Raw genomic sequence first — 124,429 nt, 5'->3', positions numbered from 1 at the left:
CAAAATAAAAATAAAAAAAGTTTACAAAAATCCTTTTATTCTTCTCTTGGGGAAAAGGAAATGGAAGAAAAACAAAGTGAAAAGGGAAGCACTCAAAAAGTATACGTAAAGGCAGGCCGGGTGTGGTGGCTCACGCCTGTAATCCCAGCACGTTGGAAGGCCAAGGCGGAAGAATCACCTGAGGTAAGGAGTTCGAGACCAGGCTGGCCATGGTGAAACCCCGTCCCTACTAAAAATACAAAAATTACCCGGGTGTGGTGGTGCATGCCTGTAATCCTAGCTACTCGGGAGGCTGAGGCAGGAGAATTGCTTGAGGCGGAGATCACAGTGAGCCGAGACCGCGCCATTGCCCTCCAGCCTAGGCAACAGAGCGTCTCAAAACAAAAACAAACAAAAAAAGGCCGGGCGCGGCTCATCTGTAATCCCAACACTTTGGGAGGCCGAGGCGGGCGGATCATGAGGTCAGGAGATCGAGACCATCCTGGCTAACACGGTGAAACCCCATATCTATTAAAATACAAAAAATTAGCCAGGCATGGTGGCGGGCGCCTGTAGTCTCAGCTACTTGGGAGGCTCAGGCAGGAGAATGGCGTGAACCCGGGAGGCGGAGCTTGCAGTGAGCCCAGATTGCACCACTACACTCCAGCCTGGGCGACAAAGTGAGACTCGTCTCAAAAAAAAAAAAAAAAAAAAAAAAAAGTATATCTAAAGGACCTAAAGGCAAAACAAAATAAATAGCCAATGTTTAATGAGGTTTCCTGTGTGCCAGGCACTGCATGGAACATTTTACACAGGTTATTTCACTCCTTCACCCTATAAAGTTGATCTTGTTATCCCCACTGGGTAAGTAAACTGAGGTCCAGTGAGGCCAAACAACTTGCCCAAAGTTATGTAGGTAAGAAGTGGTAGCTAGTGTTAAGTCAAGTTTAATCTAAAGCTGCCTCCTTACATATTTAAGTTCGGCCTGAAGGTTTTCTGTACATTGTGAACTGTAACAAGTGGAGGTGTAAATCGAACGTAGACCACACCGGTGCCAATCACTGAATTTTGGCCAATCAAATGTAGCCAACTGTTCCAACCAAGTTCAAATGAGACAAACGCTGATCTGTAACCAATCTGGTTGTTTCTGTACCTCACTTTCATTTTGCTGTCCGTAAATCTTCCACCACGTGAATATGCTGGGTCTCTGTGGATATGCTGGGTCTCTCTGAATGTGCTGTGATTCAGGGGCTGCCCAATTTGAGAATCATACATTGCTCAAACTCCTTTAGGCTGGGCACGGTGGCTCACGCCTGTAATCCTAACACTTTGGGAGGCCGAGGCAGGCGGATCACAGGTCAGGAGATCGAGACCATCCTGGCTAACATGGTGAAACTCCATCTCTACTAAAAATACAAAAATTAGCTGGGCGTGGTGGTGCGTGTCTGTAGTCCCAGTTACTTGGGAAGCTGAGGCAAGAGAATCGCTTGAACCCAGGAGGCGGAGGTTGCAGTGAGCCGAGATAGCGCCACTGCACTCTATCCTGGACAATGCAGTGAGACTTCGTCTTGGAAAGAAAAAACAAAACAAACAAACAAACAAAAAACTCCTTTAAATTTGGCTGTTTTGTTTGTTTGCATGTTTTTTTGTGAGAAGGAGTCTCACACCCAGGCTGGAGCGCAGTGGTGCCATTTCTGCTCACTGCAACCTCCACCTCTGGGTTCAAGAGATCCTCCCTTCTCAGCCTCCCGAGTAGCTGGGACTACAGACATGTACCACCACACCCGACTAATTTTTGTATTTTTTGATAGAGCCTGGGGTTTCACCATGTTGGCCAGGCTGGTCTCGAACTCCTGACTTCAAGTGATCCGCCTGTCTCAGTCTCCCTGTTGGGAATGAAGTTTTTGGTGTTGCAAAAAGAAAACAACAACAAAAAAAAACACGGGAACAAATGATCTCTCAGCAAGGAGAGCTTTACTTTCTGCAGAAAGGGTGCTGCTACTCAAAAGCTGTCTAGCCATGAGAGCACACCGAACAAAGGAGACAGAGTTATTTATAATCTGAGGCGTCTACCCTACTGCTGTGTCCGTTTTCCATTGGCTGGAATAGGACCTCACATTTTACACTTTACCTGATTGGCTGTTAGTTTAAAACTTTTAAAATTGGTTAAGGGGAACAGAACAAAGAAAGAAAAGGAAGTTGCCCAGGGATCATTAAGGAAGCATCACCAAATAAGGAATGGCATGCACTGTGGACTGGGGCTTGTCTAGTTCTGTCCAGGCACGCAGGAGCAATCTAGGACAGCTGATTTGGAATATATATATATATATATATATATATATATATATATATATATACACACACACACACACACACACACATACACACACACACACATAGTGGATAGCAATCTTATAGTAAGAAATTGTGACTTTTTATAATCTTTGAAGAACTTTCCGATTTGTCACACTCCCAAAGTGCTGGGACTACAGGCGTGAGGCCACTCCGCCCAGCCTAAAGTTTTTTTTTTTTTTTTGAAACGGAGTCTCGGTCTGTAGCCCAGGCTGGAGTGCACTGGTGGGATCTCGGCTCACTTCAGCCTCCGTCTCCTGGGTTCAAGCTGTTCTCTCTCCTCAGCCTCCCGAGTAGCTAGGATTACAGGCAGGCTCCACCATGCCCTGCTAATTTTTGTATTTTTAGTAGAGATAGTGTTTCGCTATGTTGGCCATGGAACTCCTGACCCAAGTGATCCACCCGCCTGGGCCTCGCAAATGGCTGGGATTACAGGCTTGAGCCACCACACCCGGCCGAATTTTTTTTTTTTTTTTTTTTTTTTTTTGAGACGGAGTCTAGCTCTGTCGCCCAGGCTGGAGAGCAGTGGCGCGATCTCGGCTCACTGCAAGCTCCGCCTCCCAGGTTCATGCCATTCTCCTGCCTCAGCCTCCCTAGTAGCTGGGACTACAGGCGCCCACCACCACACCTGGCTAATTTTTTTGTATTTTTAGTAGAGACAGGGTTTCACTGTATTAGCCAGGATGGTCTCAATCTCCTGACTTTGTAATCCGCCCACCTTGGCCTCCCAAAGTGCTGGGATTACAGGCATGAGCCACTGCGCCCGGCCTAATTTTTGTATTTTTATGAGACGAGGTTTAACCATGTTGGCCAGGCTGGTCTTAAACTCCTGACCTCAGGTGATCCGCCCGCCTTGGCCTCCCAAAGTGCTGGGATTACAGGTGTGAGCCACCGAGCCCAGCTGGTTAGCTTCATTTTAGTTCAGTGCCTCTCAAACTTTAGCATCAGCTCAGATATCAGCTTGTCCCATCTCGCACAAAGAGAGTTTCTTTAAGTTCCTGGACCCCATCCAGAGAGATTCTGCTTTCATGAGTTTGGGGGTAGGATCTATGAATTTGCATTTCCCATTTCTAACAAACTCATAGGTGATGCCACTGCTGCTGTTCTGTGAACCACTGCCTGAAGCCACTTCCATCCAAACCCAGGAATAGCTTCATGGTAACTACACTATATTAAGATACAGTTTTAAAGGGCTGGGCACGGTGGCTCGCGCCTGTAATCCCAGCACTTTGGGAGGCTGAGGCAGGCGGATCACCTGAGGTCAGGAGTTCAAGACCAGCCTGGCCAACATGGCAAAAATCCACCTGTACAAAAATATAAAAATTAGCTGGGCATGGTGGCAGGTGCCTGTAGTTCCAGCTACTCGGGAGGCTAAGGCAGGAGAATCGCTTGAACCCGGGAGACGGAGGTTGCAGTGACCCGAGATTGTGCCACTGCAGTCCAGCCTGGGCAACAAATGGAGACTCCATCTCAAAAAAAAAAAAAAAAAAAAAAAAGATGTATTTTAAAAGGAAGTAATAAACCCAGCCCCATGGGATTTTCAATCAGCATCTCAAGGAACAGAGGACATACTAACTTAGCATACAGGAACCACCAGTACACAATGATCTTGGTCTGAGACCCTATTCATGATTTTTTTTTTTTTTTTTTTTGAGATGGAGTCTTGCTCTGTCACCCAGGCTGGAGTGCAGTGGCGCCATCTCAGCTCACTGCAACCTCCGCCTCCCGGGTTCAAGCAATTCTCCTGCCTCAGCCTCCCAAGTAGCTGGGATTACAGGTGCACGCCACTACATCTGGCTAATTTTTGTATTTTTAGTAGAGACGGGGTTTCGCCGTGTTGGCCAGGCTGGTCTCCAACTCCTGACCTCAGGTGATCTGCCCACCTTGGCCTCCCAAAGTGCTGGGATTACAGGCATGAGCTACTGCGCCTGGCCCCTGTTCATGATTCTATCCCCAGAAAAATGAGCATGTACCAATTCCCAGTCTCTTGGCTGTTGGGAAACATTGCTAATGAAATATGTAATGCAAAGCAAATTTACTTTCACCTTGCCCAAGAGTGATCCAGCAAGTCACTGGAACCAAGCTGGCCTTGTAGCAGTCATGAGCAGAGCCTCCTTAACCATCATAAGTCCCAAGCTGGCCCCTTTTTCTGCTTTACAGGAAAGCTCTCATCACCCTATAGTCACCAGTGATATACCAGGTCCAAACAAGGTAGCCTTCATTTAGAGAGCTAAAAGAACAAATGATTAATGCTTTTTCTGTTTGGCTGCTTTTGTTTTCTAAGAATGTTCGGTGTTATCTGGTCATTCTTTTGGCTAGGACATCCTTTCTTTATATTGACTCTGGAGCTATTCCTTGTTCCTACTCTGTGTACCCATGATATGTCTATATCTTAGCCCTTGAAAGGCATAGAAAAGAGGTTTTTTTTGTTTTGTTTTGTTTTGTTTTGTTTTTAGATGGAGTCTCACTCTGTTGCCTAGGCTGGAGTGCAGTGGTGCAATCTCGGCTCACTGCAGCCTCCACATCCTGGGTTCAAGTGATTCTCCTGCCTCAGCCTCCTGAGTAGCTGGGACTATAGGCATGTACCACCATGCCCAGCTAATTTTTGTATTTTTAGTAGAGATGGGGTTTCACCATGCTGGCCAGGCTGGTCTTGAACTCCTGAGCTTGTGATCCACCTACCTCAGCCTCCCAAAGTGCTGGGATTACAGGCGTGAGCCACCGCACCCAGTCAAAAAGAGTTCTTCTGAGGGTAATCTCAGTCCCCAAGTGGTGGCCCACTCAACTGATATCCACAGGTACTTAAACTTTTTTGTATAAAGTCAGTGCATAATGTGAGTATCATGTGGATGGATTATAGTAAAACACAAGTCACAGAAGTTCAAGCCAGGATTGGATATTTTATATCAATGGGAGCTTTTGGATTAATGTGAATATGGATTTTTTTTTTTTTTTTTTTTTTTTTTTTTTTTGAGATGGAGTTTTGCTCTTGTTGCCCAGGCTGGAGTGCAATGGCACAATCTTGGCTCACCGCAACCTTTGCCTTCCAGGTTCAAGCGATTCTCCTGCCTCAGCCTCTCTAGTACCTGGGATTACAGGCACCTGCCACCATGCCCGGCTAATTTTGTATTTTTAGTAGAGACGCGGTTTCTCCATGTTGGTCACGCTGGTCTGGAACTCCCGACCTCAGGTTATCCTCCCGCCTCTGCCTCCCAAAGTGCTGGAATTACAGGCATGAGCCACCGCACCCGGCTTTTTATTTTTTTGAGACGGAGTTTCGCCGTTGTTGCGCAGGCTGGAGTGCTATGGTGTGATGTCCGCTCACTGCAACCTCTGCCTCCCGGGTTCAAGCGATTCTCCTGCCTTACCCTCCTGAGTAGCTTGGATTACAGGCATGTGCCACCACGCCCGGCTAATTTTGTATTTTTAGTAGAGATGGGTTTTCTCCATGTTGGCCAGGCTGGTCTCCAACTCCTGACCTCAGGTGATCCGCCCGCCTCGGCCTCCCAAAGTGCTGGGATTACAGGCATGAGCCACTGCGCCCGGTCTGAACATGGATCTTTAAATGACTCAGTGGGGGCAAGAGCAGAAAGTAGTATCCTACCAACCACTCAGAAAACCAGGCAAGACTCTAGAAAACACAGGGATCCTGGAAAATGTAACAGATGACTCAAAAAGCATGCCTTAACTCTCCAAGGAAATCCACATTTCAACCCTACCAATTAAAAAGAAAGCCTGAACAATTGGGACAGTTGCCTCTACAGGCAAGGATATCAATCAATCAAAAATGCATCTGCCCACTTGGTGTGAACATTGATTTTTTTTTTTTTGAGACAAAGTCTAGCTCTGTTGCCCAGGCTGGAGTGCGGTGGCGCGATCTTGTCTCACTGCAAGCTCCGCCTCCCGGGTTCACGCCATTCTCCTGCCTCAGCCTCCCAGGTAGCTGGGATTACAGGCGCCCGCCACCACGCCCGGCTAATTTTTTGTATTTTTAGTAGAGATGGGGTTTCACCGTGTAAGCCAGGATGGTCTTGATCTCCTGACCTCGTGATCCGCCCGCCTCGGCCTCCCAAAGTGCTGGGATTACAGGCGTGAGCCACTGCACCCGGCCAAACATTGATCTTAAAACAGCAACAACAACAACAAAAAAAAAAAAAAAAGAAAGAAAGAAAAAAAAAGAAAAAAGCGCCAGGCACGGTGGCTTACGCCTTACGTAATCCCAGCACTTTAGAAAGCCGAGGTGGGTGGTTCACGAGGTCAGGAGTTTGAGACCAGCCTGGCCAACATGGTGAAACCCTGAGTCTACTGAAAATACAAAAATTAGCCGGGCGTGGTGGCAGGCTCCTGTAATCCCAGCTACTCAGGAGGTCTGAGGCAGGAGAATCACTTGAACCGGGGAGGCGGAGGTTGAAGTGAGCCGAGATGGTGCCACTGTACTGTAGCCTGGGCGACAGAGCAAGACTCGGTCTACAAAAAAAAAAAAAAAGCATCTGCCTAAAGTGAAAAACAAGTCCATTTTCAGCAGAGACATTTGGAAATCCATTCAGCATGCTAGGCATAATTGTAAGGTGAATTATTCAATATTGAGTGTTATAAACAATAAAAACCACCACTAGATTTCGAATTGGTAAAATACCTCATTTTGAATGCACACATTAATTCTCTTGCCAAGTTGCCTGCAATTTTCCAGAAAAATTTGTCTTCCTTCAGGGAGGATTGAAATCCAAGATCAGCCCAACACTACCATCTAGTGGTGAGATGTATTGATAATGCTTCTATTCAACTAAAACTTAAAAAAGTGGTACCATTTTTTTCTTCCCAAACTGCAAAAGTAGATCCTGAGAGACAGTAATAACGTAAGAAAATAATGGAAGAGAAACATTGAAAAGTTCGAATTTTAATTAAAATCTTTATTGAATAAAAATGTTTCAGACTAAGACTAAGAAAGCAGAATGTTTTACATCTCTAAAAAATATTAAAGCTAAATCTCTATAAATGCAGTACAAAGAAAAGCCTACAGCTTAAGACACCTCTCCCTCCCATCCATACAATTTGGAATATCAACTGTGTACAACAAATGTACTCAAGTTTATAATGTCCCCAAACCTTAAGACTAGAAAATCATCCCAAGAAAAAGGCCTATAGTTGGTTTAATTTCACCCTGGGAATACTGTCTGTGATAAAAATCAATATATTTCAGAGCTAGTAAGTATTTAAAAATTAGTGTCTCAAAAAGGGGACATCATAAGGGAAATACAGGGTTTAGAGGTCTGAGCTCAAGTGGTGTAAGACAGTTCTTTCTTTTTCCTCCTTTAAACTCTTCACTTTGCTCTAACACGGAAGATGGGGGACAGTGATCCCGAAGGTATTACTAAAATATTGCAGCTTTCAGTAAATTATGAGAAGCACAGATATCACCAGAAAAGAAAGCAATCATTTGGAGTACAGTAAATTCACTGGCAGACACAAAAGCTTATTTGGGAGACAGCAGATCTCTCCAAGCACCGAAGAGTGTAGGTTGGTTTTTCAATTGCCTCAAAAAGTGCTCCGTTGTATTATACCTCAGGACGTCGAGTTCAGGATGTAGTTTAGAGAGCAGGACATAAAGTAGTAAATTCCTCATATATATCACAGCAAGAGAATTAACCTAAAAAATTTAAAGACTAAATAATCTCTTAACAGGTAAATACTAAAAAATTAAATTGGTATTCATTTAAAAATATACAAACTGTGCCCTTTATACTAAAGTGCATTCAGTCGTAATGTTTAAGCCCCTAAATTCCTTCTGTATGTTCTCTAATTCCAAAATAGTGTGTAACAATATACTACTAATCATCTATCTACCTTAATATTGCCTTTTGGGAATACAGTAGAATCTGGGCTATTATCAGGTGGAATATTTCCCCAGTTACAAGCCTTACAGCACTCATGCATATCATCACTGCTAAAATGAAGAATTTAAGTAAAGTTATCTCTAGCATTTAGAATGTGTTTTTTTGTTTTGTTTTTGATTTTAAGAAGGAATTCTTTTCCAAAGTTACTTCCAAGTAAATTACATTTCATGCTGGGATACCTGCTTATGTGCATCACACTTTGACAAAGGGCAGTGGCTCGCTAACACTAACATGAATTTAAGGCCCAGCATCATTGCAATTTGTCACTCTTCATCCTCATCCTCATCATAATACCGATTTCTCTTTATCTGTTCTTCCACAGAGAGCTCTTTGACCACTTCTCCCTCCCAGAGTTCCACATCCTGGGATTTCTGATTCTGAGTAGTGAATTCTTCAGCAAAGGTGTTGTCTACAAAACTCGACCAATTCGGAGACTTGGGTTCTTGTGGAGATTGTTGTTTGAGGAAGCTGTTATCATCTTCATCGGAGTCTGCACCATTTTCTACAAGATTCTCATTCTCCATCTCCAAACTATGACCTTCCTTACTTCTCTTCCCTGTCTCTCCTTTAGATTCTTTGTTTTGCCAGGTTGTTTTTCCCACATTCCCATTCTTCTTAGAAGCCTTGGCATTTTCCACTTGTTTCCTTTCTGCAACTCTTCCACCCACAGACTCTTCACTCTGCTCTGACATGCTCCAGCCTTTCCTGATAGGTGGGGACACAGTTTTTGGGCTCTTGACAGAGGTGCTTTGAAATGAAGCTGCTACAGTGAATGGGCGGCTTCTTTCCTTCAGTGAAGAAGATCGTCTTAGCTTCTTCAGATCTAGATCGACATCCTCAGGAACTTCGGGCTTGCTGATTTCGTCTTCAGGAGGCCATTTGGGCTTTGACACTTTGATCCCTTCCTCCAAGGCACTTCCTGAACTTCCAAGTTCAGTGGGGGGTGGCCAGGCGATCCTCAGCTTCTTGGTTTCAGCTGGCTTGTCTTCCTTCTCCTGCTGAGAGGAGGCCTTGGCTTCCATACTTGCAGCCAGGACACCCACCTTAGCAATAGGGGCATCTTCTACCCCTGGGCTGTGAGGGGTCTCCCTTGCATTTGCAAGCTGGGCTGGTCTCTCCAAAATCTCTTCGTTTTCATTTTTGCTTGCCCATAGATCCTTGTGTGGTCTGTGCCCAAAGCCTTCATCATAGTTGCCCTTAGATTTAAAGAGTTGATTGAAGTGAGGCTTACAATAGATTCTTCCATGTAAAGATGCATATGTTCCTAGACTGTCATTAAAAGAAAAAAAGCATAAAGTTAGCAAATCTTCACACTCTCACTTATACCAGGAGGCTAAAATCTGGCAATTCCAGTATTTTCAGAAGATGCCAAGTAAGAAAAAGATCTTTAAAAGCCCTTCAGTGACCAGGAATTCCTTACCCCCATTTTAGCACATTTGTTTTCTTATCATAACACAAAGCACGGGTTGGGTGCGGTGGCTCATGCCTGTAATCCCAGCGCTTTGGGAGGCCAGGGTGAGAGGATCGCTTGAGCCCAGGAGTTTGAGACCAGCCCGGCCAACATAGTGAGAATTCATCTCGACAAAAAATTTAAAAATTAGCTGGGTGTGGTGGCACATGCCTGTAGTCTCAGCTACTTGGGAAGCTGAAGTGGGAGAATCACTTGAACCCGGGAGGCAGAGGTTGGTTGCAGTGAGCTGAGATTGTGCCACTGTGATAGAGTGAGACTGTCTTAAAAAAAAAAAAAAAGAAAAAAAAACAACAGTAATAGAAACTTTAAATCATTCTGAGCCTTGAGAGGAATGTGGCTATGCAACCTGGGTCACACAGCATGTAGCTGCAACTCTTTCTTTTCACTATAAATTATGAAGACCAAAGGGCACCAGAGATAAGACCCCCTCAGATCACTATCCCTTCTTGGCGAGTGATAATCTTCCTTGGAATGTACCAATCTGTACCCAATCAAATCACTGTGGTATATGCACTGGTCTTATATGAAAAATGTCATAATCTTTGCTAAAATTTCTGTGTAAGTGAAACTTTTAACTTTCTCCACTTTGGAATGCTGACCCCATTCATTTGGAGTCAGTGTTTCTGGGTAGTCATCATCAAGCTTTTGTGCTTGAATTAACTCTATTCTTAACGGTATATAAAAACATATATATATATATATATTTTTTTCTTTTTCTTTTCTTTTTTTGAGAGAATCTCGCTCTGTCGCCCAGGCTGGAGTGCAGTTGCACAATCTCGGCTCACTGCAACCTCTGCCTCCCAAGTTCAAGCAATTCTCCTGCCTCAGCCTCCTGAGTAGCTGGGATTACAGGAGTGCGCCACCACGCCTGGCTAATTTTTGTATTGTTTTGTTTTGTTTTGTTTTGTTAGAGTCTCGCTCTGTCTCCAGGCTGGAGTGCAGTGGCATGATCTCAGCTCACTGCAATCTCTGCCTCCTGGGTTCAAGCGATTCTCCTGCCTCAGCCTCCCGAGTAGCTGGGACTACAGGTGTGTGCCACCATGCATGGCAAATTTTTGTATTTTTAGTAGAGACGGGGTTTCATCATGTTGGCCAGGATAGTCTCGATCTCTTGACCTCGTGATCTGCCCGCCTTGGCCTCCCAAAGGGCTGGGATTACAGGCATAAGCCACCACGCCCAGCCATTTTCGTTTTTTTTTTGAGACAGAGTCTCGCTCTGTCACCCAGGCTGGAGTGCAGTGACACGATCTCAGCTCACTGCAAGCTCCGCCTCCCAGGTTCACGCCATTCTCCTGCCTCAGCCTCCCGAGTAGCTGGGACTACAGGTACTCGCCACCACACCTGACTAATATTTTATATTTTTAGTAGAGATGGGGTTTCACCTTGTTAGCCAGGATGGTCTCAATCTCCTGACCTCGTGATCTGCCCACCTCGGCCTCCCAAAGTGCTGGGATTACAGGCATGAGCGACTGCACCCGGCCATTTTTTGTTTTTTGCTTTTCTTTGAGTCGAGGTCTTGCTCTGTCACCCAGGCTGGAGTGCAATGGTATGATCATAGCTCACTGCAGCCTTGACCTCCAGGGCTCAAGTGATCCTCCAGCCTCAGTCTCAGCCTCCCCAAATTTTTCATAGAGATGGGATCTCCGGCCAGGTGCAGTCCCAGCACTTTGGGAGGCCAAGGTGGGCAGATCACTTGAGGTCAGCAGTTTGAGACCAGCCTGACCAACATGGTGAAACCCCATCTCTACTAAGAAATACAAAAATTGGCCAGGCATGGTTGCTCACACCTGTAATCCCAGCACTTTGGGAGGCCGAGGAGGGCAGACTGACTGAGGTCAGGAGTTCAAGACCAGCGTGGCTAACATGGTGAAACCTCATCTCTATGAAAAATACAAAAATTAGCCAGGCATGTTGCACACGCCTGTAGTCCCAACCACTCGGGAGGCTGAGGCAGGAGAATCGCTTGAACCTGGGAGGTGGAGACTGCAGTGAGCTGACATCATGCCACTGCACTCCAGCCTGGGCGACAGAGCAAGACTCCATCTCCGGAAAAAAAAAAAAAAAAAAGAAAGAAATTAGCTGGGCGTGGTGGTGCCCGCCTGTAATACCAGCTACTCAGGAGACTGAGGCATGAGAATCGCTTGAACCTGGGAGACAAAGGTTGCAGTGAGCCAGGATCACACCACTGCACTCCAGCCTGGGCAACAGAGTGAGACTCCATCTCAAAAAGAAAAACCAGATGGGGTCTCTCTATGTTACCCAGGCTAGTCTTGAACTCCTCGCCTCAAGTGATCTTCCTACCTGGGCACTCCCAAAATGCTAGGATTACAGGTGTGATCCTTATATCCACACCTAGATATAAGCTTGATTAATAGAAGAATGGTGACAGGAGGTAGTTTTTCCCTAATGTCAGTCCTAGACAAGCCTTTAGGAGATTTGGTGTCTCTTGCAGGATGATAAGTTTTATCTTTTTAAAGTTTTTTCCCTTAAGTTACGAACCATTCTGAAGAGTGACAAATGTTAAAGGCGGTATAAAACGGCAGCACTTCCACAAAAGAAATAAGGTGCTTTAAGCCAGGTACAGTGGCTCACACCTATAATCTCAGCACTTTGGGAGGCCGAGGTGGGTGGATCACGAGGTCAGGAGATCAAGACAATCCTGGCTAACACAGTGAAACCCCGTCTCTACTAAAAATACAAAAAATTAGCTGGGTGTGGTGGCGGGCGCCTGTAGTCCCAGCTACTTGGGAGGCTGAGGCAGGAGAATCGCTTGAACCCAGGAGGTAGAGGTTGCAGTGAGCTGAGATCACACCACTGCACTCCACCCTGGGCAACAGAGTGAGACTCTGTCTCCAAAAAAAAAAAAAAAAAAAAAAAAGGTGCTTTGGAGAAAAAAATTAACACAGTGGGCAGCAGAAGAACTAATGAGTGGAAGTGACTGAGGTACACTTTGGCTGCATGTTTGGAGAAGCTGTCTAGCTAGAGCTATCTAATAGCTAGAAATGTCACGCAGATGCCAAAACATCTTTCAAGAGTATTTTAGGAAGGATTGCTCAGGAAGGAAAGCTGGAGAAAGTGACATCTTGGTTACTTCCTTCTGTAAGACTCTATGATTAAAATGAGTTAATTTGGAATGTTTCCCCGATTTGTCACATTTATATTTGCACTTTGAGTTACTTGGAAGAAGTGATATGTAACAACTATTTTCTCAGAAATAAAGTGAGGCAACATAGAGAAAAAGACATGCTCTCCAGGGGCTATTATTATTGCCATTATTATCATTTATACAGTGGTTAAGACAAGTAAGGGCTTAAACAAGTAACCTCTTGAGATTTCTTAACTTTGTGATTCTGTGATACCAAGGGAAAACATTCTATTAAATTAGGTCACAGGGGGGTTTACCTGCAACTCATATTATTTAAGCTTCGGTCCTAACATGTAAATTAACATATCAATATACCAAGAAGTTCCAAACACCATCATTATTTGGTATGAAAGACTTGTCACTAAATGATGCTTTTTACTTTATTCAAGAGCCTTCAACAGAATATCATTAGCACAGTAGCTTTAAGCACCAGTGCTCTAAAAGCCAAAGACTCCCTCTAGAGTTCCAGTTACAGACAGATGGCTTGTTTTGGGCTGACTTACCTGAGTTTGTTGTTGCAATAGGAGCAACGGAAGCAGCTGATGTGAAACACCTGCTGGTTGGCCAAGAGACGCTCCATTGGATAGACTGTCTTCTGACATTCCACGCAGGTCTCTCTTGCAGGTGCCTGAAACTTCTAGGAAAAACAAAAAGACAACTTTAGCATGGGCAGCGATGAGTTAGCACTGTCTTGAGATGGACCCTAGAATTTACTTTGTCTAAGGGCTCCCTTAGCTGGTCAGTCAATTCTCATGGAGCACTAAACCTGCTACAATTCTATCAGCTGACTCTTTAAAGCCAAGAGGCTCTCTTGATATTCCCTTCCCAAACTGTCTGGCTGCTCTAAATGTAGCAGCCACCAAGGATAGGTGGAGCTACGTCTGGATTACAAAGAATGGCTTAGACAAGTCACGACCCACATAAAAAATGTTAGGAGCAGGGGATGGGGGAAGGGGTGGGGGGAGGCGCAGGGATTAGGAGAAAATGTTATCACACACAGAAGAAAGAAGTTTGATTCAAGTGCCAAGTAAACACAAGACAGATTCTAAAGGGGATAAATTTCAAGGAGAGGAAGAGCATTTGGCTTTGGGAATTAGGAAAGACATTTCAGTAAAGCCCCTTTTATTCTCCTCTGCTTATAATCTTGATTTGTTCAATCAACTAGACATACTATTTTTAAACAAGTCAAAACTGACACACAAGTGGAACAATTTATAAGAGACACAAACTATTTTATTAGGACACCAGAGGGAAGCATAGCCCATTAAAGCTATAGGTTCTATAATATTTCTAAAAACCAATGGAGAGAAAAACTAATGCAATGGGAAACACACTGGTTAATGTATTAATGACTGGGAATTCATGAACTGTTTGTAAAGTTGGAACAAACATGGGCACAGTGGTTCTACCTGATAAACTCAATCCTAAAGAATATAAAACAGTTGGTATTCTAGCACTGGTAAAAGCCAGAACTCCAAAAATATTATAAGCTTTTACATGATAAGAAATAGTTACATGGGCCAGGTGCGGTGGCTCACGCTTGTAATCCCAGCACTTTAGGAGGCCGAGGTGGGCAGATCATGAGGTCAGGAGTTCGAGACCAGCCTGGCCAACATGGTGAAACCCCGTCTCCAGTAAAAATACAAAAATTAGGCAGGCGTGGTGGTACACTCGTGTAATCCTAGTTACTCGGGAGGCTGAGGCAGGAGAATGGCGTGAACCCGGGAGGCGGAGCTTGTAGTGAGCCGAGATGGCCCCACTGCACTCCAGCCTGGGCGACAGAGTGAGACTCCATCTCAAAAAATAAAGAAAAGAAATAGTTACATGGCTACTAAGGGGTGGGGAGTAGATGGGAATGCAAAGTCCCTAGGTGTATGGGAGTTAACCCTTGACTTGCCCAACACAAACACCTCAACCAGTAGATGCAGGAGACAGCTTAGGTGGCCAGGAAGCTCCATCAGCAATTAGGAGGTGCTTTTGCTGCCATGATCAGCCTGGGCTCTCACCAGAAAACACATGATGGTAAGTAATGCAAATTAATCCCAAGGCCCAGGACCTGGATAGTTAAGCCTGAAATGAACCAGGTTATGGGCAAGATAGAATTTTGAGTAAAAAAAACCCAAAATAGGCTGGGTGTAGTGTCTCACGCCCATAATCCCACACTTTGGGAGGTTGAGGTGGGCAGATCACGAGGTCAGGAGTTCAAGACCAGCCTGGCCAACATAGTGAAACCCCATCTCTACTAAAAATACAAAAATTAGCCGGGCATGGTGGCGTGTGCCTATAGTCCCAGCTACTCGGGAGGCTGAGGCACAAGAATCGCTTGAACCTGGGAGGCAGAGGTTGCAGTGAGCCGAGATTGAGCCACTGCACTCCAGCTTGGGCAACAGAGTGAGACTTGGTCTCAAAAAAAAAAAAAAAAACCCCAAAACAGGCCCATAAAAAATTCAGACTGTTGGTTCACTTGCCACATGATTCACTAGGAGGTAAAGCAAAAAATAAAAATGGTTTTCCAAGTAGATTTGGGCAGGAAGTGAGAGCAGAAAATGTGCATAAAATGAAAATAAAGAAATCTATAAAAGGAAGTTTAATAAAATTAGTGGTAAACTCCCAAGTAGTGCCCAAGGGATTTAAGAAGGAAGGAACAAAGCTGAGTGGAAATGGCTAGTTACCAGGACTCTGCTTCATTCTAGGGGCAATGTCCTAAAAAGAAACATCTAAAGAATCAAAAGACCACAGGTTACAACCTAGTTTACCAAGCATAAGGGAGGTATTTAAATATAACCAAATGTTATTGTAATGAATGTTGTTGCAAGTAATTAACACATTATCGTATTTGGAGCTCAGAATTCTTTTTTTCTTATATGGACACTGCTAAATGGAGATATCTTTGCAGAGTTTTAATTAAGTTTTCTCTAAAAGGACTAGGTCTTTGTCTAGGTAGGAGATACACTGGCCAGGTGCGATGGCCCAGGCCTGTAATCCCAGCACTTTGGGAGGCCAAGGCAGGTGGATCACTTGAGGTCGAAGTTCCAGAGCAGCCTGGCCAACATGGTGAAACCCTGTCTCTACAAAAAATGCAAACATTAGCTGGGCGTGGTGGCGGGCGCCTGTAATTCCAGCTACCAGAGAGGCTGAGGCACAAGAATCACTTGAACCCAGGAAGCAGAAGTTGCTGTGAGCTGAGATCTCATCACTGCCCTCCAGCCTTGGAGACAGGGCAAGACTCTGTCTCAAAAACAACAACAACAAAAGGAGAGATATTAAAAAGCAGAACAAATTTTTGGTGTAATAGTATAATGGATGCTACTGGAGAGAGCCTATACAAATCACAATTCACATAATGTAAAAGTAGGACAAATGTATTTATTAGATTAAAAATCATTTTCAGTTGCAGAAAGGGAATTCTGCATTTTTTGTTTTTTGTTTTGTTTTGTTTTTTGAGACAGAGTCTCACTCTGTCACCCAGACTGGAGTGCAGTGGCGCGATCTCAGCTCACTGCAAGCTCCACCTTCCGGTTTCAAGCGATTCTCCTGCCTCAGCCTCCTGAGTAGCTGGGATTACAGGCGTGCACCACCACACCCGGCTAATTTTTGTATTTTTAGTAGAGATGGGGTTTCACCATGTTGGTCAGGCTGGTTTCTAACTCCTAACCTTGTGATCTGCCCACCTCGGCCTCCCAAAGTGCTGGGATTACAGGCGTGAGCCACTGCGCCTGGCCCGGAATTCTGTATTTTTTAACACTTGAAATAGATGTAGGAGAGTAAGTGCTCATTCTGGTCAGTAAAGACACAGCAGGAGACAGAAACTTCACATGGGATAAGAGGAGATGGATACTGTTCTGCTAAAGGGGAACTGAAGGACGCAGAGCACGCCTCCATCACAAACACACGGAGGGGAGGCACACACTGTGGGAGGGGGAAGCAGCCCAGGGAACAGAAGGAAAGGAGAACCTGTGAGAAAGCTGAAAGTTGAGCTCACATTAGGAGGAAAGTGGAAGGCAGGAGCAGAAATTAGGTACCAGGAGCAGGAGGCAGAAGCTGGAAGAGACAAACAGGAACCTTCAATGAATACACAGCATTTGGCGTGCCCTGGAGAGCTTTACTGCAGCTGAGCTGAAACTCAGAGACTCAGATCCAAGAATAAGACCACATTTTTCTTTTTTTCCTTTTTAAGTAACTCTGCTAATCATGGCAAAATCAGCCTCACTCGTATCTACCTGAGGCTGGAACATATCCCAGCTCAGGAGAGCGAGCTTTTATGAGCCTTCACCCACACAAGGAGTGTCTCATTAACAATTCTTTAGTGTCTTACTACCTCCCACACCTGACCCACATCGGCTCTCTCTGTAATAGAGCCTTCACCCATATGGAGCAAAAAGTCTGTCTTCCTCCTTAACATCAAGTTAATAGATTGCTAGCTCACATAATTGACTAACCTTGAGCTTCTAACTAGCCAGACCTATCAGAGTCCCATTATTCCTATTCATTTCTCACATCAACCCTTTTCAATATTATTTAAGGTTTACGCAGCAGCAGCTGCCTAAGGGCCCCTTCTAGTTTCATAAAGACAAGAGGGTCCCGACATGGTAAAATGCCAACTCACAGCGGCTGCGGCTGTGCCTCCCCTTTATTTTCTATGTCCTGGGCTCTCAGCCACTTTTCTGTAATTGCCCCCATGTCTATTCAGACAACAGGAAGCATAGTCAGTGCCTAAAAATCTCTACCATTATCACAGGCCTGGCATACATCCTGCCCATGCCTTCATGGCATGCTCAGACTTGGCACAGCCATGTTTAAAACACTGCCAATACGACAATGTTAGACATTTTTTATCTTCACAGTATATTTTTTCAGTTAGTAAGAGATTTTTTTTTTTCATTCCCCTTCTCCCACCATTTTGCCCCTACCAAGTAGAAAGTTAAACACCAGGTCTTATCAAAGTTCACATAGTCAGTAACAGAATTAGAATTAAAACTGTAGGAAAACAGCCTGTTGCATGGCAGGAGTGATGCCATCTTGGAGTGAAACCACCATGCTAACTGGTGGTTTGACTCCTGCATACCAAGGTGGTTTGTTCTGCAGCAAAGTCTTTAAACAATGCCTGTAGCATAGATTATCCCTCATAAAGGGATAGTGCCCAGAGCATAGACAACCCCTCATAAAGATGCTTATCCAATCGCTCCAGTGATAAGTTTTGCAAGAAAGTCAAGCGTGACCAGCTGCACATGTTTTATCCTAAAACCTTGCTATATAAAGGATATTTTCTGGAGGGCTGGTGCAGGGATCCACTGTCTTATGGCCTCCTAGACATCACTTCTGTTCATAAGCTCTTATTAAATGTTTCTTTCTGAGAAACTGGATTTGTCAGCCTCTTTCTTTGGCTTCTCAGCTCCCTCAGGCTTTGTGGGTAGGTCTGCATAGACCTGCTCACTGCACAAACTCAGAACTCCTGACTCACAAACCAAGAGAGCATTTTCTAAATTGTTCTGGAATGTTAAATTTCCACAGCCAAGGGAAACTCTTTGGGGAGGAGAGCAGATGCTAACCCAAATGAAATTAATCCCACGACAGCAATTTGAACAAACTATGGTCTTCCCTTTGTTTCAAATAAAAATGTGTAGATAATATCTTCAGGATATTCTAGAGTGAATGAGGTAATCTATAAATAATTGATGTTCATAAATACTGTCTTTCCCGTTTGAGGGATATTACAGACCCTCTGTTGATTACCATCTACTTAAAGCTGTTTTTCTAACAAATTTGCATGGCTTCATTTACATTCTTTTACCCTCTTGTCTCATATATTTTTTAGTCTAATAAAGGCCCCAGTTGTGGTGTGTGTGGGAGGTAGGGGGGAGCAGCTGACAACAGACACTGATGTTAACTAGCCTTTAGACATAGTGAAAGAAGATGAAAATTCTGTATTGATGTCAAGCCTCTATTCCTCAGAATACCACAAAATGCCTTTCATTCCTTCCAATTTGTGTAAAATATCTAGGTAATGAAACTGAAATTCTTCACCACACAGCAAATGGTTGGGCCAGCCCCGTGCAGCCTTAACCCTTCCTCTGGTTTTCTGTGAAACTCTTTATGAAAGCATTTTGGGGAATATTCATATCTTAAATAGAGTGCTCTACACAGAGAAGAAAGGACAGTCCTGTGAAAAGGCAGTAATAGTGAGTGAGTGAGAAAAGATTCTAGATGCTCTTCTAGCATAATTTTGACAGCTTTGCAAGCCAGCATAAAACCTCCCACTGTGTCTTCAGGGGGAGGAACAGCTGGCAGGGTACCGAGAGGGGCAGTGCAGTGTGTGCTGCCCTCTCACGTAGACTGCCATGTTCTCTCTCAACATTCATCAGCAAAATGCTGTGAGGAGGCCTGGGACTTGGTTGTCCCGTACACAGTGAGGGCAGACAGTTGTTCCCTAGGGCCAGTCACATCTCCTTGCCTCTTCCTCCCCTATCCTCTCCTCTGGGAACATTTAGGGGATGATTTCTTTCAAATGGGAGGACATAAAGCCTAAGAGATCTCCGAGTCTCTTGAAGTAGAAAGGCCTGATACTTCTCACAGGGTCCACTAGGCTCTGCTCTCAGAACGACACCCTTTTTGAGAATGAACCTGTAACTTCATTGGTACCAAGTCTTACCAAGTAAGCTCTGTGGCCAGTGTTCAAAGTGTACAGAATCCTTAAAGACCTCCATCATTTCTTTTTACTTTATTAAGCTAAAATTTGAAATGAATTGAATCTCTACCTTAGATGTCCTCTTTTCAATAACAGACAGGCACTAAGAAACAGTTTTTTCCAGGATGTGTGGGATCCAAAAATCTATTCTGAGTGAACAAGTTTATTCTTAGCTGTATGTAATTTCCCAAAGTGGAGAAACAACTTCTGTTCATAGCCTGCAGCCATGAGACCAGTTCTGCCAGCAGGTCTTCCTATAAACATTTACTAAAGTATCTGTATATTTGCCTGCAGACTGTAAAGGGGAACTCTGAGGAAGAGCAAATAAATTGCCCTTAAATAACAGTGGAGATGTAACTGGGTTCCACCAGGCTCTGTACACCATGATCATCTGAGCTGTGGACCAGAGGCAAACAGCCAGGCCAGTTTACTCTGGTCATTACACAATGCTCAAAACCCGAGGTGTGTGACTATGCAGATAGGGCCGTCTGCTACTATACTACTATTCTACTGCTGAGTGACCAGTGCCAAAGGAGTAGGCATGGGTCTGAGGCAGAGACAGAGACAGTTTTACCTCTGTTTCCTCTCCCTGGTGCCAAAGGAGACCTAAGTGAGGTGTGCCCTTTCACATACCACTCATCCGCTCACACCATGGAACTTGAGTGGGGAGGGATCCCCACCCAGTACAAGGAAGTCTGGCCAAGCAGTTGAACAAGGGATGCAAGACTGCATTGAGAATTCAAATAGTCACAAGAACAGATTTTAGTTCTTATATTTCCCCAGGTCCTGGGTTACACAGAATCCATCACCAAGTTAGATTTGCTAGCTGTTCTTGATCCCCAACCACAACCTGAGCACTCACATCTAGGCAGCATTGCTGTCAGAGAGGAAAGTAACCCTGTGGGGTTTGCTACTTTGTGAGACTCCAGATACTGACAAAGAAAGTGCTGATGGCAGCATCAGCCAACCTTCAAGGCCAGAACACAGCCATGCGGAGCACATGTACAGATTCAATCACCATGACCCCGCCCATTCTTCCTGGACTTGCTTTCTCTTTCTGCTTTCTTTACCTTTTGTTCCTTTTCAATAAACCTTACTCTTCTCATAAATCTCTGCCTCCTTTAAAATTTTCATGTTTTATCTTTTTCACCTTGCTCACCTTTTAAATCCACTCTTTAAATCCTGGATTCTCCCCTTTCCTCCTTTTGTTCCAAACCCTCCCTGATGTCCCCTCCTCTTCATGCTTTGTGTGCAGTAAAACTTTTATCTGTGGACCAATCATGCTCACAGTCAGAGGTATAAGCACGGCAGATATTAGCATGAGTTGGGAGCAGCACAAACCACCTTAAAACTCATTCTATTTATTGAGTTTCTCTCAAATGCTAAAACTTTTGAAACACAACCCTGCTACTTAAAAGAGCACTAGAGGAGAAAGACACTAAAGAAGTGTGGGTAATCCAAACGAGTGAAGTAGCCCCTCATTAGCAAGCTAGTCAATTAAAACAAGTCAGCTAACAAACCTAAAATAAGTTTTGCATTTTTAATAAACATTTTTTGGCTTATTTTTATGGGAATATATATTTGCCCATAGAAGAGGAAAAGACGACTTTTAAAACTTGGGTAATAAAAGCAGATTATAGATTGAGGAGCCTAGCTCTGTTGCCCAGGCTGGAGTACAGTGGCGCGATCTTGGCTCACTGCAACCTCCACCTCCCGGGTTCAAGCAATTCTCCTGCCTCAGCCTCCCAAGTAGCTGGGATTACAGGTGCCTGCCATCATGCTCAGCTAATTTTTGTATTCTTAGTAGAGACAGGCTTTCACCATGTTGGCCAGGCTGGTCTCAAACTCTTGACCTCGTGATCTGCCCACCTTGGCCTCCCAAAGTGCTGGGATGATAGGTGTGAGCCACCATGCCTGGCCAATTTTTTTTTTTTTTTTTGAGATGGAATCTCACTCTGTCACACAGGCTGGAGAGCAGTGGTGTGATCTTGGCTCACTGCAACCTCCGCTTCCCGGGTTCAAGTGATTCTCCTGCCTCAGCCTCCCAAGTAGCTGGGACTACAGGCACACACTACTGCGCCCAGCTATTTTTGTATTTTTAGAGACAGGGTTTCACCATGTTGGCCAGGCTGGTCTCGAACTCCTGACCTCGTGATCCGCCTGCCTCGGCCTCCCAAAGTGCTGGGATTATAGCTGTGAGTCACCGTGCCTGGCCTCAATTCTTAATATCTAATGTTATACCCTTAGTATAAGTGTTGTTTGAATGTCTTTTTTTTTTTTTTTTTTTTTTTTTTGAGACAAGAGTTTCATGCTTGTTGCCCAGGCTGGAGTGCAATGGCATAATCTCGGTTCACCACAACCTCTGCCTCCCGGGTTCAAGCAATTCTCCTGCCTTGGCTTCCCAAGTAACTGGGATTACAGGCATGTGCCACCATGCCCGGCTAATTTTTTTTTTTTTTTTTTTGTACTTTTAGTAGAGATGGGGTTTCTCCATGTTGTTCAGGCTGGTCTTGAACTCCCGATCTCAGGTGATCCGCCCGTCTCGGCCTCCCAAAGTGCTGGGATTACAGGCGTGAGCCACCACACCCGGCTTCACTTTTTTTTTTTTTTTTTTTCAGAAAATGGGCTGGCCAGCCCCCGTTCCAGTGGACACATTCTTTCGTTAAAAATGTTAATGACATTGTTGTAAACAACAGGTCGTAAAAAAAAAAAAAGTGGGAACAACAGGGCCAGGTGTGTTTGGTGGCTCATACCTGTAATCCCAGCATTTTGGGAGGCCAAGGTGGGGGGATCACTTGAAGCCAAAAGTTCAAAACCAGCTTGGGCAACATAGTGAGACCCCATCCCTGTAAAAATGTAAAAAATATATTAGCTGGGTGTGGTGGCATGTGCTTATAGTCCCAGCTACTCGGGAGGATGGTTTGAGCTCAGGAGATAGAGGCTGCAGGGAGCTGTGACCACACCACTGCACTCCAGCCTGGGTGACAAAGTGAGACCCTGTCTCAAAAAAAAAAAAAAAAAAAAAAGCTAACCACAGGTTAAGATCAAGCTCTGCAGATTAGGAAGCCATTATCTTTAAGGTGAAATTGCACATCTCGTCCAATGTGCTGATTTTAGTTGAACAGATTTTTCCTGGCTGGGCACAGTGGCTCATGCCTATAATCCCATCCCAGCACTTTGGGAGGCCGAGGCAGGCAGATCACCCAAGGCCTGGAGATTGAGGCCAGCCTGGGAAACATGGCAAAATCACATCTCTTAAAAAAAAAAAAAAAAAAAGCCAGGCATGGTGGCATGTGCGTATAGTTCTAGCTACTCAGGAGGCTGAGACAGGAGGATTGCATGAGCCTGGGAGGTCAAGGCTGCAGTGAGCCGTGATCACACCACCATACTCCAGCCTGAGCAACAGAGCAAGACCTTGTCTCAAAAAAACAAAACAGGCCAGGCGCAGTGGTTCACGCCTGTAATCCCAGCACTTTGGGAGGCCAAGGCAGGCGGATCACCAGGTCAGGAGATTGAGACCATCCTGGCTAACACGGTGAAACCCCGTCTCTACTAAAACTACAAAAAGTTAGCCGGGTGTAGTGGCAGGACGCCTGTAGTCCCAGCTACTTGGGAGGCCGAGGCAGGAGAATGGCGTGAACCCGGGAGGCGGAGCTTGCAGTGAGCCGAGATAGCGCCACTGCACTCCAGCCTGGGCGACAGAGCGAGACTCTGTCTCAAAACAAAACAAAAACAAACAAACAAACAAAAACAAGGCCAGGTGTGGTGGCTTACCCCTGTAATCCCAGCACTTTGGGAGGCCAAGGCAGGCAGATCACAAGGTCAGGAGTTTGAGACCAGCCTGGCCAACATGGTGAAACCCTGTCTCTACCAAAAAATACAAAAAAATTAGCCAGGCATGGTGGCGCATGCCTGTAATCCCAGCCACTCAGGAGGCTGAGACAGGAGAATTGCTTGAACATGGGGGGGCGGAGGTTACAGTAAGCCGAGATCATGCCACTGCACTCCAGCCTGGGTGACAGAGCGAGATTCTGTCTCAAAAAAAAAAAAAAAAAGATAATAATAATAAATAAACAAAACAAAAATAAAAAAACCCACATTATTTTAAAACTTTCATGAGTTTTCCAGAGTTCAAACTGAGAGTCATTAGTGAGCCTTCTCGCTCCCGGGCCAAAGACCTGAGCTGAGGCAGCAAGATTTCCAGGGAAAGCGACTGGCTTCAGTGTGCTCTTCTGTGGCATTATCATCCACAGGAAAGCAAAACCAGGTTATAATCAACATCATCATCATAAAAGGTACAATTAGCTCACCAGTAGACCAATGTCCAAAGGCTCAGAGAGAAATTGCCATCATACCTTTATTGCTTTGGGAGGAGAACTTTCAGAAAGACTGGAGGCTCTGGAATCTGGACTTAGTGGCTTGGGATGGACAGGCTGTTGAACCTCACTCTTAACCTGGGAGTCACCTGCTTGAGTTACAAAAGGAAGACATTTTACAGTATCTCATGGAATGTCTTGGAAAGTATTCTTCCGAAAAGCAAAGTTTGGGCACTTCCATTAATGACAGATCCTTCCAACACCAGGAAAAACACTGCTTTTCTGTTGAAGAATATTCGAACACTAACAACTATGGCTCAGGTATTCTCTGGTCCTGTCAGAAATCAGGTTCTCAGTGAGGAGGCTTTCTTACCCTCTGCCACACGTAGCGGAAATCCAAACCACTCTGTATAAAGAACTTTCTTCCTTGTACCATTTGTCATTTTTAAAGGCCGTTTATAGACTTAGATGTCTTTTTGGTCATTAACATTCCTAATAACTTTTTCTGAAGTGTTTCAACTGAAGTTGGAAAAAGGGGGAGATGTGAGGGCAGAAATTTTGTACCGTGTGTGTGTGTGTGTGTGTGTGTGCGTGCGCATTTGTGTATACATGTAACCTGACACTGTTTTTGGTCAGTTCTATAGCAGATACCCATGGATGAAGATTATGGAAAAGGGCTCCATGAAGTTTTTTTCATAATCATTGAAATTCCAACTACATGAGTTACTTTCCTGCCAAAATGAAGAGGTGAGTCAACAAAGTACTAAAATATTAAGGCTTATTTTTCAAAAAAATGTTTCATAAACCTAGTCAAAACTCAGAAACATTTCTAGTCCCAGAAAAATGATTGCAAAAAAAGAATGTTTCTGGATTCAAGCAGAAGGAGTTTTTCTCTGAAATTTTAAGGTAGGATTTACTAGAGATCTGTTTAATTCATCATTCTATTTCAGTTGTAGGGTTTTCAGTGTCCAGTAAACTAGCCTGGGGAGATGCTAGAAATCCACATATATATGTTTTTCTTTTTTGTCTTGTGACCTACAAGAAATTTATATATATAGTATATATATGATATATATCATATATATATGATATATATGATATATATCATATATATCATATATATGATATATATATCATATATACATGTATATATGTATATATATACATGTATATATGTGTATATATATACATGTATATATGTGTATATATATACATGTACATATGTGTATATATATACATGTATATACGTGTGTGTGTGTGTATATATATATATATATATATATATATTTTTTTTTTTTTTTTTTTCCAGAGTCTCACTCTGTCACCCAGGCTGGAGTGCAGTGGCATGATCTCGGCTCACTGCAACCTCTGCCTCCTGGGCTCAAGTGATCCTCCTGCCTCAGCCTCCCAAGTAGCTGGGACCACAGATGCATGCCACCATGCCCAGCTAAGTTTTGGTACTTTTGGTAGAGACAGGGTTTCACCATGTTGCCCAGGCTGGTCTCCAACTCCTGAGCTCAAGCAAACTGCCTGCCTCAGCCTCACGAAGTGCTGGGATTATAGGCATGAGCCATAGCGCCCAGCAAACATATATATATATATATATATATATATATATATATTTTTTTTTTTTTTTTTTTGAGATGGATTTTCACTCTGCTGCCCAGGCTGGAGTGCAGTGGCATGATCTCAGCTCACTGCAGCCTCCACCTCCTGGGTTCAAGCAATTCTCCTGTCTCAGCCTCCTGAGTAGCTGGGACTACAGGCACCCACCACCACATCCGGCTAACTTTTTGTGTTTTTAATAGAGATGGGGTTTCACCATGTGGACCAGGCTGGTCTTGAACTCCTGACCTCAGGTGATCCACCCGCCTTGGCCTCCCAAAGTGCTGGGATTACAGGCGTGAGCCACCGTGCCTGGCCAGCAACATATATATATATTTTGTTTTGAGTCGGAGTCTCGCTCTGTAGCCCAGGCTGGAGTGCAATGGTGCGATCTCAGCTCACTGCAACCTCCACCTCCTGGGTTCAAGCAATTCTCCTGCCTCAGTGTCCTGAGTAGCTGGGATTACAGGCGCCCACCACCACGCCTGGCTAATTTTTGTATTTTTAGTAGAGCCAGGGTTTCACCATATTGGCCAGGCTGGTCTTGAATTCCTGACCTCAAGTGATCCACCCACTTAGGCCTCCCAAAGTGCTGGGATTACAGGTGTGAGCCACTGCGCCTGGCCCAGCAACATATATTTTTAAATGGGCTGGGCACAGTGGCTCACGCCCGTAATCTCAACACTTTGAGAGGCTGCGGTGGTAGGACTGCTTGAGACCAGGAGTTGGAGACCAACCTGGGCAACAAAGTGAGACCTTTTCTCTACAAAAATATTAAAAAATTAGCTGGGTACGGCCAGGCACGGTGGCTCACGCCTGTAATCCTAGCACTTTGTGAGGCCGAGGCGGGTGGATTGCCTGAGCTCAGGAGTTCAAGACCAGCCTGGGCTACATGGTGAAACCCTGTCTCTACTAAAATACAAAAAATTAGCCAGGCATGGTGGTGTGCGCCTGTAATCCCAGCTACTCAGGAAGCTGAGACAGGAGAATCGCTTGAACCTGGGAGGGGGAGGTTACAGTGAGCCGAGATTGCGCCACTGCACTCCAACCTGGGTGACAGAGTGAGACTCCCTCAAAGAAAATTAGCTGGGTATGGTGGTGTGTGCCTGTAGTCCTAGCTATTTGGGAGGCTGAGGTGGGAGGACTGCTTGAGCCCAGGAGTTTGAGGCTGCAGTGAGCTATGATCACACCACTGCACTCCAGCCTGGGCAACAGAAAGAGACCCTGTCTCTAAAAAATGAAAATTAAAAGTTATACTGAAAATCAGAATAAAAAGTGGACATAGTCAAGTAAAAAACAAAACAAAACATTTTTGTCTTTGGGAAAAGGGAGGCTCAAAATGACTCCAAAATAGGATGAAAGGTGACAAAATTCACTGTCAGCAGGAAAATCCCTAGAACCTGGCTAGGAGGTTGACTATAATATACATTTAGATAAACAGGGAAAAAATATGTATCTTTAACAGATTATTCAAATACTTATTCACTAAAGAATAGGTATTTATGAATAACATTATAAATGAATAAAATCCGTATTGGCCAAACTTCTGTTAAAATGAAACTTCAAAATTAGTTTATACAGCTTTAATTCTGAAAGGGTTTGGTGCAAAAAGTAGGATAAATTCAATAAGAAAAGCATTACAAGTATTCAGTTTGTCCCAAGTTAACTATATTTAATTGAATTTAACTTCTCCCTAAGCCATGAAGTGTGTAAAGGACATTCAAGCATTAGCCCTTAAATTCAAGTAGAGGATTTACTATGTTATTTTCTCAGCACTGACAGTAATGGGAACACCCCTGAACCAAATACAGATAGAAAACAAGAACCTCATCCTCCAGATCTAAGAAAGAATGCTTACGGGAGTCATCTTCAGCAGGGGTGGAACGGACTGCCAGGCTATTCTCATTTGCAGAAATCTACAAAAAAAAAAAAAAAAAAAAAAGTTAGAGGGGGATTAAGAGTCATATTAAAAATAAAAGAGCAAACTGCTGTTAATGCCATAAAAACCTGCTGACTCCAGTAAGTCACTGGCTGCCTAGGGGAAATAACGGGCACCAGAACAGCTGAGCATTTGAACAAGAGGCAGCAAAATGTCTTTTATGAGGATATTAACATGCCTCTCAATTACAGAGTAACCCGAGAAACAGACTGCACTCAACTGCCAAAAGTGTGCATCATCTCCCTTTATAAAACAACTTCTAAACCATATTTTTCTGCTCTCAAAAAACAAAGCAAAACAAAGCCCTCTATCAAGGAGAGCAAAGCTCCTCACCGTATAACCATAACCCACTCCAAGGAAAGATAAAGTATTTAAATATAGGAACCATTCTTATTTTTTAATTTTCCTAATTCTTATTTCCCAACCAACTACATCCTGCTGAAACGAGCTTGCCTATATAGAAGACCTTTTGATAGTTATAAAACAAATTTACCTAAAACTAACCTCAGTATTATCTTTGAGGACAGTTTCTCTTTTAATCCCAGTCTCAAAATGGCAATGTTTAAAAAGATGGCAGATCTTACGTATAGGTGTATATATCATTTTCTCAAAAGCCATCAAATTTAAATAAAAGAACTCTCTATTAGAGCTCTCCCTCCTTTCTACTGGCCCCCACGCCTTCCTGGTATCTTACTCCACATCCAAAATCATGAAGAGTCAACAGGTGACCCAATGTGCACTCTTCACATAATTTCCTTTTATTCAGATGCCATGGATTTTATGGGCAATGCTGAGTGTTTATATCAGGATGTCTGACAAACTGAATAGATTTACAATGAAGATTAAGTTGCTGGCTGACTGCACCTGAATTCCAGCATGGTTATTTTTTCCACTACTCTCTTCATTACAGGAATTCTGACATGGCATAAAATAAACCGGTATAATTACAACCAGCATTTACTGGGTGTTTACTATGTGCCAGGTATTCAACTAATCGCCTTACAAATGCACTATTTTATCTAATGATATGAAATAAATTTTCTGAAAGTTGTGCATGCCTACAAAAAGCTCTTCAGTTCTTGAGAATTAGTAGGTACCTCCATCCCAGGATGTTCTTCTCTCACCTTTAATTTGGTCACCTTGAACCTGTGAGGTAATCTTTGCTTTTTTTTTTTTTTGAATGGAGTCTTGCTCTGTTGCAAGGCTGGAATCCAATGGTGCGATCTCAGCTCACCGCAACCTCTGCCTCCTGGGTTTAAGTGATTCTCCTGCCTCAGCCTCCCGAGTAGCTGGGATTACAGGTGCCCATTACCACACCCGGCTAATTTTTGTATTTTTAGTAGAGCAGGGTTTCACCATGTTGGCCAGGATGGTCTCAGACTCCTGACCTCAGGCAATCTGCCCACCTTGGCCTCCCAAAGTGCTAGGATTACAGGCATGAGCCACCTCACCAGGCACATGTCCTTTTTTTTTTTTTTTTAACAAGCTGAAGTTCAAATAACACTTAGGTATTGGTTAACAAAAGCTAGGCAAACAGCCAAAAGGATAGCTAAGGGTCTGAAAAACATTGCGAATTTTAAGGCAGCTGAGGGTTTGTAAACCTGCAGCATGTGCTTGAAGAATATGTCTTTATCTCCTTTCTTCCCCACCCACTTCATGATTCACAGTCGCACTAATGTCCTTTTAGGCTATAATTAAAATGTTCTAATCTTCCAGTTCAGTTCAGAGTTCCAGTTGCAAATCAGCATGAAGACAATGAAGAAGGAAACATGAATTTAGATACAGGGACAATTCAAGCATTATTTCCCAAATGACTGTTTCCCAAACTATGCTCCTGGGATAAAGATGGGGATATTTCAACGCTGGGAATATTTTTCTCTTAAAATTTTTCTTCTTTTTTTTTTTTTTACAGTATATAAGAAAAACTTCAAAAATATTTAGTCAGTTATTCTTAAGAAATAATCTCCCATTTAAAAGATGAGAAAACAAGACAGTTTAACAAGATAACTCACTTAATACATGGCATGTGCCTCATGGGCTAATGCCTGAGTCCACTGCTGCAAGGATGTTTGCAATTTATGGGGGATTATATGACCATGTAACACATGACTGCCAAGTATTTTGTCTTGTTATTCCAACATACATTTGTGATGTTTTTATAAAATAAACTATTCTAATATTTTTTTCTGTTCTGGTCTTTGAATCAAATTTTGTAGCCATCAGTTTGAGACCATTTTTCTGTGGGTCTGCTTTGATCCAAGAGTGTAGTATATCTCATGAGTTCCTGTTAGTATTCTGACAATATACCATCCTACTTTGTAAAGTCTGTTGTAGTCAAATAAGTTTGAGACAGGGTGCAGTGGTTCACATCTGTACTTCCAGTACTTTGGGAGGCTGAGGCTGAGGGGATTGCTTGAAGCCAGAAGTTTGAGACCATTCTGAGAATTATAGCGAGACCCTGTCTCTACAAAAAATAAAGATAAAAATAAATTAGCCAGATGTGGTGGTGCACACCTGTAGTCCCAGCCACTTGGGAGGCTGAGAAAGGAAGATCACTTGAGCCCAAGAGTTGGAGGCTACAGTGAGCTATGATCACACTACTACACTCCAGCCTGGGTGACAGAGCAAGACCTCATCTCTAAAAAAATTTAAAAAATACAAATTCCAACTAAGCTTGAGAACTGTTGCTCTTAATCCATTTAATGATCTCCATGTCTTTTGGAAGAATGGCGTCAAGGGTGTCAATACGTGTAACAGAAGCAATGGCTTTTCTCCTAAGATTAAATCACTGTAATAGATTTGAAAACCCTTTCTCCTCATCTCATTTAACATTCGATTATCATATTGACTGAAAGACTAAAAGAATTGGACAATGGGCAATGGTAGAGAACATGATAATTCCCCTGACATAAATACTGTTACTTATTTCAATTAAGCCATTCATCTAATGATTAATACATAACACACAAATATGATTTGCTTAAAATCTTTCAGTGGCTTTCTCCTGCTGCACCACTACATCCAAACCCTTAAGGGTGACATAAAGATTTTCCAGGCCTTACCCTAGCCCTCTCCTTCCACCTGTCTCTCACTGCTGCCTATGTGTACCTCATGCTCCAGCCAAGTCAGCAAACCTGTAATTCTGGCCAAGCACGGTGGCTCACAGCTGTAATCCCTCACTTTGGGAGGCCAAGGCGGGTGGATCACGTGAGGTCAGGAGTTCAAGACCAGCCTGGCCAACATGGCGAAACCCCATCTCTACTAAAAATACAAAAAATTAGCCAGGCATGGTGGCACGTACCCGGAATCGCAGTTACTTGGGAGGCTGAGGCAGGAGAATTGCTTGAACCTGGGAGGTGGAGGTTGTAGTGAGCTGAGATCATGCCACTGCACTCCAGCCTGGGTGACAGAGCAAGACTCCATCTCCAAACAAACAAACAATCCCTGTAATTCCTCAGCCATCATCTCTGGTTTCCAAATCTCTGTTGTATCTGCCTGGAATAGCCTTCTATTTCTAACTCAACCTTCCCCTCATTCACCTGGGCTACTTCCACACGTTCTTCAAGACTCAGCTCAGACATCACCTTCTTGAGGAAGTCAGGTTAAATATCTTTACTCTGAGCTTCTGTGGTCCTGTATACCCCTCTCACAGCCTCACAGCACCTATCATACATTTTTATGATAGCTGACCTCTTATTAATCTCTCCTCTGTTTTCTTGCACATAAAGACCACATGGAATGGTTTGTCAATAAGTTTTTAAGCTTATTATTTCCTATGCTTACTTAGCATAGTGACTGCCTTTCAAAATAATATGAGTGGAAGAGTAAGATTTTCTTGCACAAAATGTGTTAAATGTATACTTAAATTAAGAATATATGAGTATCTGAAGATAATCTCTAATCAAATATATTTTTATTTTATTTTTGTAAATTATTCTTCCCAGGAGCATGGAATCAAGTTGCCCTGAATCTATGCTCTCCCAAATAGATTTTTTTTTTTGAGATGGAGTTTTGCTCTTGTTGCTTAGGCTGGAGTGCAGTGGTGTGACCTCAGCCCACTGCAACCTCCGCCTCCTGGGTTCAAGCGATTCAACTGTCTCAGCCTCCTGAGTATCTGGGATTACAGGCATGCACCACCATGCCCGGCTAATTTTTTGTATTTTTAGTAGAGACGGGGTTTCTCCATGTTGGTCAGGCTTGTCTTGAACTCTCGACCTCAGATGATCTGCCTGCCTTGGCCTCCCAAAGTGCTGGGATTACAGGCGTGAGCCACCATACTCGGCCCGAATAGATTTTTATTTCATTTATTTATTTTTGAGACAGAGTCTTGCTCTGTCGCCCAGGCTGGAGTGCAGTGCACTCAGCTCACTGCAACCTCCACCTCCTGGGTTCAAGCGATTCTCCTGCCACAGCCTCCCGAGCAGCTGGGATTACAGGCATGCACCCCCACACCCGGCTACTTTTTATATTTTTAGTAGAGATGGGGTTTCACCCTGTGGGCTAGGCTGGTCTCGAACTCCTGACCTCAGGTGATCCACCTGCCTCACCCTCCCAAAGTGCTGGGATTACAGGCGTGAGCCACTGTGCCCAGCCTCCAAATAGATTTTAAAAAATCACTTCAGCTCTTTGCCTTCTGAGCATCTGCTGAGCAAAATAATTTTCTAATGAAGGCTCATTATTTGGTCAGCTATAAGTTGCAGAGCTACTCAACTGAAATTATGTGACCTGCAAAAATGGCAATCTGTCCTGGCAGCTGTTACCAAATTCCCAGACACTCTACAGCCTAGAGTTAGAGTTGTTTCTAATTTCAAGCATCTAATTTAGAACACATGCTTCCTTGGCAACTGGACATCAGACTTTTCAACCTACCTTTTCCCCTTCCTGATGGGTGATGCAGACCTCAGGACCTGGGGGCACATTCTCCTTTTGCTCCATTTTATGAATTTTGATTTCGCCACCACTGGCTTTCAGCTCATTCTACAAAATAAAAATAACTGTAAAAATTTTTTTAAAGTCCCATCATTCTGTTCTCTTCATAGCACATCTATTAGATAAACTTGGAATGTTAAAAAATTCTTCTAAGAAGCCTCGGGTCAAATCAACCCCCTAACTCTCACAAGCAAAACCCATTGACTAGTGAAATGACAAAAGCAGCTTTGTGGACACATACCTCAGAGTTAAATATCTGTACGCTAGTGTAAAACTGGATTGCTCATTAGAATACAGACACATCAACACAGGCACACAGAACACCCCGAGCATACAACATTCTTGTGATTCACTCTTCTAGCAGCAGAGCTTGTGGTAATGCAAAGCTTGTGAGTTTTATCAGAAAAGACCATTCTGGAGCAGGGGAAAGGAGATGCCAAGTGCCAATAATAGAAAATATACTGACCATACATATATAAATGCCCGGCCTGGAAAGAGAGACAGGGATGATGTATACATATAAAAACTGAAATTATATTTAATGATACCATAAAGCAACCTTTTTGGTGGGACTTTCAAAAAGCATGTTTTTCCGTATACAATTCATATATTGTACTAAAGACATAATTTATTTTACTTCTCATAACAGAGCCTCAACATAAAAGAACATGCATTTTATTGTCATAAGGAATAAGGATAATTGCATTTTTTTCCTTGCAAAGGACACTGGGGTGAATATTACAATTAACTCATCTATTACATCTAAAATCAACATAGAACCTGGGTGCAGTGGCTCATGCCTGTAATCCCAGCACTTTGGGAAGCCAAGGCGGGTGGATCGCCTGAGGTCAGGAGTTCAAGACCAGCCTGGCGAACATGGTGAAATCCCGTCTCTACTAAAAATACAAAAAATTAGCCAGGTGTGGTGGCGCACGCTTGTAATCCCAGTTACTTGGGAGGCTGAGGCAGGAGAATCGCTTGAATCAGGGAGGCAGAGGTTGCAGTGAGCCGAGATCACGCCACTGCACTCCAGCCTGGGGAACAAGAGTGAAACTCCATCTCAAAATAAAAAAATAAAATAAAATAAAATAAACATAGAGGCCGATGACTATAGACATTTCCCACCATTAGTCTGCTAATAATGTAGTAATCTAGTACTTTTCTGTTCTCTGTGAATCTTTAGGCATGGGAGGAAACAATTTATGGCCACCGGGTCAATGAAAGGAATGTGAGTATGACTTAGTCACCTAGGGATGGTATTCTAGATTACGGCCCACAGCTCCAGAGGTGCATCTGTGAGGAGGAGCTGGCAGCTAGCACTGCAGAACATTATATAGCCCAACAACTTATTCCTGACCCCATCTCAAAGCCCCACCTCCAGAACTGCTGCCAGAGAGTATGTATGTGCCTTGTTACAACCATATTCTGTAAGGGGCCTGGGAAATTCTTTGGGGATGAGACAAAATGTACTTTTTACAAGAATTCCCGAAGAGTTTTCAACTCTTAAAATCTCCAGAGCAGGAGAACTGTAATGCAGAAATGGTTAGGAGTTAAAAAAAAAGTTACTCAACAGGTTTCCCCACATAGGGAGTCACCTGGTGGGAATGTTTACAGCAGGAGGGCACTGAGAAGCAGTAAAATCTGGTAACAAGAGGAAGTTCAGCTTCGCAGATCCCAATTTGCTGTATCTCCTGACCTGCCTTCTAAGGGAAGTCTAAATTTGCTCGCTTTTCACATTCACGGTGCATAATCAGCCTGTGATACTCCACTTTGCTAATTGATTTACACACATCATCTCTTCTTAAAACTAAAGTTGTTAAAATTACAGTGAAAAAACCAAGATGAAATTATTCATTGCCCAGAGAATTAGTCCACCAAATATTATTAGAGAATGTATACTTAATAATGTGGGGAAGAGAAGGCTTAACTCCCAGAATATTCATTATGGTTTCCAATATGCACCAATTTCGATCTGCCTAAGAACAAATAAAATTCAATACTGTTCTTTTTGATTTTGTTAGACAATTAGGACATCAAGAGATTAATGGTTTGTAATTTGAAATCTTAGAACAAATGCTTGAAGGATACAAAAATATGTGTGTGTACATTTGTATCTATGTGTGTGTATACATATATATGTGAATAAATGGCATTTGAAAGGTAACTTTTTTTTTTTTTTTTTTTGAGATGGAGTCTCACCCTGTCACCCAGGCTGGAGTGCAGTGGTGCGATCTCAGCTCACTGTAACCTCCATCTCCTAGGTTCAAGTGATTCTCCTGCCTCAGCCTCCCTAGTAGCTGGGATTATAGGTGTGTGCCACTACACATGGCTAATTTTTTTTTTTGTATTTTTAGTAGAGACGGGATTTCACCATGTTGGCCAGGCTGGTTCTGAACTCCTGACTTCAAATGACCCACCCGCCTCAGGCTCCCAAAGTGTTGGGATTACGGTGTGAGCTCCTGCGCCTGGCTATAAGGTAACTTCAATTTAGCAGTTCCGTAGTGTCAGCTTACCCGTTAAGCACAGGACAATGTAAAGGGGAAGGACCCTCCATTGTATTTTGAATACCAATCTTTTTTTTATTTCCTGGAGATGGAGTCTTGCTGTGTCGCCCAGGCTGGAGTGTAGTGGCGCAATCTTGCCTCACTGCAACCTCTGCCTCCTGGGTTCCAGAGATTCTCCTGCCTCAGCCTCCCAAGTACCTGGGATTACAGGTGCCTGCCACCATGCTGGCTAATTTTTGTATTTTTAGTAGAGATGGGGTTTCACCATGTTAGCCAAGCTGGTCTTGAACTCCTGACCTCAGGCAATCTGCCCACCTCGGCCTCTCAAAGTGCTGGGATTACAGGCGTGAGCCATCACACCCAGCTGAATATCAAAATTTTCATGCTTACTGAGCACGTCACCTTCTTGTGATCTCTCCCTTTTTCTTATCTACTATTCTACTTCTTTAGGAAAACAGTACATCATAAGGATTAAAGATTAAGTAGACGATCTACTGTATGACTCCTTCATATGAAATTTCCAAAATAGGCAGATACATAAAGACAGGAAGTAGATAAGTGGTTGCCAGGGGATGAGAGCAGGGGAAGTTGGGAGTGACTACACAGGTATGAAGTTTCTTTTCAGGGTGATGGAAAGGTTCTGGAATTAAACAGTGGTAATGGTTGTACAACCTTGTGAATATGCTAAATATCACAAGATTGTATACTTTAAAATGGTGATTTTATATTATGTGAGTTATATCTCAGTAAAAAATCACACAAAAAAACCCTCGTTAATGAACACAGCTGATATTTCTCTCCAGTCTTCTTCTTTCTTCCCTCAAAAGCCAAAATAAGCTCTCCAGTCTTCTTCCTTCTTCCCTCAACAACCAAGATAAAATAAGAGTTATATTAAAACTAATAAAATACTACTTCTTTAACAACACAAAGATTAAGTAGAAGAGCCAGGGAAACTCTCAATGATACTCACTGGTAACATCACTAAAAAGTGAGTGGGGTGGGAACCAGGACTAAGAAAGCAAAGTCAGGATTAGACCATGGTAAGAACTGCAAATCCAGCGAGGGTAGGGTTCATGTGAAAAGAGAACAGCTAGGGGACCAGGGCTCAGATATAAGGGTCTAGTGACATTTCCTAATTCCAGTACTCAGTGACCATCTGCTGGATGATGGAATGAATGAATGAATGAATGATGCAGAACACATACTGTATAGTTGGTTGAGCTGCTTTGTTTGGACACAGCTGCCTGGTACTTGGCCATTCGATCCTTTATAGAGGTTTCTGAGAGGCGTGGAAGTTCCAGATTTCGCCTACTCTCATTTTTCTCCGAGTCAAATGTAGAAGATGACAATTGACCTGGAAGCATCCAAATAACATGTTTTATTTTATTTCTGAGATGGGGTTTCACTCTATCACCCAGGCTGAAGTGCAGTGGCACGATCATAGCTCACTGCAGCCTTGAACTCCTGAGCTCAAGATATCCTCCCGCCTCAGCCTCCCAAAGCGCTGGAATTATAGGTGTAAACCACCGTGACTGGCCAACATGTTTTATTAGAAGATAAAAGTGATTCAAATAATTTCAAAATTCTAAATTTTGGGTTATTGTTATCTAATGGCCAATATCTTCTATTAAAAGCACGAAGAAGAAAATCAGGAATATAATTGTCATTTATAAAGTAATATTCACTCACTTTCTTAGCATTAAAAGAACCTTACCATAATTGAGGATTGCATATTTTATTTATTTTTTGAGACAGGGTCTCACTCTGTCACCCAGGCTAGAGTATGGGGCAGTGGCACAATCATAGCTCACTGCAGCTTTGAAGTCTTGGGCTCAAATGATCCAACCACCTCAGTTTCCCAAGTAGCAGTGACTTCAAGGATGCACCACCACGCTGGGCTTTTTTTTTTTTTTTTCTGTAGAGATAGGTCTATGTTGCCCAGGCTGGTCTCAAACTCCTGGATTTAAGTGGTCCTCCTGTCTCAGCCTCCCTAAGTGCTGAGATTACAGGTCTGAGACACCATGCCTGGGCTCGTATTTTAAAATTCTGGCTAATTTAACATGAAAAAGAAGAGATCTCAATGCTTTTTAATTTGCATTTCTTTGACGACTAGGTAGCCGATGCTTTTCCTGTTTTTACTAATTTTTTCTTTTGTGAAGTGCCTGTATATGTCCCCTTTAAAACATAATTCCACTCTCAAAGTGTTATGTTATCACTGGTAATACAGGGTAACCAAACCTGATAGGGGACACAGCCCATCTACTGAAGCCCTCAAACCCCAGATGACTGGAGCCAAAACTGATCGTAGCACTTTACTTATAGCTCCTCAAAGTACCCTTTGGTTACCATAGGTTACCACTAACAAGGGTGGATTAAAAATATTAAAAAAGCGGCCGGGCATGACGGCTCATGCCTGTAATCCCAGCACTTTGGGAGCACGTCACCTTCCGTCTCAAAAAAAAAAAAAAGCTATTTATCGAGAGCAATGAGATTTGAGAATGGCTTGCATCTAATAGGCAGACTTCCTTTTAATTTGTGCCACTCTTCCTTTAAAAGCATTGGCTTCGAGTCCAAAAGATGTTACTACTAGTGAGTACTTCCTAAAGGACCTCATACACATGGAACTCTCTGCTTACCTGGGCCTATTTCCAGGTCATCTAGAGAAGAGCTGTTTTCAGAGATCTTCCTTCCACTTGCACTTCGGCTTTGGGCCCGGAGAATCTGGAAAACGAAACCCAACGATAAGTTTTGCAGAAACAATGGGAAATCTTGACGCAAGGTTCAACTTGCAAACCTTCTTTATAAATAAAATCCAGATTTGATTTTATATTTTATATTCCATAGAATTTTTTTAAAATTACAAATATCAAGCACTACATATTCACAGGTGCCCAGGGAAAAATAAGTAACCCTATATAGGTAATATTCTCTGCTAAAGATGGCTTCCTAACCAGCAAGCTTTGTAACACTTATTGGAGGGGAATCCTCACATACCAGATGAAAATGACATGTCCTTCTAAACTGCCAAGTGCTGATGCAGAATCTGCTGTTTCCTTTCTCCGTCTCACGTTATTTCTGCTATTGCTGCCTTAGTTCATGTCTTCATCATCTTTCCCCTGGACTACTGCATTATACCTCTTTAACTGGTTCTTCATTATCTTCCAATCCAGTCTCTATGATGCTACCATTATCCCCAATAATACAAAGTAATTATCCAAAAATATAAATCTATTTTACCCTCCTTTTCAAAATTCTTTCAGCATTCCTACTCACTCCTGAAATTAAACTCGAAGTGCTTAGTAAGTCACAGAAGTCCTGTTCTAGATCTGATCCCTACCGAGCCAGCCTCCTTTGTCCTTTTGTTGCCTTACAAATGCCTGTTCTTTCAAAGACTCAGTGTAAGCACTATGAAGTCTGAGTACCTTGCCAACATAAATTTAGGTAATCTTTCCTCTGTTCTCAAGGTACCTGGTCAAACTGTTGGGTGACTGTCCCTTTACTGCACTGTAAGCTCACTGAGGGCAGAGACCATGCCTTTTGTTCCAGGACTTACAGAAAAGTGGATGACACAGATTTTTTTTTTTTTTGAGACAGAGTCTCACTCCGTCACCCAGGCTGGAGTATAGTGATGTGATCTTGGCTCACTGCAGCCTCCGCCTCCCAGGTTCAAGTGATTCTCCTGCCTCAGCCTCCTGAGTAGCTGGGATTACAGGCGCCTGCCACCATGCTCAGCTAATTTTTATATTTTTAGTAGAGACAGGGTTTCACCATGTTGGCCAGGCTGGTCTCGAACTCCTGACCTCAGGTGATCCGCCCACCTCGGCCTCCCAAAGTGCTGTGATTACAAGCTTGAGCCACTGCGCCTGGCCAACAAAGATTTTTTTAATAAAGTGTTTTGTGATTCCATTAAATTACTACATTTATCTCTGTCATATCTAGGGTAGATCTTTAATGAAAGTTACAAATTATAATTTTTAAGACTGTAGTGTCAAAGAATATTCCCAGACATAGTACACAGGGAGTATGTCATGTTTATTCAGCTTATAATGAGAGCCTTACATCAGATCCTATCATTCAAATCTCAGTTTATTTCCAGACAACTTGAGGTTAAAAAAGATATCTGAAATCCAGTATGACAGGAGATAAGAATAAAACACTTAGCACCCTTTTGAGTTTAACATTAGTAAATAGTTACTAAATCTTTAAGTTCAATGGACTAATCAACTTTACTGTAAAGTTTGAGAAAGTGAGGCTGGGCATGGTGGCTCACACCTGTAAACCCACCATTTTGGGAGGCCAAGGCGGGCAGACTGCTTGAGCTCAGGAATTTGAGACCAGACTGGGCAACATGGTGAGACCCTGTCTCTACTAAAAATACAAAAAATTAGCCAGGTGTGGTCACATGCACCTGCGGTCCCAGCTACTTGGGAGGCTGAGGTGGGAGGATTGCTTGAACCAGGGGGGCAGAGGTTGCAGGGAGCAGAGATCACTCCACTGCACTCCAGCCTGAGAAACAGAGTGAGACCCTGTCTCAAAAAAAAAAAAAAAAGAAAAGAAAAGAAAGTGAACTATCACTTTTACATATTTTTTATACCCCCTCCTTGGAGACAGAAAACATACCACATCAGAAATCAGAGCCAAGGATTGGTCTGTTTATACCACATCAGTAAGAATAGTTTCTTTCAAATTCAATATATATTTAATATATCTCCCAAGGCTAGGCACAGTGGCTCAAGCTTATAATCCTAGCACTTTGGGAGGCTGAGACAGGTGGATCACTTGAGCCCAGGAGTTTGAGACCAGCTTGGGCAGCATGGCAAAACCTTGTCTCTACAAAAAAGATACAAAAGTTAGACTGGGCACGGTGGCTCACGCCTGTAATCCCAGCACTTTGGGAGGCCGAGGCAGAAGGATCATGAGGTCAGGAGTTCGAGACCAGCCTGACCAACATGGTGAAACCCCATCTCTACTAAAAATGCAAAAAAATTAGCCAGGCGTGGTGGCCCGCACCTGTAATCCCAGCTACTCAGGAGGCTGAAGCACGAGAATCGCTTGAACCCAGGAGGCGGAGGTTGCAGTGAGCAGAGATCAGGCCACTGCACTCCAGCCTGGGTGACAAAGCAAGACTCCTTCTCAAAAAAAAACCAAAAGTTAGCTGGGCATTATGGCACGCGCCTGTAGTCCCAGGTACTCAGAAGGCTGCAGTCTCAAAAGCCTGTCTCAAAAGAAATAATAAAAATAAAAATATATTATATACATATTACATATGTGTGTGTGTGTGTGTGTGTGTATAATTTGTCTCCTTGCTGGGTTTGGTGGTTCATGCCTGTAATCCCAACACTTTGGGAGGCTGAGCCAGGAGGATCCTTTGAGCCTAGGAGTTCAAGACTAGCCTGGGCAACATAGGAAGACTCCATCTCTACAAAAAAGAATACAGTGAGCCGTGACCGCACTACTGCATTCCAGCCTGGGTGATGAGTAAGACCCTGCTCAAAAAGTAATAATAATAATTTATATCCAGTCAGCTTTGCAATTTATATTGTTGATTTAAGTCTATTTTTTCTTTCTTTCTTTTTTTTTTTTTTTAAAGTAGAGACAGGGTCTCACCATGTTGCCCAGGCTGGTCTCAAACTCCTGGGCTCAAGGAGCCTCGGCCTCCCAAGGTGCTGGGATTACAGGTGTGGGCCACTGCATCTGGCCTGATTGGGTCTATTTTTAATAAAAACTAAAAGAAGCTGGAACAACACTATCCGTGCTACATCACACACAGGTCAGGCATACTTTCATGAATTATTATACATCCATATGACTCACACAGCTCAACATACTCTTGCTCTAGGAGCAGCCGCTATCTGAAAATGAAGTGGTTGGGTGCGGTGGCTCACACCTGTAATCCCAGCACTTTGGGAGGCCAAGGTGGGTGGATCTCTTGAGGTCAAGAGTTCGAGGCCAGCCTGGCCAACATTGTGAAACTCTGTCTCTACTAAATATACAAAAATTAGCTGGGGTGGCGGTGCGCACCTGTAATCTCAGCTACTCAGGAGGCTGAGGTTGAGAATCACTTGAACTTCGGAGATGGAGGTTGCAGTGAGCAGAAATTGTGCCATTGCTCTCCAGGCTAGGTGACAGAGCGAGACTCCATCTCAAAAAAAAAAAAAAAAAAGAAAGAAAAGAAAAGATAATGAAGATCTTGGTCAAGAGGAAAAGATATGTCTGGCAGGATACCCTCAATCCACATTTTTAATTTTTATTTATTTATTTATTTTGAGATAGAGTCTTACTCTGTCACCCAGGCTGGAATACAGTGGTGTGATCTCAGCTCACTGCAACCCCCACCTCCTAAGCTCACACAATTCTCCTGTCTCAGCCTCCAGAGTAGCTGGGATTACAGGCGTCTGCCACCACACCTAATTATTTGAGTTTTTGGTAGAGTTGGGGTTTCACCATGTTGATCAAGCTGGTCTGAAACTCCTGACCTCAAATGATCTGCCCTCCTTGGCCTCCCAAAGTGCTGGGATGACAGGCGTAAGCCACCGCGCCTGGCCCACCTTTTCATATTGTTTTCAACATACTTCTTATTTGCTGATCATTAAAATAAAGAAAATTCCACATATTTATTCCAAATGCTGCTGCGCTGGAAGATAACCACTACAAAAATTAGAATTTTCAAAACTCAAAATGGGAGAAAGCCTACTGATAAACTTCTTTTGAAAAACCAAAAGGGGCCAGGTGCAGTGGCTCACACCTGTAATCCTAGCACTTTGGGAGGCCGAGGCAGGTGGATCACTTGAGGTCAGGAGTTTGAGACCAGCCTCGCCCACATGGCGAAACCCCATCTCTACTAAAAATACAAAAATTAGCTGAGCATGGTGGCATGTGCCTGTAATCCTAGCTACTGGGGAGGCTGAGGCAGGAGAATCGCTTGAACCAGGGAGGTGGAGGTTGCAGTGGGCCAAGATCACTGCACTCCAGCCTGGGCAACAGAGCAAGACCCCATTTCCAAAAAAAAAAAAAAAAAAAAAAAAAAAGAAAAGAACAACCAAAAGGAAACGGGTTCTGTGTTCTTAATACAGATATTTGCTTTCTGTCAAAGTCCAAGCACAATTCCAAGAATATGTGTTACATGTTACAACCTGCAGAGAGCTGTTTTCTGTCTAGTTGGAGCTACACATCCTTCTCTGTCTTGTGTGAAGTCCTTGCACTGCTGTTATTGGGAGCATAATCATTTAGAACCAGAGCATACACCTTGCCAGGGCAGAGGCTTTCTTTGGTTTTAAATGCATAAAATTTCCCATCTTTGTTAGCTTTTAATTTAAACTGCTGGGTTAAATAAAATAAGGCCCCCTTACCTTTTTTTTGAAGCCTTTTGCTCCATGGGGGTATCAAAACTCTGCATTAATTTATTTCAAGTACTAAAAAAGTACATGAACAAAGCCATTTGGTCTCAGAGAAAAATAGGAAGAGAACTGTCTCTGAAAAATCCCTCATACAGACTGTGGCTCTGAGGAGAAACACAGCTGTGAGGTAAGATGGGTTTTCATGATATCGCAGGTTCAGTGAAGCACAGCATTACTTTCAATATATTTCACCTTTAAACCACTCAAACATTAAGAATAACAAGGCTTGGCTGGGCATGGTGGCTCATGCCTGTAATCCCAGCACTTTGGGAGGCCAAGGCAGGTGGATTACCTGAGGTCAGGAGTTCAAGACCAACCTGGCCAACCTGGTGAAACCCCATCTCTACTAAAAATACAAAAAATTAGCCAGGCATGGTGGTGGACACCTGTAATCCCAGCTACTTGGGAGGCTGAGGCAGGAGAATCGCTTGAACCTGGGAGGCAGAGGTTGCAGCGAGCCGAGATCACGCCATTGCACTCCAGCCTGGGCGACAAGAGCGAAACTCTGCCCACCCCCCCCCCAAAAAAAAAAAAAAAAAGAATAACAACAAGGCTGGGCGTGGTAGCTCACGCCTATAATCCCAGCACTTTGGGAGGCAGAGGCAGGAGGGTTGCTTGAGGCCAGGAGTTTGAGACCAGCCTGGGCAACATGGTGAGACCCTGTCTCTGCTTTAAAAAAAAAAAAAAAAAAAAAAAAAATTAGCCAGGCATAGTGGTGATGCCTGCAGTCCCAGCTACTCCGGAGGCTGAAGTGGGATGATTGGTTGAGTCCAGGAAGTCGAGGCTGTAGTGACCTATGATTGTGCCAGGGCACTCCAGCCTGGACGATATAACAAGGCCCTGTCTCAAAAGCAAGCAAACAAACAAACAAAAATGATCTCAAATGCATTTAAGATGAGTTTTATGATCCACATTTTCCAAGTGGTAATCTGAGGTACAGGAAGAAGGAGGGGTTTCCTCCAATATTTCTCAAGGAAGTAAAGGAACACAAAACACACACACACACACATACACACACACGAAATCTGATACCAAAATACTCTTCTGTAACAGACTTTTATCACATTTTAGCTCTTTTTACTCAGACACTTGAGGGAGCCTTAATCATTCTAATGTCAAGGAAAGAGAATAGACAAGATACTTTTAAGACTTTCTGGAATTTCCTGAGGCCTGGCCTCACCCCACCCTGAAGTCCTCCTTCCTGTCAGCTGACAATAACTCTTGTTAGTATGAACATCCCTTAAATATTCTCTGTGAATCCATAAATCAAATGCACCAAGATGTACTAGTAAGAGGATAAAAGTTTGGGGCTTTTAGACAGTAGTCTGTAGAATTTTTTTCTGTATTTTTTAAAACAGAAATAAAGTAAGTTAGATTCTAAATAAGTAACAAAGCAGGATTTCCTGTCTTTTCTACACCTATCTTCAGAAAAAATTATCTTTAAAAGCTGATTCTCAACACTTTAATTTACTGAGAGTCCCCTACCTCACTTAGCCACTTCCTTCAACCTTTCAACTTCAGCTTCCTTTGGACGCTGTCATCTCACCAAAGTCAAGGGCAGAGGAAGGTTGGCTTTTAGGGAAAAATGGAACTCTGCTGAACTATGCATGGAAATCGGGGCATAGATAAAACCTAGCCTTGATTTATTAAAGTATTGAGAGAAAAATTTCTTTCTTCAGGGACTCTCTTAGAAAGAGAGTTAATGTAAGTAAAATAATACACATAAAAAGAGATTTATCTCCAGGTGGTAGGATTTCTCTACATTTTTTGTATTCCCAAGCATTCTACAAATACTTTGTGTTAGTCTTACAATTAGGAAAAGAAAAAAAAAAAGAAAGGATAACAAGTCATATCTATTAATTTAAGTAGACAAAAATGGTAAAACCAAATGCTAATGCTTTGGGGAATGTGTCCTTATATTGTACTAGTGGTGTTATAATCTTGAGAACAAGCTGAAAATATATAAGAATAAACAATAAATCATATCTTTTGATGTAAGAACAATGTTTAATGAATTATATCTTTTTAATTTTATTTTTTATTTTTTTTGAGACAAAGTCTTGCTCTGTCGCCCAGGATGGAGTGCAGTGGTATGATCTCAGCTCACTGCAACCTCTGCCTCCCAGGTTCAGGCAATTCTCTTGCCTCAGGCTTCTGAGTAGCTGGGATTTCAGGCACATGTCACCATGCCAGGCTAATTTTTGTATTTTTAATAGAGATGGGGTTTGCCATGTTGGCTAGGCTGGTCTCGAACTCCTGACCTCAAGTGCTGGGATTACAAGTGTGCCTTGTGCCTTGGCCTCCCAAAGTGCTGGGATTACAAGTGTGAGCCACCACGCCAGGCCCCAAACTCACAAGCTTCTAACTCCAGTGCTTTCATTCATATCTCTTGCATTCCAATGTATTTCTTCTGTTCACTGTCCTGATGCTTTTCAATTAGTTAAGCATAAACTGTGGGAAGACAGAGTTAAAGTCTTTGAGAACATAGCTGTTTTTATGTTTTCAATTTTTGCCAGTTTCCTTAGATTTCAAAGATATGTAGGGCCCATTGTTTCTATCCAATAAATAGTTATTATAATATCCATGAAGATAGTGTTATATGGTAGAAGGGGTACTACCCAATTTCAATCCTGTTCTGATATTAATTAGCCACATGCCATGGGGCATATCAATTAACTTCTCTGACCTCATCTAATCGCATCTGTAAAATTGGGATTGTAAAGTTCTAACTGACTGAGGGCAGTGAGCTGGATTAAATAACTTCTTAAACTCTCTTAAGGTTCTAGGATCTATATGTCAACAATTTTGATAGCGATTTCTCACTCATTGTAACTCACTGATGAGTTAGAATGAGTTAGAAGGCTAGAGGAAATGACTTGTAAATATATTCATCTGGATACACACCTGTGTTGTCTAATTTAGGAATGAGCCCACTAGCAGGAAGACAAAGGTAGTAATATTTGTACTGGGGGGAGATGAAGTCTTTCTAGCCCCCTTGAAGTCTAATATAGCCAACATTGCTTAAAGAATATTCCAGTCCCCCGACATTGCTTGTTGATATGTTTTACTATAATGAAACTGGTTAAAAACCAGTACATAGTTAGTGGACATGAAAGTAAGCAGAGAAGAAGAGATGAGTGGTCTCTAGCTGGCACATCAAGGACAGTCATTTAGGGCAAGGAACAGTTAAAAAGATTGGAATTCTTTGACTGCATCTTTACCCTGGATCAATTATTATCTTACCCCACACACACACACACACACACACAAGAGATTACTCAGAGTTATTAAGAGTAAATAAAAAATTTATGCTGATATGTAGTCTTTACAAGAAATGTACCACTATAAATAGATGTCAGTCAAAATAATGCTGAGGATAGCCTTATTTACATTTTTGAAATGACAAGAGAAGCTACAAACTATAGGTGAATATGCTAAATCAGCAAAAAGTTAGTTTTACCAAGATATGTAAGGAAGAATGCATTGATAGGAAAACAAAGACAATTCTTGTGTACAATTAACAATAACATGCAAAACCAATTATCCACATTTAAAGCACTAGCAATGTATCTATTGAAGATTAAATGTTAGGTCAAGGTAAAAGTCAAGATTCACTGACAGGCAAATTAAAGATATACTCCCTTACATTGAGATGACTGTATAGACTCCACATTGATGTTAATAGTTATTCAAATACCTTTCCTCCCCAAACTTACTTTAAAATTTTAACTTAAAACCATGCAATTTGGCTGGGCGCAGTGGCTCACACCTATAATCCCAGCATTTTGGGAGGCCAAGGTGGGGGGATCACAAGGTCAGGAGTTCAAGACCAGCCTGACCCACACGGTGAAACCCAGTCTCTACTAAAAACACAAAAATTAGCTGGTGTGGTGGCATGCGCCTGTAATCTCAGCCACTCAGGAGGCTGAGGCAGAATCACTTGAACCCGGGAGGTGGAGGTTGCAGTGAGCTGGGATTGTGCCACTGCACTCCAGCCTGGGCGACAGAGCAAACAAACAAACAAACAAACAAAACTATGCAATTAATACAATTATGAACATCCTCAGAATTGTATTCTTCTTGGGATATAATTCTAAATAAGACATATTCAGAAAGCAGAAGAAAATTTTTTATCTTAACGTTAAGTAGATAAAGGAACCATACAATTATTAACTAAGAGGAAGATAAGATGTTATGAATAATTTCTGCAACAATCTGGGGATTCCCTATGGACACCTACCCATTCATCAAGAAGGCCTATATAAATTATTTCTTTGATGCAGATTACAAATTGTCTATGAATAAGTACCTGATGAACAGAGATCATCACACTTTAGCTTGGTTGCCTTACTCTCTAAAGACTCATTCTACTACATCAGCGCATATACGCTCTTATGTACGAGTGTTATGCAAAACTAAACAAAATACCAAGTGTCACTTCCAGGAACTTACAAGAAGAAAAACCACAAAGATGTTGGAACAAGTGAAGTTTTTGTTGGCATTTTGATGCTATCTATACATATCATGATCCTGGTGATAAGAAGAACTGAAATTCAGAGGGAAGCTGAAGGGCTGGGAGTCTACGGGGAGAGGTCACAAACAAGAGAAAAGGGTGATGAGTCAAAGGAAACTTCCTTTGTTATTTTATATATGTCTATTTTACCTGAATATATTGCTTTATTTATTTTATTTATTTATTTATTTTTTTGAGACAGTCTTGCTCTGTCGCCCAGGCTGGAGTGCAGTGGCGCAATCTCGGCTCACTGCAAGCTCCGCCTCCTGGGTTCACGCCATTCTCCTGCCTCAGCCTTCCGAGTAGCTGGGACTACAGGCGCCCGCCACCACGCCCGGCTAATTTTTTTTTTTGTATTTTTAGTAGAGACGGGGTTTCACCGTGTTATCCAGGATGGTCTTGATCTCCTGACCTCGTGATCCGCCTGCCTCGGCCTCCCAAAGTGCTGGGATTACAGGCGTGAGCCACCGCGCCTGGCCTGCTTTATTTTTATAATATAAAATCCCAGCACTTTGGAAGGCCGAGGTGGGTGGATCACTTGAGGCTGGGAGTTCGAGACCAGCCTGGCCAACATGGCAAAACCCCGTCTCTACTAAAAATACAAAAATTAGCCGGACTTCGTGGTGCACACTTGTAATCCCAGCTACTCAGGAGGCTGAGGCAGAGAATTGCTTGAACCTGGGAGGCTGCAGTGAGCTGAGATGGTGCCACTGCACTCCAGCCTGGGCAACAGAGCAAGGCTGTCTCAAAAAAAAAAAAGGCAACATGACAATAACTAAACATGGGTCATAACTAGTTGGTCAGTTATCTTTTTCATAAAAGGCTGTCCTGAATGGTTATCTTGGCCACCTAAAATCCAGATTAATACATATAAGGAATTAGGAATGCTAAACCACATTCGCTAAGTGTCACCGTGGCATTTCTTTTCTTTTCGAGAGAAGTTTCGCTCTTGCTGCCCAGGCTGGGATGCAATGGTGTCATCTCAGCTCACTGCAAACTCTGCCTTCTGGGTTCAAGTGATTCTTCTGCCACAGCCTCTTGAGCAGCTGGGATTACAGACATGCACCACCATCTCCAGCTAATTTTTGTATTTTTAGTAGAGATGGGGTTTCTCCATGTTGGTCAGGCTGGTCTCGAACTCTCGACCTCAGGTGATCCACCTGCCTTGGCCTCCCAAAGTGCTGGAATTACAGGCGTGAGCCACTGCTCCCGGCCCACTGTGGCATTTCTTTTGACGATAGGTTACATTAATCCATATACCACTCATTCACTCATAGGATGTAGAACCATCACATTCAGGCTGGGCGCGGTAGCACTTCGGGAGGCTGAGGGGGGCAGATCACCTGAGGTCAGGAGTTCAAGACCAGCCTATCCAACATAGTGAAACCCCATCTCTACTAAAAATACAAAAAAAGTTAGCCAGGAATGGCAGCGGACACCTGTAATCCCAGCTACTCGGAGGCTAAGGCAGGAGAATTGCTTGAACCTAGGAGACAGAGGTTGCAGTGAGTCAAGATCGTGCCACTGCACCCCATCCTGGGCAATAGAATGAGACTCTGTTTCAAAAATAAATAAATAAAACCATCATATTTAGCTAAACCACCTGACCTAAATAACCTATCTATTCATCAAACGTAGAGAATAAATGAGAAATAGGCTTTAATCAATTTTCATTATTTGGAAGGCAGCTATGCTTACCACTATACCACCAATGCCACCTTCCTTTTATTAAATAAATACTACGAACTAAGTTATTGACCACTAGGGTATAAAAACATCCTTACTTTTCTTCTTGAATTTATAAAAATAAGTTTTTATTTTTGCCTTATCTAGTAGCAAACATAAAACTATCCTGACTTAAAAAGCCAACATTGTTCTTTCTCCTATTTTTTCCTTGGATCACAAGTTCATATACAGTCAAGCAAGCACCCCAAAAACCCCAGAATTGAAAACAGGTGTATTCCCTTCAGAAAAATCAAAGCTAGAATGTTTAGCTATTAAAGTGTTCCTCTCCAGACTGAGATCAAGTGACTTCACTGCAGTGGCTCAAGAGTGGCTGACTCCCTCCTTCCAAATCAGCCCATCATAGAACACCTATTGCTAAATAGCAAAAGCCAGAGGCTTAGACTGGATCCCTCATAATTGGAGACTTCAAAGTGTTCAGAACTTCAAGCCTGGCCTATGAAGTAAAATCTTCTTTTTTTTTTTTTTTTTAAGTACAATTGCAATTTTATTTTTCTCCAGAGGCTAGTTTTTCTTCAGTCCTTAAGAACTCTGCTCCTTATATGGGCTTCGGTGGCAGTCATGGGGCAGCACCGCAGGTCTACAGTGGGGTGGAGGTGTTCGGTCCTTGCGGGCTTCATGACCTTGATTCCTGGCGGTCGTGGGGCAGCACCCGCAGGTCTACAGTGGGGGGAAGGTGTTCGATCCTTGCGGGCTTCATGACCTTGATTCCTGACTACCGTGCTGTGAATGGCACAACTCACACAGTAATGTAGCTTCACATCCAGCCTGGGAAGTACACAGGCATCTAGGACGCTCACTTCAGAAATATCGCTGACTGCTGCAGCCTCTACATTTCAAGCATTTCAAGAGATGAATTTCTTTTCTTTTCTTTTCTTTTTTTTTTTTTTTTGAGACGGAGTCTCACTCTTGCCCAGGCTGGAGTGCAGTGGCGCGATCTCGGCTCACTGCAAGCTCTGCCTCCCGGGTTCACGCCATTCTCCTGCCTCAGCCTCCCGAGTAGCTGGGACTACAGGCGCCCGCCACCACGCCCAGCTAATTTTTTTGTGTTTTTAGTAGAGACAGGGTTTCACCGTGTTAGCCAGGATGGTCTCAATCTCCTGACCTCGTGATCCGCCCGCCTCAGCCTCCCAAAGTGCTGGGATTACAGGCGTGAGCCACCGTGCCCGGCCTATGATGAATTTCTTAATAAGCCTTGTCATTGGGCACACAATGGGCACAGTTTATGCAGCAAATTGGCTGCAGTGAATAGCGTACACCTGGTTGCGGCCCTCTTTGGCGTGACCATTGTTTCTTCTTTTCTTTGTCATCTTGGAGGTACAGGCCCAAGAAAGATGAAGTAAAAATCTTAATTTGAGGGTGACTAAATGAGTGCTTCAAGACCACTTACCCCAAATCCACATTCTGCAAGACAGTTCAAGAAAAAAGGCAAAGTAGCCGTCTACCTCAAGGCTATGGGCTCCACAGTACTTAGCACAGCTGTACCCAAGTGTAAACACTTCCCATGGTGTGCTTCTTCCCTGTCTCCCAGGTTAGGCACAATGATGCCAAGGTGCTCTGTCATTGACACTCTCATCCTTTAAGAATTTCAGGCTGGGTGTGGTGGCTCATGCCTGTAATTTCACCAGCTTGGGAGGCCAAGGCAGGAGGATCACTTGAGCCCAGGAGTTTAAGAACAGTCTGGGCAACATAGCGAAACCCTGTCTCCATAAAAAATTTTAAAAATTAGCTGAGAGTGGTGGTACACACCTGTGGCCCCAGCTATTTGGGAGGCTGAGGCAGGGGGGTCAAGGCTGCAGTGAGCCATAACTGTACCACTGTACTCCTCCAGCCTGGGCAACAGAGTTAAGACCCTATCTCCATAAAAAAAAAAAAAAAAAAAAAACGCATTTCAAACAATAACAGCAGTTTAATTCTTCCTTTGGAATCTAGGTAAAACTGGTCTTCTCTATAAAGTCTACTATGTTCTGGTCTCATTTCAAAAAGTATAAACACACTGAAGTTAAAACATGAAATATTAAGAATAAAAGATTCAAAAAGTAGCAGTTGGGGGATGAGTATTCCAAGGTTTGAGTATAAGATTGGCTGTGAGACTATACAGGTAGGTTGAGCTCAGACTATAGAATACCTGACAGAACTGTTAAAAATAATCTAGACTGAGACTGGGCGTGGTGGCTCATGCCTGTAATCCCAGCTCTTTGGGAGGCTGAGGCAGGCAGATCACCTGAGGTCAGGAGTTCAAGACCAGCCTGACCAATATGATGAAACTCCGTCTCTACTAAACATACAAAAATTAGCTGGGCGTGGTGGCGGGCGCCTATAATCCCAGCTATTTGGGAGGCTGAGGCAGGAGAATTATTTGAACCTGGGAGATGGAGGTTGCAGTGAGCCGAGATCGCACCAATACACTCCAGACTGAGTAACAGTGAGAGATTCTGTCTCAAAAATAAATAAATAAATAAATAAATATAATCTAGACTGTTTTCAGTATGGACAATGATGCTTATTTACAAACAGCAATAAAACCAAGGGTGGCTGTGTTTTCCACTCCCTAAGCAGTCCATTAAGTGACAAATCAGGAAATTAAAAATGGCACACACAAAAAGCAATGAAACCTAGAAGCCCAGGTGAATCTTATGTCTCTTCCATCTTCTTGTTTTTAAGGGACAGGGATCTTACTGTGTTGCCCAGGCTGGAGTACAGTGGCGATCATGGCTCACTGCAACCTCAAACTCTCATGCTCAAGCAATCCTCTGCCTCAGCCTCCTAAGTAGCTGGGACTATCAATGCATACTACCACACCTGGCTAATTTTTAAATTTTTAGTAGAGACGAGGTCTGGCTATGTTGCCCAGGCTGGTCTCAAACTCCTGGGCACAAGCAATCCTCCTGCCTTGGGCCTCCCTAAATTCTGGAATTACAGATGTAAGCCACTGTGCCCAGCCTCTTCCATCTTCCTATACCTTTAGCAATCAATCTGGTGGCCCAGTGCTATCAGCCATCTAGTAGGATCTTTATTTTTATTTTTATATATTTTTTGAGACAGAGTCTCACTCTGTTGCCCAGGCTGGAGTGCAGTGGCATGATCTCGGCTCACTGCATCCTCCACCTCCCAGGTTCAAGTGATTCTCCTGCCTCAGCCTCCCAAGTAGCTGGGACTACCAGCACATGCCACCATGCCTGGCTAATTTTTGTATTTTTAGTGGAGACGGGGTTTCACCATGTTGGCCAGGCTGGTCTCGAACTCCTGGCCACAAGTGATCCCTCAACCTCTGCCTCCCAAAATGCTGGGATTACAGGCTTGAGCCACCACGCCCGGACTAGTAAGATCTTATATGGAAAGTTTTTCTCCTCTCCAAGCAGCCTTAGGGAGATAGGCTTGTTCTGACCCATATCTCACAGATATTTATGAGAAAAAGTGTCTCACCATATCCTTACACATAATCAGCATTTTTGTCTGCTACAGTCCCAGTCATTTCCTACCTTTGGCCAGTTTCAACATGCAGCAGCCTTTTACACTGAATCTACATTGTGTGTACTGGCATGACATCAGCTGTCCTGTTCCGAGCAGGGTCTGGGAGGAGGAGACTTACAATGGTGCTTTGAGTCACAACAAAACCCCTTCCTCTCTATTTAGGATTTCTGACATTTTTTCCTTCCACTTAAAATTCTTCTTCCCATTTAAATAAAAAAATTTTTTAAATTAAAACCATAAAGGGGAAAGAAGGAGTTGGCAGGACTAAAGGTCTAAAAACTTGAGAGGGAAGAGAGTTAAGCAAAGTTATAAAACTGCTTTGTGGTTACATCTCTTGCCAACTGGTTTCACTGTTAAAGTAGAGCTAAAGCTCATGCACAGAGAAGTGTTGTAGCTTTACACATCGTCAAAAACTCGCACAACTTCAAACATGACCCGCAAACATTCAAGAACTTTTCTAATTCTAAGCAGAAAAGCGACTGGCACTGCAAGTCATGGGAAGGGATTGACAATATCACACCTAATATAACTGAAGACTACAGGATGAGTTATTTTTTATCTCAGAAAGAATGCTTAATATTATTATATTACTTTCCAAACATAGGGACTTGGGCCAAATATTTAGCTTAAAAAAAATCCAGCTTTCCCATCTAGGTGGAATCTAGAGTAACAGATGGTTTTGCTCCCCATCAGGTCTGTTTATTTCATTATAACAACTGTTGTAACGAACCATCCCCATGTACAAAGCCAGATATATAGGAAAGTATGAGAAAACTGGAAAAATTTACCAGCTCTGTGGCCTCTGGATTGTGTTATAAATCACCAGCATATGTAACTCATTTTCTAGTTAAGTAATTCCCTCTGGGGACGAGGTCTGCAATCCACATGAAGGATCAAATTTCATTAGCAGTTGTAGGAAAACGCAACCCTGTGCATTTGCAAGTCAAAACTCCCGAAAGCTATAGCTAGTCTGGCTATCTTCATTGATTTTGCCTGAGAGAGGATTTTAGCTGATAGAAAACATTTGTTGGAAGGCACAGATGAGGAAGTTGAGAAGAAGAGAACGGATTCAGCTAGCAGAGACAAGTAAGCCTCAGTCTTAATGTTAAACTCCGGCCTTAACACTCAGTCTGCAGCTGTGTCCAAGCAGAGAGCTATTCGGCAGTAATTCCACCCCCAAAGCTACAAATGATAAAGAACACAGGAAGACAATTTAAAAGGGCAAGTGTACAAAAACACATAATCCAATCGGTATTAAACTCTCTTCATTTCTAGATACCAATTTGAATCCCAGTGTGAACTTGATTTAACATGAAATTGTGTCAGAGACTCACAAATCTTAGCATCTATGTAAATAATGCATTTGAGAGACTATTAACTTATCTAACTGGAATCAAGACATACTGACCACATATTCGCCTCTACTCAAAATAGCTAGATTGGAAAAACAGCTTTGTTTAGTGCTTGAATTGGCTTTCTCAAGTTTCAAACCCGCCCAATTCTTACCTTAGTTTGAGTTGGTTCACCTTTCTCAAACATCATCTTAAGCCTGTTCAGCGGAACATTATATTTCTCTATTTTGCCCGAAGTGTCTGTGTTTTCACTGATTTCTGATTTTTCTACTTCATGCCTGGATTCTCCTAGACAATTTTCCATTTTTTTACTTTCTGTTGAGTGGTCTTTAAGATCCTCACCGTCCTTGATGTGGGGATATCGACCCTGAACGAGGGCTTCAGGAGGTGACCTGAGTCTAGATCTGGGGTGGATTTGTTCTTCTTGGTCAGCTTTGGCTCCAGAAGCAGCGTGGCTTGTCACTTCAGCAGGAGGATGGTCTGCTCTGTGCCTAATCTCAGTGCTGCTGTTCCGTAGAGAGTCTGTGTGAGACTCTGCTCCCAGCCCTGGGTTCTCCCACTTCTTCTTTAACACAGTCAGGGTCCCCTTTCTAAAGTGCTGGGAGAGATTTTCGGTGTTCTAGAAGAACAAGAAGTAGATGCCAGTTATAACTTGCCTGCTGAAACATTCAAACATGTTGTTCTTTGTAAAATGAAAGTTAAAACTCCAAGCTGCTCCTGGTCCACTGCTGTTTCAGACAGCTGTGAACAGTTACAGCCTTGCCACATGGAGAAAGCATCCACCCGGGAGAGGGAGAGGGGAAGAGAGAAAAAGTCAGGAGCTGAAGCAGGAAGTGATAAAACAGGATGGCCTTATAAGGACAAAATGAGAAGAAAGGCAAGCCCAGCTCTAATGATAGTTACATGCGAAACAAGAGATTTTTACCCAAAGATTAATGGGGAAAAAAACAAGAAAGAAAAAGCAAAATACAAGTGCTTGAAACACTGTAACTACACATCAGCAAAGTTCATCATTACCTGCCATAAAATAACATGGTAAATTCTGCTGGGTTTTTTTTTCTTCTTTTAAATAAGACAAAGATGCAGGATAGTTGCAGGATAGTTGAAACTATACCATTAATTACGGATAGTGGCAGCAAGGATTGAAACAATTTGTAGAACCCTGGAGAAGTCCCCAGACTTTCCAAGTATTTGCATAAATATTTAGTTATATCTGACATAATTTACATGCATATGAGCAGTCAAATTTTATTTTTCATAAGAATTTAATCTTTTTTTTTTTCCCTGCTCTTCTCTACAAGTTTATCTGTGTATAAATTTTCACTTATCAGGGCCAGGCACGGTGGCTCACGCCTGTAATCCCAGCACTTTGGGAGGCCGAGGCCGGCGGATCACAAGGTCAGGAGTTTAAGACCAGCCAGACCAACATGGAGAAACCCTGTCTCTAAAAAAAATACAAAAATTAACTGGGCGCAGTGGTGCATGCCCATAGTCCCAGCTACTCTGGAGGCTGAAGCAGGAGAATCGCTTGAACTTGGGAAATGGAGGTTGCAGTGAGCCAAGACTGTGCCACTACACTCCAGCCTGGGTGACAAAGTGAGACGCCATCCCCCAACCAAAAAAAAAAAAAAAAAAAAATTTTCAGTTATCAAGAAATTCACTGTATTACAGATCCTCTGGCTGTAAAATATGCAGGCTTCAAATGCAAATACCACTACTTATCACTCAGATGATCAAAGGACACATATTTACATATCTAAGAGAGTTCACTTTCACTAGGGCCAAAAATGGAATTAATTTATACATGTAAGACAGACTGAAAACAACCTGGAAATTGTCACTGTTGTTCCATAATAGAGGAAACACGCTTGTTGAAAATTAAATGTCCCGGCTGGGCGCAGTGGCTCATGCCTGTAATCCCAGCACTTTGGGAGGCCGAGGCGGGTGGATCACCTGAGGTCAGGAGTTCGTGACCAGCCCGGCCAACACAGTGAAACCACGTCTCTACTAAAAATACAAAAAATAGCTGGGTGTGGTGGCACGCGCCTGTAGTCCCAGCTACTCAGGAGGCTGAGGCAGAAAAATGGCTTCAACCTGGGAGGCGGAGGTTGCAGTGAGCCCAAATCGCGCCACTGCACTCCAGTCCGGGTGACAGAGTGAGACTCTGTCTCAAAAAAAAAAAGAAAAATTAAATTAAATTAAATGTCCCGTACTTTGAAAGGACTGTACTCCTAAATAAATTGAACAGCACCACCTTCCCAACAAACTGCAAACTCCAATACCTTCTCTCCTGTAGTCTGTGACTCACCAGTCTTTCAACTAAGAAAGAAAGGACAAACAACCTAGGAATTAAACAGGATTAGCAGCTATTTTGGGAATTAAGTCTCTCACCCTATTACTCTTCTGAATATACTCTTGAAAGCCACTTCATCAAGTAGAAATAAGGCTTGAAAAGAAATTATAGAACTGCTTGATTCTAGTGTTTAAATTTTAGCTTACAAAATGATCCATTGGGGGAAGAATGTATGCATCAGAGATATAAGAAGCTTAAAAAGTTTTCTTGCTGGAAAAGAGGGAATTACAGAACAGCTCCAGAAGCTGGTTCTACCCTAACTGTCAGCAGCATTCTTGGCTCTGTAAGGTCTCGTGCCACACAATGGATGAGTCATCTAGGTCTCTGACTTCACCTGCCCTTACTGTAACCACACAGGAGCCCTGACAATCAAAGTGGCACTTTGCCTTGGTAAGTGGACACTGTTTTTCTCAGATACCTATCATGTGATCAAAGTATACTTATTGACATGAAAAGATGCTCATAGGATACTTTTGAATGAAGAAAGCAAATTATAAGACAGCATGATCCTATTTTAATTTTTTTTAGAGACAGGGTCTCGCTCTGTCACCCAGGCTGAAATGCAGTGGTGTAATCATAGCTCACTGCAGCTGTTTGACTTCCTGGGCTCAAGTGATCCTCCTACCTCAGCCTCCTGAGTAGCTAGGACTACAGGTGTATGTCAGCATGCCTGGCATTTTTTTTTTTTTTGAGACGGAGTTTCACTCTTGTTGCACAGGCTGGAGTGCAATGGCGTGATCTCGGCTCACTGCAACCTCGGCCTCCCGGATTCAAGCAATTCTCATGCCTCAGCCTCCTGAGTAGCTGGGATTACAGGCATGCGCCACCATACCTGGCTAATTTTGTATTTTTAGTAGAGACGGGGTTTCTCCATGTTGGTCAGGCTGGTCTCGAACTCCCAGCCTCAGGTGATCTGCCTGCCTCGGCCTCCCAAAGTGCTGGGATTACAGGCATGAGCCACTGCGCCTGGCCCCAACTGTCTCTTTAAAATGTTCATAACATTATCTTATTTTTAATTTATTATTTTTCTCAATTACAAAAGTAATAACTTATTGGGGGAAAAACTCTCAATCAATATAGAAATATGTACCCGACATGAATAGATGCTATAATACATGCCATTTTCCCTACTTGACTCCCCACCTCTCCCAACCTAGATACCCAGTCCTGACAATTTATATGGTATATATGTTGTCTTTTTTTTCTATTTTGTACACTATATGTATTTTTTTGTACAAAATCATACTGTACTTACTGTTCTACACTTTGCATTTAATCACTTAATGTGCTTTTGATATCTTTTCATGCCCATACATGAAATCTTCAATCTTTTTTTCTTTTTGAGACGGAGTCTCACTCTGTCACCCAGGCTAGAGTGTAGTGGCACGATCTCGGTTCACTGCAACCTCTGCCTCCCAGTTTCCAGCAGTTCTCTTGCCTCAGCCTCTCAAGTAGCTGGGCTTACAGGAACATACTACCATGCCGGCTAATTTTTGTGTTATTAGTAGAGACGGGGTTTCACCATGTTGGCCAGGCTGGTCCTGATCTCAGGTGATCTACCTGCCTTGGCCTCCCAAAGTGCTGGGATTATAGGTGTAAGCCACCACGCCTGGCCAAAATCTTAATAACCATATAGTATATTATACTGTATGTGCAATTACCATTCCCCCACTGATGAATATATGTATTGCTCAAAATTATTTGCCAACTGTTTAGATTACAATTTATATCTCATTATTACTTTAATTTACATTTATCTGATCATCAGTGAGGCTAAGCATTTTTTTACACTGTTACTTCTTTGTTATCTATTTTATTTATTTATTTACTTATTTATTTTTGAGACAGGGTCTTGCTCTATTGCCCATGCTAGAGTGCAGTGGCATGATCACGGCTCACTGCAGCCTTGACCTCCTGGGCTCAAGTGATCCTGCCACCTCTGCCTCCCAAGTATCTGGGACCACAGGCCCATGCCACCATGCCCAGCTAAATTTTTAAAATTTTTATAGAGAGGGTTCTCACGATGTTGCCCAGGCTCAAACTCCCAGGCTCAAGTGATCCTCCCACCTCGGCCTCCCAAAGTGTGGGGATCACAGGTGTGAGCTACCATGCCCACCCTCTTCTTTAAATACCTATTCACGTCCACTTACCTCAACTGCTAAAAGCACTGGAGGCTTCTGCTTTATTTTATCTCACTATAGCATCTGACATTACTGACCACTCTCCCTGGTAAAAATTGCTTCCAACTTTTCTGTGATACCCCTTTTTCTTAGATTTCTTCCCATTTTGAGATGCAAGAAGGGTGTAGAAAAAAACAATAATGAAAAAAAGATTTCACTGGGCGCAGTGGCTCACACCTGTAGTCCTGGCACTTTGGGAGGCCGAGGCGGGCGGATCACAAGGTCAAGAGATTGAGACCATCCTGGCCAACATGGTGAAACCCTGTCTCTACTACAAATACAAAAATTAGGTGGGCGTGGTGGCGTGCGCCTGTAATCCTACCTACTCGGGAGGCTGAGGCAGGAGAATCGCTTGAACCCGGGAGGCGGAGGTTGCAGTGAGCTGTGATCATGCCACTGCACTCCAGCCTGGCGAAAGAGCAAGATTCCATATGAAAAAAAAAAAAAAAAAAGATTTCTTCTCATTTATCTGGCCACTACTCAGTTTCATAATTTAGTAATTCTTTTTCTTTCTTTTTTTTTTTTTTACAGGTTTCTCCTCCTCTGTCCCTCCCTTATATGGTGGGGTCCCTCAGGGTTTTTGTCTTAGGTCTTCTGCTTTGCTTACTTTACATATTCTCTGTATATGATGTTATTAATCCCGATTTCACCCACCATATAGATTATAGTATCAACAAATACATAGACAGATGTATACTGTGTATCTATATAGACAGAGTTATAGAACTTATCTCTAGACAGACATCTCTCCTTTTCTACCAATTCTACCTGGAAGTGCTAGAGGCATCTTAAACTCCTTCTTGATTAAGGTTGAAGTCTTCACTTTCTTTTTTCTTTTCTTTTTTTTTTTTTTTTGAGATGGAGTCTTGCTCTGTCACCCAGGCTGGAGTGCAGTGGTGCAATCTCGGCTCACCACAGCCTCTGCCTCCTGGGTTCAAGCAATTCTCCTGCCTCAGTCTCCCGAGTAGCTGGGATTACAGGCGTGAGCCACCAAGCCCGGCTAATTTTTTGTATTTTTAGTAGAGATGGGGTTTCACCATGTTGGCTAAGCTGGTCTCGAACTCCTGACCTCAGGTGATCCACCCGCCTCAGCCGGGATTACAGATGTGAGCCACCATGCCAGGCCCGAAGTCTTCCCTTTACTCCTCACTCTCTAACCTGTTTCTTTTCTTGAATTGTCTATCTTGGTGAATGCGACAACCATCTTTTCATCTGTCAAGTAGGCCTGTTCTCTTATGCCTTCATGCTGTGCGTGTGCTGCTTCCTCCATCTAGAATACAAAGATTCTGCCACTCCCTGTCGCCTCTGCTTAGCTAATTCCTCTTGGTCCTTTAGGGTTGAGTCAGGCACTGCCTCTTCTGGGAAGCCTTTCTAGATGTAGCACAGTTCAGGTCCCTCCTAAATTCTCCCCCAGCCCACTCTGAGTATTTATTTGATATGGTAATTTTTTTTTCTTTTTTTTTTTTTTTGAGACGGAGTCTCGCTCTGTCACCCAGGCTGGAGTGTGGAGTGCAGTGGCGCAGTCTTGGCTCACTGCAAGCTCCGCCTCCTGGGTTCATGCCATTCTCCTGCCTCAGCCTCCCGAGTAGCTAGGACTACAGGCGCCCGCCACCGTGCCCGGCTAATTTTTGTATTTTTAGTAGAGACGGGGTTTCACCGTGTTAGCCAGGATGGTCTCGATCTCCTGACCTTGTGATCTGCCCGCCTCGGCCTCCCAAAGTGCTGGGATTACAGGCTTGAGCCACCGCGCCCGGCCTGATATGGTACTTATCACACCTGGGTTGTAATTCTATTTTCCAAATTCTAAACAGTCCCTTTGGAGGTAGAGAATACATCTTATTCTTCTTGTGTCTTCAGGAGCTGGAACATAAGAGATGCTCCACAGATGATTGTCTATACTCGTGGGGTCAACTTCTCTTAACCCACTGTCTTGAACCTAGTCCAATTCAGGCCTCTATTCTACCACTCCCAAACAACACAAGATGACCAATGACCTTCATGTTGCCAAATCCGATGGTCAATTCTCAGCTTACCTGTGTGTTTGATTCTGTTAACTCCCCTTCTAGAAACACTTTCTTCACTTGGCTTCTGGCACTTGTTTCCTCTGCTGGTTACTCCTTATATCTCCAACCTTTAAACACCAAGGTGCCCCGAGCTAAGTCATGAGACCACTTCTCTGTCTACACTCACTTCCTAGCTTATATCACGCACCTCATAGCTTTAAGTACCACTGACACTTTGACACATGTCCATTTTATCCGCAGCGGGGATCTCTTCCAATTCTAGATTTTTATATAGTATCCAAGTTCCTACTGACATTTCCATTTGGATGTCTTAAAAAAACATGTTACAGTTTACATGTGCAAAACTGAGCTTCTACTATTTCTCCCTCTCTAATCTGCTTTTACTGTAGTCTTCCCCATCTCAATTAATGGTATTTTAATTTAATTGTGTTTGGGCCAAAAACATTGTTGCTATTCTTTTATTTTTTACTTTTTGTAATAGAGATGGGGTCTGCTATATTGCCCAGGCTGATCTTGAACTCCTGACCTCAAGTGATCCTCCTGCCTTGACCTCCCAAAGTTCTGGGATTACAGGCACAAGCCACTGTGGCAGAGCCACCGCTGCCATTCTTGATTCTTCTTTCTCTCTACATTCAACATACATCCTGACCACTTCTCAACACCTATACTGCTACTACTCTAGTCCAAACCATATTATACCTGGCCTAAATCATTATAATTGTCTCTTGATTGGTCTCCATGCTCCTGCCATTATTGTTCCTCTACATTCTCTTCCTTCTATTTTTTTACATTTAAAAAATAGAGATACAGGGTCTCACTAGGTTGCCCAGGCTAGTCTTGAACTCCTGGCCTCAAGCAATCCTCCCACCTCGGCCTCCTGCGATCCTCCTGCCTTGGCCTCCAAAAGTGCTGGGATTAGAGCCTTCTCTTCAGCCATAAAAAAGGATGAGTTCATGTCCTCTGTAGGGACATGGATGAAGCTGGAAACCATCATTCTCAGCAAACTATCGCAAGGACAAAAAACCAAACACCGTATGTTCTTACTCACAGGTGGGAATTGAACAATGAGAACACTTGGACACAGGAAGGGGAACATCACACACACCGGGGCCTGTCGTGGGGTGGGGAGAGCGGGGAGGGATAGCATTAGGAGATATACCTAATGTAAATGACGAGTTAATGGGTGCAGCACACCAACATGGCACATGTATACATATGTAACAAACCTGCATGTTGTGCACATGTACCCTAGAACTTAAAGTATAATAATAAAAAAAGAAAAAAAAATTTAAGTCAGACCACATCACTCCTTTGCATATAAACCCTCTCCAAAGGCCTCCTTGCATTCAGAGTTAAAGCCCAGGTCTTTACAATGACACCATTTGACCTTTCTCTTCTATTCCTCAAACACACCAAGACTGTTCTTGCCTGAGGACATCCGCACAAGTGGTTCCTTCTGCCTGACTCTTCTCCCTGGCTCATGTCTTCAAATCTCTGCTCAAACGTTTCCTCACCACAGGCCTTCATTGACCACCCTAGGCTCTATCCTCCTTACCTGCCTCATGCTGTTCCACAGCACTAATCACTACTGACACAATTTCTTTTTTAAATTTTTTTATTTTTTTTGAGACCGGGTCTCACTCTGTCGCCCAGGCTGGAGTGCAGTGGCGCTATCTCGGCTTACTGCAATCTCTGCCTCCCGGGTTCAAGTGATTCTCCTGGCTCAGCCTCCAGAGTAGCTGGGACTACAGGCATGTGCCAACACACTCAGCTAATTTTTGTATTTTTAGTGGAGACAAGGTTTCACCATCTTGGCCAGGTTGGTCTCCCAACTCCTAACTTCAGGTGATCTGCCTGCCTCGGCCTCCCAAAGTGCTGGGATTATAGGCGTGAGCCACCGCGCCCAGCCATACTGACACAATTTCTTGTCTGTCTTTTGCACTAGAATGTAAATTCCACGAGGGCTGGGATGTAGTCTGTGCTTGACATGTAGTAGGTGCTCAGTGAAAACTTGTTAAATGGATGACAGTGAAGGGAAGGAAGAAAGAAAGGAGCAAGTTGGGGGAAAAACAGAGGCAAGAGGGAAGGAAGAAAAGAAACCAGCAGTTGAGTAAAGTAATGGTAGTTTTTTCTTTTTTTCTTTTTCTTTTTTTTTGAGACAGAGTCTCGCTCTGGCTGACTGCAGAGTCAGGCTGGAGTGCAGTTGCGTGATCTCGGCTCACTGCAAGCTCCACCTCCCAGGTTCACGCCATTCTCCTGCCTCAGCCTCCCGAGTAGCTGGGACTACAGGCGCCCGCCACCATGCCCGGCTAATTTTTTTGTATTTTTAGTACAGACGGGGTTTCACCGTGTTAGCCAGGATGGTCTCGATCTCTTGACCTTGTGATCTGACCGCCTCGGTCTCCCAAAGTGCTGGGATTACAGGCGTGAGCCACCGCACCCGGCCAGTTTTTTCTTATAATGCACCAGAGGAGATCCATTTTTTAATTACAGGAAAATGAAGCCAAGGACCTTAGCCTTAGAACAAATTTACAGGAACATATTATGCACTAATTTAAATAGGTTAGCTACTGAAAACTGCCAGGAGGATGTTTTTGTAATGCCATCCAAATTAAGGAATTATTGACCGAACATATGAGTTTTTTTCCTCACAAGATTAAATCAAGTAAAATTTCAAAAGACATGTATTATTCAGCCTCACCGGAAGTTAGCAAGCACAGAGACTAGAGAACGGGTAGAAGCAGAGAGTTTATTCTGGAGGTTTTTGTCTTTGGTAGATCCTGCAGCTAGGAAACTTGCTAACTAGATTGGGTCAAGAAGTTTGCTTTAAACAAAAAACCCAGAAGATGACAACAGCTGCACAGCTACTACCATTTAAATGCACAGATGTAGAAGTTCTGATTGTCTGATTTGGAAAAAAGGAAGACCACCTAGGAAACCCTGTGTTCTCATTTGAGTAGAAGCCATTTTACTAACCTCAGGCAAGCATTTGGCCTCTTGTCCTTCACTCAACACAGGAAAGAAAAAGTGGTTCAAAAGGAGAAAAGCAGTGAAAAAATAAGATTCCCTGCACTGAGCCAAGTTGTCCTGAGCAAATGGCTCAGAGATCACACCAGCTGGCACAAATGTCCACTCAGCTGACATAGAACCCAAGCCCCACAGAGGCTGCAGGTGGCTTGGCCACACAATTCTGCTCAAGAAGTGCCACATGCCCTGGAATTTCTGAATACTTACACTTCTCTTCTTCTCCATGTTTGTTTCTTCAGCTGCTTTCTGGTACCTTCAGAGAAGGGAAGGAAAGAATGTCTCAAATTAAACTTATATTTTTACTCTTTCAATTTTTTATCTTTTTTTGAGATGAAGTCTCACTCCTATTGCCCAGGCTGCAGTGCAGTGGTGCGATCTCGGCTCACTGCAACTTCTACCTCCCGGGTTCGAGTGATTCTCCTGTCTCAGCCTCCAGAACAGCTGGGATTACAGGCACCCACCACCATGCCCAGCTAATTTTTGTAGTTTTAGTAGAGATGGGGTTTTACCATGTTGGCCAGGCTGGTCTCGAACTCCTGACCTCAAGTGATCCACCTGCCTCGGCCTCCCAAAGTGCGTGCCCAGTTTTTTTTTTTTTTTGAGATAGGGTCTCACTCTGTTGCTCAGGCCGGAATCCAGTGGTACAACCATGGTTCATCATGGTTCACTGCAGCCTTGACCTCCCAGGCTCAAGCGAACCTCCTGTCTCAGCCTCCTGAGTGGCTGGGACTATGTAAGTGCACACCACCACACCTGGCTTAATTTTTTTATTTTTGTAGAGATGGGGTCTTGCCATGTTGCCTAGGCTGGTCTCAAACTCCTGAGCTAAAGTGATCCTCATGCTTCGGCCTCCTAAAGTATTGAGATTACAGGCATGAGCCACCAGCCTGGCTACTTTCTTTTTTCTTTTTTTTTTTTTTTGAGATGGGATTTCCCTCTGTTACCCAGGCTGAAGTTCAGTAGCGTGATCTTGTCACACTGCAACCTCCGCCTCCAGGGCTCAAGTGATCCCACCACCTCATCCTCCTGAGTAGCTGGGACCACAGATGCACACCACCACACCTGGCTAATTTTTTGTATTTTTCGTAGAGACAGGGTTTCACCATGTTGACCAGGCCAGTCTCAAACTCCTGAGTTTAAGTGATCTGCTGGCCTCAGCCTCCCCAAATGCAGGAATTACAGGCATGAGCCACCAGGCCCAGCCCCCCAGCCACTTTTAATCTTTAAGAAAACCAGTTCTGGGCTGGGTGAAGTGGCTCATGCCTGTAATCCCAGCACTCCAGAGGCCGAGGTGGGTGGATCGCCTGAGGTCAGGAGTTCAAGACCAGCCTGGCCAGCATGGTGAAACCCCACCTCTACTAAAAATACAAAAATCAGCCAGGCATAGTGGCGCACACCTATAATCCCAGCTACTCGGGGGGCTGAGGCACGAGAATCGCCTCAACCCAGGAGGCGGAGGTTGCAGTGAGCTGAGATCACACCACTGCACTCTAGCCTAGGTGACGGAGCGAGATTCAAAACAAACAAACCCAAAAAAACAGTCTGCATACCTATTTCTGCCAGCAGTTGCTTTTAATCAACTCTATCAGAAGAAGCTGTAAATCAGAGCAGACCTCACTTCCTGCAGCTATTCCAGTCATCTGCTCTGATATAACAACAAGATCCCCGTGGATAAGGTCAAATGCTGAAACAATTGGATAGAGCAGAAAGTCTGGGCTTTAAGCCCCAGTTTTGCTGCTTATTAACTGTGATCTCTGGCAAGTGACTTAATCTCTCTAAGCCTCAGTTTCCTTATCTAGAAAGAAGTTACAATCTACTTTCAGGATTGCCAGGAAGATTAAATGTAATCACGTGTAAAAACATTTTGAAATTAGTTAAGTCCATACAGCAATGCATTAATTCCAACATATACATTTCCCCTCCCATATTTATGCCTGATATCTTACAATTGTTCTCAGCCAAATGGTTGAGAGATAGTCACATTGCCTGTACATGTTGAATTTAGTATAAGTTATTGATATTGTCATTTTAACTCAGTTAAAAGTATTTGATGGTACTACATGGTATTGTTTTGTTTGAGACAGAGTTTCGCTCTTGTTGCCCAGGCTGGAGTGCAATGGCACAATCTCGGCTCACTGCAATCTCCGCCTCCCGGGTTCAAGCATTCTCCTACCCCAGCCTCTCAAGTAACTAAGATTACAGGCATGTGCCACCATGCCCGGCTAATTTTTGTATTTTTTACTAAAGACAGGGTTTCACCATGTTGGCCAGGCTGGTGTCGAACTCTTGACCTCATGTGATCCACCTGCCTCAGCCTTCCAAAGTGCTGGGATTACAGGCTTGAGCCACAGCACACAGCTATTATTATATGTTTTAAATGCCACTTAAAAATGTCTTTTAAAAGATTATACTATGTTTGGCATTTAAGGAAAAATTATTTTACATATGCACAAGAGTGATATGTGAGAAAAGTTTGCAATAAGCAGTGATTAGTTTAATCAGCATTTTTTCTTAGAGATGCAAAAATAGTGGCACAGCTATAGTTGATGACATCTTAGATTTCATAAATAATTATTTGTTATTACTTTTATCATTTTGTCATTTTTATTACTTGGATTGGAAGACCTCTGAGAAAAAAAGTAAAGTCCTTTTCAAGGAGGAACAGGTTTTCTCCATTTAAAGACTAAGTGGTCCAGAGATTTGTGCAGGTACAAGCTGCACAAATCTCCAGACCACCCAGAACAACCTTTTTTTTTTTTTTTGAGACAGAGTCTTGCTCTGTTGCCCAGGCTGGAGTGCAGTGGCACGATCTCAGCTAGCTGCAACCTCCGCTTCCTGGGTTCAAGTGATTCTCATCCCTCGGCCTCCCAAGTAGCTGGGATTACAGGCATGCCCCACCACACCTGGCTAATTTTTGCATTTTTAGTAGAGACAGGGTTTCACCATGTTGGCCAGGCTTGTCTCGAACTCCTGGCCTCAAGAGATACACCTGCCTTGGTCTCTCAAAGTGTTGAGATTACAGGCATGAGCCACCACGCCTGGCCCTAGAACAACCTTAACCTGGCTTCCTCCAGACCTCTGAGTCATGCATTGAAGTCAGCACCATCACGTGGAGAATCATCATTATGTGCCTCTCCTTGGGCCTGCCTTAGCAGAACTCAGCCCCACCCCTGGAAAAGGGCACTGTTCAAAGGGCACTGTCCTCTGCCTAAAGGTAGAATTTCAGAATTCACGAGGCATTTGGAGTAGGAGGTAAAAGAAGAAGAAAAAAAGCAGCCTCAGGCCTGGTGCAGTGGCTCACACCTGTAATCCCAGCACTTTGGGAGGCCAAGCTGGGCTGATCGCTTGAACCCAGGAGTTCGAGACCAGACTGCGCAACACAGTAAAACCCTGTCTCTACGAAAAATACAAAAATTAGCCAGGTGTGGTGCACGCCTGCAGTCCCAGCTACCAGGGAGGCTGAGATAGGAGGATTCCTTGAGCCAGGGACGTTGAGGCTGCAGCGAGCTACGATCATGCCACTGTACTCTAGCCTGAGCTACAGAGTAAGACCCTGTAGCTTGCCTTGACCTCCAGGACTCAAGCAATTCTCCTACCTCAGCCTTGCAAGAAGCTGGGTCTAAAGACGTCTACCATCACACCCAACTAATTTAAAAAAAATTTTTTTAGTAGATATAGGGTCATGCTATGTTGCCCAAGCTGGTCTCAAACTCCTGAGTTCAAGTGATCCTCCTGTCTCAGCCTCTCAAAGTGTTGAAATTACAGGCATGAGCCACCATGCCCAGCCAAGAAAGAGTATTACATAAAGGGTCTTCCAATCCTATCACTTTTTTTTTTTTTTTTTTTTGAGAAGGAGTCCTGCTCAGTCTCCTAGGCTGGAGTATAGTGGCATAATCTCGGCTCACTGCAACCTCTGTCTCCCGGGTTCAAGTGATTCTCCTGAGTAGCTGGGATTACAGGTGTGCGCCGCTATGCCCGGCTAATTTTTGTTTTTTTAGTAGAGACGGGTTTCACCAAGTTTGCCACGCTGGTCTCGAACTCCTGACCTCAAGTGATCCACCAGCCTTGGGCTCCCAAAGTGCTGGGATTACAGGTGTAAGCCACCGTGCCCAGCCCCCAATCCTATCACTGTCTAATTTTAATAATCAGATATTAACAAGCATCTCAGTCGCCATGTAGTACTGCTCTGCAATTGAGCAGAACTCTCTAATGGGGTAGGGTAAAAGGGCTACCAAAAATTTCTGGCACTTCATTGACCATAACTAGGAAGAAAGTGGGATTAGAACTGCTGTGATTCAATTGACAAGCTGAAAATATATTTGCAACTTATATTACAGACAAAAAATTAATTTCCCTAGAATATAAATAACTACTAATCAACAGGAAAATGACAACTGAATAAATAAAAAGGCAGATATAAACATACTGTTCACGGCTGGGTGCGGTGTCTCACGCCTGTAATCCCAGCACTTCGGGAGATGGAGGTGGGTGGATCACCTGAGGTCAGGAGTTGGAAACCAGCCCCGCCAACCTGGCAAAACCCTGTCTCTACTAAACATACAAAAATTAGCCAGGCATGGTGGCAGGCACCTGAAATTCCAGCTACTAGAGAGATTGAGGCACGAGAATCGCCTGAACCCGGGAGGTGGAGGTTGCAGTGAGCCGAGATTGCACCACTGCACTCTGGCCTGGGTGACAGAGCCAGACTCCATCTCAAAAAAAACAAAAACATACAGTTCACAAAAAGAACATCTCATGACTCTTAAACAGAAAAGATGTTCAACCTCAAAATGCAAATTCAAACAATGCTAACAACATTTTACCTATTAAGTAGGAAAATATTTTCTTTTCTTTTCTTTTTTTTTTTTTTTTGACATGGAGTCTCACTCTGTCGCCCAGGCTGGAGTGCAGTGGCGTGATCTCGGCTCACTGCAACGTCTGCCTCCCAGGTTCAAGTGATTCTCCTGCCTCAGCCTCCCAAGTAGCTGGGATTACAGGCATGCACCACCACACCCGGATAAGCTTTTTGTATTTTTAGTAGAGATGAGGTTTCACCATGTTGGCCAGACTGGTCTCCAACTCCTGACCTCAGGTGTCCGCCTGCCTCAGCCTCCCAAAGTGCTGGGATTACAGGCGTGAGCCACCGCACCCGGCCGGAAAAGATTTTCTTAAAAAGCTAATATGCAGGGGGTTCCCTTTCTTGGCTTGGAGTCCTTCTCCCTCTGTCTCTGTATGGGGAAGCTGCTCCTTCCGTCTTTCTTGCCTATTAAACACTCTCTGCTCCTTAAAACCACACACACACACACACACACGCACACGCACACGCACACACGCACACGCACACGGCTAATAAGCTAATATGCAGTTGGGTTGGGTAGCTCATGCTTGTAATCCCAGTAATCCCAGCGCTTTGGGAAGTGGAGGCGATAGGATTGCTTGAGGTCAGGAGTTCGAGGCTGCAGTGAGCTGTCATTGTACCACCGAACTTCTGTTTAAAACAAATAAACAAACAAAAAAGGCTAATATGGGACATTGGTGAGGGTATGGGGAAACAGGTTCTGTCTTACATTGCTGGTGGGAAGGTAAATTGGTAAAACCTTTATAGAAGGCATTTTGTCTATGCCTTCTTTAATATCTGCCAAAATTATAAAAGCACAAATGTTATAATTTACCAATTCTTTCTGCTCCCAGAATTTATCCTATAGATACACTAAAAAAATATTTTCATATTGGATTATTTATCATAGCATTAAATATAACAGCAAAAGACTGAGAACAACCTGAATGTCCATTAGCAGAGGAGTGGTAAATTATAATGTATATGTATAATGAAATACTGTGCAGCAACAAAAAGGACAAAGGGAAGGTGGTAGTGATTGTACAATAATATGAATGTACTTAATGCCACCGAACTGTGTTCTTAAAAGTGGTTGGCCAGGTGCAGTGGCTCACGCCTGTAATCCCAGCACTTTGGGAGGCCAAGGCGGGCAGATCTCCTGAGGTCAGGAGTTTAAGACCAGCCTGGCCAACATGGTGAAACCCCATCTCTACTAAAAATATAAAGATTAGCTGGGCATGGTGGCTCATGCCTGCAGTCCCAGCAACTCGAGAGGCTGAGGCACGAGAATCCTTTGAATCTGGGAGGTGGAGGTTGCAGTAAGCTGAGATCACACCACTGCACCCCAGCCTGGGCAACAGAGTGAGACTCGGTCTCAAAAAAAAAAAAAAAAAAAAGTGGTTAAAATGGTAAATTTTATGCTATATACTGTGTATTTTACCACAGTTAAAACAAAACAGTATGGTACTGGCATAAACACAGATATACAGACCAATGGAACAGAACACACAGCCCAGAAATAAACCCTTACATGTATGGTCAAATAATTTTTTGACAAGGGTGCCAAGATCATCCAGTGGGGAAAGGAAAATCTTTTCAACAAATGGTGCTGGGAAAACTGGATAGCCACATGCAAAAAAATGAAATTGGACTACCATATACAAAAATTAAGTCAAATGGATCAAAGACCTAACTATAAGAGCCGAAACTATAAAACTCTTGGTTGAAACATAGGGGAAAAGTCTCATGACACTGGATTTGGCAATGATTTTTTGAAATTTATTTTTTGTCGTTTTTCTTTTTCTTGTTTTTCTTATTTTTTCATCTTATTTTAATTTTTTATTATCTTTTGATCATCTCATCATTACAAGATTTGGTAATGCCTTATTGGAATACAACACCAAAAGCACAGGCACAAAAGAAAAAACAAACTAGACTTCAGTAAAATTAAAAACTTTTCTGAGGCTTGGCGTGGTGGCTCACACCTGTAATCTCAGCACTTTGGGAGGCCAAGGTGGGCGGATCATGTGAGGTCAGGAGTTCAAGACCAGCCTGGCCAACATGACGAAACCTTGTCTCTACTAAAAATACAAAAATTAGCCAGGTGTGGTGGTGGGCACCTATAATCCCCGCTACTTGGGAGGCTGAGGCTGGTGAATCATTTGAACCCAGGAGGTGGAGATTGCAGTGAGCCGAGATTGCGCCACTGCACTCCAGCCCTGGCGACAGAGCAAGACTCTGTCTCAAAAAAAACAAAACAAAACAAACAAAAAAAGACAAAAAAACTTTTGCACATCAAAGAACACTATCAACAAGCCGGGTGCAGTGGCTCATGACTGTAATCCCAGCACTTTGGCAGGCCGAGGCAAGTGGATCACTTGAGGTCAGCAGTTCAAGACCAGACTGGCCAACATGGTAAAACCCCGTCTCTACTAAAAATACAAAAATTAGCTGGGTGTGGTGGTGGGCACCTGTAATCCCAGCTATTGAGGAGGCTGAGGCAGAAGAATCGCTTGAACCTGGTAGGTGGAGGTTGCAGTGAGCTGAGATTGCACCACTGCACTCCAGCCTGGGCGACAGAGCGAGGCTCTGTCTCACGAAGAAAAAAAAAATCACAAAGAAAAAAAAAAGAACATTATCAACAAAGTGAAAAGTTCCCATGGAGTGGGAGAAAATATTTGCAACTCATATTTGAGTTTTAAGTAACAAAAATGAGATAATGTGATACATACTATTCTGCTTCTCCCTTTCTCCATTTCAGAGAGAAATTCAGAGAAGCTGACATTTTCATTCGAGAAATACTTATTGCTGTCTACTATGTTCCAAGCACTAGAGAAAAAGTAACGAAAGAAATAACCAAAACAGACATAATATCTGCTCTCCGACACTTACAATTTAGACACTAAAAACAGAAGCACACAAATATACATACACATACACACACACACACAGAGTGGTAAGTCCTTTGAAAAAAAAGAACAGGGTATTATTAAATAACAAAGGAATACAATTGAGAAAGGAAGAGGAAATCAAGGAAAGCCTCACTTATATTAATTAGCCTGATTTGATAATTCCACAACGTATTCATGTATTAAAACATCACATTGGCTGGATGTGGTAGTTCATGCCTGTAATCCCAGCACTTTGGGAGGCTGAGTCGAGTAGATCACTTGAGGCCAGGAGTTAAGACTGGCCTGGGCAACATGGAGAAACCTCGTCTCTATTAAATAGACAAAAATTAGCCACCAGGCACGTTGGTGCACACCTGTAGTTTCAGCTACTCAGAGACTGAGGCGGGAGGATCGCTTGAACCTGGGAAGAGGAAGTTGCAGTGAGCCAAGATAGCACCACCACACTCCAGCCTGGGTGATAAAGCGAGACTCTGTCTCAAAAAACAAACAAAAAACCATCACATTGGACCCCATACATATGTAAAATTATTCTTTGTCAGCTAAAAACAAATGGATGAGTACGATGGCTCAAGCCTGTGATCCCAGCACTTTGGGAGGCCAAGGCAGGCCAATCACTTGAGCCCGGGAGTTTGAGAAAAGCCTAGGCAACATGGCGAGACCCCATCTCTAAAAAAAAAAAAAAACTAGCAGGGCTTGGTGGCATGCGCCTGTAGTCCCAGTTACTCAGGAAGCTGAGGTGGGAGGATCACCTGAGCCCAGGAATTTGAGGATGCAGTGTGCCGTGATGGCGCCACTGCACTCCAGCCTGGGCAACAGAGTGAGACTCTATCTCAAAATAAAATAAAATAAAAATACAATACAATACAATACAATACAATACAATACAATACAATAAAATAATTTTTAAAAGGAGCGCCTCACTGAGAAAATGACCTGTAGGCTGAGATGTGAAGTTTGACCAGATGAAGTTAGCCAGACAAAAGGAAGGGAGGAAAGCATTCCAGGAACAGAAAAACACCATGCATAAAGGCCTCAAGGCAAGAAAGTGTCTCATGTATATAGGGTGCACAAAGAACTCTAGTGTTGCAGAAGCTCACTGAGAGGGGAAAGGGCAGGCAATGAGGCAGGAGGCAGGGATGGGCCATACAGGTAATGCTAAGGACTTTGAATTTAATGGTAGGATGGTCACTGATTCAATTCGTGTTTTTAAAGAGTGCTCTGGAGTGTGGAGAATGGACTGGAGGGGCTGAGAATGGAGGTGGCATTAATGAGAGATAATGCTGGCTGGGCTGCAGAGATAATGGCACTAGAGATAAAGAAAAGTGAATAGATTTGAGATATATTTCGAGGAAGAATCAGTAGGGTAGTAATCAGATGGGGAAGAGAGAATGATTCCTAGGTTTCTGGCAGCTGAGTCAATGGAAGTAATGCTTCCTGGGACGAGGAATTGTGAAAGAAGAGCAAATTTGGAAACGGGGAAGATCAAGAGTTCAATGCTAGCCATGTTAACTAAAACATCCATTTGGTGGTAGCAGTGATGAGATGCATGTGTCCGGAGCTCAGAAGAAAGCTCTGAGCTAGTTGTATGCATTTAGGACTTGTGTGCCCATGGATGGTATTAAAGCCACAGGAGTAGATGACATCTGCAAGCAGTGTGTAGTGTGAGAAGATGCCTGGAACTCAGTCCTGGAGACTCGAACATTTCAGCAGTCAGAACAAATGATAAGACAGACTGACAAGGAAGAGACAGAGGGGGAGGAAGAAAATGATGAGACTGCCAGAGAAGCCAAGAGAAGCAAAAATGTGGGAGGGAAAAAGTGGTGAGAGTTCATGTAAGATAAAGGCCAAAAAACATCCCTTTGATTTAGCAACACGGAAGTGTTTGGTAATCTTGGCAATCCTCTTTCATTATAATTAATTCACCCATATTCCTTTAATGGGCATTTGGATTGTTTCCAGTTTTTCACCATTGCAAATAACGCTTTGGGGAATGTCCTTGTACGTATATTTTTCCCACTTGTACTAATATATCTGTCTAAGAGATTCCCTAAAAGTGAGAATTCAGGGATACAGTGGATTGTAGCTATTATAAAAAGGAACTTAGAACTGGCCTTGAACTTGCGTTTCCACACCCCTTGGATAATCATCTACAGTATATTACAGCAATAATACAATATATGAAAACTAGAACCAATTGGCAGACAGGTTTATATTTAGCCAACTGTTCTCCAAGGCAAGGTATTTACATTGTGGTTAGTTGAGTAAATAAGCTCAGAGGTTCCCTTCCCTTTAGTGTCTAATAGAAACATAGATTTAAAAAAAATCAAAATAGTTCTCATCTTTAGCCTTGTCCTTTTAGCATGGAGGCATCTGTAAGACCAGGTGTATACACCAAAGGCTGTCTTTAATCCTGTTCTCAAACCCCTACTCAAATATCTCCACCTTTTATTTGTAATGAAGTTCCTGCTAAATAGTAGATAACAGGGAGAAAGGCTCTACACCACCTCTTTCTTCCAAGTTAGATCCCTGGTACTTTTATATTTTGTACTCTTAGATTGCCACAAGACTGAGGCTCAATACTTCTGAATTCAGTGTTCAGGCCTCAGACTTTTCTCAGAGGCCCTTACAGCAACTAGCATTCTTCTGACACAAAATGTGAAGGACACAAAATGGGGGCACCATTTTGAAGATCCAAATTTGAGAAAATAAAACATTTACAATAAAATTTCTGTAATTAAAATTTTGTTCCTCTTTCCTTCCCAGATTTTTTTTTTTTTTTTTTTTTGCGGTCCAGCCTCCTTTTCTTTACATAAGGAATTTAATCTTGCAACTGCTCACTAATGCTCAGCTGTGGGGCAGGCAGCTGATGGAGGACGCTAAAATTATCTGGGGAGTAATAACAGTGTCTCAAATTTTTCTAAGGCCAGAAAACAGAGTTCCTGAGCCATGACTCTTGCTTGTATGCCCTCAAATAGAGCAAAGGGAATGCTGAGCCAAAAAGGGAAAACAGAAACTCCCAAGGTTTAAGCAATGTATTTTCTTCTGGAAAAATTTCAACACTAAAATGCTACAGAGAAGCGAAAGAAGAGGAAGTTAACCAGGCTGACTTGAAGGTCAACTTTTTTCTTATTGAAGGAAGAATAGTCACAGAAAACTAAATATGAATGCTCTTTTTTTTTTTTTTTTTTTTAAGATAGGTTCTCACTCTGTCACCCAGGCTGGAAGGCAGTGGTGCAATCATAGTTCACTGCAGCCTTGAGCTTCTGGACTCAAGTGATCCTCTCTACCCGGCCTCCTCCTGTTTCCTGGAACTAGGAATGGGTAAAGTTATAACAAAAACAGGAGAAGCTGTGATAAGGTAGAGGCATGCTGGCAGGGGGTTAGGTTAGGGATCTTCGTGCTGTGTTCATCAATTCTACCATCTTGGTGTATGACCTTCAGTCATAATTGCTAATCCTCAAGCTCCTAATCTGTCAAAGGAGTAGGGCAAATGCTAGCCAGACCAGTGGTTTCAAGCTCTGCTAGCTGCAGAACCCTCTCTTCAAATGCTGTCTTACATAGAACCTAACCTTTACAAGGGATCAAAGCAGGATTGCTGGAATGGAAAATCTAAAGGGCTGGGCCTGGGATCTGGGACTGGGATCTGGGCCTGGGATCTGGGCTTGGGTTTAGCCCTTAGGGTGTTCCAATTGTTGGAGAACTGGCCCTGAGATTCCTCTGAAGACCACAATTAAGATAGTTTAAAAACTACCAGGCTAGATTCTCTTTAATTCCAAAAATGTATGAGTCAAACAAATTCCACCCAAAGAGTCAACTGTTATCAAATGAAGGATCATATTATGCTGAAGTCAGTGGTGAGTGAAACCAAAGCTAGCTATTCAAATGGATGTATCAATAGGAACTTCTTACCTCAAATTTAACGACTGTTATAGAGGCTTAGTCAGAGAAATAAGCCTGCAGCTATAAAGGACCATGGGACACAAGCTCTGATGCTAGAAAAAGTACTCTTCTATACATATAAACACAAAATGCACTGTTAACAATTAGAAAGTAAAGCTGACTTATCTACAAACATCAGCTAGATTAAGCTTCCTCCAAACAACACTTTCATATTAATCTCTGATCAGAGACCTCCTAAGTTTTCCTACTGTTTTTAGCTAGGCTTGTATAGGACTCACTATTTGCAAACCCCATAATATAAAGCCACTAGGTGTTGGAAACAGACATTAGTATACGCTTTGTGGAAAATAGTCCTGTAGTCTACAGCCATACCACCCTCAACGCGCCTGATCTCAACTGATCTCGGAAAATAGTCCTGCAGTCTTCTTTGGGAAGCTGCAGTGAGTGAACCTTACAAACCTTAAGTAATATTAGCAACGTGTTTCCACTGAGTATAAAACCTAGAACAGAAATCCAGGCTGATTCCCTGGTTTTCACTCCTTTCAGTATACACCACCACCTGTCCTACTTCTATGCCTTTACCTCCTGTTGCTCCCCTTCCTCTGGAATGTCTTCAGCATTCTCCAAGCCTACCAAATAACTCTATTCATCTTTCCAAACCAGTTCCATGTGTTAAGCACATCAGAAGAAAAATATGTGACAGGAACAAACTCAAATATTAACTTGAGCAGGTTACTTCCTTTACCTCAGTTTTCTCAACTATAAAAGAGGGGTAAAGCCCCTTCCTCATATAGTTTTTGTTAGGATTCAAAATAGTATATATTTTATATATTTCTTTTTTTTTTCTGAGACGGAGTCTCACTCTGTTGCCCAGGCTGGAGTGCAGTGGCATGATCTTGGCTCACCACAACCTCCGCCTCCCAGGCTCCAGTGATTCTTCCACCTCAGCCTCCCAAGTAGCTGGGATTACAGGCACGTACCACCACTGCCCAGCTAAATTTTTGCATTTTTTTGTATTATTATTATTTTTTGAGACGGAGTCTCGCTCTGTAGCCCAGGCTGGAGTGCAGTGGCGTGATCTCGGCTCACTGCAACCTCCGCCCCCCAGGTCCCAGTTAAGCAATTCTCCTGCCTCAGCCTCCCGAGTAGCTGGGATTACAGGCATGGGCCACGATGCCCAGCTAATTTTTGTATTTTTTAGTAGAGACAGGGTTTCACCACGTTGGCCAGGCTGGTCTTGAACTCCTGACCTCGTGATCTGCCCGCCTCAGCCTCCCAAAGTACTGGGATTACAGGTGTGAGCCATCGCGCCCAGCCATTTTTTTGTATTTTTAGTAGAGATGGGGTTTCACTATGTTGGGCAGGCTTGTCTTGAACTCCTGACCTTAAATGATCCAACTGCCATGGCCTCCAAAAGTGCTGAGATTACAGGCATGAGCCAGCGTGCCCAGCCAAAATAGTATGTGTTTCTATCAAGGGTCTAGCATGGTGCCTGGCACACTGATTGTAATTAATGGGTTCAGGATTGACAGTTTTGCAATCCTTTCAGCCTTCATGGAGAAAAGACAGTGAACCCAGTATACCGTGAGAAGGACCTGTGAGATCCCTCTGCACTTTCTCTCTGCAAGATTAAGAAGACCCTAAAGATGAAGCCTTTTCCAACCTCTTAACTCTCCTTAATGCTACTATAGGACCCAAATCCTAATGAGAACTGGCTGGGCTGGACAATGACAGAATAGAGTGGTGAGAAAGGCACTGGGGAAGAGGTGAGAGCCTCACTGAAGTGACTGAGCTGGGCAAGGAAGAAAGTGAGGCCAGGAAGGGGACTGACATCCAGGGCTGGGTGTCCTGGTGAGGTCAAAACACAGGGTCACTGGGAATAAGAGTTAAACAAGTGGAAAAACAGAAGGCTGCAATCAAACAGTAGGTTCTCCAAATGCACCATTTCAGAGAAGGATTCTGAGTGATGATAGGTTGAGACGGGAGGCAGAGGCATGGGAGACAACATGCAGGTTGCAGAAACAGGGAAGATCAAGAAATTATGAGTCCAGGTTGGGCACAGTGGTTCACACCTGTAATCCCAGCACTTTGCGAGGCTGAGGCAGGAGGATCGCTTGAATCCAGGAGTTCAAGACCAGCCTGGGCAACATAGTGAGACGCTGTCTTTACAAAAATAAAAAATTAGACGGGCATGGTGGTGCATGCCTGTGGTCCCAGCTACTTGGGAGGCTGAGGCAGGAGGACTGCTTGAGCCTGGGAGGTCGAGTCTGCAGTGAACCATAATTGCACCACTGCACTCTAGCCTGGGCGACAGAGTATGACCCTGTCTCAAAAAAAAAAAAAAAAAAAAAAAAAGAGAGAGAAAAAGAAAAGAAATTATGAGCCCAAAGTATCAGACAGGTCACTGATGTGGACCCAGTGATTCTTCAATGAGGACACCATTGGTGCCAATGGCCCTGGGGGACATTTAGACACATGTGTTAGAATCTTGTTGGGTTTTCTCCCCTATCACTTTTTTTTTTCTTTTTTGGTTGTCACAATGTCATGGGTTCATTTAGAGGAGGGCATGATGATGAATATCCTGCATGGGGAAGATCTGCCTTACCCCAAATGCTATAGCACCCCCAGTGAGAAACACTAAAAAAAAAAATGATGCTAGAAGCCAGCGTCCCCTGGAGGCTGGCACGCCACTGCAATGAAGGGGAGGATAACAGTGCATTATAGTTAGATGTGAGCCTGAAAGCACATGTCTAGAACTTCAGAAGCAGGCATGAGAAACAATGAATGGGAAACAGTATTGGAGATATAGAAGAGTACCAACCCTGGCCCCCAAAATATTTCAGGGAAGCATGTGCAGAAGGAGCAGGCAGCCAGGCTGGGCGTGGTGGCTCACGCCTGTAATCCCAGCACTTTGGGAGGTCGAGGTGGGCAGATCATGAGGTCAGGAGTTCAAGACCAGCCTGACCAATATGATGAAATCCCATCTCTACTAAAAATACAAAAATTAGCCGGGCATGGTGACATGTGCCTGTAATCCCAGCTACTCGGGAGGCTGAGGCAGGAGAATCGCTTGAACCCAGGAGGCGGAGGTTGCAGTGAGCTGAGATTGCACTATTGCACTCCAGTCTGGGCGACAGAGTGAGACTCCATCTCAAAAAAAAAAAAAAAAAAAAAAAAGAAAGAGCAGGCAGCCACTGCTCAAACACAGAATGCATGTCATGCATGTCAAGGGAAAGCCAAGTTTAGTTAAAGACAGGTAGGGCTAAGGAGGGTGAAAAGGGTAAGAACGTGGAGAAGTTTCTGTGCAGGACAGGGAGTTTCCAAGTCCCATAATCACATCTCAACACCATCTGATATCCTTCCCTTTCTCTCTATTCCTGTTCCCCCTTGACCCCCAACAGCTTTCACTTGGGTTCCCAAGAGAGCCTCATAAATTGTCTCCATGTTACCAATCTCTCACCTTTCTAATATAGCTTTACACTGTTGCCAGAAGGCTTTTTCTAAAATACCGGTCTGATCATGTCACTCTCCCCACATGAAAACCAATTGCGTTCCCTGGTTTTCTTACTAAATCCTAACCTTAGCAGAGCATCCGAGGTCTTCCATCTGGCCCTAAATGAATTACACCAGTTCCTTCTCCCTTTTGTATTTTTCCATGGCAGACTGCTTGCTTTCCTATTCCCTTTATTCGTGTTCGGCTTCCATAATCCTTTGCTTCAATCTCCTATCTTAGACTCGACTCATTCCACTTCAAGCTCACTGCTTTGACTCCACAAGTCCATCCCTTCCACTACCAGTGCTTCTTAAACTTCCCTGAAGGTAAAAATTACCTGGGATACTTGTTAAAAACATAATTTCCTGGACTCTATCCACACATACTGAATCAGAATATAGGATGATTTTAAAACATGTCCAGGCCAGGCACAGTGGTGTGTGCCTATAGTCCCAGCTACTCAGAAGGCTGAGGTGGGAGGATTGCTTGAGCCCAGGAGTTTGAGGCTGCACTGAGCTGTGTGGTCACACCACTGCACTCCAGCCTGGGTGACAGAGTGAAACCCTGTCTCAACATTTTTTTTTTAATTAAAAAAATTTAAAATGTCCAAAAAATTCTGACATTCCTCCTATCAGAGAAGGTGGAGTCAAATTGCCCTTCCCCGAAATGAGTCAGCTTTAGTGACTCACTTCTAATGAAGTGAATGTGGTAAAAGTGATACTGTATGACTTCCGAGGCTAGGTCATAAAAGGCAACACAACTTTGAACTCCCCCTTTTCTTCCCTCCTTCCCTCTGTCTCTGGATGATTGCCCTGGGAACTGAGCCACCAAGCCAAACAGCCACATGGAATGGCCATGTGTAGGTGTTCCTACCATGGCCCCAGCTGAGATCCCAGATGACAGCATCAACCGCCTGACTTGTGAGTAAGCCAGCCTTTTGATGATTACAGCTCCCAGCCTTTGGGCCACCCTGGCTGATGCTAAGTAGAGCAGAGATCCTGCCCAAACTGGAGATTCAAAAGCAAAATAAATGCTGGAATTATTATTATTTATTATTATTATTATTATTATTATTATTTAAGACAGAGTCTCGCTCTGTTGCCCAGGCTGTAGTGCAGTGGCACGATTTCAGCTTACTGCAACCTCCGCCTCCTGGGTTCAAGCAATTCTCCTGCCTCAGCCTCCTGAGCAGCTGGGACTACAGTACAGGCATGTGCCACCACGCTCGATTAATATTTGTATTTTTAGTAAAGACAGGGTTTCACCATGTTGGCCAGGCTGATCTTGAACTCCTGACCTCAAGTGATCCACCCACCTCGGCCTCCCAAAGTGCTGGGATCACAGGCATGAGCCACCGCGCCTGACCGGATGTGTTCTAATAAAGTTTTATTTACTAATCAGCAGCCAGTGGGCTGTAGTGTGCCTGTGTAGGTTACACTTTTCAGCAGAACTTCGTGCAATGATGAAATGTTTCTGTGCTGTTCAATACGACAGTCACCAACAACAAGTAGTTACTGAGCACTTGAAAAGTGATAAATGCAGCTGGTAAACATTTAAAACTAAATTTTAAATGTTATTTAATTTTAATTAACTTAAACTGAAATAGCCACCTATATAGTGGCTACCACATTGGAAAGTGCAGGTATAGAGAGTGCTTAACGCACCATTCAACCAAATCAAAACTCGCCTCAAAACTCATCTCAACCAGAAAGCCTTCCTGATGAGCTCCTGTCCGTGATACTCTGTCTCTTATTCTGTACCTAATCCTCATTCCTATTCATTTTAGACTTGCTGATATTTTGCTTTATAATTATTTCATAATTATCTTTTTTAAAATAATTTTTGTGTCTATAACTGTTTCTTCCACAAACTAAACAAAAAGTCAAAGAATAGAATGTATCTTCTGATTATTACCCTCCTCCTCCTTCTCCACAGTGCCTCATATAGTGTTTAAAATCCACGAGGCGCCCAATAAAATTATTTTACATTATGTACTTCCTTCACCAATTTCCCTGACAGGTGGCAATGTGTGCTCCAGACAGATGGTCCTTTTGGACCAGGATCAGCACTTACTTGGAGAATATTTCCACAATAGCCGATGACTTGTTCTTGTTGACAAGAGAAAGTTCTTTGGCTGTTACCCTCAATGATAGTGAGGTCCATTGCCGTCTATTAAATGGAGATGATTCCATCTTGTCTACAGACACTGAAATACCTATGCAATAAAGAAAGTCAGAACATTAGACACAGAAGAGGATTCTCCAACATCCAAGGATTGGCAGTGGTGTGGTAGAGCCCTAAACTTGCAGACCACATTCCTCCACTGTTCTCCCCCAAACTGTGTAACCTTGGTCAAATGATCCAATATCTTTGGGTTGTGGTTTCTTATAAAAGGAGGCTACACCAGATGACCTTTAAGGTCCCTTCCAGTTCCATTTTATGACTGACCCCACTGTGCAAACATCAATTGGCCTTTCCCTGAACTGAAGTCTGTTCCAAAGTCACATTTGGAGTGAAATGTTTCCCTCTTCTGAATTACATCCCAGGGGAGGTACAGTCAGAATCTCAGTAGAGCCAGGTCCAAATTAGTTTCTACCTACATTCAAGTTTCTTTTGGCTGCCCTCTCTCCCCAAGCTCTGCAGCACTGGCCACTCAGTGCCAGGGAGAGAGCTGGGGGCGCAGCGTGGTGTAATAGGAAGAGCAGGGCTTTAAGGTGAGACAGACTTCGGGGAAATCCTAACTTTGTTACCTTGAACATATTATGTAATATTTTCCATTTCACTTTCTTCAGCTAAAAAATAAGGATAATATCTATCTTTAGGAGGTTTTGATATAGATTTAAGGAGATAATATATTTAAAATACTGGGTATATTACAGTAGTATTAAGAGCATTTTAAGTATAATTATTATCATTGACTCTTGTTATAATTCTCATTTTAAAGCCTTTATCAAGGAGAAGTATAACGTACTTTAAGTTCAGGAGACAAACCCTATTTTCTAACATCCCTTTCAGCCAAAGAATACATAAAGCCATACCCTTGATATCACCTAGTCCCTACCCATTAATGTGGATCGTTTGGTTATTTTGCCCCACTAATTACCAAAGGAAAGGAGTTCCAACCTTTGTCCAGAAGACGAGAGATTAGAAATGAGTCAACAGTTTCCTTATTTGAAGAGTGAAAAATATAAAGTACCACTTTGTTTCTGATCCAGGAGTCTTGAAAACTAAAAAAAAAATAATAATAAAGTACTGCTAATTCACAGCTTACCAGAAGTAAAAGAAAAATAAAGTACTACTTGCAGCTCTTGGCAACCGAAGAGCATAACTGATCTGGTTGAATGTATGGTTCATCAGGTACTGCTTTCAATAACCTTGACAGCTGTAGAACACAGAGAGTATTTAAATCCAGCAACTCAAGCTGCCATTTCACATTAAAAGTCCTGGGTCAGGCTGGGCATGGTGGCTCACGCCTGTAATCTCAACACTTTGGGAGGCCGAGGTGGGTGGATCACTTGAGGTCTGAGGTCAGGAGTTTAGGACCAGCCTGACCAACATGGTGAAATCCTGTCTCTACTGAAAACACAAAATTAGCCGGGAGTGGTAGCGCATGCCTATAATCCCAGCGACTTGGGAGGCTGAGGCAGGAAAATTGCTTGAGGCAGAGGTTGCAGGGAACCGAGATCACACCATTGCACTCCAGCCCAGGCAACAAGGGCGAAACTCCGTTTCAAAAAAAAGGTCCTGGGTCAGACATGGTGGTTCATACCTGTAATCCCAGCACTTTGGGAGGATAGCTTGAGGCCAGGAGTTTGAGACCAGCCTGGGTAACATAGCAAGACTCCCTCTTCTCTACAAAAAATTAAAAATTAGCTGGGCGTGGTGGCACACACCTATAGTCCTAGCTACTAGGCCCAGGAGTTGGAGGCTACAATGAGCTATGAATTGCGCCACTGGACTCCAGCCTGGGTGACAGACCAAGATGTTCTCAAAAAAAAAAAAAAAAGTCCCGTGATGCAGAATAAGCAATGGACAATTCTAAAAGACCACACTACTACTGTTCCACATGTAATATTTGTTCTTCCAATGAAATCCTTGTCAGAAAATAATACTAGTTTTGTTAATATGTTTTAATCCTCATGTTGGAAGGCATAGTATGCCCTTTAATGGTAAGGAGCTCTGGGTTAGAGACAGATAAGTCTAAGTGGGAATGTTGGCCTCATCGCTTAATGAAAAGTTTCCCTAAAACTTGGATTTCTCATCCATAATAATAGCATTTACTTCACAGTATTCTTATGAGAAATAAATAAGATAAAGAAGAAAAGACCCTGATACAGAATAAGTAAGCAATAAAAGTTACTGTTTAGTGTTTTTAATGTTTTCTTTTCTTCCTGAACAAAATAATCGTAATTCTATACATGTACTTTGCAATAAACTGGAATGTACCAAATAATACATGACACCTATTTGTCTATCTGGTATTAAACTGGCAGACTCACCAAACAATGCCAGCCCCTTCTCTAAGATGAAAAAGACACAGAAGCAACAAACATTTCAGCTAACCTTAACTATATGAAACTATCATAGTTTTTTTAAAACTCTGTAAGGCAAGTTAAGGAAATGCTAATGAATGCTTTAAGATATTATTTGGTAGAAATATACTACCAATATAGTTGTGGGTATAAATACTGTCAGTTCTTCCATAAAGATCAACTCTGGATCAAAGGGGAAAAAAAATATACAAGATACATTTGCAGGCCAGGCACGGTGGCTCACATCTGCAATCCCAGCACTCTGGGAGGCCGAGGCAGGCAGATCACTTGAGGTCAGGTGTCCGAGACCAGCCCGACCAACATGGTGAAACCCAGACTTTACTAAAAATACAAAAATTAGCCAGGTGTGGTGGTACACCCCTGTAATCCCAACTACTTGAGAGGCTGAGGCAGGAGAATCACTTGAACCCTGGAGGCAGAGGATGCAGTGAGCTGAGATCATGCCACTGCACTCCAGCCTGGGTGACAGAGTGAATGAGACTCCACCTCAAAAAAAAAAAAAAAAAGGTATGTTTCTAAAAAAGGAAAAGGATTTATTATTTGAGATACCGAGCATGATAAAGAAAAAAAAGGTTAACTCCCAAGTCTAAGTCCGTGGTTTTGATTACTCCCAGCCAGAAAGTTAAGAAAAGTCAGAACATCTATTTTGGTATACAGCTAGGAGAGGCACACAGTTCTTAGAGTTCTTACACTCAGGGAATGAGATGACTCTCACCCTGACCACACTTGTCTTCACAGAAGCATAATGTTATTTCTTAGCAATGTGATTAGTACCTATGAAACAGATAAAGGTGAGAATCAATACATGATTTTTGATAGACTCTGGTACCAGGTTATTGAATAACTACTTCCTATGAGATGTAGGGAGATGTCCCTGCCTGAATGGTGTACATAATCTACTGTGCTTGCTGACACACACACAAATATTTATAGTACAAGACAGAATGTGGTTAGAGGCTATGCGTGGTGTAGGAATACAAGACCTGATTTTCTGGCTTTGTGAGAGGGAAAGGAAAAGATATCAGATGACTTGGGACTTAAAGAACGGGCAGAATTTCATCAAAGTGAAGGCAGGAGGAGGAAGGAGGAGAATAGCATTAGCACCTTTGGGGAGTGAGTTAAACTCTAGGTTCAAGAGAAGTTGAAGATAGACAAGACTTGGCCAGGTGTGGTGGCTCACGCCTATAATCCCAGCACTTTGGGAGGCTGAGGCAGGCGGATCACCTGAGGTCAGGAGTTCGAGACCAGCCTGCCCAAGATGGCCAAACCCCATCTCTACTAAAAATACAAAAAATTAGCTGGGCGTGGTGGCACGCGCCTGTAATCCCAGCTGCTCGGAAGGCTGAGGCAAGAGACTCTCTTGAACCTGGGAGGCGGAGGTTGCAGTGAGCCAAGATTGCAACACTGTACTCCAGCCTGGGTGACAAGAGCGAAACTCTGTCTCAAAAAAAAAAAAAAAAAAAAAAGACATAATGGGGCCTGACTGGGAAGAAAACCATGCTAAGGAGTTTGGACCATATTTCAATAGTGGGAAGAAGTAACCCATGAGTGATCGGAGATTAGGTCTAATCTTAATGTGCTATTTACTTAGCACATGCATGGTTTTTATAACAAAAAAAGTTTCTGATCCTCAATATCCACACCTGTAAGATAAGATCTCTGTAATGGATTAACCACAGTCTCTCTGGTGGAACACAGAAAGTTTCTGAAAAAGCATGTAACATGACTAACATCATATTTTAAAATATTATTCAGCAGTAGTGTGCAACTTGCTAAGAGGGAAAAAGACTGGAGTCTAAATTACTAGTCAAGAAGATCCTGAAACTAAGTGAGAGGTAATCAAGGTTTAAATTCGTAAATTAACTAGGGTAGGTGGAAATGGAAAAGTGGGAAGAGAGAAATTGACAGTTCTTAGAATAAAATGAACTTACGGTAAAAGAGAATCAAAGCTGGCATCATCAAACCCGAATGATGGAAGGCTGTTGATTCCATTAACAGAGACAGTAAATATAGAAAGAAGAGGGAAAATGATGAGTGTTGATTTACACATGTTGAGACCTACATGTCAGCAGGAGAAATCCAAATTATATACAATAGGAAACTACAAATTCAAAGCTAAAGTTAGAAATCCGACTCTTGGAAGATTTTAAGACACTAACTTTATGCTTTGCATATATCTCAATCCTCACAATCATTCTACAGGATTGGTTTTATTGTCTTATATTTATGGTAACAAAATTGAGATTCAGACATATTAACTTTACAAAGATCACTTAGCTATAAAGTAGCAGAGCTGGGATTCAAACGCATATTCTGTTTGATTCCAAAGTCCATTTTCTTTCAACTACAATTAATGAAGAATGATTAAAACCGCCACTTTTAGCCAATGTAGAAAACCAGCTAGAAAAATCCCTGAACCACCTAGCTGAAAACCCATACAAATTATTTTTCAGTAAGAGAATAGTGGTGAGTATCTTCCCAGAGTGGTGAATATCAGAGATAATCATTCCTGCTTTCAGGGAAACTTAAAAGTTATCCTGGGCCCACTTGGAATACCCTCCATTGTAGTAACTGGCTTTCATTGGCCTGCATTAAAGGTGTGGTACTGGGGCCAGCATGGTGGCTCACGCCTGTAATCCCAGCACTTTGGGAGACTGAGGCAGGCGGATCACCTGAGGTCAGGAGTTCCGGACCCAGTCTGGCCAATGTAGCAAAATCCTGTCTTTACTAAACATACAAAAAATTAGCCAGGCATGGTGGCAGGCGCCTGTAATCCCAGCTACTTGGGAGGCTGAGGCAGGACAACTGCTTGAACCCAGGAAGCAGAGGTTGCAGTGAGTCGAGATCATGCCATTGCACTCCAGCCTGGGCGACAGAGCGAGACTCTGTCTCAAAAAAAAAAAAAAAAAAAGAAAAAAAAAAAAGAAAGGTATATTATCTCTCCTCACCCACACAGTCTCTCTCAGATATGAGTTCCATTTTCAGACTTTCAGACTCCAAAACCCATTCTCTTCAGTCATATGCATTCTACTACCACATGAACTGTGAAGGAAGAACTGCTGGATTGGAAGACAGTTGGCTGCAAGAGTTAAAGGAAACATATAACAAAAATAAACACAGATTTTTAGCTTCAGAGACTAGAAGGATCGTTGCATGACAAATAAATGGTATACATGGAAAGGGGAACAGTTTGCTGAGAAGGAAGATGCCTTCAGTTTCAGATACAAATGGCAGATTTTTTTCATTAAGAAAGTAGCTTGGAAATCAAGTAACCAAATCCCCTTTTTTACAGTGAGGAAACTGAGATGCATAAAGCTCCAATCATTTTCCAAAGTCACCAGCTGGTTAGTATTAGAGCTAGAGTTCTAACTCCCAGGATCAATGTTCTTTTATCAAACCAGGTAGCTTGAGATGGGCCACTAAACTGTCCTAGGGTAAGCTGTAGCTTGGAGATAAAGATCTCTCGAACAAAGGTCCTTGAAAAGTTGAAGAGTGACTCACTGGGAAATCTGCCCCAGGTATCTGCTTCCTCAAGCTGTTGCTTATGGTGAGGCCGGTAACTGCTCCAAGAAACCTATTCTAATAAATTCATTTACAGACTCTCCTGACCAAGGAAACTGTCTCTCAGAAACCAGGCTTGGACAAAAACAGCCGGGCGCGGTGGCTTATGCCTGTAATCCCAGCACTCTGGGAGGCTTAGGTGAGTGGATCACTTAAGTTCAGGAGTTCGAGGCCAGCCTGGCCAACATGGTAAAACCCTGTCTCTACTAAAAATACAAAAATTAGCCAGGCGTGGTGGTGCATGCCTGTAATTCCAGCTACTCGGGAGGGTGAGGCAGAAGAAAAATTGTGTCACTGCACTCCAGCCTGGGCAACAGCACAAGACTCTGTCTCAAAACAAAACCAAAAAAAAAAAAAAAAAAAAAAAAAAACCACCAAACCAAACCAAACCAAAAAATAAATGAGCTGGCCCTGCAACCAGCCCTCCCCAAGCCACTAATAAAATCCTGTTCTTATATATCCGATCTCAGTGGCCTCCTCTCTTTTTTTTCTCCTGAGACGGTTACTTATTCAAGCTGTATGGCTTCCTGAACATAGCCTCAAAAAATTAGAACAAAGTAAAAACTACAAACTCACTTATGAAGAAAAAATGGACCACATGTAGTGGCTCATGCCTGTAATCCCAGCACTTTGGGAGGCCGAGGCAGGCAGATCACATGAGCTCAGGAGTTTGAGACCAGCCTGGGCAACATGGTGAAACCCTGTCTCTACAAAAAAAAAATACAGAAAACTATCTGGCCATGGTGGTGTGTCTGTAGTCCCAGCTACTCAAGAGGCTGAGGTGGGTCACTTGAGCCTAGAGGTTAAGGTTGCAGTGAGCCGTGATCACACCACTGTATTCAACCTGGACTATAGAGCCAGACCCTGTCAAAAAAAAAAGAAAAGAAAAGAAAAGAAAAAAAAAGTAAAGAAAAGAAAGAAAAGTAAAGGAAAGAAAGAAAAGAAAAACATTATTTTTAAGAAATAGATTGTAGAGTTTTAGTTTTTCTACCAACCTCTCTTCCCAATTTGAATGTCATCAGGTAAAAGGGAGCAATTAAAAGAAAAAAAAAAAAACTAAAAAACTTCAAGATGCAAAGGGAATTTTAAATAAAAGCAACATGAAATACATTGCTACATAATGTTTTTTCAGAAAATTACATTTCTAAATTTATATTTCTGTACAAAAATAGTGACTAAATTCACATTCTTGAACATTTTTTGGAAGTTAATAGTTATTTATTTTTTTTTTGAGATGGAGTCTCACTCTGTCGCCCAGGCTAGAGTGCAGTGGCGCAATCTCGGCTCACTGCAACCTCCGCCTCCCAGGTTCAAGCAATTGTCCTGCCTCAGCCTCCTGGGTAGCTGTGATTACAGGCATGTGCCACCACACTCGGCTAATTTTTTTTTGTATTTTTAGTAGAGATGGGGTTTCACCATGTTGGTCAGGCTGGTCTTGAACTCCTGACCTCATGATCCGCCCGCCTCGGCCTTCCAAAGTGCTGGGATTACAGGCGTGAGCCACCGCGCCTGGCTGGAAGTTAATAGTTCTTTAACCTTTTTTTTAAAAAACTTTTTTTTTAAACATGGACTGCTTCACAAATTTGTGTGTTAACCTCACACAGGGACCATGCTAATCTTCTCTGTATCATTTCAACTTTAGTATATGTATGACTGAAGTGAGCACTCACCTTTTATTCTGAAACAATTTCATACATAAGAGTTGCAAAAACAGTACAAGAGTTCCCATATACATTTCACTAGCTTTATCTTATATTACCATAGTACAATTAGCAAAACTAAGAAATGAGCACTGGTACAATACTATTAACTATAGACTTTATTGAAATTCCACCAGTTTTTTAATTAACGTCTTATTTCTGTTTCAGGATCATACACTGCATTTAGTTGTCGTGTCTTCCTAAGTCTCCCCCAATCTATGACAGTTACTCTGCTTTTCCTTGTCTTTCATGACCTTGATATTGTTGAAAGTATTGGTCAGATATTATGTAGAATGTTCCTCAATTTGGGTTTCTTGGTTTCTCCAATAAAATAGAATCAAGACTCCTTGGAGAAGTGGTTGATTCCAGAGCTGGGGAAGGGCAAATACAAGATCAGCCTGGAACATCTTGCAATACTCAAAAGACAAAACAAAAAAAAGTTTTTTAAAAAAACATGATATTTTCTCAGATTAGATTGAGATTATAAATGTTTGAAAGGAATAATCCAGAGTTGATGTTCCCTTCACAGTGCATCATATCAGAGGGTACATGATGTTGATGTGATGTCTTATTACTCACGACATTAGCCTTGATCACATGGTTAATGTAGTATATCAGGTTTCTCCTCTGTAAAGTTATTATTTGTTTTCCCTTTGTAATTCATAAATATATGAGGGAAACTTTGACTCTGTTTCTCCTTAAACTTTTTCCCATTAATTTTAGCATTCATGGGTGTGTCTTGCTTATGGCAATTATTACTGGTATTCTAATGGTGATTTTCTGTTACTCTCATCCTTTCTACATTTATTAATTGAAATTCTTCTATAACGAAGATTTGTTCTCCCTCATTTATTCAACCATTTACTTAGAAGATTTTACATTACTTAGAACCATTTACATAGAGATGAAGTCTCCCTATGTTGTCCAGGCTGGTCTCAAATTCCTGAGCTCAGATGATGTTGAAGGCCGAAAGAGTGACGGTCGTGATCAACTCATTATACCACTGGAGGCTATATGAGTAAACAGCAAACTGTTCTCATGAATGCAGAATGTTGGCAAACTGACAAATTGCATCTGCCACCCAGAAGGAATGCTGAGGGCAGTCACACCAGCAGTGTTTCTTGTGATTAGGCATAATTGATACCTGTTAACAGTAATATGAACCTGTGATCAATTAAACAGCTGACCAATCGTTACCTCCTCCTCCCTGCTCTTTCTACCCAATAAATATGAAGGGCTGTGGAAGCTCAGTGGGCTGCCTTTGCTCACTAGAAGCAGGGAACTCTCTTTTTCTTCCTCTGACCCCTTCCTTTAAAATAGTTACTTTTAAGTTTTCATTTCTGCTTTCCACACCCTTAGTTCGGTCTTATAATGATGGTCTCAAGTAGTAACAGTAGTAACTGTCATAGTGATGGTCTCAAGTAGTAACCTTGGCAGTATGCCACAAGATGATCTTCCTGCTTCGGCCCCCCAAAGTGCTAGGATTACAGGCATGAGCCACCATGTCCAGCCCAACCATTTATTTATATTAGGATGGTTTCATAGATAGTTATTTTATTCCCTGTATTATAATCCAATACTATCCTTATTTTATTGCTTAAATTGTTCCAGCTCTTGGAGTTTTTGGCTTGGCTCCAGTGTTCTCTCAACTTGCCCTGTTTTTTGTTTGTTTTGTTTTTAGCACTTCCTTACTTTCTAGCACTGCAAGATGTTCCAGGCTCGTCTTGTATTTACCATGCCTCAGCCCTGGAATCAACTATTTCCCCAAGGAGCCCTGTTTTCTTTTATGGGAGAAGTTAACATCTGGGCACTACTAGTTATGCTCATTGCCACTGAGATGTCACTGCTTCTAGGCGTCTTAGTGGACAAAACCAAGAATTATATGTATGTATACTGGCCCATGTATATACACTGCTTTTTGTGTGTGTGTGTGTGTGTGACAGAATCCACTGTCACCCAGGCTGGACTGCAGTGGTGCAATCACAGCTCACTGCAGCCTACCTCCTGAGCACAAATGATCCTCCCACCTCAGCCTGCCAAGTAGCTGGGACTAGACACATGCCACCGCGCCTGGCTAATATTTTAAATTTTTTTGTAGAGACAGAGTCTCCCCATATTGTCCAGGCTGGTGTCAAACTCCTGGGCCTAAGTGATCCTCACGCCTCAGCCTCCCAAAGTGCTGGGATTATAGGTGTGAGCCACTGTGCCTGGCCTATACGCACACATTTCTTTATTTAGCTCTATATCTACCTATACTTTTTTTTTTTTTTTTTTTTTTTCTGAGATGGAGTCTCGCTCTGTCACCAGGCTGGAGTGCAGTGGTGCGATCTCGGCTCACTGCAACCTCTGCCTCCCGGGTTCAAGACACTCTCCTGCCTCAGCCTTCTGAGTAGCTGGGACTGCAGACATGCGCCACCACACCCGAGTAATTTTTGTATTTTTAGTAGAGACAGGGTTTCACTGTGTTGGCCAGGATGGTCTCGATCTCTTGACCTCGTGATCTGCCCACCTCGGCCCCCCAAAGTGCTGGGATTACAGGTGTGAGTCACCGCGCCCAGCCCTATAAAAATTTTATAAACTATAAATTCATACTGATATTTCTGACTCCAATCCAGCATCACAAGGTTCATTCTAGTATTCCCTCTTGGCTTATTTATAACTTCTTTCTCTGATAGTAAAAAGCCTAACCCCACAGAACTTTGATTTCTGAAAAGAGATCTAGAATCTCTAAAATTATGCCATAACCAGCTTCTCCCCCCATGATACACCGTATATTTTTTTCACTCCATTTGAAATGTTATCCCGTACTCAACCTATTCACCTTAAAAGACTCAAGTGAAAGTACACACATAGCCCTTTTCCAAACTGCCCTAGCCCTATTCCTAATCAGCATAAGTCAATCCCCCCTGCCTTATAATAATTTCATAATTCCTACTCAATAGCAAGATATTTGAAGTCAGAGGACAGATCTACTTTGCCTTTTAACCTTCTGACATCTAGTATTTAATACATTGCTTTCTAAATAGAAAGAACTCTATAAATACGCCTTCCATAAAATTACACATAGCTTTAAGTTTTATCTGAAACACAATTAGTACAGAAACTGAATGCTTATCCTGCAGTCCCAAGACTAGTTATGAGGAAGCATATATTTTTCAGAACTGTGAATTACCCAGTAATTTTAGCTTATTCAAACTCTCATATAAATTCACAATATAAAAAAATGGAACCACTAAATAACATCAAATGTTATACATAACAAGCTCACTACTCTATTATTCAGAAACATGATGATAGACAAGTCTGCAGGCATGTTAGAATAATCACTGCTACTGTTCTTGGAAGAGCTTCAGGTATGTGTAGAAACATGAATCTAGACAATAGGACAATTGTAACATTGACCAAATTCCCAGGGGTCAACAAGAATGTAAATGTTTACATCAGGACAGACTCACTTCAATAATATTTGATCTCTTTATCTCCTTTTAAAGGATATTTTGTGCCTTCAAAAACACTAAGACCCAGAGCAAAAGCAACAAAAATGAGGCTGTGTAATTGAGAATAAATTCCACTTTTCTCTTTTCTTGCAGAATCCTCTTTTCCTACCTCCACTCTTACTCCCAGGAATCAATAAAGAGTCAGTCTCTCTCCCTTCTCTGAGCAAGCTCACTTACTCTCAACTCATCAAAAGTCACTTATTCCACATGATTCCCAAAGCTGGATCCTAAGGCCTAACTTTCCTGGCTTCCACTCCTAGAGTTTCTTTTTTTTTTTTTTTTGTAGACAGAGTTTCACTCTTGTTGCCCACGCTGGAGTGCAATGTCGCAATCTTGGCTCACTGCAACTTCCGCCTCCTGGGTTCAAGTGATTCTCCTGCCTCAGCCTTCCGAGTAGCTGGGATTACAGGTGCTCACCACCATACCTGGCTAAGTTTTTGTATTTTTAGTAGAGACGAGGTTTCACCATGTTGGCCAGGCTGGTCTCGAACTCCTGACCTCTAGTGAGCCACCCGCCTCGGCCTCCCAAAGTGCTGGGATTAGAGGTGTGAGCCACCACGCCCAGCCCAGTCCTAGAATTTCTACTCCATGCTGGATAGTTTCATATGTCCAATATGCAACATAACATAACCCAAATCATATGTATTATCCTTTCTTTAACCTCTACTCTTCAAATTAAGTTCATTTAATTACAAATCATTTTTCTCCAAAGAATTGGTATATGAATTTTTGTTTCTATCAAATAAAATAACACATAACATAGTATAACAAAATGTACACAAAGTTTGAAGTTAAAAGGAGAACTTACAGGTTCTCACTGGGCCTCTAATTGTGGTGACATGTGCAAATTTCTTTACTTCTCTGAGGCATATACCATTACCTACCCTAGCTAGTCAAAAATTCTATATAAAATGCCTAACACAGGGACACATTTTGGAAAGAAAATAGCAAGAGGCTAAGGGCATGGGGCATGGATTAGAATCTAGCTATTGAGATCTCTCACCACGAACACTAGCTGAGTGATCTTGGGCAAGTTATTAAACTCTGAGTTTCCTCATCTATAAATTGAGGATAAAAGAAACTCCTTCACTGCGGCAAGAATTAAACAAGTTTTTAAGTGTCAAGTATGTACAACTCTACCTAGCACCCAATAAGAGCTTAAGAAGTCATTTATTGGCCGGGCGCAGTGGTTCACGCCTGTAATCCCAACACTTTGGGAGGCCGAGGTGGGCGGTTCACGAGGTTAGGAGATCAAGACCATCCTGGCTAACATGGTGAAACCCCAACTCTACTAAAAATAAAAAAAAATTAGCCGGGTGTGATGGCGGGCGCCTGTGGTCCCAGCTACCCGGGAGGCTGAGGCAGGATAATGGTGTGAACCCGGGAGGCGGAGCTTGCAGTGAGCCGAGATCGCGCCACTGCACTCTAGCCTGGGCGACAGAGCGAGACTCCGTCTCAAAAAAAAAAAAAAAGGAAGTCATTTATTTACTTATTTACTTATCAATAAATGCTATTTTACCCCTCTCCCTGCTTTGTCTTTTGCTTTTCTGACATCTAGTATATCGCTTTTTCTTTCTTTTCTTTTCTTTTTTTTTTTTTGAGATAGAGTCTCGCTCTGTCGCCTAGGCTGGAGGGCAGCGGCGTGATCTCGGCTCACTGCAAGCTCCGCCTCCCGGGTTCACGTCATTCTCCTGCCTCACTCAGCCTCCCGAGTAGCTGGGACTACAGGTGCCCACCACCACGCCCAGCTAATTTTTTGTATTTTTCAGTAGAGATGGGTTTCACCGTGTTAGCCAGGATGGTCTCCATCTCCTGACCTTGTGATCTGCCCACCACGACCTCCCCAAGTGCTGGGATTACAGGCGTGATAGTGTATTGCTTTCTAAGTAGAAGGAACTCTATAAATGCAGCTTGAATAAAATTGGACAAACTTTGCACATATGGATTTTGCACAAGCTTTTCCTCACATCTTTAGGTATGCTCAAGTTATTTCTTGATGCAAGCCATTCTCTGAGCACACTACTCCCCCCAAGGACACTGCTACCCTCTGTCTGAAAATGCTTGAGCCTCCCTGGCCTTCTGCTATGGGTCCCAGCTTGGGTGACACTTTGTTCCAGATGCCTTCCCTGACCCCTCAAGCTTGGGCTAAAAGGTTCCCTGTAAGTTCTCAAAGTATTAGACCTATCCCTACCTGATCAGATGGTAATTTTTTTTCTGAGACAAGGTCTCACTCTTATCTCCCAGGCTGGAGCGCAGTGGTGTGATCATAATTATTGCAGCCTTGAACTCCTGGGCTCAAGCGATCCTCCCAGCTCAACCTCCCAAAGTGCTGGGATTACAGGTGTGAGTCACTGTGTCTGGCTCACACTGTAATTTTTAAAAATCACACTGTATTTTAACTTGCAGAACAGTGCCTGACACATGGGGGGCACTCAAGTATTTGTTAATGAAGAGAGGGATCCCAGGCATTTGAAATAATTTTTTGGATTCAGCTATTTTTAGAGACTAGTGTTTTTGGGGAAAAGAAATCAAACAATAGAGTAGGTTGTTTATGTTTATTCCAAAATAAATCATTCCAAGGTATGGGAAACCAGTGGAGATAGCCATCAAAAAAATGGTCTCCAGTATTCTACTAAGGTAGAATAAAACTGAAACCCATCAATATTGTTTTAGTTAACTCCTTCTACTGAGATAATTTAGGTGTTTTCTTATAAATGCTAACGAATTACTATTTGGCTCTACAGGTAACAAAGCCAAATAGTAATTTTAGAAACCAAAAGGAAGATGAGAAATAAAGGGGGAAAAACACTTAATTCAGTTGGTCACAAATTTGAGTGTACATAGAATCACTTAGGAAACTTGTATACAATACTGATTTTTCAGGTCCCATCCCATGATTCTGATTCATTAGGTCTGGAGAAGGGCTCAAAAAACCCACATTTTAATAAGAAGAACGTTGAAGCAACTCTAGTGTCAGAGGTTCCCTCATCAAATGCTGGAAAACACTGAATTAAAGGGTTTAAGGCTGGGCACAGTGGCTCATGCCTGTAATCTTAGCACTTTGGGAGGCTGAGGAGACAGGACCACTTAAGGACAGAAGTTCCAGACCAGCCTAGGCAATATAGTGAGACCTGTTCTCTGCCAAAAAATAAAATAAAGTAAAATAAAATAAAATAAAAATTAACTGGGCATGGTGGTGCATGCCTGTGATCCTTGCTACTTGGCTGAAACAGGAGGATCACTTGAGCCCAGGAGATCGAGGCTGCAGTGGGCCATGATCACACCATTGCACTCCAGCCTGGGCAACAGAGCAAGACTCTGACTCAAAAATAAGTAAGTAAAGGGTTTAAGACCTACATGTATTCTAGGAAAAATGGAAAGACAGCAACATAAAATATTTTTTATATTGCCCACTTCAATTTCATGTTGCCATTCAAATTTGACAGTGTAAGGAAAATGGCTGCTCTTTAAAAGTACACTGAGGTTTGGACAAAAAGGAATCTGAGACACTGCACTGATTAATTCAATCTGCCTAATTTGATGCCCATCATCTAGGTTCACCTAGTACTTCTCTGTCCAGATGGCACAAAATCATTGTGTTAAAACAATGACTCATGATAATAAAATTGAGTTATTCTCATTCTTTTTTTTCCTCTAGCCAGGTTTGTTGCTGAATTTAAAATGCTGCTTGAGAAAGATAAGAAGGTTAAAAAATAGAAACTATTTTATTTTTATCTACTGAATAAGAGGGCAACTATAATTTACTGAGAGGTCAAAGTTAAAACAGGGAGCCAACAGGCTTGTGCTCTCATCTTGAATCTGCCACTAATTAGTGGTATGGCCATGAACAAGCCACTTCTCTGGGTCCTCTTTCTTCTTGTGCAAAATGAAGGGGTTAAAATAGCCTAGTGTTTTTCTAGCTGCAGGTCACAATTAGTGAGTTGTAAAAGCAACTTGAGCGATCAGAACCAACATGTTTGTTTTGATGAAAAAGAACAGAATGCAATCGAAAATGTCAAAGTGCATCAGACATAGTATAGGTAGATTTTTTTTTAAGTTTTTGTTTCAGTTATTTGTATGTGTATAAACTGAGTAGGAATGTAAAATATTTCTTATTGTGGGGTATAGTTAAAATATAGTTTGACAAGTGTTAGCGAGGACGTGGAGAAACTGGAACCGTTATACACTGCTGGTGGGAATGTAAAATGGTGCAGCCACTTTGGAAAACAGTCTGGTGGTTCCTCAAAAGATTATAAACACAGAGTTACCATGGGATCCAGCAATTCCATTCCTCTGTGTGTGTGTGTCTGTATATATATATACTCTCAAGAGAAATGAAAACACATGTCCACACAGAACTTGTACACAAATGTTCGTCAACTGATGAAAGGATGAACAAAATGTGGTATACCCATACAAGGGAATATTATTCGGCTATAAAGAGTAATGTAGTGCTGACACATGCTACAACATGGATGAACCTTGAAAATATTAAGCTAAGTGACAGGAGCCAGCCACAAAAGACCATTTACTGTATGATTACATTTATATGAAAGGTCCAGAACAGGAAAATCTATAGAGACAGAAAAAGAATTAGTGGTTGCCTGGGACTGGCAGTAGGAAGACAAGGAATTGACTGCTGATGGGTATGAGTTTTCTCTGGAAGGTGATAAAATGTTGTAAAATTGATTATGGTGATGGCTGCACAACTGTGTGACCATATTAAAACCGCTGAACTGAGCATTTTAAATAGGTGAATTGTATGGTATATAATTTTTCAATAAAACTTTATAATTTTTAAATGATGGCTTGAAAATCATTAGACTAGATAACAGATGATCACTGAGGTCCCTGAGAATTCTCATGTGGCCCCCCCAGGGCTCACCTTGCCCACCCTTACCCCATGACCCTCTGGAGGCAGGACAGTAGAATGGAAATACCAGCTGGTTCCAATTCCCATTCTAGTGTTACCAGATGCATGGCAACCTCTCTGTACTTTACTTTCCTTCTATGTAAAAGGAAGATGATAAATCTGCCTTACGGGGTTGTTTTAAACTAAAGGAGACAATAAATGTAAAACAGTGCCCAGCACATTGCTTGAGGTCAGAGGCAGATCTTGTCAGTCTTCGCATGCTTCAGAGTCTAAGCCACATTCAATAAACATTATTCTAAAGGTTCAGATACTAGAACTCCTATTTAGGTTTAGCTTACTTTATGTGTCATATTGACTTAACAAGGTTTAGATCAATAAGGCTGTGATTAAAAATAATTCCTGGCCAGTCACAGTGGCTCACACCTGTAATCCTAACACTTCGGGAGGCTGAGGTGGGAGGATCACTTGAGTCCAGAGTTCAAGATCAGCCTGGGCATGATGGTGAGACTCCATCTCTAAAAAAAATTTTAATAATTAGCCGGGTGTGGTGGTGGGTGCCTGTGGTTCCAGCTACTTGACAGGCTGAAGTGGGAAGATTGCCTGAGCCTAGGAGATTGAGGCTGCAGTGAGCTGTGATGGTGTCACTGCATTCCAGCCTGGGCAACAGAGTGAGACCCATCTCAAAAAAAAAAAAAAAAAATCAAAAATGTTACATTTGCTTCAGCTGTTTGACTTTTTAGCTTGAAAATTGCTGTCATTATTTAAAACATGGCTGGCCAGGGCGGTGGCTCATGCCTGTAATCCCAGCACTTTGGGAGGCCAAGGTGGGCAGATCACCTGAGGTCAGGAGTTCGAGACCAGTCTGACCAACATGGAGAAACCCCATCTCTACTAAAAATACAAAATTAGCTGGGCGTGGTGGCGCATGCCTGTAATCCCAGCTACTTGGGAGGCTGAGGCAGGAGAATTTCTTGAACCAGGAAGGTGGAGGTTGCGGTGAGCCAAGATCACACCATTGCACTCCAGCCTGGGCAACAAGAACAAAATTCCATCTCAAAAAAAAAAAAAAAAATTGCTCATCACTATATAATGGAAGTAGTAACATTAGTTGAAGAGAAATGAAGTCATGAGGTAGGTACCATCAGGATGCCTATTTTACAGATGAGAAAACTGAGGCACAGAGAAATTGATAAATACAAACATGTTTTAGAAATACAATGGTTTCATGTTAATGTGCTGTTCAGCAATTATTTATTTCCTCTTGAACATCCCACCTCAGGGCATACAGATCTATCTCAATCTTTCAGTACCTCATAATATTTCATTCTGTAATAGTTTAAAACCTATTTAACAAGGCCCCTGTGGATGAACATGTAGGTTGCTTTTGCTTCTTCACTGTTATGAATAAGAATGGAACGAACATGCTTGTACTATTGCCTACCTGGGGTGGGGTGCATCTATGGCATAAATTCCTAGGAGGAGCATTTCCAGTTTAAAAGGCCTATGCATTAAATTTTTAAATAGATATTCTGAGATTTCCCTCAAAAAAGTCACATCCATTTATATTTGAATCTTTCTCCACATTCTTGTCAGTAATAAGCATTATTTTTATTTTTTCCAATCTGATAGGAGATGTGTGAAAATGGTACATTATTGTTTTAGTTTTCACTCCTTTAATCATGAGTGAGGTTGAGCATATTTTCAAATATGTGTTGGCCACTCAATACATTTACTTTTTTTTTATTCTGAGACAGAGTCTCACTCTGTCACCCAGGCTGGAGTGCAGTGGCCTGATCTTGGCTCACTGCAGCCTCTGCCTCCTGGGTTCCAGTGATTCTCCTGCCTTAGCCTCCTGAGTAGCTGGGATTACAGGGGCGTGCCACCACGCCCAGCTAATTTTTTTATTTTTATTATTATTTTTTGAGACGGAGTCTAGCTCTGCCGCCCAGGCTGGAGTGCAGTGGCGCAATCTCGGCTCACTGCAAGCTCCGTCTCCCAGGTTCACGCCATTCTTCTGCCTCAGCCTCCCGAGTAGCTGGGACTACAGGCATCCCCCACAATGTCCGGCTAATTTTATATGTATTTTTAGTAGAGATGGGGTTTCACCGTGTTAGCCAGGATGGTCTCGATCTGCTGACCTCGTGATCCACCTGCCTTGGCCTCCCAAAGTGCTGGGATTACAGACGTGAGCCACCGCACCCGGTCACACCCAGCTAATTTTTGTATTTTTTTTTAGAGATAGGGTTTCACCATGTTGGCCAGGCTGGTCTCAAACTCCTGACCTCAGATGATCCACCTTCCTTGGCCTCCCAAAGTGCTGGGATTACAGGTGTGAATCACCGTGCCCCCTGGCCACATTTACTTTTTTTTTTTTGAGACAGAGTCTCGCTCTGTCGCCAGGCTGGAATGCAGTGGTGCAATTTTGGCTCACTACAACCTCCACTTCCTGGGTTCAAGCAATTCTCCTGCCTCAGCCTCCTGAGTAGTTGGGACTACAGGTGCATGCCACCACACCCAGCGAATTTTTGTATTTTTAGTAGAGACGGGGTTTCACCATGTTGGCCAGGATGGTTTTGATCTCTTGACCTTGTGATCCACCTGCCTTGGCCTCCCAAAGTGCTGGGATTATAGGCATGAGCCACCACACCCAGCCTGCCTATTTTTTCTTTTGGTGAAGAATGAGGTCTCACTATGTTGCCCAGGCTGGCCTCAAACTCCTAGCCTCAACCTATCTCTCACTTCTGCCTCCCTAACTGCTGGGGTTACAGGCATAAGCCACCGTGCCCGGCCACATTTATTTTTTTTAACGTCATTTATAAATTGTTTATTATCTCTACAACTTACTTTTTTTTAATTACACAAGGACTTTCTGAATATCATGTGTAACTCCTTGTACAATTGGATTTGCCTCTCACAGCAGCTGTCCTTTCCTAGTGTCTGATTCTTATCCAGATCTCATTAATATTCTTTCCAAACAAAAATGCCGCTTGACTATACAGATGAGTGCCTCGTTTCTGCGGGGTTCCCTTTTGCAGGACACCCACCCCTGACTGCTCATTAATATTCTAGGCAGAGCACAGCCCTGTAAGAAGCCTGACTGACACTGACAGCCCAGGCATTGAGAGAGGATCACTGCTGCTACCCTCCACCACCCAGTCTAGTGCTTTCAGATAAGGGTGGTACTCTGAGTATCAGGATCACCTATGGAATCTGAACCTCTCATATGGAGTCCAAACATGTTAATTTTTGCAGACCCAGAACCTAAACGCTCACCATCTAGACAGATAATGTCAGAATCAGGTACAAGTTTGAACCCCTTGAGCATAAGCCTGAGGATTGGTTATTGAGTACTGGCCATATGCCAGGTGCTTTACATGTTATCTCATTCCATTTGATCTTATTCACTTAATTCTTACACTGCCATGAAGCAATTATTATTATTATTATTATTATTATTATTATTGTAAGAGACAGGGTCTTGCTATGTTGCCCAGGCTCGTCTTGAACTCCTGGGCTCAAGCGATCCTCCCACCTTGGCCTCCCAAAGTGCTGGGATTATAGGCATGAGCCACCGCACCGGGTCAGCAAATATTTATTATTCTCATTTTACAGAGGAAGAAACTAAGGCTCTAGAAATGTTCAATAACTTGCTCAAGGTCACAGAGCTAATAACTGATAGAACTAGGATTTGAAACAATCCCACAGACCATAATGTCCATGTTCTAATGACATATTACAAACCACATCTTCCCGGTATTTAGGGGCTGTCTGGACCGGTCTTATCCTATAAGAGTCTTGAAACTAGGAATATTAAAGGCTGGGCCAGATGCCCCAGCCTATTCCACATCTAAGCCAACTCTGCCCAAGGCTCCTTTTGGCTCAAGTCTGCATATTGAGTCTACCACACACTTACTGGGTAACATGAGGAAAATTACTCTAAGCCTTAGTTTCATCATCACTAAAATGTTCTCTTAGCACATTGCTAAAATAAGTACTTAATAATGATAGCAGTGGTGGTAATAAAAATACCTAACATTTATCGACCATTTACCATGTGTCAGATACTGTCTTAATTGTTTTGCATATATAACTTATTTAATCTTCACAGTAACACACTCAGAATTATTACCGACTCACTTTATGTAAGTGTATTATTGAATAATATTCAGATGAAGAAACTGAGGCCCAAAGAAGTTAAATAAATGTTAGCTCTTTTCATTTTTTAGGAGGTTGGCCTGGAAACAAAATGATCTGCAGCACGGAAAATAAACCAGAAAAGCAGTTCTAGCGTACATGATATTTCAGGGTCAGCTTATTTCTGTTAAATCACCAATAAAAAGAGAATATCTCTAATGTAATAATCTCTGAGAAACTGATGGTTACTACCAGGAACACCAGATCTGATCAAAGACCTGACACCATTTCTCTGCACCATAAAGTCTAAATTGGTAAAAGTTATATCTCTTAAGGATAAAATTTTAGGACCGGGCACAGTGGCTCATGCCTGTAACCTCAGCACTTTGGGAGGCCGAGGCGGGAGGATCACCTGAGGTCACGAGTTTGAGACCAACTGACCAACATGGAGAAACCCTGTCTCTACTAAAAATACAAAAAATTAGCCGGGTGTGGTGGCGCATGTCTGTAATCCCAACTACTTGGGAGGCTAAGGCAGGAGAATCGCTTGAATCTGGGAGGCGGGGGTTGCAGTGAACTGAGATCACACCATTGCACTCCAACCTGGGCAACAAGAGCAAAACTCTGTCAAAAAAATAAAAAATAATAATAAAAAATTAAAAAGGCTAGGCACGGTGGCTTATGACTGTAATCTCAGCACTCTGGGAGGCCGAGGTGGGCAGATCACCTGAGGTCGGGAGTTCAAGACCAGCCTGACCAACGTGGAGAAACCCCGTCTCTACTAAAAATACAAAATTAGCCAGGCGTGGTAGCACGTGCCTGTAATTCCAGCTACTCGGGAAGGCTGAGGCAGGAGAATCTCTTGAACCTGGGTGGCAGAAGTTGCGGTGAGCCGAGATCGCGCCATTGTACTCTAGCCTGGGCAACAAGAGTGAAACTCTGTCAAAAAAAAAAAAAAAAAAGGGATAAAATTTTAGGTATTATCAACACATCAACACCTCTGTCAGAACTCTAAGTTGGGCCAGGCACAGTGGCTCACGCCTGTAATCCCAGCACTCTGGGAGACCAAGGAGGATAGATTGCTTGAGTTCAGGAGTTCAAGACCAGCCTAGGAAAAATGGCAAAACCCCATCTCTACAAAAAGTACAAACAAATAAGTTAGCCAGGTGTGGTGGCTTGAGCCTGTAATCCCAGCTACTCAGAAGGCTGAGGTGGGAGGATTGCTTCAGCCTTGGAGGTGGAGGTTGCAGTGAATCCAGATCACGCCACTGCACTCCAGCCTGGGCAACAGAGTGAGACCCTATCTCAAAAAAAAAAAAAAAAAAAGAACTCTATGTTGAAGAGAACATAACTATAACCTTCCCACAGGGCTTCTATTACCTTATTCATTTGTGTGAATATTTTATCTTCTTGTGCTTATGAACCCCAAATTAGTTTTTTACATAATTGTGGTAATCTTCACATATCTTATTTAGACAGGTAAAAAAGAGTAACCCCAGTTACAGCCTTTGAAAACTGACTTTGGGCACCTGTAATCCCAGCACTTTGGGAGGCCGAGGTGGGCGGATCACGAGGTCAGGAGATCAAGACCATCCTGGCTAACACAGTGAAACCCTGTCTCTACTAAAAACACAAAAAATTAGCCGGGCATGGTGGCGGGTGCCTATGGTCCCAATTACTTGGGAGGCTGAGGCAGGAGAATGGCATGAACCCAGGAGGCGGAGCTTGCAGTGAGCTGAGATCGTGCCACTGCACTCCAGCCTGGGCGACAGAGAGCGAGACTCCGTCTCAAAACAAACAAACAAACAAACAAACAAAAAACTGACTTTGGGCCAGGTGCTGTGGCTAACGCCTGTAACCCCAGCACTTTGGGAGGCTAAGGTGGGAGGATCGTTTGAGCCCAGGAGTTTGAGGCTGCAGTGAGCCGTGACTATGCCACTGCACTCCAGCCTCGGCGACAGGGCAAGACTCTATCTTGAAAAACAAAAACAACTGACTTTGGTCTAAAATTTGTAGGTCATGAAGAACCACCCAAGAACTTTCCTAATCTTTTTTTTTTCCCTTTAAATTAAACAATTACCAGATCAAATTCAAGTCTAACTCCACCTCTCTCCCAATTAATAAAATTTGTTATTTGCTCATTTGGTTCCTTCCCTCCCCGTCCCAGCTGATCATTAACTTATTCTAAGGGCAAACATAATCCAATGAAGTGAGGTTTTCTTATTTTTCCAGTAGTTTTTTTTCACACATAGTAAGAAAAATCTCTTTCAGTAAGTAGAAAAACAGATCATTAAGTCACTAGCTTCAAATTTAAGGTAAAGAGTAGAGAAAAACATAGCTAATTAGAAAAAGAATGTGGAAATTTACAATTGACCAAGACCATCACGACAAAGCACAGACTTCCTCTGAACAGCATATTTCTCCTTTAACCTTTGTACCTTTCCATACTTTAACATCAGATGTACTGAATACCAGTGCCTGGAACATGTAGGGGCTCAATAAATATCTGTTATATGAATGAAAAACAGTGTTACACTAGTACTGAATTGCCACACATCTCAGCAAAGGCCCACCTACATAACTGAAAATCTGCCGAGAAACTACATGCTCACAAGTCTTGCCAATTACATGCCTAATTAAGGTAAAATAGTTCATTAAGGAGTCTTCTTTACAATCTCAAAGCAAAAGAAACACATACGCTTATTTTAGGAAGGCTCCTTCTGTTAAAGATATAAACTTCTTAAAGCAGCCCTTTGTCCTTAATAACTAATCAAGTTTTCTCCAAATACAGGGCTTCTTAGTTTCACTTCTGGACATTTCCAGGAAGGGCCTGGCTTCCATTCTTATCTGAAATTTTAGATGATGTGCTTTTTTTCAGGACTTGCTCAATCTGAAGAGTCAGTTCAGATCAGTTTAACCAATACCTTCAAGCAGGAGAATTAAAATGGATTTACTAAAAAGTGACTCTTCTCTAGGCAAGTTCTTTAATCCTTCCTTTCTTTAAAAGAGAAGCTGGCCGGTCACGGTGGCTCATTCCTATAATCCCAGCACTTTGGGAGACCGAGGCGGGCGGATCACCTGAGGTCGGGAGTTCGAGATCAGCCTGACCAACATGGAGAAACGCCATCTGTACCAAAAATACAAAAAAATTAGCCAGGCATGGTGGTGCATGCCTGTAATTCCAGCTACTCGGGAGGCTGAGGCAGGAGAATTGCTTGAACCCGGGAGGTGGAGGTTGCAGTGAGCTGAGCTCGTGCCATTGCATTCCAGCCTGGGCAACAAGAGTGAAACTCCGTCTCAAAAAAAAAAAAAAAAAAAAAATCTGAGCAGCTACCACATAACAACGCCTTAATAAAGGACAAGCATCACTGAGGCTGATCACATAAAGATGTACCAAATCACACCGCCACACAAGTGATAAAATTTGGCTACTTATCTGGACCAGTGCTAGGTATCTTATTAAGAATTGGTTATAGGGCCAGGCGCGGTGGCTCACGCCTGTAATCCCAGCACTTTGGGAGGCCGAGGCAGGCAGATCACGAGGTCAGGAGATCGAGACCATCCTGGCTAACATGGTGAAACCCCTTCTCTACTAAAAAAAAATACAAAAAATCAGCCGGGCGTTGTGGCGGGCGCTTGTAGTCCCAGCTACTCGGGAGGCTAAGGCAGGAGAATGGCGTGAACCCAGGAGGTGGAGCTTGCAGTGAGCAGAGATCACACCACTGCACTCTAGCCTGGACAACAGAGCGAGACTCTGTCTCAAAAAAAAAAAAAAAAAAAGAATTGGTTATAAACATTTTTTTTTAAGAGGGAGCCTTACTCACTCTCCCAGGCTAATTTTTGTAATTTTAGTAGAGATGGAGTTTTGCCATGTTAGCCAGGCTGGTCTCGAACTCCTGACCTCAAGTGATCTGCCAGCCTTGGCCTCCTAAAGTGCTGGGATTACAGGCATGAGCCACCACACCTGGCCTGGTTATAAACATATTAATGTTACCGTTTCAATTGAATTTTAATGATTAGCTTCTAAAAGCTATATTTAATTCGGGACTGTAGAAAATAGTTATTGAGAGGCATTTGCTGGGTAGTGGTCTTTCAGTTGGCAGGGGAAAGATCATCACTGTCTTTGGGCCTCAATTTCTTCATCTCAAAAACAGGTATTGATTCACACAGGATGCTTATGAGGACTAAATGAAAGGATAAAAGCAAAAGTACTTTGAAAACTGTCAGCTACTCTACAAAGCATTATTTTAAATAAAACTTCAAGCCAGCATTAAGAAAAAAAATGGAATTAAAAAAGACTAACCAATGAAAAGAAATAGAAATTAGAACTAATTCATTATAATGTCTGGTTCAACTAGATGTTAATAAGAAACCTTTTGTTTAAAGCTGTTGCTGAAAATCTTTCTAATCAGTACACTGTCCTATTTCAGAGCATGTGTTAATAGTAAGTATAATGAAAATCATTTCATTTTTTCTTGAAGATTCTAGATAGCTTTTTAATTTTTCTCCTAGAGAATGAAAACAGAAGAAAACTTCTGGTTGTTTGTGGATTCCAGTAATTGGGTTTTAGTTTTGCCACACTGGCTTTTGAAAATGTAATAGGAGTTGATAGACTAGTATAATCCAGAGTAACAACCTGGGAAGTAGATGGCTATAGTGGTAGGAAAATAGTGGCCTGGATCCTGGAAACACCTTGGAAAACTTGCACTCAGATGGAACTTAATCCTGGTTGTCACAGTATCCAAACTTTTGTCCTGCTACCTTCCGAACTCCTCAGAGACTGCTACCTAATTTGAACCCAGATGGACCGACCTCAGCTGTTGTCCAGTTAAAAAAAATACAACACTTTGGATTGCAAAACAAAACAAGACTTGTCCAAATGAAAAGTCCATCTTCAAGGCTTATTCACTCATTCAACAAATATTTATTTAGCATTTACCAAGTCTTTGGCAGTGTTCCAAGTGCTGAAGATATAATGTTAAAAATGACAGACAAGGCCGAGCGCGATGGCTCACGCCTGTAATCCCAGAACTTTGAGAGGCCAAGGCAGGCGGATAATGAGGTCGAGAGATGCAGACCATCCTGGCCAACATGGTGAAATCCTGTCGCTACCAAAAATAAAAAATTTAGCTGGGTGTGGTGGCGGGCGCCTGGAGTCCCAGCTACTTGGGAGGCTGAAGCAGGAGACTCTTGAACCTGGGAGTTGGAGGTTGCAGTGAGTCAAGATCGTGCCATTCCACTCCACCCTGGGTGACAGAGTGAGGCTCCATCTCAAAAAAAAAAAAAAAGACAGACATGGTCTCTACTCTCATGAAATTTCCATTCCACTGGAGAAGCCGGACAATTAAAGACTGTGATTAGTGGTGTGAAGGAAATACAAAAAGAGTAACTGGAGTTGTGGTAGGAACAGGGACACGAACAGCTTCTTTAGGCAGTGATCAGGGAAGGCCTCATTGAGTGAATGACATTTGAACTGAAACCTGAATGATGGGGAGAACATATGCAGCCAGCAAGGTGAAGACAATAGATGGGGGAGTTTTCCAAGCAGAGGAAAGCAAATGCAAAGGCCCTGAGGAAGGAATAATATAGCTAGGAAGTGAGTGAGAAGTATGCGATGACACAGAGATGAGTAGTAGTCAGATTAAATACGGATTAATAACAATGCTAAAGGATTTTAATTTTATTCTATGTGTGATACAAAGCCAAACATTATTATATAAAAGTGTGTTTGCAAGATCAGATATATTTCATGTACTAAATGAGTACTTTGGCCAGGTGCGGTGGCTCATGCCTATAATCCCAGCACTTTGGGAAGCTGAGGTGGGCAGATCACTTGAGGCCAGGAGTTCTAGACCAGCCTGGCCAACATGGTGAAACCCTGTCTCTACTAATAATACAAAAAAAAAAATTAGCCAGGCATGGTGGCGCGTGCCTGTAGTCCCAGCTACTCTGGAGGTCTGAGGCATGAGAATCACCTGAACCCAGGAGGTGGGGGTTGCAGTGAGCTGAGATTGCGCCATTGCACTCCAACCTGGGACAGAATGAAACTGTGTCTCAAAATAATAAAATAAAATAAGTGAGTTCTTAATTGTTTATATGTGCATAATGGCCACAAAATGAAAAGGAAGGGAAAGGTTCTCATACCTAAAAGGCTTGTAATCTTACAAGGAAGCAATAATTTATAAATAGTGACAACATTAATTAAGGTAAGAAATGAAGCAAAAATCAAGTGTTAAGTATAAAGACTGGGGAGGGAGCCACTGATTCAAGTAGAAGAAATTAGAAAAGGCTTTTTTTTTATTAAAAAAATTTAAAAAGGTAGCATTTGATTTGGGCTCTTAAGGAAAAGGATTTCAACAAGAGGGTGGGGAAGGGGAGGAGCATGAGGCTGTGGGAACTGCATGAGCAAAGGCACAGAGGCAGGAAAGAACTGGGCAGGTCCAGGAAACAGAGAATTATTGTAGGGTCACAGTGCCAGGTGGGTGGGTCGTGTTGTGGGAGATAAGCCTAAAAGAATAGGCTGTCAGAGTGGGGGTGTGGGTGTCTTGAAGAGCATGTCAGAAAGTTAGACTGAATTTACTTAGGCATTGTCTCCCCTTAAGTTTGTATATAAATCTCTTGAGGTACTTGATAAACTTCAGGTTCCCAGGCCCATCCCTCAGACACACTGATCTGCAGGTCTAGGTGGGACCTGAGACTCTACCTTTTTAACCACTGCCAGGTAATTCTAACACAGGCAGTTAAAGGAACCATATTTTGAAAATCAGTGCTTTTTTTTTTTTTATGACAACTCTGATAACTTTTCTGCAAGGGAAAAACTGAAGCCAACTCTAAGGATTACTCAAGGACTCAAGGACTCTGGCAAAAAACTAAAAGGGGAATCTGAATTAGAAGACTGATTAAAGAACTCTTATCACTCCTGGGGCAGAATCAGCCAAACTTGGGGATTGATTAAATGTGGGTGGAGAAAAGTATTAAAGTGGTAAGTACAACCTCAAGCTTTCTCCTTAGTGAATCTGGGTGTACGCAGATGCATGGCGTACAGGGACTATCCACATAGCCTAACAGGTAGCTGGAAATACAGATCTGGAGCTCAGATATACAAAGGCATTAAACATATTGGTTTGGTACTTCAAAGTAAGTTCAATACAAATTAAAGAATTAAATATAAAGTGTAAAACGGTAAAAATCAGAAGGAAATGAAAGTGAGTATTTAACCAATCTCTGGATGGTGAAGGCCTTCTAAACATCACAGCACCAGAAGAAATCTCAAATTTAAAAATCCAGGCTGGGTGTGGTGGCTCACGCCTATAATTGTAACACTTTGGAAGGCCGAGGCGGGCAGATTACCTGGGTCAGGAGTTCAAGACCAGCCTGGCCAATATGGAGAAACCCTGTCTCTACTAAAAATACAAAAATTAGCTAGGCGTGGTGGCATGTGCCTGTAATCCCAGCTACTTGGGAGGCTGAGGCACGAGAATCACTTGAACCCTGGAGGAGGAGGCTAGAGTGAGCCGAGATTGTGCCACTGCACTCCAGCCTGGGTGACTGAGTGACACCCTGTCTCAAAAAAAAAAAAAAAATCTATAGATAAGTAATAATATACTATATACAAAATTAAAAGGCAAACTGGTTAAATATTTGACCACAGGACAAAAAATTAATATTCTTAGAAGAGTTTATACAAATCACAAAGAAAAACACTAAGAATGGTTCTGTATGAAGTAGAAGAAGTTGTTAAATAACTTGCCTTGGAGACGTACACCCTCTAGTCACAAAATGAGACATTTTTCACATACATTGTAGATAATGGAGTTTTGTGGCACAGGTCAGCAGGGCTTCTGTGATTTTATCTTACCAGTTTCCAAGTGTCAGTCTATGGGAATGCCTAAAAAAATACCAATCTTTTTGACTGCTTTTTTTTTCTTTTCTTCCCCCAACCCCCACAGCAAGAACCCCATTCAATTTTTTTTTTATACTTCTATTTTCCTGAAAGTTAAAGGGCACAAACAAATTAAGCTGTCCCCAGGCTCCCCTTGCTACTCCGGTGGACACTGCCTTTACTGCATCCAGTCTTTCCTCAGGCTCTATATATCTAAAATTAGGTGAAAGGTTAGAGATGAGACAGAAAGTAATTCCAGAATGTCTAGTGAACAGTAGTAGCTCCAAAGGCATCCTTTCAGCACAGAGGTTGTCCAGTCTTGGGGATCAAAAGCCCAACCCTCTCATTTTACAGATGAGGCTCTGAGTCAATGAATCAATGACTTGTCCAAGATCACCTGATTGGCTGATGACAACATTAAGTTGGGAATCCTGACTCTCAAACAGCACCCTTTCCATTCTGCAGTACTGCTTCATTGATCACAAGCTCTGGCCCCTCAAAACAATGGGCATTTTTAACACCACAATTCCAACTTCTGTATACTTTCCACTTTGTCACTCCACTCACTCTATTTGGTCTAATAAAAGCCTGTGCTTCCCCCACAAAACGCTCCAAATAAAAGAATACCAAACAAAAAACCAACATAATTAAAATGTTAATGCCGAAATAAAAATGGGAGTGGGATTAACCCAGACATAATTCACAGAAGAAACAGAAATGAATGTATGAAAAATGTTCTCTCTCACTAGCAAAGAAATACAAATTAGTTCATTTCTGCCTATCAAATTAGTAAAGATTAAAAAATAATATTCGGGCCGGGCACGGTGGCTCATGCTGTAATCCCAGCACTTTGGGAGGCCGAGGTGGGCAGATCTCCTGAGGTCAGGAGTTTGAGGTCAGCCTGATCAACAGGGTGAAACCCTGTCTCTACTAAAAAACACAAAAATTAGCCAGACGGGCTGGGCGAGGTGGCTCATGCCTGTAATCCCAGCACTTTGGGAGGCCGAGGTGGGCGGATCACGAGGTCAGGAGATTGAGACCATCCTGGCTAACACGGTGAAACCCCATCTCTACTAAAAAAAAAAAAAAAAAATAGCCAGGTGTGGTGGCGGGCACCTGTAGTCCCAGCTACTCAGGAGTCTGAGGCAGGAGAATGGCACGAACTCGGGACGCGGAGCTTGCAGTGAGCAGAGATCGTGCCACTGCACTCCAGCCTGGGCGACAGAGCGAGACTCCATCTCAAAAATCATCATAATAATAATATTCAATGTTACCAAGGCTGCACTAAGATGGGCACTCACAATCACTGCAGTTGAGAATGTTAATTAGTCTAATCTTTACAAAAAGCAATTTGGGAGCAGGTTTAGTATTTTTAAATTTTCACACTCCTTGACCTGGTAATTCAACCTCTGGGAATCTAACCTAAGGAAATAATGAGTCATTTGCACAAAGATTTATGCATAAATTTGTTCTCAATTGTTTTCATTTAATGTAAAACCAAAACACAAATAAATTATGCAACCTCAATATAATAAATTATTAAATAGATTACAATGGAGATTAAATATCCATTTAAACGTTTTCAAAAATTTTTGATGCTATGAAAAATAATATAAAGCAAAAAAAGCAGACACAAAACTGTATCTACTGCAACAGTATGAGTTCAATTACCTTTGTGTTTATGTGAGTGTGTGTATATCAAAGAAAACAAAACCACTGAAAGGAAATATATCAAATGATAGATCTCTCTGGAACAGATTATGGAATATGGGTTATTTTGTCTTCTTTATAATTTGTTTTTTCCACATTTTCTTTTTTTCTTTTCTTTTTTTTTTTTTTGATATGGAGTCTTGCTTTGTCACCCAGGCTGGAGTGCAGTGGCATGAGCTTGGCTATCTGCAACCTCTGCCTCCTGGGTTCAAGGGATTCTCCCGCTTCAGCCTCCTTAGTAGCTGGGACTACAGGCATGCGCCACCATGCCCAGCTAATTTTTGTATTTTTAGTAGAGATGGGGTTTCACTATGTTGGCCAGGCTGGTCTCGAACTCCTGACCTCAAGTGATCACCGGCCTCAGCCTCCCAAAGTGCTGGGATTACAGGCATGAGCCATCACACCCGGCCTGTTTTTTCCACATTTTCTATAATAAACATATATAATTTTTATTTTATAATAATATAAATATCTATAATTTTTATGTTTAAATGTGTTGGCATATATGAAAATAAAACAAGAATTATATATACAATATGAAAAAAGTTTTTTAAAAAGATAAATTTTCAGGCCACTTACATGGAGGTGATAGTAGAAGTCATGGAAAGAAATCAGATTATAAAGGGAGAAAGTATAGTGAGAATAGGAAGCTGAGCAGGGCTATGGTGAACCCGGCATTTAAGGGGCAAAAAGACTGAGTTAATGGAGTATGGGAGTAAGTGGTTAGATTAGAAAGTGGAGAACCAGATAGTAGTCATGTCAAGAAAAGCAAATGAAAGGAAGAACTAGACAAGTTGTTCACTTGGTCAATTATTGCCAAGGGGTAAGGACCCTTAGACAGAAGCCACTGGATACTATGCATGGACAGACAGCTTTCCTGTAGTGCTGGAAGCCAAATTTTTGCTCAGACGCCAAATCTGAGCAAATGTTACCTGTTTAGTAAAACTGACTATGAAATAAAGAAGTCCCGGGGCATTAGCTTGAATTTCAGTTTATGGAGAAAAAAAAGATTGTGGAAATCTAAAACTAAGTAAAGCGGATATTGGGACTAATTTATGGGTAATGAAACAAAAATAGCAATACTTTGTGCAAGACAAAACATATTTGAAGGACTGTAAAGTTTTCCATATCATAAGCTCTGTTACAGAATAATTAAGGGGGAAAATAGATCCACACTTGTTATCAGAAGTACAAAAAAGTTGCATCTTTTTTTCCCCTAAAGATGAAAGTTCTTAGTTTCAGGGTAGTAGTATTTTTTTTTTTTTTTTTTTTGAGACGGAGTCTCACTCTGTCACGCAGGCTGGAGTGCAGTGGCGCGATCTCGGCTCACTGCAAGCTCTGCCTCCCGGGTTCACGCCATTCTCCCGCCTCAGCCTCCCGAGTAGCTAGGACTACAGGCGCCCGCCACCACGCCCGGCTAATTTTGTTTTTGTATTTTTAGTAGAGACTGGGTTTCACCATGTTAGCTAGGATGGTCTCGATCTCCTGACCTCGTGATCCTCCCGCCTCGGCCTCCCAAAGTGCTGGGATTACAGGCGTGAGCCACCGCGCCCGGCCCAGGGTAGTAGTATTAAGAAATTATTTAAAAGAAAATCAAAAGAATGTAAAATTTTCATGGTATCATGTTAACTTCTTAAGAGTGGACACAGGAAGTCTCTAGAAAGTTTTCACGTGTCAAGAAATCATCTGACATGCTGAATAATGGATTGCTTGTTAGGTCAAACTCCATCCTTTTTATGAAAAGAGGTCTTCAGTAGCACAATAATTTGACTGAGTCTTGAGGACTCTGCACCCAGCTTCAGAATAAACTCATCAGTATGGTCCTACCTTATCATCCACCATAGAATCTCAACTCCATAATCATTAAGTAGAAACTACTTCATTTACAACCACTGGTTTGTTAATAACCTGAAGAGGCTGTGTTAAGCAACCTCACCTGGAGATTACTGTATGCAATCTAAAATGAAGTACCTTAATTTTCTATCAAAAAACATACAGTGAAAGACAATAGCAAACTTAAAAAACAATTGCCTTTTCTAATGGAAATTACTGACTTAGGACTCAAGTTATACATTTTCCTATCTGCAGAAAGGGTACAATTCTAATCTAAAAGTCATCTATCTAATAATGTATGGAATTAAGAATGCCTGAAACTAGTTTCACTGTCAATTTAAATAATAAACTCTTCCAATTTGTGGTTAGGTGCCCTATTATGCCAAAGATGTCTAATGAACTCCCACACTCTCAATATTCTTTTGTGTCTGTGTGTGTGTCTTTGATAAATTTTTTTGGTACGAGGGCTCTAAGTTAATTGCAGTTAACTGGTGAAAAATATCAGAGAAAATATAAGAATTTGAAACCTGAAGAAACACTCGTCAAAATTATACTTAAAAACATTTTCCCCACCCACCTATCTACCCTGTCTTCCCCACCCAAGAAAAAAAGAAAGAGAAAAACATTTTGAGGGCATCTTAGCAGGAAAAAGTATCCCGTCGCCAAAATGTGAATTGTTTTAGCTTCTGAAGCTTTCTTTTAGAATTATTAGGTTGAAATTTAGCCCCACCTTTAACCAGAGTCTGGAACAAAGCTTGAGTGTACCAAGTTAAAGAAAGTTATACAATGAGGTAATTTTTACAAAATGGCACTCCTTTGCTAATGTTGCCAATATACTGTTCTCTTCCCAGGGACTACCTCATAACAACACTTCCCAGCCCAATACAGAACAGTGGAAACAGATCCAACTATTTACTAAATGCCACATTAACAACAGGGTCTAATCCCATTTTCCATAGGCCATAGAATTGGAGGAAGAGAGGGTAAGAAATATGAAAGTGATACAAACACATAGATTGAAGAGAATCACTCATTATTACTCAGAGGTTTTTGTTTTTAAGGAAAAGCAGAAGAGAGAATTAAAAAACAAAACAAAACACCTATATTCCCTATGCTCCTACAGTACCCTGGGCTGACCTCTAGTATAGAAATGACCTCACTAATACCATAAATTGTATGTGGATCTGTCTAACCCATTTGATTTTAAGTTCTTTTAGGGTAAAGACGTTTGGCACTTTGAATCTACAGCAGGACTGACATGAAAGGCACTCAATATTTTGTCCAAAGAATGAAATAAGTTCCTAAACTAATTACCTAGTACATTATATGTTGTTCTATCAATGCAAAACAAGAAAACATATATGAACACACACTTTTTTTTTGCCTTCTTTCACGCCAACTCTATAATTTTTTGAAGATCTATCTAAAACGTGATCATCCTGCACCCAGGTTATACCTCTACAGGAACTTAGAACATGTTGTTAGGGGTCATGTTCTTTTGTGTCTACATCATACCTCAGAAGAAAGGATTGGTGTTATTTCATGGCTCCTGAAATATTTAGCATTTGTGAATAGTATTGGTAACTAAGCAGATAAAAGGTACTGTGTTAAACCATTTAAATCAAGAGCAAAAGAAAGAATACTTAATGCAAAAGAAAACCTCTCCCCAAAATGGGCATTGCCTTAAAAACTGATAACTCCCTAATTACCTTTGACTAACCTGAAAAGTCAAGTCAATTGAACCATCTGGATTAGGCAGATCTGGATTAGGCAGACTTATCTTTTATTTTTATTTATTTATTTATTTTTTTGTAGAGACAAGGGTCTCGCTAAGTTGCCTTGGCTGGTCTCAAACACCTGGGCTCAAGCGATCCTCCCGCCTCAGTTTCCCAAAGTGTTGGGATTATAGGCGTGAGCCACTGCGCCCGTCCAAGGCAGACTTTTGAAAGCTGGAGTTACGTGCAAGACAATAGTAGTTCAAATATCTCTCACCAGGATCAGCTAAACCGTTCTTGCAAGCATCAGTAAGGAGGCTAGGAAGGGTGCCAGATGGTTCGTTCCTAGCAGCAACAACTTCAAGCTTTAGTATGTGTAGCCAGGGGTGTACAATTACCTTACATTAACACCAACATATGTCGGGGGCAAGTGCCAGCGATATATACACGATAGCGATTCGGGGATGACACATCGGCTGCAAGGACTGCTATATTCTCAACATTCCTCAAAAGGGTGTAAGTGTCTTAGAGTTCAGCTGGCGTAATGGAAGGGAGAAAAAATCGAAAAGAGAGGGAATGGCTGAAAATGAAGGAAAAAGAGCAGTTGAATATTAGAGTATTTCCCTGGAAGGAGGGTATTTGGAGTTTTAATGAATTGCCACCTTCCTCCACCACACCAGAAAGTATACAGTTAGAATGCAGTGTTCTCGGTGGGAGAGGACGGGGTATTTGCAGCTCCCGCCCTTGGGCAGCAAAGGCTCAGCCCGACGTAAGCACTCCCCACCCAGCGCAGGCCCCAGAAGTGAGGAAAGAACGGAGGATCAGCCTCCCTCGACCCCTTATCTCGAGGGGGAGGGACTCACAGTCCTTGCACTCCCCCCGCCCCAAAAGTCGAAGGAGAAAGAGGGTGTGGAGAGAAGCCGGGGTCTTCCCGCACTCTCCGGTTGTGGAGAGAGAAGGCCCTTACCTGGCTAAAAGCCGCCTTTCCTCTGCGCTGCTACCAGCCCTGTCACAGGTCCCGGCGCTCTACCTAGCGCACCTGTCGCGACCAAGCTGCTAACACCTACTGCTCCTGCGGCCCCGCCCCGGACCCCGCCCACTGCCGCGGGGGCGCGCACGCCAGACAGCCTCCCGTGCGGCCTCGGGCTGAGCGTGCGCGCCACCGGCTACGTGCCCAGCGCTCGCGTCTGCTCCAGTCGCTCTGGCGGTGCGGGGTGCTGGCGATGGGACTGGGGTTTTGCTGCCCGGGGCCTAGTCTACCTCGGCACGCCTTTCTCTGAAGGAGACACGCACTTGCACGACGTGGGCCTCTGTGCAGCTCTACTTTGTCCTTAACTCCTCTGACTCAAAGTTATCGCAGTTTGACTCTGGAGCCACTCAGGTTTTTCCTAAGCTCAACTCTAGCCGGCTAGGTTCCTGGTGCTTTGAGGGTAAGTTTTGTGCAGGGAGGGTGTTTTACAGGAGGCTGTGTGGTGTAGTGGAAAAAGCTGAATTAAGTACATTAATCCTGAAAACGGTTTGACAAGGGCGGATGACGTCCAAGTTCTCCAACAGCTGTTTTTACTCCTCCACTCAGAATAGGAGCTGTGCTAATGGTTTGGAGACCGTCAATTGGCCTAGCACTTGGCCATCCTGCCCCCAAATTCTTGTCCCAGTTCCGTGCCAGCTGCATGATGCCTTTTGATAGTATCCTTCTTTCCTGTACCTCAAGCATAGTAGGGTTTCAGACCACAAGTTTTCTGAAGCTTTTCGGAATTCATGCAGCTTGATGCGTTATTAGTAGGGGCTGCTCGTGGGAAAACGCTTGTAATTACACTTCCTCAAGAAGTTAATGAAAATGTGTAAGGAGAAGAGAGATTTCCAACAGATGATGAATATGCCAGCCAGTTATTGCCTTCTGCCTTCAAATATCCAGCCTAGACTGATTTCTGGATAGGTATTGTAGAAATAAAAATTTCAGACAAAACAAACTTAGATTTTGAATCAGACAACAGTCAAAACCAGAAGAGGCTCAGACACCCCTGCTCTAGCTGCCTAGGCATCAAACTTTATAGGCTGAACACGAAAGTAAAGAAATTTGATTGGCTACAGCTAAGCCTTTGCCTTATTTGGGTATGGTCACATGGGAGGTCCCTAATTATATAACCACTTGGCTGGTTGTCTGTGATTGGTTGAAACTCCATTCAAAATCAGGTACAAGGGGCCGGGCGCGGTGGCTCACCCCTGTAATCCCAGGACTTTGGGAGGCTGAGGCAGGTGGATCCCCTGAGGTTAGGAGTTCGAGACCAGCCTAGCCAACATGGCGAAGTGCCGTCTCCACTAAAAATACAAAAATTAGCCGGACGTGGTGGCAAGTGCCTGTAATCCCAGCTACTCGGGAGGCTGAGGCACGAGAATCACTTGAACCCGGGAAGTGGAGATTGCAGTGAGCAGAGATCTCGCCACTGCACTCCAGCCTGGATGAGAGAACGAGACTCCGTCTCAAAAAAACAAAACAAACAAAAGGTGCAAGGAATACCTCTAAATTTTGGGTTGCTTTCTGGGTACAAAAACAACTCCAAACTAATGGCCTGCTACTTATTTTGCATTAACAGTATCAAGTATCAAGACTCCAGCAAAAGTGGCAGACAGCATGGGAATGCTAAAGAGCATACAATATCAATACAGGATAGTACTCCAGAAAATACGTTACCCTGCATGTGGCGTTCCCTCAATAGATGTCTCCCCTCCCCCCAATATTTTTTTTAGCTCTGTGCTTTAGTGGATACAAAAATTACTTGCTTTCCCAAAGCCTCCTTTTGAAGATAGAGCTAGCATTAGGTTGATTGCTAAATTTTCAGGGATTTTATGAGCCAGTTCATAAGCACAACCATTATTAGAAATCAAATTATATAAGCTACAATTAAATTATCATAAAAATAAAAGTAATAGGCCAGGCATGTTGAGTCACATTTGTAATCCCAGTGCTTTGGGAGGCTAAGGCGGGAAGATGGCTTGAGGCTAGAAGTTTGATGTTGCAGTGAGCTATGATCACACCACTGCACTCCAGCCTGGGCAACAGAGTGAGACCCTATTTCTAAAAAAAATTTTTTTAATAAAGATAATAAATATTAAAAACTCATCACTTTGTGGTTTTTTCCTTCATTTTACTAATAATTCTGCTCCTGAGGTTATTTGTCCATTGTATCCCCTGTGGAAATACTACATATGTTGTATGCATCTCTTCCCAACTCTATTCAGAAATGTCACATTGGTAGCACGAAATTGGCTGTAAGGGGAGTATTTACACCATGGAAATGGGCAAATGCAGCAAGTCAGGGTGTGATTTATTGTTTTGTTGATTTTTCTAGACCATATGTTAGCAAACCTTTTGTGTAAACAGCCAAATAGTAAATATTTTAGGCTTTGTGGGACTTAAAGTCTCTGTCACAGCTACTCAGCTCTCACTGTAGTGCCAAATGTGCCAAAGTAGTCATAGACAATACATAAAGAATGGGCATGGGCCAGGGGCAGTGGCTCACACCTGTAATCCCAGCACTTTGGGAGGCCCAGGCAGGGATCACTTGAGGCCAGGAGTTAGAGACTAGCCTGGCCAACATGGCAAAACCCTGTCTTTACAAACAAATACAATAAACAGACAAAAAAGCTGGGTGTGGTGGTGTGTGCCTGTAATCCCAGTTACCTGGGAGTGTGAGGTGGGAGGATGCCTTGAGCCCAGGAGTTGGAGATTGTAATGAGCTGAGATCACACCACTGCACTCCAGCCTGGGCGACAGAACAAGACCCTGTCTCAAACAAAAAACTCATAGGCCTTTATCTGATAGTGAAGGGAACAATAGAGTTGAAAGGGAAAAATGGAGTAGATACAGGCAAATGTTTACATACATGATACGGTGCAACAAGAATAGCAGAACATACTGCAAAAGAAATTATGTCAACATATTTAAGAATCTTGGAAGAGAATGGCAAATATGCACTATAATTGATGAGACATCTACATATTGGAAGAAAATTACCTAGAGATTTATCTCCAGTACACAGTTGAATAAGCTTCTGTACTGGTAAAGATATTTGTTGCTTTAAAAGAATTGGTGTCAGCTGGGCATGGTGGCTCACACCTATAATCCCAGCACTTTGGGAGGCTGAGGTGGGCAGATCACAAGTGGGCGGATCACGAGGTCAGAAGTTCGAGACCAGCCTGGACAACATGGTGAAATCCCATCTCTACTAAAAATACAAAAATTAGCCAGGTGTAGTAGTGTGCGCCTGTAGTCCCAGCTACTCGGGAGGCTGAGGCAGGAGAATCGCTTGAACTCCAGAGGCACAGGTTGCAGTGAGCAGAGATCGCATCATTGCACTCCAGCCTGGGCAACAGAGCGAGACTCCATCTCCAAAAAAAAAAAAAAAAGAGTTGGTGTCTGCCACACAGATTATATTTCTACTACATTATTGTCTATTTTACTTTTTTCTTTTGAGGCAGAGTCGTGCTCTGTCCCTCAGGCTGGAGTGCACTGGCACGATCTCGGCTCACTGCAACCTCTGCCCCCTGGGTTCAAGCGATTGTCCTGTCTCAACCAAGTAGCTGGGATTACAGGCGTGCACCACCAAGCCCAGCTAATTTTTGTATTTTTAGTAGAGACAGGGTTTCACCATGTTGGCCAGGCCGGTCTCAAACTCTTGACCTCTAGTGATCGACCAGCCTTGGCCTCCCAAAGTGCTGGGATTACAGGCGTGAACCGCCGCGCCCAGCCGATATTGTCTACTTTAAATGTGGCTTCAGTAATGAATATTTGAAATTTAATAATGAATAGTTGAAAGTAAGCTGCATTTTGTTTTAATGGTGCTTTCACAATAATGGGAAAGAAGACTGGAGTGGCCACAGATTTGTCAGAAAAATTTCCTAATGTCATCTTTGGTTCTGTTACCAATTATAATTCAGTATCTGAAATAAAACAAGTCAATCATTTAAAAATATTCTGCATAGTCTGGGCACGGTGGCTCATGCCTGTAATTCCAGCACTTTGGAAGGCCGAGGCAGGCGGATAACTTGAGGTCAGGAATTCAAAACTGGCTTGGCTAACATGGTGAAACCCTGTCTCTACTAAAAATACAAAAATTCACTGGGCGTGGTGGTGCACGCCGGTAGTCACAGCTACTCGGGAGGCTGAGGCAGGAGAATCACTTGAACCCAGGAGGCGGAAGTTGCAGTGGACTGAGATTGTGCCACTGCACCCCAGCCTGAGACAGAGTGAGACTCCGTCTCAAGAAAAAATAACAATATTATGGATAAAATTTATTCTGTTTACCACCAACCCAAAAAAAGGAAACAGTTGGAAATTATAGCTAAATAACTTGAAACCGAAATTATTAAAATTAGCCAAGTACTTAGGTTGAGATGGGTGGACATGTACTTTACCAACCGCTAATGCTACATGGCACACATATCCTACATTATAAATGCATTTATCTCATTCTTTTTATTCTGGCCTGGCAACAAGATCAGCTAATATTAATTTCTTGCAGTACCTTACTTTAATGATTGATATTCTTAAATAATTTTCATTACTTTCAGTTGCACTGCAGTTAAGATCAACTAACATTCAGAAAATTAAAAAATTAATAGAATGCACTATAAAAGCTTTGGAAAAATTAAAAATTGGCATTAGAAAGCATGACTCTCAAGTTGAATATTTGGTTAAGTCATCAGTTTGAAGTCATTCCATTTAATAATTTTTTTTTTGAGGCAGGGTCTCACTCTGTTGCCCAGGTTGGAGTGCTGTGGCACAATCATAGCTCATTACAACCTCAAACTCCTTAACTCAAGTGATTCTCCTGCCTCTGCCTCTCAAGTAGCTGGGACGACAGGCACATGCCACTACACCTGGCTAATTTTTAAAAACTTTTGGTAGAGATGGGGGTGTCACATGTTGCCCAGGCTGGTCTTGAACTCTTGGCCTCAAGCGATCTTCTCATCTTGGACTCCCAAAGCACTGGGCTTACAGGCATGAACTGCCACACCTAGTCAAAAATAGATTTAAACCTCTGCCTGAGAATGTATTACCAAAAAGTAATGAATACATGTCTTTTATTAGAAACATCATTTTAAGTTGTTTTTATTTGTTAAAATCACCTTCTTGGACTTCTTCACTGTGGAAAATAATATCGTTTAAGTGAAATTTTAAAACATGTATTTTGAATTATTTTTTCTTTTTTTTCTGAGATGGAGTCTCGCTCTGTCGCCCAGGCTAGAGTGCAGTGGCGTGATCTCAGCTCACAGCAACCTCCACCTCCCAGGTTCAAACGATTCTCCTGCCTCAGCCTCCCAAGTAGCTGGGATTACAGGCGCCTGCCACCACGCCCAGCAATTTTTTGTATTTTTAGTAGAGACAGGGTTTCATCATGTTGGTCAGGCTGGTCTCGAACTCCTGACCGCAAGTGATGCGCCCACCTTGGCCTCCCAAAGTGCTGGGATTACAGGTGTGAGCCACCATGCCTGGCCTTGAGTTATTTTCAAGATTTTGCAAGTAATAATGTAGAATCAAACAAAATTACAATCCCTGCAATTATACAAAAAGCTAAAAAGATAGCATTATTGCAATCAATAGTGCTAAAACTGAAAGAAGTTTCATTTTAATAAGTTTGTATGAGGTTGAAAAATGGTAATGGATGAGGAATGGTAGTTTAATAGTAAATCAAATGTCAGACTTAAGGACAAGAAATATGTTGGGAAAAGATTAGCAGATTGAAAACATCGAATGATGGTTGAATTGCCATCATAAATTGGCTGAGGTAGAAGAGTTTGGAAAAATTACTGAAAGCTTGTGGAATCAACTGGCTGTGTGGAATTCACAAAAAGAGTATTTTATATTTATTATTTGTAAGCTGTAAGCTACACATGCTTTATATTAGTAACATTTTTATAGATTCATATAGATAGATATAGATATGCACACATTATCTCCCCAGGGAGCTGGTTGTTTATTAGCACATTAATGAGTAGTATATATTTTTAGGGGTAATGTGAAGCTCAAACAAGAAAATGTATGTAAAATACTTGGTATTGCTTAGTACAGACTTGATAATAAATGTTAACTCTGTTCCCACTTTCCACCCTACCTGCTTTGTTCTTTCCTGGACAAGTTACTTAACTTTTCAACCATAGTTTCCTAATGGGAATTACAGGTTCATTCCTAATTGACTTTTGGGGATTCAATAAAATGGCATGTCTTACTTAGCTGACAAACTAGGAGCTTAGATTTCTGTTCCTCCTTCTTCTTTTAGTATATAAAGGTGTAATTCATTAAGCATTTGGTAAAATGAAACTTCTGCCATGTCCTTAGGAATAAACCAAAGAAAAATGTTCCAAAATTATTTATAGTTAATAATCTCATATATTGTTATTTATCTAGATCTAGTCTACTTACTGCCAAACTTTTTTTTCATTTCAGTTTATAGTTATAGTTGATCAATCAGATGTCTTTTTGTTAGGTAAATATTCTTGTTTTTTATTTTGTTCTTATTCCTGGCAAGCTATGATAGATAGGTAAACATTCTTTTTTTTTTGAGACAGAGTCTCACTTTGTTACGCAGGCTGGAGTGCAGTGGCACAATCTCGGCTCAGTGCAACCTCCGCCTCCCAGGTTCAAGGGATTCTCATGCCTCAGCCTCCCGAGTAGCTGGGATTACAGGTGTGCACCACAACGCCTGGCTAATTTTTTTTGTAAAGACGGGGTTTTGGCCATTCGCAGTGGCTCACACCTGTAATCCCAGCACTTTGGGAGGCCAAGGTGGGTGGATCACCTGAGGTTGGGAGTTCAAGACCAGCCTGACCAACATGGAGAAACCCCGTCTTTACTAAAAATACAAAATTAGCCGGCCTTGGTGGTACATGCCTGTAATCTCAGCTACTCGGGAGGCTGAGGCAGGAGAATCACTTGAACCCGGGAGGCAGAGGTTGAGGTGAGCTGAGATTGCGCCATTGCACTCCAGCCTTGGCAACAGGAGCAAAACTCTGTCTCAAAAGAAAAAAAGAAAAAAGAAAATGGGGTTTCACCATGTCTTGAACTCCTGACCTCAAGTGACTTGCCTTCCTTGGCCTCCCAAAATGCTGTGATTACAGGCATGAGCCACCACACCTGGGCAGTAAACATTCTTGAAAAAATATTGTTTACCTTAGATTATAAACTTGAGAATCAAGATCTGTTTAACCATATTCTCTCTTCTGCTTGCCTTCCATAGTTGGAAGAATTGAGTCAACCAAAGAGTAACTATCCACTTCCAAATTATTTTTTACATACCAAAATATGAACTTCTAGGGGGTTTTGTTTGTTTGTTTGTTTTGAGACAGGGTCTCACTCTGTTGCCTAGGCTGGAATGCAGTGGTGTGATCGTGGCTCATTGCAGCCTCAACCTCTGAGCTCAAACAATCCTCCCACGTCAGCCTTCTGAGTAGCTGGGACTACATAGGCACATGCCACCACATCCTACTAATTTTTGTATTTTCTGTAGAGACAGGGTTTCACCACGTGGCCCAGGCTGGTCTGAAACTCTTGAGCTCAAGTGATCCACCTGCCTTGGTCTCCCAAAGTGCTGGGATTACAGGTGTGAGCCACTGCACCCATGAGATCTCTCTTTTTTATGGCTGAATAGTACTCCATTGTGTATAGGTACCACATTTTCTTTATCCCATTCATCTGTTGATGGACACTTAGGTTGCTTCCAAATCTTGGCTATTGTGAATAATAGTGCTGCAATAAATATGAGAGTGCAGACATCTCTTTGACAAAGTGATTTCCTTTCTTTTGGGTATATACCTAGGAGTGGAATTGCTGGATTGTATGGTAGCTCTATTTTTAGTTTTTTGAGGAACCTCCAAACTGTTCTCTGTTGTAGTTGTACTAATTTATATTCCCACCAACAGTGTACGAGGGTTCCCTTTTCTCAACATTCTTGCCAGCATTTATTATTGCCTGTCTTTTGGATAAAAGCTATTTTAACTGGGTGAGATGATATCTCATTGTAGTTTTCATTTGCATTTCTCTGATGATCAATGAATGATGTTGAGCACCTTTTCGTAAACCTGTTTGCCATTTGTATGTCTTCTTTTGAGAAATGTCTGTTCGGATGTTTTGCCCATTTTTAATTGAGTTATTAGATTTTTTTCCTTATACAGTTGTTTGAGCTCCTTATATATCCTGAGAAAATATTTGCAAATATTTTTCTCCTATTCTGTGGGTTGTCTCTTCACTTTGTTCATGGTTTCCTTTGCTATGCAGAAGCTTTTTAACTTGATGTGATCCCATTTGTCCATTTTTGCTTTGGTTGCCTGTGCTTGTGGGGTATTACTCAATAAATCTTTGCCCATTTCAATGTCCTGGAGAGTTCTCCCAATGTTTTCTTTTAGTAGTTTCATAGTGTGAGGTCTTAGATTTAAGTCTTTAATCCATTTTTATTCGATTTTTGTATATGGTGAGAGGTAGGGGTTAAGTTTCATTTTTCTGCATATTGGATATCCAGTTTTCCCACCACCATTTATTGAAGAAACTGTCTTTTCCCCAATATGTGTTCTTGGCACCTTTGTTGAAAATGAGTTTACTATAGATGTATAGATTTGTTTCTGGATCCTCTATTCTGTTCCATTGGTCTATGTGCCTGGTTTTATGCCAGTACCCATGCTGTTTTGGTTACTATAGTTCTGTAGTATAATTCAAGGTCAGGTAATGTGATTCTTCCACTTTTTTTTCTTTTTGCTCAGGATAGCTTTGGCTAAAATATCTAAAATATAAATTTTAGATAAATTTACATCTAAAACATAAATTTTAGATAAATTTACACCTGAAACATACATTTTAGACAAATTTACACCTGAAACATACATTTTAGACAAATTTACACCTGAAACATACATTTTAGATAAATTTACACCTGAAACATACATTTGAGATAAATTTACACCTGAAACATACATTTGAGATAAATTTACACCTGAAACATACATTTGAGATAAATTTACACCTGAAACATACATTTTAGATAAATTTACATCTGAAACATACATTTTAGATAAATTTACATCTGAAACATACATTTTAGATAAATTTACATCTGAAACATAAATTTTAGATAAATTTACATCTGAAACATAAATTTTAGATAAATTTACATCTGAAACATAAATTTTAGATAAATTTACATCTGAAACATAAATTTTAGATAAATTTACATCTGAAACATAAATTTTAGATAAATTTATATCTGAAACAAATTTTAGATAAATTTATATCTGAAACAAATTTTAGATAAATTTATATCTGAAACATAAATTTTAGATAAATTTATATCTGAAACATAAATTTTAGATAAATTTATATCTGAAACATAAATTTTAGATAAATTTATATCTGAAACATAAATTTTAGAATTGCTTTTTCTATTTTTGTAAAGAATGTCATTGATATTTTGATAGCATTGCATTGAGTCTGTAGATTGCTTTGGGTAGTATGGATATTTAAACAATATTGATTCTGCCAATCCATGAACATGGAATATATTTCCATTTTTTCATGTTCTCTTCAATTTCTTGCCTCAGTGTTTTATGATTTTCACTATAGAGCTCTTTTATTTCTTTGGTTAAGTTAATTCCTGGGTATTTTGTTTTATTTGTAGCTATTGTAAATAGGATTACTTTCTTTTTTCTTTTTTTTTTTTTCCTGAGACGAAGTCTCGCTCTTGTCCCCAGGCTGGAGTGCAATGGCATGATCTTGGCTCACTGCAACCTTTGCCTCCCAGGTTTAAGCAGTTCTCCTGCCTCAGCCTCCTGAGTAGCTGGGATTACAAGAGTGCACCACCACACCTGGCTAATTTTTGTATTTTTAGTAGAGACAGCATTTCACCATGTTGTACTTACTCCAGCCAGGCTGGAGTAAGTACAATTTTTAAATTCTGCTTC

At 42.4% G+C, this 124,429-nt stretch overlaps 1 protein-coding gene and 1 non-coding gene across 5 annotated transcripts; both read right to left on the bottom strand.

Moving 5' to 3' along the window:
* Nucleotides 1-7,220: 7,220 nt before the first annotated feature.
* On the bottom strand, nucleotides 7,221-114,575 carry LIMA1 (LIM domain and actin binding 1). Of its 4 annotated transcripts, none has more exons than XM_008951216.5 (13): nucleotides 114,450-114,575; nucleotides 85,526-85,656; nucleotides 84,509-84,556; nucleotides 80,098-80,239; nucleotides 63,090-63,135; nucleotides 53,453-53,917; nucleotides 37,456-37,540; nucleotides 36,025-36,173; nucleotides 32,256-32,363; nucleotides 27,306-27,363; nucleotides 23,882-23,991; nucleotides 13,345-13,478; nucleotides 7,221-9,494 (listed from the first exon to the last, which is right to left on the bottom strand). In XM_008951216.5, exons 2-13 carry the CDS (start codon nucleotides 85,554-85,556, stop codon nucleotides 8,489-8,491), a joined length of 2,382 nt encoding a protein of 793 aa, XP_008949464.2. In that variant the 5' UTR covers nucleotides 85,557-85,656; nucleotides 114,450-114,575; the 3' UTR covers nucleotides 7,221-8,488. The 4 variants fall into 4 exon arrangements, with proteins under 4 accessions (XP_008949464.2, XP_034791787.1, XP_024786862.2 ...); XM_034935896.3 differs by having other exon boundaries at nucleotides 23,882-23,994; nucleotides 114,450-114,573; XM_024931094.4 differs by lacking the exon at nucleotides 85,526-85,656 and having other exon boundaries at nucleotides 23,882-23,994; nucleotides 114,450-114,523.
* Nucleotides 87,698-87,806, bottom strand: LOC112436737 (U6 spliceosomal RNA). The gene has a single exon (XR_003025442.1). It is a non-coding gene; the product is annotated as a U6 spliceosomal RNA (small nuclear RNA).
* Nucleotides 114,576-124,429: the final 9,854 nt, after the last annotated feature.

The sequence above is a fragment of the Pan paniscus genome, chromosome 10 (assembly GCF_029289425.2).
Source record: "Pan paniscus chromosome 10, NHGRI_mPanPan1-v2.0_pri, whole genome shotgun sequence".
Classification (NCBI taxonomy): domain Eukaryota; kingdom Metazoa; phylum Chordata; class Mammalia; order Primates; family Hominidae; genus Pan; species Pan paniscus.
Note: the sequence above shows the minus strand (reverse complement) of the source record. Positions and strands in the feature narration are given on the sequence as shown.

Excerpts from the sequence above, each read along its gene's own strand:
- LIMA1 (XM_034935896.3), bottom strand. The coding sequence starts at position 85,556 with ATGGAACTCATATCTGAGAGAGACTGTGTGG. Across the intron at positions 80,240-84,508 it reads AGCTTTGATTCTCTTTTACC|GTATTTCAGTGTCTGTAGAC; the intron begins GTAAGTTCATTT and ends TTTATTGCATAG. Across the intron at positions 63,136-80,097 it reads ATTGTGGAAATATTCTCCAA|GTACCAGAAAGCAGCTGAAG; the intron begins GTAAGTGCTGAT and ends CCTTCTCTGAAG.